At 39.1% G+C, this 144179-nt stretch overlaps 6 protein-coding genes across 11 annotated transcripts; 1 reads left to right on the top strand and 5 right to left on the bottom strand.

The window, feature by feature from the left end:
• Nucleotides 1-36556: 36556 nt before the first annotated feature.
• On the bottom strand, nt 36557-46568 carry LOC144061260 (acylamino-acid-releasing enzyme). 3 transcript variants are annotated; one of them, XM_077581558.1, is made up of 21 exons: nt 46244-46568; nt 45746-45881; nt 45181-45256; nt 45026-45101; nt 44537-44631; nt 44329-44463; nt 44132-44223; nt 43660-43697; nt 42467-42588; nt 42325-42385; nt 42022-42116; nt 40629-40680; nt 40423-40526; nt 40142-40274; nt 39962-40045; nt 39810-39890; nt 39087-39175; nt 38812-39005; nt 38641-38743; nt 38435-38541; nt 36557-37128 (listed from the first exon to the last, which is right to left on the bottom strand). In XM_077581558.1, exons 1-21 carry the CDS (start codon nt 46359-46361, stop codon nt 37029-37031), a joined length of 2091 nt encoding a protein of 696 aa, XP_077437684.1. In that variant the 5' UTR covers nt 46362-46568; the 3' UTR covers nt 36557-37028. The 3 variants fall into 3 exon arrangements, with proteins under 3 accessions (XP_077437684.1, XP_077437675.1, XP_077437689.1); XM_077581549.1 differs by having other exon boundaries at nt 40423-40680; XM_077581563.1 differs by lacking the exons at nt 45181-45256; nt 45746-45881; nt 46244-46568 and having other exon boundaries at nt 40423-40680; nt 44329-44458.
• A 933-nt stretch (nt 46569-47501) lies between these two features.
• Nucleotides 47502-59176, bottom strand: ifrd2 (interferon-related developmental regulator 2). Of its 2 annotated transcripts, XM_077576776.1 has the most exons (13): nt 58610-59176; nt 56130-56186; nt 55301-55417; nt 54849-54933; nt 53413-53537; nt 53130-53287; nt 52805-52858; nt 51979-52157; nt 51721-51829; nt 51452-51586; nt 50573-50701; nt 49743-49835; nt 47502-49343 (listed from the first exon to the last, which is right to left on the bottom strand). In XM_077576776.1, the coding sequence occupies exons 1-13, from the start codon at nt 58650-58652 to the stop codon at nt 49263-49265; spliced, it is 1365 nt and encodes a 454-aa protein (XP_077432902.1). In that variant the 5' UTR covers nt 58653-59176; the 3' UTR covers nt 47502-49262. The 2 variants fall into 2 exon arrangements, with proteins under 2 accessions (XP_077432902.1, XP_077432911.1); XM_077576785.1 differs by lacking the exon at nt 56130-56186.
• Nucleotides 59177-62750: 3574 nt separating this feature from the next.
• amt (aminomethyltransferase) lies at nt 62751-72453 on the bottom strand. Its single transcript, XM_077555260.1, has 9 exons — nt 72166-72453; nt 69659-69826; nt 69470-69550; nt 67446-67577; nt 67167-67245; nt 66940-67085; nt 65052-65232; nt 63987-64142; nt 62751-63873 (listed from the first exon to the last, which is right to left on the bottom strand). Exons 1-9 carry the CDS (start codon nt 72295-72297, stop codon nt 63698-63700), a joined length of 1251 nt encoding a protein of 416 aa, XP_077411386.1. The 5' UTR covers nt 72298-72453; the 3' UTR covers nt 62751-63697.
• A 1603-nt stretch (nt 72454-74056) lies between these two features.
• Nucleotides 74057-77688, top strand: LOC144061865 (uncharacterized). The gene is made up of 4 exons (XM_077582754.1): nt 74057-74086; nt 74876-75018; nt 76484-76678; nt 76764-77688. The coding sequence occupies exons 2-4, from the start codon at nt 74886-74888 to the stop codon at nt 76898-76900; spliced, it is 465 nt and encodes a 154-aa protein (XP_077438880.1). The 5' UTR covers nt 74057-74086; nt 74876-74885; the 3' UTR covers nt 76901-77688.
• Nucleotides 76991-124351, bottom strand: lamb2l (laminin, beta 2-like). Of its 3 annotated transcripts, none has more exons than XM_077582724.1 (35): nt 124210-124351; nt 109037-109118; nt 103241-103410; nt 98979-99114; nt 98697-98770; nt 97971-98159; nt 97598-97661; nt 97252-97454; nt 96752-96872; nt 96332-96520; nt 95924-96103; nt 95431-95543; nt 95226-95305; nt 94969-95125; nt 93059-93199; nt 92427-92675; nt 92214-92335; nt 90527-90647; nt 90186-90378; nt 89953-90096; nt 88136-88367; nt 87897-88060; nt 86451-86675; nt 85714-85928; nt 85533-85629; nt 84306-84678; nt 82566-82750; nt 82219-82466; nt 81916-82131; nt 81686-81830; nt 81328-81535; nt 79540-79681; nt 79298-79474; nt 78765-78930; nt 76991-77592 (listed from the first exon to the last, which is right to left on the bottom strand). In XM_077582724.1, the coding sequence occupies exons 2-35, from the start codon at nt 109074-109076 to the stop codon at nt 77456-77458; spliced, it is 5616 nt and encodes a 1871-aa protein (XP_077438850.1). In that variant the 5' UTR covers nt 109077-109118; nt 124210-124351; the 3' UTR covers nt 76991-77455. The 3 variants fall into 3 exon arrangements, with proteins under 3 accessions (XP_077438850.1, XP_077438870.1, XP_077438860.1); XM_077582744.1 differs by having other exon boundaries at nt 92427-92588; XM_077582734.1 differs by lacking the exon at nt 124210-124351 and adding an exon at nt 112467-112692.
• Nucleotides 124352-130137: 5786 nt separating this feature from the next.
• On the bottom strand, nt 130138-141258 carry LOC144058315 (phosphatidylinositol 4,5-bisphosphate 3-kinase catalytic subunit gamma isoform). The gene is made up of 12 exons (XM_077576716.1): nt 140927-141258; nt 136701-137884; nt 135252-135837; nt 135070-135135; nt 134719-134944; nt 133225-133319; nt 132531-132674; nt 132212-132302; nt 131379-131509; nt 131147-131258; nt 130858-131015; nt 130138-130392 (listed from the first exon to the last, which is right to left on the bottom strand). The coding sequence occupies exons 1-12, from the start codon at nt 141119-141121 to the stop codon at nt 130138-130140; spliced, it is 3243 nt and encodes a 1080-aa protein (XP_077432842.1). The 5' UTR covers nt 141122-141258.
• Between the last annotated feature and the right edge of the window lie 2921 nt (nt 141259-144179).

The following is a 144179-nucleotide window of genomic DNA, read 5'->3' as shown; positions in this document are numbered from 1 at the left end:
CACCGAGTAATGTGTTCCTTCGCTATAAAGTGTTTCACATTTTGTGGCCTCACTGTTTTTCTATTTGTATTAAGCACCATTTTTCACGTTTAAATGTTATGTTTTTTTTTAATCTAAATCGTTGCACATGCTATGTTTCGGAAACAAAACCGATAGTAGAAAAACGCAAAAGTATGCATACAGTCCAGTAGTGTGTTGCTTCTCAGACTGCTTTTCATTCAAGTCTCATTTAATGATGCATTTCACCATTCAAGAACTCAAGTTTCCTGTTCTGCTTCTAATCCAGAGTGCACACGTCCTCACGCATGTGTCTCATATTAAACTCACGCTATGGTGCCACGAGAACAATTTACTGTATTTCTAATATACGATTGTTGTGGTTGAAGACTTTCTAAGTGCTTAACACGAACCAGTCACAGCTACGCAAGCTTGGGGAAAAAAAGCCTGCTGCTTAATGAGTCCCAACCGAAAGGCCACCAGTTCAAAATAATGTCACACTAAGGCAACGTTTTACAATCACAACATGCTAAATTCATCAAGTTACTGGAAGTAGAACCCTCATGTTTCTATAAACTTAAACTTGTCTTTGACGCATCTGCCCATATCCTCCTTACATTCATTACATTTTATGTTTGTACTTCTTAAACACTGTTAGTCATGCACATTTTGTTTTTAGTCCACATTAATGTCATACACAGCATGCAATAAATGTTTTCCATTCATCTGTGCTTATGTTTATCTTCCACGGAGGCTACACAGTATACAATGAGCTAAAAACACAATTTAAAAAAAATAAATAAATCTGACAGACAAGCTAAACCAGGGGTGTCAAACTCATATTTGCTCAGGGGCCACATAGAGGAAAATATATTACCAAGTGGGCCGGATTGGTAAAATCATGGTAGGCCTATATAACTTAACTCTTTCACTGCCAGACGTTTTCAGAAACGGGTTGTCGCCAGTGCCAGCCGATTTAAGCATTTTGAGTGATCTTTCAAGGTCCACAGAAAATGTTGTGTTTGGACTATGGAAACACACATACTACCAAATGAAAGATTGGACTCTCAGCTTTCATCAGAAAAAAAAGTTTGTTTCTACCTTATTCCGTTCTTCAGTAATCAACAATAGAAAATGGTTACTTTCACCGAAATTCTCTCTTTTGAAACAAAAAACGGAGAAAAAGAGCTTTTTGTGAAACGATGTTATTTCATGCACTCTAGTGAATTGTACACTTCTTTTTGTCCATGAATGATGCCACAAACACCTAAATAGTGCTTTACTTCTGTAAAACGCTTTCACCAACAATGAAAAAGTGTTTTTTGATTGCAAAATACGTTTATTTCCATTCAACAGTGTAACAATTTGACAAAACAATTTCGCAAACTATTTACAAATGTGTGCAACTGTGGTACTACTTACAATTATGTGGATGTTTCAAATACAGTTTTTCCTTTTGTAACGCTCTCCTGCGTGCAAGGAGACGCCAGGACTCGCACAACAGTTTACTTTCACTTTCACATTGGTCCGTTTTGCGTGCAAACGTTACACTTTCTTGACGGCCTTTTTTTCCGGGGAATAAAAAGCAAGTAGCAGACTGTACACACTTCCTCCGATGAATATGCATTGGACTCGGGACACTCTCCGTCGTCCGATCGAACGTCCGCCTGTGCGTGCTCGGTTGCGTTCCGCGTTACGACACCGTCATGGCCGCCGCGTCAGCGGTTCCAATTTCGCCGTCAAGCTCGGATTCACCTTCATCATCATCGAGGATGATCACCGTCGTCATCAATGTACTATTTTAGCGTTGGTCGATGCCTTTCGTCTTGTAAGTGTAGAGCTGCTTGCAAACGCTCGCCATTGCCCGTTCCCTCCTCCATCTAGCTCCATCTAACGTCTTCTACTGCCGCGTCAATGCTTCTCAACCACGGAGTCACCACCCTCATCTTCATCATCGATGATGATCATCGTCGTCAACAATGTGCTTTATCAGCGATGCTTTTGGTCTTTGAAAAAAAACGTCTCGGGCGTGAGCTCCTCGCGACCGGCCGCCATTTTTCCTTTGTCTTCCATTCTCATCTCCTGCTCGACGCTCTAGCTCTGCCTCTACTGACGCCCACCCGATCTTGTCAAAAGAGAGTCATCGCTGCCCTCTAGGGGACAAAAATAGTCATTAGGCACAACAGACAGACTGGAAACTTTCACCAGACATGCGGAAGGGTTTCCTCTACCCGTTTCAAAAAAAAAAATAAAAAATCATTGGATGACGTCTTTTGACGTCATTGGCAGTGAAGCGTAGGTTTTTACTTGACGTCTTTAAACGTCAGTGGCAGTGAAAGAGTTAAAATCAGTTATATGCAGATTTTCGCTTTTTGCGGGCCAGCTCTAAATTGCGAGGCGCAACTGTAAATATATTGTCCCACCAAAATAGCACATGCAAATGGAACGCGGCATTTTTGTTGGTCTATATATTTTTTTTTCAAACAAACTAATTTTAAGTCATGTGTCAAATAATGACATCCAAAGCAATTCTGTGTACAAATTGTATTGTTCATCTGAGGATTGCTTGTGAAATTACAAATTTATATGCTTTGATTGTGGCCGGCTGATTAATTGGTCAGACAATGTCACGGGCCGGATCAAACCCCTTTGTGGGCCTGATCCAGTTTTTATCATTATTAGGTGGCCATTTTGCCACTTGTACACTTGTCAAGTGAAAATGACATCACAGATGTTCAGGTTTCAGGTAACAACCATTCACAGCTCATTGTTCGAGCTCAGAGCAACTGAGATGTCATCTTCAGTTGACAGCAAGTGGCAAAATGGCCGCCCCCAGACATGGATAAAAACAGCTGGATTTTGCTGCATAATTCCTATTCAACAAATGTAATATTAATCAGAATGTGTTTAAATGAGTGAGGTCACATATAACATTATTGTCAAGAAATGTTTAACATTGACTTCCTTTTTAATGTTTACAATAGTTGGGTCTTTATTTTGTGGCTTGGAACTCCTGCAAAGTTTGCGAGCCTTTTTCTTTTTACTGGCAGACGCAATGTTTCTGTTGACTTCTGAGTTTACTTAGCAGCTGACGTCAAGTGTTGCATCAGTGAATGTTGTTTAACCCGTCTCCAAAAAAAAAAAAAGCCAAGCAAACTCAAGCCATGACATTCCCTCCACTCAGTTTCACAGATGAGCTTGCATGTTTGGCATCGTGAGCAGATCCTTTCGTTCATCCATCACTGGTAAGGTTTTGGGGGAGGTTCTAAGAATTGATGAGGTTCTTTACAGTACAGCTTTCAAACTATTACAGGGATGTGATTTGACCAAAGTGAAATTATCTGAAAATTTAGCCGGGGTCTGGGGGCCGCTGGCACCCAGCTAGGTCCAGGGCAGTGCCCTGGTGGGGGGACATGCCCGGAGCTCATGGGTTTTCCGTGTTTTTAAGTACTTTCAATGCACTCACATGACAAAGAAATAGACAAAACAACAGCATAAATTTTCAATGTATATTGAACTATCCCATATAAAATGGCAGTTTTAGTCAACTCAAAATCAGTCACATTCAAAAACATTGGACTGTCTTTGCTTTTAAAAACTATCACTGAGAATATCATCATATCTAACTAATGTGATTACTAAGTTAACACATAAATAATGTTGAAGAGTTCAAATTTCATGAACAAATAATTGTATCATGACCAAATGAAAAGTAACTCATATTAGAGCATACCACAAATGTCTTTGTTATAGCAGAAGATGTTATCTGTCGGAGTCATGTGCATACACAATGAACTACTAAAAAAAAAAAAAAATCTTAATTTTTTTTTTGGGGGGGGGGGGGGGATAAAAAAAGCGAAATTCCGCGAATTAGCGGAAAAATCACATCCCTGCTATTACTGTCAACTGCTGTCTGTTTTCCTTGTCATACCGGTGATTTTGTTCTTCCGGACAGGTCCAAATGGTTGTAGAGGTTTTGGTCAATTTTTGGCCATCCTCTCTGACTAAATTTCCATCGTATCATATGTGTTTGCTCTTCTCACCTATAGCTCGTACAAATGTAGTCTTTACAGGCTAAACCCAAATTGGAAACTGAATGTGCGCATTATGTGGTGACTAATCAATATGATAGGACACACTTGGCCAACAAACACAATCGTCAAATCACAAATTTTTTGCTCACGTTGAGACAAAAATCGTATAACTTGTGATATAGAGACCCTAACATGGTCAGCCCAATCACCAGAACCCCATTTGAAAACCCCTGTGAGTTGCTTACTTACTTTTTTTTTGGGTTTAAGCTGTGATTTTAAATCAGGATTAATATGACATTAAATATTGATTTGTAAACACACGTTTATTCCGAAATTGCCTTTACACTGCTGTAAATGATCATGACGGAGTATATAGGAGGCGACCATCCGTGAAAGTGTACAATTTAGCGCTAGCTTTAAGTGTCCAGTGACAAAGACAAATGGGCATGCGAAAAAGAGCAGATTGGATGGGATGCTCTTGTAGCGCATGTGACAGTGTGAGATGACCTGAACTCTCCAGCTAATCCACCGCATTGTTGCACTGTTACACGCTTTGGCACGTTCTGTTGGTTTTGTGGAATTTTTTTCCACTAACTCAGCCATTTTTCATTCTCGCTGAACTTTTCACCAAAGAGCACAGCTGAGCACACCTTAGCAAGCCAATACCTTCCACTGTCATGACACCCATGACCTTGGAATTATATGTACGGAAGAGACCAGCGCAAAAGGGTGTCAATCTTTACAAAGCCGTTGATTAACACGTTGCGCTAAGCAGGGAGTAAGGTAACTTAGATTTACTATCTTTAGGCTAATAATGTAGCCTATTTGTGTGGTGTTATGATATCCTTGGACAAATGTTGGTCGCTAAACCACACGTTTCTTTTCTCATAAGCCTTTGCAGTTATAAACCATAAGACGCACATTTCAAGTAATTGAATTGGTGTAACTTTGCGTGGATGCCTGAGGCTTCAAGGCATGTACATTAACGCAGCCCACTTTACTTAACTGTGTCAGGGCTGCTGAGTGCTTAAAAAAAAAGAACCAACAATTCCATGTGCAAAGTCCCATCAATCACAGTGACTTGTCAGTCTGTGTGTGAACAAGCACGATGATTGTATGTTGTCCTACACTTGGCTCAACTGTAAAAGGAATGCCGCTATTATTAATCATTGAGGTCACAAGTCTACAAACTGATCGCGATGAAAAGTACCTTGAGGCGTTGGTTGCTACAGTACTGTAAATACATCAAACTGAATTATGTTCACGCACACAGTTTTCCTGCTTTGACAAGTGCAGAAGTAAAAATAATTCATAAATAGATATGGTCCTTTTTCTCACTAGGTTTTTGGGCAAATTGATAAGCTGTGGTTGATATGGGCTTAGTATTTTCTTATTTTTGGAATCTTACAGGTAAATTTAAGTAATATTTTCTTGTTCTGTTGGCAGATAATTTTGCTTATTTGAAGTAATAATTTTCTTATTTTACTATATTTTTTTCTTAAAATGTCTACTTTTCTGATCTTTTTTTAGCTAATATATTACTTTAAACTGTTTATCATGGCAAAGATACAACCCCTGGAATATAATATTTCCATTTCTAATAAACAAAAAAAAATCGAAATCTACCTCCCATGTGTCCATTGTCTGCTGTGGTTATTTAGTACAGTAAATGACGTGCACAGTGAGCAGGAGTGGTCCGAAGTTATTTGTCGGTTTTAAACATCGAAATCTCCGCCTACGTTGTCCCTTCCTTCTCCTCATTGCTTCCCTTTATTTTGTTCTGCCCTCTTAGTCATATTTCCACCCTCTTGTTTGTTTTTCTGAATCTGACTCCACCGATCAGTTTTTATAGGCGACTTGTTAAAACACTGACAGCAAAACACAGACATGACCTCACACATTTGCTTCTTCTGGCCTTCTACTTGCTTGGAAAAAGTACTATTCCAATAAGAAACCAAATGACCACTCAGGAGGGTACCACTTTAGACCTCTGCCAAGGCACTCCGTCCTTTCTTCCTTGTTCATTATACACTGAGAAAATAAGAAACATTTTTAACATTCAAAACATACTAACGGCTGCCCATTATGTTCTGCAATATTCACCATCTCTCTCCATTTAATGCAGGGGTGCTCAAGTTCAGTCCTCGAGAGCCCCTATCCAATCCAGCCTATTTTCCATGTTTCTCTCCACTAACACACATGATTCATGATCAGGATCGTTAGCAGGCTTCTGTAAAGCTTGCTGATTAGCTGATCATTAGATTCAGCTGTGCTGCAGGAGGGAAACATGGAAAACAGGCTGGAACTTGAGCACCCCTGATTTCATGTGTCTAAATGCTACCAAAAAAAAGAAAGAACGAAAAGAAACATCTGAACATGATGTTGATGACAACAACAACTGTGTTTGAATTCTTGGGCCCTGTCCAGACGTTCCTCAAACAAATCCCGTACACACAGAAGCATTTCAAGACTTGCGTGTGTCTAAAAGAAGACGCTGATGACGTTTAACGGCTGTAATGTATATGTCAAGTCATGGAGTGGCGCTGTAGCGCAGCCACGGGGAGTTAACAGAAAGCGTAGAAAAATAGTCACCAAAGAAGACGAACACTTTTTATTTTCTAACTTTATTGCAATCTACAGAACAAACACGGCATTGCATGTATTAAAACAACATGAAAAAGACGAACACAGGAGAAGTGACAATGGCGGATGATTCAAGTACAACACCGCTTGTTGAGCGTGGGAATAAAGAAACAAAATATTTTGCTGCAAAAGCATAAATAAGCTTAGGAGGCTGCGCAAAATGTCTACGACACGGCTATCCGCCATTGTTGTTGACAGACTGACGGTTCGAGCGCAGTCCCGCGAGAATTGCCGCACACGTCATCAATCTGCGACAATGCGTCGTCATCGAGCTGCGACCATTACGTCATCACTGGAGGAGTATCCTGCATACGGTGTCCAGACGGACGCGTACGGGGCGCGTTTTGAAATCTTTCCACTCTGGAGCCCGGTTTCAAAAGTGATCGCTTTCAAGCTCCGAAACCGCGTGTGGACCATAGGTGTCAAACTCCGGTCCTGGAGGGCAGGTTTTGGATGTTTCCGTTCTCCAACACAGCTGATATATGATCAGCTCATCAGCAAGCTCTGCATTAGCCTGATAATGATCCTGCTGATTGGAATCAGCTTGTGTTGGAAGAGGGAAACCTCCAAAACCTGCAGGATTGCGGCCCTCCAGGACCGGAGTTTGACACCTATGGTGTGGACGGTAAGAAACTTGTGAAGATACATTGAAACTGGGTTTCGTGTGGACGGGGGCCTTAGCCTGAACTAACACGTGTGCCGTTCAACATCATTGTCACTTTTTTCCCCTTCAATCCTTCGACACTTCCAGGGAAATTCCATTTTGTCTCACATTTTCCTTCAACCTCCGACCACTGTGGACTTTTTGTGCATCCCGCTGTTTTCAAACATGGGTGCGGTTGGTGACAGATAAGTTATATTTGAAATATGTTCCAAGAGGTCCAGTACACACATAAAGATGTTGTTTTACAGTAACAATGGGCATGTCCTCCCCACTGGTCCAATAAAACATGTATTGTAGCCCCCTCAGGTCGATCTATGACACTATTGGAGCCCCTCCAGCCCTTTATTATGACATTGATGATGGGTGTGGTGTTTTTTTTCTTTTCCTAATTCCTAAATCCTTTAGTTCGTCCTCCACATGTATAGTCCTTGCAAAAACTATTTTTTTTTATCCCAGCATTTAAACCTCTCAGTCATTCAGGCTGCTTCAGTGATGTTCTTTGCACACTTACTTTCACATTCAAGGCCACGGCAAGACAGTATTTAAGAGTTATTATGAATTCATGGTTACAATTCATTAAATCAAAGAACATGTTCGGCCACTTATGCCTTTAATCTTCTATTTATTTCAGTGCGTGCGTGTATGTGTGTTTAAGTAAACAGTACATGACTTCTTCTGCAACCTTGTCGGTCTTATTTAGGTCTTATTTCTTAATTTTCAAGCATATAAAAGTGTTAAGACTATCACGTCTTAAGATGTTTTAAACACAATAAATTAGGTACAGTATAACCAAAGTTGCATTCAATTATTGCAGGAAATCTTGCCTGGACTCACCTTCAAAACGGTGAAAGTTGAGCATCAACATACATATCATCGCTCATTATCACAGATAGACTATTGTATTGTTTTTATGGTTGCACTGATTAGTAGTTTACACTATTTTACAACCTCAATTAACGCTGGGATTACGTTCCAAAAAAGAACCGCAATAAGTGAATTCTGCGAAGTAGCGGTAGTGAGTTCTATTTTTTTCATTTATGATTAATGTTTAAAACCCCTCACCAGACACTTGAAACACTTTCCTCATAGATGCATTTATATTTTCTCACTTCTCTCTTGTTTAAACACTCTCAAATTTCAAACCTTCATAAATTAAAAAAAAAAAAAAATGAATAGGTGCATTACTGGGGGGGAATGCATGCAAAATTGAAAACAAACGAGCAAATAATGTTATACATTGAAATATTGTGATTCATTATCTTCTATCATGAAAACAAAAAAACAAAACAGCGAGGCCGCGAAAGGCGAATCACATTATAGTGAGGGAACAATGTAGGCTATTCCTTTCATCCCTCCTTCCATCTCTGTCTGGGCAAAGACAAAATGGTCTGACCATGTTGTCCACAAATATACAAAAGCGTCACGTGCCAAAAACCTCACTAAGAAAAACATCCATTTTTCAAATTGTGAGTCACGCTTAAAGGTGCTCTTTATTCTGTGTGGTCCTCCTGCTTCTGCTCAGGAACTATTTGACCCCAGATCTCACCTTAACATCACACACTCTTTCATTGTCTCCCTACTGTGGAGCTTTTACCTCCACACTCTCCCTTTTTTCCACTATTTGACCGTGCTTTCTGCTCCGCTTCGTTTCCTTTCCAAACAAACAGCAGAGCTTTTTCTTTCCTTCTTTTTTGTTGACTTTCTGAAAGGAAACTTGTTTTCAGTCTGTCTGTGTGATAGACATAGATAGAGAGCAGTGAACCTTAAAAGGCTAACAATGTGTCAAATTAGAAAAAGGACTGACGACACCTGCTGCATTCAATTGGGTCATTCAACAACACGAGGTGGGTGGGGTCTAATTAAACAACCATTGCAGGGTGTGTTTGCATAATAGCTGTTTTTAACATAAGCCCTGCATCCATTTATGTACCGGTAAGTATTCATTTGACAATTGTTGTGACTGTAGTTTGCCGTGGTTTATAACGGATGTTTATATAAATATATATATATATATATATATATATACATGAGATTCACACATTAGAAACAGTTCCTAGTACGATGCAGTATGTCTTACCAGGAAGTCATCACTTGGTCAAGTGTTTTAAATTGTGTTTGCATTTAACTGTTTTTTACGCTGGTGTGACTATTAAAAATGTTGAAAATATAAGTTGTGCGATACTTCCACTATACCATTCGGAAGTGTGCATTGCATTTGAATTATCATTGTAGTTTAAATGTATACTGTAAGCCTATTACAGTGGATTATTCATAAATTGTATTAGTTATGAACATTAATGTTTAATTAAAATATTTGCCACTGGAACAGATTATTTCCTATTGGATATTTTGTTTGCAAAATCAGAGGAAACCAAGTGTTTAGAAAAGTGTTTGACGTTTTATCTTTTTTTTTAATTCTTAGGTTTTTTTTTAATGAGACAAGTTATTTCAAAGTTTAAGAATAACAATTTGCAATTTCACTGATAAGAAACACATCAATTAGGTGTTATGTTCTGTGATTTATTTTCTGATTTATATTCTGCTTTGTTTCATTTAATGTCTTTTTTATTGTGCTTCTGTCTTACTCGTTCGGTTTATTGTTGCCAACTGTGCTTGTCTGCTTGGTCCCTTGATCAAAGCAATCTTTTTATTTTTTCTATGCGTCTGTTGGATAACTGTTGCTGTCACGTCCCCCTTGGGCGAGTCTTTTGTTTCCTTTTTCTTTGTTATTTTGAGTTTGGTTTTTTAAGGACTTTGTTGATTTAGATTATCTATTTATTTATTTATTTTCCCAGTGCCCTTGTTAGCATTTTTGTTTTGGGAAATAAATGTTTTTCTTTGTTCAGTTCACCCTGTACTCAGACCCGGCTACAGAAAGAAATTACAGGGTGGGGGGCATTACATTTTTTTGCGGGGGGCACACTTCTTCAACCTAAATCTAATGTTCTTCAGGCTGAAAAGTGGTGTTGTGACAACTGCAAAAGTGCTCAGAAAGATTTTCTGTCACTTACAAGCGGCAGTTCATCATGAAATCTGAAAAGGGACAAATAAAAAACAATAGTTCTGTGTGCATTTCTTCAACTCAAAAATTCATTAGCAACAAAGCCAAACGCCATTTCTGTTGACAACTATGTCCGAACGAATATGACTCTGTGTCTGTGACCCAGCCCCTTTTATCTGCGAGTGGCGAGCAGTTACCTTCCTTTGCTGGTTGGATTTAAGGCTATACAATACGGACAAAATTTCATATTTCGTGGTTTTTGTCAGGCATCTCTATTATTTGGTCTTTGACTTAGCATGAGACGTAGCATCGTTTCAGTGTTTTATGGCGTCAGCATGCTGCAATTTATTTTATTGATACTTATTTACTTACACATATTCACTTCCCTATTTCTTGCTATTAATGTATTAATATTATGTTTATTTACTTGTATACTCACCTACTTATGATATTAATGAATTGTATTTTGTGCTATTTACTGCAAGACTGATATGAGAATGATATTATATGGGTTCAGTGAAAACTAAGCAAAATATCCAAAATATCCATCTAAAAGGATCATGTGTAAAGTGCATTGTTTATTAGAACTTGGTGACAGTCATCAACATTAACAAGCTTGGCAATAAAAAGAGAATTCAACTCACATTGTACTCCAATGTGCGTGCGTGCGTGCGTGCGTGCGTGCGTGCGTGCGTGCGTGCGTGCGTGCGTGCGTGCGTGCGTGCGTGCGTGCGTGGCTTGACTATTAGTTTCCCACTCACTTGTGAACGCTGTAACGTGAGGACTCAAAGGAATTCCAGCGAAGTCAACTTTGTAAGCCTGGATCGAGGTTTGACGTTTGGTGGCTCCCATTACAATACGTCGCTTTGCATCAATTTTTTAATTCCACAAAAAGGCAGTGGCAGGCAGACGCAGATTGCTACATAAATGACGTAGCGGTCATTCGTCGGCGGGCGAGCGCGCGCGCTGGCTAACCCGGAAGTAGATTTGTGTGTCAAGGGACGCACGTCTGAGCCCCCCCCCCCCCCCAAAAAATGCCAATTGTCATTGGCTATCTTTAGCTGTCAATCAAAGCCAAACTTGAGGCAGACGCAGATTGCTACATAAATGACGTAGGGGCGAGCGCGCGTTGGCTAACCCGGAAGTAGATTTGTGTGTCAAGACACACACGTCTTACCCCCACCCACCCACACACACGCACACAAACACACAAATCCCGATTGTCATTGGCTATATTTAGCTGTCAATCAAAACCAAACTTGAAATGAAGTATATGGTTGGTTGGCAAGCCATGCTTTAATTGAAGCAGAAGCAACGCAAGTTTATTTAACCATAGGAAGGACAGATTGACAAGGCCTCTCAAAGCAGCTTCCAACCCAGGTCCGCCTGTACTCGAGACTTGCTTCCCTGCTTTTGAGTCCACCTCTTGCCTCCTCACTTTACCGCACAAACCTACCAGTGACGTCAAAGTGTTGGGGGGTGGGGAGGGATGAAATATTTATAAATTGACTGCATAGCAATGTTTTCTTTGTTGAAAGCTCAAGTCATAGATGACAACGGCAGGGGGCAGTTTATAGAGATGGTCTCATTTGAGTTTGGAATCTGGCCATTTTAATATCATATTCAATATGTATTTAATTATCATAGTTAGATTTTCCAAAACATTTATGAGTTGCTTTAGTAAAGGAATGTCTCTTTATGGGTTTAAATGAAGGTCATGTTCTGCTGCCGAATCAGCACACACAAATGTTAGCCGTCATGTAAAGACGAAGGTACCGCATGTGTCAAAAAGATTCATCATTAACACAAGAAGCTCTAAGATGATGCCAACATTTGCACATTTGAATGTATTCAGGCCACATGTGAAACCAGTCACAATCTAGAAACATGATCGATTGAGAAGGCACTTCCAAGAAGACAAGTAATAAAGAAAAACATCACTTTGCTCTTTATTCATTTCCACTGCCAATCACTAATGAATTTGGGCAGAGAGCGACCTCAGAAATGTGAAAAATGCAAACAGTAGTCTTCAGATTTCCAAAGCATATGTAAGTGAGTAAGCTCCTGCTTTTTGAAACCGAATAACATAATGGTGTGAGTACATGGAGGGAGCCTGTGTAAACACAGCAGCATCCCTGAGGATACAATGACCTTATTATTATTTCGTGTTTGCAAAATTATCATTACGCATTGTTGAATTTTGTTTGGCACGTTTGAGTAAGGTCGATACACTTTTAAACTGCGTATATTGGCAAAGACTCAGTAGAAGTTGTGCATTTGACATCATTACAGTTCATGTGGTTGCATTAACAGTTATAACAATGGAACTGCTAAAGGTGAATGAACCCAGTTGGAAATTCTGCCAAGATTTTCTGGGAAAATTGGACTCTTAAGTTGCACAAAATTTTCATGCATGAGATAATGCAAGATAGCTGCAAGCACCAAAGAACATTTTGTATTGTTTATTGCTTACTTCAAAAGAAAAAGAAGTCTCATCAAGCTCAACAATGGTGAATTTATTTTTATATTTGAGAGGCATAAATAATGTTTGTAATGCTTTGTATGCTAATAATGTTTATAACGGTGACTATTTGACAGAGGAACATATTTTCTTCCATCATCCATATTTCCTATGATGAATGCAATGAGTTTAGTGCATGTTATAAACATTCAGAGGACGTCTGCTGGCATACAGTGTGATCATCTACCATACATTACTAGTTTATTAAGAGTTTTTTTCCATGTGTATGTGCAAAAAAAAAAAAAAAATAGCCCATAACCCTTATGGAAATATGGATTAGTGGAACATGCTGGCGGAGGAAAAATAGGGCTCATCTTGTCCTAGGTGGTGTGGTCAAAACTCATTTCATGTGGGTCAAGAGGAAAATTGTGTGGGTGGTGGGTTAGGATCAGGGTGTTCATGGAAAACAGGTACGGAAAAAAAATCTGAACCTGCTTCCATTGTTTAAGATGTGTATTTTCTAGTTACAAAATGCCCAAAATATGTAGCCATGTTTTTGACTCACCTGCAGTCCCCCAGGTTGCTCCATTGTTGGGCTGTCAGTTTATACACGTATATTTATGTATGGTGAGAAAGGCCAAATGTTAAAGCTCAGGGGTCAGAGGCCATAGACAGATGAGCCAGAGAGGAAGAAATAACTAAATAGGCCTCTACCTGGCCCCGGGGCCTGACATGATGCTGGAAGTTGACTGGCCACGCTGGCCTCGACTCGTCCTGTCTCGGGTTGTCTTCAAACTAAACAGAAGGTCAGAGACGGGAGGGGGAATGCAGAAGCAGACAAAAAGTCACGTCGCATTAAGGGAGAAGGTTTGAAATGTTCAGAAACTGAAGTACAACAACAAATTTTGACAATGGAAGAAAACATTCTGGAAAAATTTGATTTGGATTATGAACATCTTCTACGCATGATGATAGCAGCAAACGGTTCTCGTTGCAGTTTTGAACTGTTTTGGACTGTGGCTGTATTTATCATCTACAGTACTTCCAATTTGTTAGGCTAAAAATAGGATAGGCTGGCCTATCAGTATCTGAGAGGCAGCTGAGAGAAAAATTGTAGAGAGAGAGACAGAATTTTACAATGAACTAGTAATATTAAATTTAAACTAAATCTTATAAGGAAAAATAACATTCCTCAATTACCCTGACAGTGAAGGGAAAATAAAGTTGTGATAATTGTATAGGGAATAAAACCATAACATTACAAAATAGATTTGAAGTATTATGGCATGAAAAAAGTCATCATTAGAATTATAACCAAATAAACAACCCCCTTCCAAGTTGATCTGAAAGCCGGGCCTTTTCCAAGAAGTTTCAATCAGTTTTGATTTTAAACAAAATGGTTTGGTCAGGAGAGAGGCCCATCCAAAATCCAGCCTAGGCTTTAGTGTACTCTGGGGGTGCTTATAAAACATGATAAAACATCAACAATAAAAATCCACTCGTAAAAGTGACATGCTTCCACTTGTAACTTCAACCGCAAGTAGTTTGTCAGCTAGAAAAAGAGTACCTTAATTTTACAGTTCTCATTTGAAGTCGCTGTAAAGTGTACGCTGCGCTCGATGAGTTCTCCAGAGAACTTCTCTTCAACGCTGCCAAGTTCAGATATTTGAACTGTGGCTCAGCATATAATTAGAGGGAAAATCCCCAGTATAAACACTGAAATGCACCACCTCCCCCTTTGAAGAACAGACAGATAATAAGGAAGATGTTGAGGTAGAAGCAAACAAGCAAAAGAGAGCAGGTAGGCCTGAATGGCTTGAGGGTGCAAAGGGTCACAAGTTATGCTCTCGTTGTAAAAGGGCCTTTTATTGCCGTCTCGTCGCTGACTAAGATTGGACAGTATCAACTAAAACCAGACTGCTGATTACTCACTGTGGCTATTTCTTTCGCACAACATCCTTGCGCCTCGACCATCAATTTATCAATTTATTGAATTTGCCCTTGGGGGAGTATAATCAGTAATAATTTGAATGAAATGAAAAACAAATCACATAGAGCAGACACAGCATAAAACCACAATCAATTCAAGTGTATCCACCAAAAACAGCCCGAGAAATCTGCCATCTGTGTTTCTGTCTGCAATCCATGCGATTTGGATTTCAGACCGCCACTTCCTGCGACTCGGAAACGATTGTTGTCACGAAAGACGCCAACAATCTGGACTGTGTTTTTCATTCAATTCATGAGCCCGAAGGACACATAGTCCTAATGCTCCCAAAACAAAGCACAGACTACTACACTTGACTAAATATGGATTTGTTTTTGCATGGCGGTCAAGTTAAATTTGAAGTTGCATCAATAACGACATCAACAACTTAATAATAATAATAACTACTTTGTGCGGAGTGATTTATGTTGTCGACTGTAGACTGACTGGAAAAAAGGCTATCAGACATTTCAATTTTTTTTTGTAAACAAGCTCCAGCAGAGCCAAATTAGCACCCTAAGGCCATTCATTTAAAATGTGTATACACTTACAGAAGAAATTGAAAAACATTGTTGTAATCATCGTAATTAATTTCTAAAATACTGTTATCCTATAGCAGCACGGTGGCTGACTGGTTAGCACGTCCGCCTCCCAGTGCAGAGGACGTGAGATCGAGTCCGGGCTTCGGCCTACCTGGGTGGAGTTTGCATGTTCTCCCCGTGCTTGCGTGGGTTTTCACCGGGTACTCCGGTTTCCTCCCACATTCCAAAGACATGCATGGCAGGTTAATTGAACACTCCAAATTGTCCCTAGGTGTGATTGTGAGTGTGGTTGTTTGTCTCTGTGTGCCCTGCGATTGGCTGGCAACCAGTTCAGGGTGTACCCCGCCTCCTGCCCGAAGCCAGCTGGGATAGGCTCCAGCACCCCTGCGACCCTTGTGAGGAAAAGCGGCCAAGAAAATGGATGGATGGATGTTATCCTATATGTAAATAACTTTATTGTAGCAATAAATGAAATATCTAAGAGATACATGTCATATACTATGCTTTTACAATATATAGGGATGCACCGAAAATTCAGTCACCAAACATTTTCAGCCGAAAAAATGGCCTAAAAGTGCATTTCCGGTTTTCCTCTGAAAAACTTTTGTCACCAAAACAACACGGTCAAAAGAGAATGTTCTGATGATGCAAGCAAAAACCTTTACAGAAAGCAAAACTTCATCAAAAATTAAAACTATAGATCTGTTTTAAGAATGTGTATTTAATTTATAGTTACAGTAAGGGTTCCTTTTGGGACATTTGCTGTCATCTAGACCTGTAGTCCCCAACCACCGGGCCGAGGACCCCTACCAGGCCGATCATTTGAAAGAATGAAATACTTACTGTACTTCCGGTAAGGCCAGGCTAAGACATATTTTATTTTGAAAAGTGACTGGATTCTCTCTGTTACAACTATGACGGACTCTTGACGAATGTCAAGATGCTAATTATCTCTGTCCGCTGCACAGTAAATAACGTAAAGTTAATTTTACTATATTTTACTATATTCGGTCCCGGTCTAAAGAGAGAACATTTTACACTTGGAAGGGAGTAAAATATAAATAAAATTTTAAAAAACTACAAAAAACATTGAAGGGTTGAGGAACGATCCCACTACCTTTAGCATGGGCGACAACTCTACCACTTGAGCTATGCCAGACTTATTGTCAGTTAACGTATTCCTGGTGTGTCCAAAAGAAGACCGACCCAACCTGAAGTTTCTGTGATTTGTTCCTCAACTGCTGAGTGCTATATATATATATATATATATATATATATATATATATATTAGGGGTGTGAATTGGCTAGTACCTGGCGATTCGATTTGAATCACGATTCATAGGTCACGATTCGATTCAATACCGATTAATCTCGATACAAATCTATAAATAGATTATTGCGATTTTCTTTTACTCAAATTTAGAAAATACTAATCAGTAAACTTGTACATGTACACTGTAAGATTTGTATGAAAATGTATTTATCTGAAAATTCAGGCTTATAACTGAGCCACTGCATTTAACAAACAGGTTGCAGTCGGTTTCATTTCTTAATAGCACTGAAATAAAATATTAGGGCTTAATGTTCCATTAATATAACATTCTTCCATGCTTAATGTGTGAATCCTAACCCTAATTAAGACATTTTGTTGAATATTGCCATAAAAAAATTGATGTTTAAAAATCGATTCGGCCGCATTTAGAATCGATTCGAGAATTGCACGCTGTAATATGGCGATATATTGCAGAATCGATTTTTTCTAACACCCCTAATATATATATATATATATATATATATATATATATATATATATATATATATATATATATATATTACTCTCTTCTTAGTATAAGTTTTTTTCTGTTTAGACCGAGACCAAAAATACTCTTTTTCAAAGTGAAATTGACGGTGTAAATCCACAAGCTAGCAAAATAAGTAAAAAACTGACATATTTGGAAAGTTTCTTTGCCATGGGGAACAGGCCTACTCATGAGACAACACAAGAGCCAATGACCAAGAAGAAAGAAGAAAGTGCATTCATAAACAATAACAAGAGAGCTACTTGAAATATGGGTTTACAGAGACAGCTGATTCTCACGCACGAGGTCCGCTCTGCACAATATGCGGCGAGTGGCTCTTGATTTAGCGTTATGGTGAGTTAGTCATGGACTTTATATTTGTTCTGCAGTGCCTTGTTATGTTGTTATGTTTCAGGGGGACGCCGCTAATATAGTTACATAAAAATGTGGCTTCATGTTTATTGTTACAGTATATCTACAATGTGGTGGATTATGTGCGTGTGTTGGTGCTCCTCCCTGATTTGTGGTCCTCGTCCCCGGATCAGGCCACCAATCGGTGCAAGGGAAGAGCACTAATTCCCGCATTGGCTTCAGGTGTGCCAGCTCAATAAACGCCTTTTATTGCCTCCAGTCGGGGAGCTGGGTGCTGTTTGTTTTGTGTTTAGTCCGCTGTCTTTCGTGTAGCAGCAAAGTATAAGAGATCAGCCAGGGCCATCTGTTTCTGACAGCGTTTTCACCAGGAATGTGAATATCGATGAAACTTATATAACCATATTCTGATGCTAATTGAAACATATACAAATATACTTTTTTTCTTGACAAAAGAAGAGACTTTAATCTTTCCTTTGGTAGGTTCCATGTTTTTATAGCAATAGAACACAATATTCTGTGGGCCTTGCGAAATCAGTCAAAATCAAGTGAACCGGGAGCGAAGGGGGTTGCTTCAGTGAAAATGGCTGGGAGTGAATGAGTTCATTTGTTTGTCTACCTATGCCAGTAATTTATAGTGACAGAGAGAATAATTATATGCTTTTGGCAGAAAGCGCAATAAACCTGTGTATCCACCTGTTGCCATTCACATAGAAGAATAAAAATTAGTCATGACTTCTTTTGAATATATCCGTTTTGTATTCAACCAAACACACAATGAGTTCAATCACTGGATTAAACAATTTTTGGGGAGAAAATGCTAGCAGAGGAAAGGTTTTATGTTATTATCAATAAATAACCCATTTAAAAAATATGACAAATAACTAATAATAATAATAATAAATTATGATAATAATAAAATAAATGTGAGTCATCCTTAAGTCTCTTTTTCTAGATATCCTTGTCCTTCCCCGTCCTTCATATTTCAGACTCCTTCCCCTTTGCCTCGCAGTCAAATTAGCAATTAGCCATCGTGCCACAGAGAAGGATTATTTATTGGTTAATAATCCTTCACGTCTCGACTAATCCTAATTGTTTAAACGTCTACTAAACCCTCTTAAAGACCAGGGAATGTGTGGAATGGCTGCTCATATTTAAGGAGGAGGAGGAGGAGGAGGTACTTACTGTCGATCCGAGCCCTAATGTAGCCCCCTTGGTGGTTTCATACCTCGCATGCTCAAATGGACCAATGGCACACGCGGTCACAGTCCAACCAGAAAGTGGCCTGATCCAATCAGAGGCAAATGAGAAGTAGAACTTGCTCCCAATTAAATAAATAAAAAAAATCTAGAACTGGAAATTCTTGTGATGGAGTTTAATCAGATTCGTAAGTGCTTAGACAGAATTAGCTCAGAAATTGTCTTATTATGATTTCTTTGTTTAGGGGACGCCATTATCTCTGAGCTGCATGAAGGAGATTACTCGTTTACTCTGCACCGCAACCCATAATACCGGGAAAGTATTTCCTTGTCATTTTTTACTTACTGTAGTTTGTCACACTACGTACTGTGTGGGAAAAATGTGTGTATTGTTTTTACTACAATGGGACGGCTTTAAAATGACTGAAGTCACAAGGCACTGTTAATGTGAGAGCAATTATAAAAAGGAAATGAAATAATGTGTGTTAAATGTGGCTGTGCTGCTGCAAAAAGCCACACGGTTATTTCTCGGAGACATTTTCAATCAAATGGAAACAATATTCAAACGCTGTTCTTTGTTCTAAGTATGCAGTGTTGACCAGAGCTTGTGCTGCATTCGAGGCAAGTGAGTCGGACCTTTCCGACTTCAAACCAGGAAGTGTGTACGGAAATCCGACTTGTGAAGTTAGGGGGGGTTACCTCGACTTCACCGGCCGGCTTCGATGTGACGATTACTCAAGTATAAAACTAGATAGCTTTCTTCCTTTATAAATATTCCACGTGACTCCCCGTAACACAACAGTGACAGTATGCCACTATCTCGTTGAATGAAATTATACGGTGGATTACTGAACTGTATGGAATATTTATGAAATACAATAAATACATTAATGAAGCAAAATTGCAAGAAGGCAAGTTTACTGGAGGTCAAAATACAATAAAAAATAATAATAATTTACCACTCTCCGCCATTTGGTTGTTTACTTTTGCCTCCAATGCTTTTATGTTAAAACTGGGAAAAGCCAACTGGGATAAATCCGACTTCCTTTTTGTTTTGTTTTTTGAGAGCTCAGTATTGTTCATTCGGTAATTTTACCAATTTGACATGTCATCATCATTGCTCTCTCTTTTTTTTATATATACTGTATATATATATATATATATATATATATATATATATATATATCTTTTTTTTTTTATTTTGTATGTGGGTGTGTATGTGCATGTGCGTGCGTGTGAGTGTGTATTCATTAGTTCACCTAAAACCTATTAAAAAATCCCATACCGTTCACCTAAACCGAACACTTCAGAACCCAGCCAGAGCTGTGAGGCCGTCAGGAGACCCGAGGAAGGACCAAAAAAAAGAAAGGAAAGTGAAATCCAGCACCGACCAGACACCACCCACCGGGCCACCAACCAGAGTTCTTCACCAACCCCAGAAACATCCAAATTCCAACAAATCAGGGAGACCTCAAGAGACCAAAGGAGAGACTGAGGAAAAATCCGACTTCCGACCTCGAATGCAGCATTAGTTCCACCGTGTTGTATTATCAATCACTGTAAATCTTTGCAGATCTGAAATTAGAAAATGAGGAATGCATGCATTTCCATAAATTGTATAGGTATCTTACTCTTTTGCTTAATCACAAAAAAAGTGAAACGACAAGGTGTCATATGGCAAAAGTCAATTCAACCGCTACGCTTTGATTACACTGGAAACCAATAAGGTCTAATGCAATCTATTCCAGGGTGCTGGTAGACTTCCATTTAGAATACACATTTGAAATGGTAAATGATCAATCAAATCAATCAATTAATTACTTTATTTATCCACAAAGAGAAATTAAAAGGCACGGAAAAGCAGCAGAGTTACAGTCACAATAAATAGTCCATAATGTGTAGTGAGCGTGATATCGGTGATGTAGTGCCAAAATATTTAAGTACAGAAAATATGATATCGGCACCTGTATTGGTAGTGACAGCTTAATGTTTGATTGAATTCAGAAATGGTAAACACGTCCGGGGTGTTTCACGATGTTCCAGTGTAGAACAAATTCTTCCACCGGCTCAGATTCAGAAAAGCAACCGTGATGCCATCTTCCGTCAACAAACACATTGTGGCAAAATGGCCGCCCCCCTGACCTGGATTTAAAAAAAAAAAACGGGTGGATTTTTCTGCTTAACTCATATTCCACAAAAACTGTATTAGAATACCGTGTTTAGCATAACATTATCATAAAGAACATTTGGGGGTTGACTTCCTGTTTACTGTTAACAGACTGCAATTTTCCAAAAGGAAAGTTATTATTTTTCCAGACCACATACTGAGACAACTTGAATGCGAGGGAAGGAGAGAAATGAGGTTTGGGGGAGGTGTCTTAGCGCTTTATCTCAATCTCGACGTCTGTGGAGTCCAAGGACAAAGTTGGGCTGGTCACAATTTGTCAGCTAAAGCCTTGCTCACCCTGTAATGACTTTCGATGCAACATCCATCTCCAACCATTTAAAGCGGAACACGCGCGCGCGCACACACTCTACACATAGCCAGACAAAGTGAATGAGTGGCTGACAGGTGTTTCTCAGCCCGGATATGTTGAGGCGAGCACAACAAGGACAGGTAATGACACACTTGAACAGCTGTTTGCCTTATCTAGCTACATTCCTTCAGGACACTATTTCTTTTCCCCCACTCTCCCCCATTATTGCTATTGCCCAATATGTTTCCCGCCCATTCTGGGTGAATTCCGACTATTGGAGATGCGGCTTAAAGCAGGAGGGCTGGATCAATAACAATGCACTGATACTGCTACCATTTCACCAGCCTGACAAATTGCTCCAACATTTATTACCAATTACAATTGTAAACCCACATAACAATCTTCCCTCAGACCCAAGCAAGTGTATTGTACTTGAAAGGAAATTCTACACACTCTTTGAGACTGCGAAAGGGACGTCAAGGTACACCTACGTCAAGGTACACCGTAATTGAAGTGAGAAGGATATGGAGAAGTGTGAACAGAGCTACTGCCTCGTAAATCTGAAAAGGCTTTTCAGCAGGATCGCTGAGGGGCAAATAAAGATCTTAACTCCTCGGTTAATCGCTCTTCTTGTGGAAAAATAGTGGCCCCTTCCATCATTCAATCCCATCACAGCTCCAGGCGTCTCATTCCCAAGTTGCTCACTTTCTGTCCATCACTCCACTGTTTCCTTACGGCTCCCTTCTTCCCCCCACGTGTGGTCACTAAGCACGGCATGCCGAGAGGCAAGTTCAGGCAGGCCTTCCCACAGGCTTGTCTCCAGCTCTCCATTGCATCCACTGCATCTGGGTAACATACTGTATGGTCTATTCAGTATTTCCGCAACCATGTTGAACTGTATCATTTTAATATTTGTGTTTGTGTACGACTTGAAGCAAGCAGTTAGCATGACTCACAAAAGTGAAGCGATGGGTATCGATTCTAATTTCTTCAATCGATTCTTCGAATCGATTTTTCTCATTTGATTCGATTTACGATATTGTTCTTTTATAATATCAATGACATGATAAAAACTTCACAAACATTAAATTACAAATACAATTTTGCGGAGGCACTAAAACATCGCTAGCCTAGCGCTAATGCTAATGCAAGTGAATGGAGGATCCCATTCATGTGCTTACAGGAAGTTAGCATCAACTTCGGGTGTAATAGTCCTTCAATAGGCACAAATAAATACTGTGGAAAGTTGAAACACATACCCACAGATAAGATCACACTACTTCCGTTCTCACTGTGTTAGCGTGTACACCGTGGATGCACTGCACCACACTGCCCCCAAGAGGCCAAAACACACAGGAACAACCTAGTATACCGGGGGGTTAAGTTCGGTCCTCGAGAGCCACTATCCAGCCTGTTTTCCATGTCTCCCTACTTCAGCGCAGCTGAATCTAATGATCAGCTCATCAACAAGCTTTGCAGAAGCCTGATAACGATCCTGATCATGCATCAGGTGTGTTAGTGGAGAGAAACGTGGAAATACATATACAGTATTTTTATTTTACTTTTTACTCATTTAATTTCTCGCTGTCCTTTTAAGGCATATTAAAATGATTTTGTTAATTAATGAAAGTAAGACATGAAACTTAGGTGTTACACAAATATTGATATCAGCAATGGCGAGATGAAAATATTGTCATAACTCTAATTCAATCATTGTAAATATAAGAGATTCTGAATTGTCTTAAAAGTAATAAGTCAGGTCTTTTATAAATGTAAAAAAATATGTTTCAATTCATGTGAACAGTAAATTTGAAACAACTAATATACAATAAAATGTTGGCCTTTAGAATTCTGTTTTCTTGTGAATTTATGGGGAAAAAAGAGCTATTAAAATAATCGATTCATGGTTTTATGAATCAGGCTCGAAAATGAAAATGGATTCGATATCGATTACCAATATTCTATTTTTTTAAACTCAGCCCTACTAAAAAATGTTTGCTGCCGTATAAATACGATTTTTAGATATTTGAACTATGGAATAGCTGGGTTTGTTGACCATAGTAAATATGTATGTTAGATTTCAACATCAATGTTACCACTTTTCACACTGTATGTCCATGAAACGTTTGAGGATATGCACCGCAAAACGTGTGTCCAGTGTTTTTTTTTTTGTGTGTTTTTGTTTTTTTTACAGCTGACGCAGCAGTTTGTCTGATGCTCTGATGTACGTATAAGTGCCGAGTCAGGTGAAAACTGCAGCAAAGTTTCAGCATAATGTGAATAAACATGAGGGTGAATCCTCGCTGGAGATATTCATACAGCATTGAGCAAAACTGCATTACTGCAGCACGCGTGACATCATCTGAATTTTAACACGAAGCCATTAACACACGCTCACCGTACACGCATCTTTATCAACTCCATACAATCTAAGGAGACCCACAATATAAGAGCTGCATTAAAAGTCGTCAGTTTTACAATAATCATGTAAGAGGTAGTCATTTAAAAAATAAGTTCATTAGTCGCGTGTGTGAGATGTCGTGCAATATACTGGCAGCTGTTAATTATAGGGCAGTATACAATTACGCCCAAAATACTATTTTTAGAACAGTGCACAGCGCATGGGCGTGGCCAGTTGATTTTCGCACAAGAAACCCGGCGACTGAGGGAGTGTATTCGTACGGGGCAAAACTTGTGAAATGACTCGCTATTTCACCATAAATATACTTAACAAACGTATTATGGTTACAACAAATCTCTGCTGCTTTGGTGTCTGCCGCTATGTGGCTGGCGATGGGTTCAAGCATGTACATTTAAACCGCCGTGATTTACGCAAAAAATGTCACAGAAGACACTTATATGTGCTGTCTACATTTCGTCGGTAGAAATGGGCCAGCAGCTGAAAACCCAGAACGAATCGATTGCAGGTATGTTTGTCGTCTGCTTTCTTAGCGTTAGCCTTGCTAGCTGCCTGCTACAACATGTTAGCTACTATACATCATAGTGTAAATGCACCAAAAATACCTCGAGTTTACCTACGGAAGCCACTGCTGCTTAGATGTGAACATTTGTATAACGTATTAGCGCTATATATAGAACCCTACGCCTACAACAACATGCTAGATGATCAGTGTCAATAAGATGTGAGCGGTCACTGTGTCACCACGCTACTTTAACAAAAGTAACTAGACTAGTAACAGATGCTTAAAATCTTCAAATAAAAATTGTGACTTTAATGTGTTTCGTTTTCGTGAAAACTAGCGACCAACACGATATTAGCAGTCATCTAGACCGGCAGCAACGATCATACAATAAATCTTCCCTTTCTATAAAAACAGTTTTCTTTCCGCCCACTTTGAGGTCAACCGCCGTTTAAGCGGTTCCAAAGTGTGTTTGCCGCTTGAACTATGCTGAACGTCGTTCTCTTCCAAAATGATGTGTACGCGTGTGTCCTACTCTTAGGGTTGCCAACCGTCCCTTGAAATACGGAATCGTCCCGTATTTAGAACTATAAGTACGCGTTCCGTATTTAGTTGTCAAGGGACGCATTTTGTCCTGTAATACCGTGATAATTATATATACCCTGGTCGCCCGCCATTCATTTCAATGGGGGATTTAGACCCCTGGTAGCCCGCCATTCATTTCAATGGGGGATTTCGACCCCTGGTAGCCCGCCATTCATTTCAATGGGGGATTTCGACCCCTGGTATTGCTAACGAGAGGGTCAGTTGGCTGTGTGTATAATTTGTACAAAAATTAAACATTGCCAATAATATAAAATGAATATATTTGATGTGTATGGTTTTATAGTGGCTGCAGCCCTGGAACTAGTTTCATTATTTCCTTTGGGGAAAATTGTTTCTGAATCCAAACCAATCCGAGGTGGAGCATCCTTTAACAGATTGTGTTTGACCTTAGAAGTTCAGTTCCACTATACAACTTCGACCGGACGTCCTCATATGTTCGTGCTGGAACATGATGCAAAGAGTTGTATACACGGCGTAGCAGCACTGCATGTTTGTCTCTGAGCAAAAAGGCTCCGATAAATGACGTGATCTTTTACAAACACAACCCTCTTTGGTATGAAATCCGTCCTGGATGGGCAACGAGCACCATCCAAAATGAGCCCATCAACTCCAACTAACTAACACATATTTATACACACTCCTCTTGCTGTGTGTTCCACCTTGGAGGGAGCACAAATCTTTTCCAAACACTCCACCATGTGGATTAAGTGTTATGGAAGCAAAACACTGACAAAGCCAAACAACAGGGCTTGTCCGGGAACAGGGCTTTGCGACTACTATGTGAAGCCGGTCGTTCACCCTGGGATGTGCTTTTGCTTACTGCTGCAAAGTCACAACCCATTAAGTACAATAAAGAAAATATACTGTTCAAAAATAACATATTGTAGCCTATAACTACAGATGTTAAATGTAAGCACAAAAATTACCCCGTTTGCAATTCACCCATAATGGGTCCATGATACACTTGACTACACTGCAGAAAATGGATGGATAGTTTTTGTTACATTGATTGTAATCCCTTAGGGGGGGAAATCAATTGATACTCTGCTCTTTGTGTAACCAAATCAAACACGCAGGCATTCAAGGAGAGACGTCAGAGTGAAAGGAGAGTGCAAATAGCGCATTGGCGCTCGGGAGGATGCCTTGCGCAAGGGCGCTTCAACAGTATCCAGGAAGCAGAGTCGCACCTCTCCAACAACTGTTGTCATTTGCAGACATTTGACAAGAACGGTGACTCCTTGCAGAAGAGAATCTGCAGCTGCATTAGCAGCTGTGTTTCCAATTAGGCAGATTTTTGTTTTGTTAGGTGGCTAAATATTTTGGGTAGGTTGCAATGACTCATTTTTTCATCTTTTTGTGCCATTTTATGTTGTCACTGCTAATTAAATGGCAAGCCTTTTCTTGACAGAAGCCATGGGCCATTGACAAAGTGGATCTTATTTGTCAAGGGTTGCTTAGAACAAACCTAACCAGAGTACGGCACACTGAAATTGGAGCTTAGTTAGTTAGTTAGTTAGTTAGTTAGTCATTCTTTCTTCATTTATTTTGTTGGAAGTAAAAGGAAATTTACTCTGGTAATAAATGCGGCTAGTTAGCGGCAGAGGTGGGTAGTAACGAGCAGGGTTGGGAGGGTTACTTTTAAAATGTAATCCATTACAGTTACAAGTTACCTGCTAAAAAATGGATTTGGATTACTCCAATATTGAGTATGCATATGAAGACAAAATAAAAATAAATATCACCATAATATATATTTTATACAATGTGCCCCTGCTATTTGCGGGTGATAGGGATACTTGTAGCCTACAAATAGCAAAAATCCTAGTGTAATTAAAAAGCATGTAGGCAATTGATTGATTGAAGGAGGCCATTTTGCTGTTTTTGAACTGTCACTGAAAGCAACCACACCTCACAATTAGATAGATAGATAGATAGATAGATAGATAGATAGATAGATAGATAGATAGATAGATAGATAGATAGATAGATAGATAGATAGATAGATAGATAGATAGATAGATAGATAGATAGATAGATAGATCCAATGAAGATGATGAGGCGTGACATCAACTGCAAAATGAACTTTTATCCCAGTCACAAGTTTAACCGTGTATATGTTGTGTATGATGTTTAAATAGTGTATTGGTGGGAGGAAGATTTGTTTGTTAACTCACATTATGGTTGTAGGCTAGCGGGCTAGCTAGCAAGAAGCTACAGCGCGTAGCATCCCGCAGGACTCTTAGCTCACCTAGACATTAAAAAATATATATTTTATTTTATTTCTATTTTTTTAAAATAAAAGATTATTAAAAATTAGAGGGCATCAGGCGATTAAATTATTAAAAAATTAATTTGTAATTGTAATTAATCACAATTTTTATATCTGTTCTAAATGTACAATAATATTATTCTAGGTTTTCATACACTTGTTAACAAAAGTGAAAAAAAAATGTTAAACTAATAGAAATAGTTCTTTTTCTTTTTTTTTTACGTCTATAGCCATCAATGGCGGTGAATGAGTTGAGAGTATGAGAGTGAAGTAACAGTATAAAATCCATTCATCCAGCATCTGAACCACTTATCCTTATGATGTCTAATCTTGACATGCCGCACCTGTGAGGTGCATAAAAAGAAGAAATTCTCACAAAGACAAATTTATGAAGAGTATTTGAGTGAAACGGGTGTTTTGTGTACACTGAAAAAGTTCTAGACCAATCGTACTATTGTATTGGATTAATACAGTGGAATAGATGCAGTACATGCTGACAATGACCTCAAACGTACAATCCAAACTGTGATGATAACAAAGACTTGTTGTACTAGTACATACAGTCCTATGTATGTACAATCCATGTTGTCAACAACTTGTAGATAGTCAAAAGTTGTTGCTCATGCGCATCCCGTGATAGATTTACAGCTTGTATTACCTCACACAACGGCTGGAGGAGAGCTAAGGAGAAAAATGTGTACTTGACTTTTGCCCAGGCATGCTTTATGATGCATATTTGGCTGGAGGTCGATGGCTTCGCCATCGCTCACTGACAAGTTTTCAATGAGTTATAGGCCCAACACACGTGAAATGCTGAAAGATTTGTGTGACGATGGAAGATGATTTAAGCGGTCATTTCTCCAGCAGCGGTTTTACCATCTCATTTAAACTGAGGAGGCAAACTAACTTGTCAAACATGTTTCAGCACTGTGGGTTAGTTTATTGCTCATAAATTCCTCCCTACTGAAGAGTTTGGAAAACTTATGTAAGTTGTTTGTACTTACTGTCTGTACTATGATTTTTTATATTAATTTTGTGACAAATGCATGCAGTCACAAACACCTACACAAATGGATAGTGGTAAAATAGGAAAAAAACAGAAATTAACAATTTTGCTTCACACAAATGCCAACGTAAATAAAATCACATCCTTGACTGAGGACTTCTAAATGCACGAGTTTGACGTGTTGAAGCACTGTTATGTTCAGGTTGGACCATTACCACCTGAGACAGGGGTCTGCAACCTGCGGTTCTGGAGCCACATGTGGCTCTTTAGTCCCTCTCCTGTGGCTCCTTGTGGATTTCTTTAAAAAATTAGTAGGTATTATTTATTTATTTATTTATTTATTTTTTACATATTTATTTGTATTTATTTTTTAGGTAAAATATCATTTAAATGAATTTATGAATAAATAAAAATAATTAAATATTCAAATCAGAAAAAGTTTCAATAATTACCTAAAAATCTCCAAAAAGTGACCATAAAATGTCCAAAAAGGAAGAGGAAAAGCAAAAAATTACCATAAAATGTCCTTAAACTTGCCAAAAAATGTCAGAGAGTTGATTTTTAAAAAGGCAGGAAATCAAACGTTTAAAAGGTAACTATAACATTTCCAAAAACAAAAGAAGAAATCCCAAAAATGACCATAAAATGTCCACCAAATTGCCAAAAATGTAAAAAAAAAAAATTGATAGCAAAAAAGGCATGAAAAAAATTTGCCAGAAAATAACCATATGTCCGTAAAATTGCCAAAAATGTCAGAAATGACAAAGGCAGAGAAATCTACAAAAATTCATGAAAAATGAAATATGAAAATTTACACCCAAAAAAATGGAAGATGAAAGGTACACAGCCAATCGGTCAGTGGTAAATTTCAAGTGTTCGATCAAAAATGTAAGTGTTAAGTAAGCAGTGTTATTTTAACACTGTTAGGATAAAAAGTTACACTGTCAGAGTAAATTTCCTTGAATGTTTTGTTGGATTTTGGGTGTAACCTAAATAGCACTACCTTAGTGAGTGTTAAATTCACCACAACCTCAGTTCTGGTGAAGAAGAAACTTTCCAATTTTCCAGCGCGCTGTCGACATTTCAATAGCGATACGTCCAGTTCAGGTTGTCGGGGTAGTGTGGGTCGGTAATAGAATGTTCGCCACCCTGAGAGTGTGGGTTCGATCTCAGGAGAGTGTGACTATCTCAAAGTATCCTAAAGTAAGATACTGAACCCCCAGTTGCTCCTGATGCCTTGTCATCAGTAGCCAAAATGTAAAGCACACTAGATAAACCAAGTGTCATTTACTAGAGTAAAGTGTAATTTCAGTTCATTTTTAACACTGACACTAGTGCAATATACTCATAAGTGTTTAAACACCAAAGTTAAGTGTAGTTTGGCAGAATTAAATGTTTAACACTGACACTAGTGTAAAGTACTTTTAAAACTACTACTATCTTTTTTGACACTATACAGTGTTGGAGTAACACTGGCTAAGTGTTAAAATGTAACACTTTAAAAATTGTCCGATTTACCCTCATTGGTGTGGAAACATATAAACACTTTTATAGTTTTAGATTTAACACTCTCAGTGTTAATCTAACGCAAGCAATTTTGCTGTGTAAAGTGAATCTCTACGTATTGGATGCTGCACATTTTTCCGTTATGGTGCAGTTCTGGACTCTCATTACATTGGACTAATACCAACACAATGTTCAAATGTTTTGTGACTCCAACGGATTTTTTGTTATTTATTTGGCGAAAAACGGCTGTTTGGACAGGAAAGGTTGCTGACCCCTAAGACAACAGTATATGTACATGTAGAGGATTGTGGGATTTTAGGAAGGGTGGGAGCTATCTCAGTTCACACACTAATACCCTCCGGTTGGCTGGCCTCCATCTGGTCTTTGTCACGTACATGTGCATCCTTATTCCCATGATACAACTTAGGCTAAGATTGTAACATTGCCATGCACGTTAATAGAGGCTCGGAGGTGCAATTCCATTTGCACTTTAACTCATTCACTGCCATTGGCGGCTATAGACGTCAAAAATTCATTTGAACTATTTCTATTAGTTTAACACTTTTTCCACTTTTGTTAATAGGAGTATGAAAACCTAAAAATATATATTTTACATTTAGAACAGATATAAAATTATTGATTAATTGTGAGTTAAATGTTGAAGTCATGTGATTAATTACAATTAAAAAAATGTAATCGCCTGACGCAATTATTTTTTTTTAAAAGAAGAAAAGATTATTAAAAATTAGGGGCGCCAGGCAATTAAAATTTTAAATAGAATTAATCGCATTACTTCACTAGTTAACTCACAATTAATCACAAATTTTATATCTGTTCTAAATGTACAGTAAAAAATATCTAGGTTTTCACACACTTGTTAACAAAAGTGGAAAAAAATGTTAAACTAATAGAAATAGTTCAAATTAATTTTTTACATCTATAGCCGTCAGGGGCAGTGAATGAGTTAAGATCTGAGCATGAAATTGCTACCAAAGAATAACAAAGCAGCAAAACTCATTTTTTTGTGTTCTGTTTCCTACTGATACAAATGGACGATGAGTTTCCACACAGGCTTTTATGTGGTCAAATGAGATACTCCACACAGATTGGTGCCAAAATGTGAATACTAAACATTTTACTTACTTACATTTTACTTACTTGCAGGACTCAGCCAGTTGTGAGGTTGGAGTTGACCTCTGGTATGAACCCACTCCTCGCTACATTTCAATTGGATTAAGGTTTGGCTTGTGCCAGTCCAGAACGTGAATCCTTTTTTCTCTGAAGCCATTCCTTTGTAGTTTTGCTGGAATGCTTTTGGCCATTGTCTCGTTGCATAACCCTTTTCAGTCCAAGTTTCAAGTCCCGGACTGAAGGTAGGAGATTCCGGTCAAGACTGTTTTTTTTTTTACGCCTTACAATTTATGTTCCTTAGATAAAATAGAGTCGAAGTGGTCCAGAAGCAAAAGCAGCTACAGCAGACTATTTGCTTTAAAAATGTCTCCAAGTCACAACATGTTGAACTTGACAATGTGCTTTCAACGGTTCGTGCTGCACAGAAAAAAACACAGGTTATAAACATAGCACAGTATTCAATTTAATTCAAATTTTTATTTCACTCTTTAAAGTAAAATTTATGAAAGTGGACAGAAAGAAGTTAAACTTGTTTTGTCTGCCCCTGATCAACACCAAAAAAAACAGACAAAGACAAAATGAATGACAGCGAGCGGTCAGTGTAACAATACTACAAAATAATTCAAAAATAATTAAACTGTGTGTCCTTATATTTAGTGGTATATATATTTTTGCAGCAATTGTGCTTTTATAAAAAAATACAAATAAAATACAAATAGACTAAGAAGATTTTGTTTTACATTTCAGATTGTTCCACAGACTGACACCTTGAGTTGAAATACATCGTTCTTTTTGTTTTATTCTATATTTACGTTTGGAAAAAATGTCTGTTTTTCTTAATTTGTACTCACTTTCGATTTTTATCAATTTGGTTTGTAAATTGACTGGTAAAATTTCATGATGGGCTTTATACAACATTTTAAGGCGGTTCAACTCCATCAATTCATTAAATTGTAAAGTTTTTAGTGTAAATAATGGGTTAGTGTGGTCTCTGTATCCACAACCGCAAGCAACACGAATAGCAAGTTTCTGTAAAAGAAAGATGGATTCAGTGTAGGTTTTGGCTGCACACCCCCACACTTCAATGCAATAGCTTAGGTATGAAAAAAAAAAAAAAAAATTATATAACAATAACAAAGCATTCTTGTTCAATGATTCTTAAACCTTGTGTAACACGGCTACGGTTTGTGACACCTTAGATTTGACATCTTCTATATGCGCTTTCCATGTTAAATGTTCAGCAATAATAATACCTAGAAACTTAATTTCATTAGTCCTTTCTATTTCAATGCCTTGCACAGTCAGTGTTGCTTCGACATCCATATTTCTACAACTGAAAATCATATATCTGGTTTCAATAATATTTATAAACAGTCTGTTGGCTTTGAACTACTTCATAATATTCTTAAACTCTTTCTCTATTACTTGTAATACATTATATATATTTTTCCCGGCATAAAATAAAGTGGTGTCATCTGCAAACAAAATATATTTGAACAAATTCAAAATGGTTGTAATATCATTCACATAAAGAAGAAAAAGTACTGGCCCCAGAATTGATCCCTGGGGCACCCCACAAGTTACATAACTGTGTTTTGATTGCCTACTATTGAATTCAACATATTGTTTTCTATTTTACAGTACAGTGATTAAAAATGGCACAGAAAGTATACATCCTGAAATGCTGATGATCTTACATAAATTAACTCACACATGTACCTACTCAGTGTGTGTGTTAGATCATTTATTCCGTTGTATGACTTTTCCAAACTAAGAACAAAAATTCAACCCAAGAACAGAGTGACTGGGAAAAGAGTAGCACCCTGTCCCTTCCTGAGCGGAGATCGCACTGTCCAAACTTCCTCCAAAAGTCACTAAATCAAAAGGGAGATGATACAATACTGCAACTCCCACATACCCCCACAACCGCCCCAGGCTGTATGCAGGCCCATCCATGCGCTGTGTACATACCAAACAAAGCTTAGCGGTGAAATGAAACGAGGCTCGAGGGCAGGAAGAGGGTCTAAAGGCGATCATGGGAAACCCTGATGGCAGTAAAGTTTGACAATCTTACCAGATTTCACTGTGCTTCCCGTTGCCCTAAATCCTAACCAAACATCATTTTTTTCATCAACACATGCAAGTGAATATTTAAAAGTGCTTAGCAAGCGGAAGGAAGTACTGGAAAGTTGCAGATGTTGGATCTTTGAGGTTGACAATTTGATTTATCTACCATGTGAATACTGCTTTTAATATTGGTTTGCGGGAAATGAGCATTTAAAGTGTCCCGGGGACAGAGTAACATCTTGCATATACTGGATTTTTTTTTTTTTTCCCTTCATCTAAGAGGTGTGAAATTGAGGTAGCACACATGAGATTTTCAGTCCCCTTGTAAAATGTGTGAGGATACTGTTGGATAGAAATAATGGGTGTAATAATATGGCATATGATAGCATGTAATACCCATATTCAACATAACATCCCTTGCATGATGTCATCTGAAATTTCTGATTTTACACTGCCAATGAGCTATAGTATTTAACGTTATGTTAACTATTGTGTACGTGTAGAACCGCACTACATCATATGCATCTACATCTGGAAATGATCAGTTTAGAGGCAAAGCAAGACAGCTTTACAGTAACATAAAGAGCAAAAGACGTTAAAAAGAAAATACAGAAATAAACCTTACAGCTTACTAAAACTGCTAAAAGAACATACAATGCAAGTAAAAGATTTTAAAATGTGATTTTAAAATGCTTTTAATGAGCAAAAAAGAATAGTTAACTAACCTGGATTTAAAACCATTCTCACTTGGTGCTACCTTCAGTCTTGTGGGAAGCGTATTTCATTTGTGTGCAGCATAACATCTAAATTGCGTCACCCTGTTTAGTTTGAATTCTGGGTTCCACGATGTCTGCAGATCACCCCACTGCATTGCAATGAGTGGACTCATTACCCTACTTTGCCCCCACAATTTAAAACAGTCCCCACTTGTCTTAATAATGTGACTGTGGGACTCTTCTGTCAAAATACACCAAAAACAAAGAATTACAGTATAGCAAATTTCACATCCACTTGTCACAGTGGAGTTCAAATCGCGTACTTTTTCCATGATGGAGGCCAAATAAACGCATGCGACTTATTGTTGCAAATTTAGCTCCGTGGTCGATTCATTTAGTGACTTTTCCAACCCCTCTAGCTTTTATTTTTCTCCAGAAAAGCGACAATCTAAAAATCTTCCCACATTTTATGGCGATACTGTAAATTGCTTCTGGGGACCTTTGAAAGACCCTCCAATATGGAGGACCAAAACTACCAAAATTCAAAATAAATAAATAAAGAAAAAGTGAAAATATATATTTTTTTAAAGAAATAATCCCCAAAAATGAATATGAATGAAATAAAAACAACAAACTATATAAATATAAATAATTGAATTGTATTTTTTTTCTATTCGTTTTTATTTTCACTTTTATTCCTTTATTTATTTAATCTTTTTTTTTTTTTTTATTCTGCCAGTTTTGGTCCATACTGCCAGGACGAAATGTTATTCAAATGAGGGGGCGGTCCTAAGCGTGTCTTGGGTTGGACTCTGCCATTGCAAATTGCCTTTCAATGGTCAAGTGAGCTGGTCGGCGATCAAGGAAGTCTTACCGGCTTGCATTGGAGAACTCCAGCGACTATCTTGTCCACTGTCACCACAACTTGTGACTTGAGTTGCTTGACAAGTCGAGGTGGCGAAAACCTCCGCGACACAAGGCTAAAAAAAAAAAAAAAAAAAAAACGAGACTGTCTTGGTTAAAATTGCCACTCAGCCACGGTCAAATGTAAAATGGCTTCTATGTTCCCATGAAAGTAAAAACTCACAATATGTTGTTACTAGAACAATTGAAACCTTGTCACCTGCATGGCCTCTATCGTCTATTATATGAAGTATTTATTGTTTTCCACTTGTCTTCCTCTGCACCCACTTACTAACAGGAAGCAGCAGAACAATCCAACACCAAGGGGTCTTTTGTCCCCTTACGTACAAAATCACACATGCAGTCTTTCCTGCCTTTGTCCGCCTCCTACATGCGGCGAGAGCGAGCACCAGTGTGCGCCTCATCTCGGGTTCGGAACAATGCTTCGTCTCAGCGCCTCGGCCCACACAGCCGAATACCACGGAAGGCCAGCGCTGAACGTCTCCCTCTGACCGTCACCCTTGAGTCACTTCTCCTTTCCTTCGGCTTCTTCGTCAGCACCGTCAGCAGCTTCACGTCTGTCCCACCCGTCTCCCGAAACGGTGACATCACCCACACCCACGTGGCGGTGGTCTCATAGCGCAGCGTCGGTGGCAAGGCCGGCTGGTGTGTCCTAGCTAGAGGAAATGTCTGGAAGTTAAATTTCATTGTGTGCAGTTGACAACTTTGGTTGTTTCCAGTAAAGGAGTGTCCAAGAATGGAAAGTGAGGAGAATTGCTCAAGGCCACAATCACAGTCGTGACCGGCCCGCAATCATGCCTTGGTCGCCGTCCAATTACTGATTTTCTACAGCACTTTTCCTCATTAGGGTCATCATAGGTGAGATGAGCCGCTCCCAGTTGAGTTGGTTTTGAGCAAGACGTCGATTTTGTCTTTATTAATGAATAATAATGATAATAAATCCGTTTTTCTCTGAGTACTCCTTTAGCTTTTTACTACCATGTCTACGACCCACTTTTGGGTCTGGGCCCAATATTGACAGCTTTACAACTCAGGTTACAGTTAACCCATGAGTCAGGGATCTCGCCATCGAGTTTAACTTACAATTCATCTCATTCGCACTTCTGTGAACAACACATTTCATTTCATTCAAAATATATGGCCATTGGTTTGCATGTACAGTCAGGGGATGCAATTGCAGAAGTGGGAAAACTGGCAAGATGGTGAGAGGCTGCCCTCTGCTAGACGTTGTAGGAACTGCACCGCTATGGCATTATGCAAAATGACTACATAGCTCAGAGGTGGGCAAACTTTTGGGCAGTTATATGTAGATGAGATTTAATAAGAAAAAGAAAAAAAGTGTTTAAGATGTGTATGCAAAACTCTCTCTTTTGATGTCATTTTAGTTTCTAAATTGTTTTATTATCATTTTACTATAATTAACTATCCAATTCCTAAAATGATGGATGGATGGATGGATGGAAAATTAAGTATATTTATGCTGTCCTCGCTCCGAAGCTTCTAGATTTCACCAGCTAGACAGCAAGTTAACGACGTTCCAAATAACCAGACTTTGTTTTCCTTTTGGGCTGTTTATTTGAACAATGGCCTCTGACCATTGCCCTCTTTAGGTCGTCGTAAAACTAAAAACTAAAAAAAAACAATACAAACAACGTGTATTAGCTAACTGTACACGACACTCTCTCATGCTAGTAGCTATTTACATTGCACGACAGTCTCTTATCTCCAATAACTGTCCTAAATTAACTAAAATGAATATAGTGTTGTTCTCAACATCACATGTACTTACGAACAATTCTTGTCCAAAGCAACAACGAAACAGGATCCAATAGTTCGCGTAGCACATAAACGAGTCGCGTTGCGTGCTGCCACATAGGAATTCTCTCTTCTCACCAAAACAACGAACAAAGCAACCACTGGAGGGCGCTCTAAGGTTGCACAAACTCAAACGGTGAACTTCAGAAGGGCAGAATAATATTTGAAAGTGCTTATTAGATTTGAATAAAATCTAATCTGACGTCATAGAATAATTACAGTTGAGAGGCTGGAATCAGAACAGTTGGACCATTTTAAGTCTAACAATGGCTCTAAACAATTACTTGATTATTAAAATACAGTAGTTAATTTGAACATCTATTAGTTGTCAATTCATTTTGACATCTCCATTCCAGATCAGTTCATCAAATATTTGAAGGCCTCAGATTAAATCAAATTGATGAAATCAATAAGTCACTTCCTTGCCTGAGCCCTTTATTGCAGCTTTATCATGTATTATGGGTACTGGGAAATACTAATAATCAGGTCATCATGTATGAGTGCAAAAATGGAGAGATAGTAGTCCTCAACATCATCGGAACTTTTACACTCCCCACAATATGCAATCTGACAGAAACTACACTTCTGCACAAACCTTTCAGTCTCACCAGTCATGTTCTCAGACCAAACATGGCTAACCCTGCTGCCAAACAACCTTTGTCGCCAATATATCACCAGATGTCACTCCCTTTTCTCCACTCTCATCAGCTAACTCTGACTCCAGTATCTCCAGGGCTAACTTTTATTTCCAGTTCCCTCCTTCCTTTCATAGTGAGGGGCTTAGTTCTACAAATTTGTTTAACAGTTAGCAACGCCATTTATGTAGACTGCTGTTACTCCCCTCACTGGTTCGTGATACCGACCATGGTGATGTGTTTGGACTGTACATGTGTGTTAGAGGTGCTGATGCAGCCATAGCGCTACGTTGAGAAAGCACTGGGCCTGTGTGTCCAATCTGGATAGGGAGTGTCCATCTTCTGCAAACCACAATAACCTGCAAAGACAAATGCAATCACCACCAAACAATAAAGCACAAAGGAGTACAACAGCAATACTGAAAATAAAACAAAAAGTAATTAAAGGGAACCCCCCCAAAAAAAAAAATTTCTTGATAATATGTTCTATGCAGCCCCACGAGTCTAAAAAAAAAGGCATGCTGGTTAACTCATTCACTGCCATTGACGGCTATAGACATCAAAAATTAATTTGAACTATTTCTATTAGTTTAACATTTTTTTCCACTTTTGTTAACAAGAGTATGAAAACCTGGGGGGGGATATTGTACATTTACAACAGAAATAACATTTGTGATTAATCGTGAGTTAACTATTGAAGTCATGCAGTTAATTACCATCAAAAATTTAAATTGCCTGACACGATTTAAAAAAAAAAAAAAAAAGGAAAAAGAAAACATTATTGAAAATTAGGGACGTCAGGCAATTAAATTTTTTAATAGTAATTAATCACATGACTTCATTAGTTATCTCACGATTAATCACAAATTTTATATCTGGTATTAATGTACAATAAAAATAATTATAGGTTTGGAAAAAAAAGTTAAACTAATAGAAATAGTTCAAATTAATTTTTGACGTCTATAGCCGTCAATGGCAGTGAATGAGTTAATATTGTGTAGAGCAGGGGTGCTCAAATTCGGTCCTGGAGAGCCCCCATCCAGACGGTTTTCCATGTTTCTCTCCACTAACACACCTGATTCATGATCAGGATTGTTATCAGGCTTCTGCAAAGCTTGCTGATTAGCTGATCATTAGATTCAGCTGTGCTGCAGGAGGGAGACATGGAAAACAGGCTGGATAGGGGTTTAGAGGAATATGACTTAAGCAACAAAATCCAGCAGTTTTTAACAATATCAGAAGGCGGCCATTTTGTCACTTAATGTCGAATGAAAATGACATCACAGTTGCTCAGGTCTCAGCTTGAGAAAACAGGTGAGCTGTGATTGGTCGTTACCTCAGCCTTGAGCAACTATGATGTCATCTTCAGGCGACAGCAAATGGCAAAATGGCCGCCTCCTGAGATGGATAATAATGGCTGGATTTTGCTTCATAACTCATATTCCACAAATGTAATATTAATCAGAATGTCAGGTTTAGACTAGTGAGGTCACATACAACATATTATTGGCAAGAAATGTTTAAGGTTGACTTCCCCTTCAAAATCACTTCATGAGTTTTTGGGGGTCATTATTTTTAATTACCATATTTTCTTTTCTCATTAAATAATGAGTCTGGGTGACACGGTGCGCTGTGTGTCAGCGTGTGATGCGTCCGTTGTTGTACCTGACAGGTGACGCCCGACTCTTGAGCACTTTGTATAGCTCCAGACCTTGATAAGGGGACACCCGTCTGTCTCTGCCTCCAAGCATCAAAAGCACCGGAGCCTTGATCTACGGTACATCAAATCACACACATTATTCTGTTGCGTTAACTCGTCGTCTGTCCATGACAAACATCTTAAAAACTAATGCAGGCTATGCGTGTCTGACCTGTGCAGCGTGTACAATAGGCGACTTCTCCAACATGGCAGCCAAGGCTTCTGCAGTAGGTGTCTGGTTATATGAGTACTGGAAGCCCACGCAGGTATAACGCCTGGGGGAGACCAGAGAGGGGGGAAAAAGTTCAAACGTTCAAGAGCCAAACTAAGCAGCCAGTCTCACCAGTCCGCGATGTCACTGGTGCCCAGCAAGGTGGCGGCGTTAATGACAGGGTTCCTGGCTGCACATGCCTTGTAGAATTCTGGGTACTGAGCCACCAGGTGACAAGATAGGAAGCCGCCGTGGGAACCCCCGATTACAGCCACGCGACTGGGGTCAAGAGTCGGGTGACTGTGCAACGCGGCAAGCACTGCTCTCTTGGGAAAAGACAGCAAGTAGATGTAGGTAGGTAGGTTAGGCTGGTTGGTGTAGGTAGGTTAGATTAGGTATGTAGCTACCTGGACATCTTTCACATCTTGGCTTCCAATGTGTCCAATGAGGGACAGAATGCTGTCTTGGCCGAAGCCTGTCGAGCCGCGGTAGTTTACTTTCAATGAATAAGAAGAATATGTCATTAAAGAATCTTGCCTTCAAACGAGAACACTCACACAAGAGTGAAGGACTACCATATAGGCTCTTGTAGGGGAGGGGAGGGGAGGGGAGGGGAAGGGAGGGGAGGGGAGGGGAAGGGAGGGGAGGGGAGGGGAGGTAGGGGGTCAAAATTCAGATACAGATGTAAGGCTCTGAAAAAGGTATAATTGTATTTTTATGATGAACTTCAATTGCAGCCAAAAAATAAATAATCTGCATCAAATCTGGATTTAACGTTATCATTGCTTACCCCAAATCAAATCTGACTTGATTTTTTAAAATGTTCTCCTCCCAACAACTCTTAAAAAAAATCTATTTATTTTATTTTAATGTAATTTTATATTTATTGTATTTTAGTTTATTTTAATTTAATTTAATTTGATAATTTCAACAGATTTCAATGGTACATCCTTGGAGGAATCTATCAACCATCTTTCAGGTTCATAATAAATAATTATCATATACTCAAAAAAGACAAGGTAATGAGTTATCCTTTTCAAAAATATATACAAGTATAAAAAGATTTTTATGAACTGTTTCTATGTTGAACTACAGTACGTGTCGGTGGGCGTGTCTCATGTGTGTCCCACCCATGAGCACAGCGAAGCCAAGAGAGACGAGACCAGCAGTGGTGCTGTTCCACTCTGCAGCAAACTGGGAGTGTGGCCCACCTGCGGGAGACTGAAAATCAAAATCAAAAAAGTAGTAGTGGAGTTTGGCAAATCCATATCTGCCAGCCTACCATGGATGAAGACCACAAGCGGTGTCTTTGCTCCATCAAGAAGATCACATGGTTTAACCAGGACTGCTCCGAACTTTAACCCAGCTAAAGACACAAATTGGGACAAGCACAAAAGTTCAAGCAGCCCCCGTGAAAAACAAAAACTTTTGGTTGGCTTTTGTATGTAGATGTCAATCTGACGATAATTTTTGTGGTCCTCTTCTGGAGGAGGTTCAACCGCTAGAACGGTCCACGGGAAGTCAAAGGTCATGATGGGCTCCTGGAGGGGGTGCCAGGTCACAGCTTCACTTTCTGAAGGGAGGAAACCCGCCAGCTATACACACACACACACACACGCAAAACTGAATATTATCATCTTCATATTGCTTTTCAAGCTTCTTTATTGGATCTCATTCGATTGTGCGTGTAGCCCCTCGTGATGTGAAAATATAAGACGTGTGAGCGTGTGTGCATGTTCTAACCATGGTTGGTGGTATGTTTGGGCTGGAGCAACACACGACCATCAGGTCATTCTGGACGGTCAGCAGCTTCCAGCTGCCATATTTCTTGGTAGCATCGGACTGGCCTAACATGGGCGCAGCAGGGAAAAATAAATTAGGATGAGGATGGATGTCGCTTGAAACACGCAGTGTAAATTCAGCTTTTGTGACAGGAAAGATTTTTTTACCACCAGAGAGCAAAAAGACTTTCTTTGACTGTCTGTCCACCATGAAGAGATCCTGAAAGACGAAAAAGAACAGTCAGTAAAGAAAAGGTAAAGGCTAAACTGAGAGATTACATGGAGGTTAGTACCAAGAGAGTCCCGATCAGGTTTTTGGGCCCTCGTGTTCAAGTCTTTTGATTTGGAAACGATACTGATACCGAGTCCCGATCCGATACTTCTGATATACATAAAAAGATTATGAGGAACGAAGAAATTGATCCAGTAATCAACATTCAACTCTTAAACAGAGCACTTCAACGTTTGAGTAATAAATGAAATACTATTTTTTCACTTTGAACTTGTAGTAGTGCAAAAGGTAGTAAATAAATACAAATATTTCAAGTAACAACACCGCAAATTGAATGTACCTCGCAGGCATGTAAAATAAATGTAATTAAATTGTCGAAACTGATTTCTATCCCCAATGATGAACAGATGAACTCCAGACCTCCGTGGTAAATGAAACATCTGATAGCATGATGCGTAGTTTGTCTGAAATGTGCTTTTGGGCTGTGACGTGGAATTATATATATTTTTTTAATGTCCTGCAGCGTGTGGAAAAAAGAGGTCTCTTATCCAGATCTGATAAAAAAGTTATGAAAATAGCCTCATATATTTTTCCGAGTCCTGATAGGGAGACAGCGTCCGATTCCGATAAAGTCGGCAACCATGTGATCTGGCCCGATTTCCGATCACGTGATCGGATCGTGACATCTCTGGTTAGTACTGCTGCTTGTTGTATTTGTATGCGTTACTGGATTGTTTATGTTAAAGTAACAGCTGTTTTATCTTTTCTGTTAGCCCGTCAACGGCGTTCTCATTTATTATATTAGCATTAAGGTAGAGGAAGTAATAAAGTAACATTTAGGTGCTAGCTTAAATTATGTCTAAGTTTTTGGGGGGTTTATTACTGAATATGCCAGTGGTACAGATCAAGTGATAATTAAAGCACTTGCGGCAACTTAGGCAAGAACACTTTGCCTCTCATTTGGAGAACAGTTTGGCGAGGTTGATCGCCTTCCACTTGAAAACGAAATGGTATGCATTATGTTGTGTTATGTGACACAAAATGACACAAGTTACACAGCCTGTCTGTAGGCTGATCCGAATACTTTAATGTGCGTGGATTTGATTTTAAAACGTGAGCAGTTAGCTCTTCGACATGAAAATTGAAAAACTCATTTAGAGTAAATACAAATTTGGTGACTTGACGGGAAGCTAAGAATAGACAAAATTGAACGTCTGAAAATAAGACACAACATCCGCAGGTATTAAAGTAGAAGAAAAACATTGTGGGACGGCTAATAGTTCAAAGTTCACGATAATGTGAATGACACACATGCATACAACGTTTTACCTTGCGGTTCTGACTGGCGCTGCTGAACACAACTCTCTTCCCATTTGTAGACCAACAGGCGGATGGCAGGGCTTCATAAATACCAGCAAAGCCATCTGGAGCAAAAGCACATTTCTAAATGTGGGCTGACATATTAGATACGCTGTTATGTAAATATCAGACAGTCGTTCTAATTTCATCCGAGCATGTGAATGTTGAGAAATGTCACAGAGCCAAAACGCCATAAAAGTAGGACAATATATCACGACATATCATAAGCAATCACCAGAATCCTGAGTAACAAAAAAACAAAATGCCACTTACCACTCTGAGGCCTATGGACAACATCCAACAGTGTGGATGTCTTTTTACTGTTTAGGTCCAACTGTGGAAGACCAAGTTACTGGTAACTAGTTGTTGGTCCCTCCCACACACACAAATACTGTACAGTGCATGATACAGATACCTGCTGCAGACTGAGACACTGACTATGAGGCCCAAAAACTTGACCCTGCAGGTAGATCAGCGTGGACCCATCTGGACTCAACCTGGGACAGGACACTGATAGGTTGTCCCCCGTCAAGCGCTCTGTTTTGAAAGACGTACATTTTGGAGAATCAGTGCTTTAAAAATTGCCCTCGGAGAAGCACGCACGGAGATCAGAAGTCAAATTTAGGTATGTACAAACTGGTTCATTCAGTTTGCCATGTCTCATTCTTGTTCAAAATGGGAAAACACCCTAGAGTTCACTGAAATTGAAAGAGTGCACATTAAAGCATCATCATGATGCCGGATGGTCTTTTTATGACAGGTGGCCTAATATCAACTGATGTTGGGTGGAATCCTCGCATCTCTTTTTTTTTTTATATATATATATATAGAGCTCAGTATTGTTCATTCGGTAATCTTACCGATTCGACATGTCATCATCATTGCGCTCTCCTTTTTTCCTCTTTTTCTTCTCTTTGTATGTGTGCATATGTGCGTGTGTCTGAGTGTGAGCACATTTATTCACCTGAAACCTATTAAAAATCCCATACCGTTCACCTAAACCGAATACTTCAGAATTTAGCTAGAGTCGTGGAGTTGTCAAGAGACCCGAGGAAGGATCAAAGAAAAGAAAGAAAAGTGAAATCCGGCATCGACCAGACATCACCTACTACCCACCGGGTTACCAACCAGAATCATTCACCAACCCCAGAAACATCTAAATTCCAACAAATTAGGGAGACCAAAAAAAAGACTGAGGAAAGCAAGGAAGGATAGCTGAAGCAGAGTGAGATCCACAGACATCAGCCTCCACCGATTCAACGACCAGAGGAAGAAGCAGATTGTGTTTGAATTTCGGTAGATGCTGGTGTGGTGGATCTGGCATGCATGAAAACCTCCACCAAAGAGGGAAGCCGTCGACCCCGGCCAGCATCTCTAATAGCATCAGCTTTTCAGAGACCCAAAAAGCAATTAATTAGCATTGTCAAAGACAGTAAGCCATTTCCAACACTTTAGATTTGTCACTCATTCGTAAAGATAATACAGCCATGTCGGAACGGAATGTATTAGTGAAATAATATGAAATTGACCAAATTTGGAAAAGGTAGGTTTCCGCTGGACAGTGACGATAAATTTGTGAAGCAATACGTTTATTAAATGGCGACTCACCACAACGACCATCCATGTGGAGCTGGAACAAAGCTGACCTGCAAGAGTTAAGAAATGCGATGCAATATTAAGGGAGTCCTCAGTTTATGACCATTCCGGCATAATAGATCAAACTTTAGTGCTCAAATGTTTTATTTTTAAAGGGGAGGTATGTGCCCCCACTAGTCTCAACATGTCATTCATTAATAGCGCATTTGTGGAACATGAATTGAGCAGCAAAATCCACATGTTTTTATCCATCTCAGGGGGCGGCCATTTTGCCACTTGCAGACTGAAAACGACATCACAGTTGCTCAGGTAATGACTAAAATCACGGTTCACCTGTTTACTGGGTTTTGTCATGTGACGTTTCCAAGCTGAGCCACGAATGGCCTGCGCCCTGAGTAATTATGATGTCATATTCCATTGACAGCAAGTAGGAAAATGGCCGCTTCCTGAGATGGATAACATCAAGATGTAACATCTCGCTAACCTGCGATTAGAGCAGAATTTGAGTCCCAATCTGAAAGGTTCATGGTACCAACCAATAAAAAACACTGATTGGCTTCCTGGAGCCCAGCGAGCCTAGAGGACACGGAGACACCGACACACACACACACACACAGTCAACATGCAAAATATAGCAAGTTCAGTCGGCCATGATTGTTGGAGAGAGGACTCTGCGGTCACCTGTCCCGGTGAGACGTCAGCGGGAACACCCGGCAATACGTCCACGGATCCACTGTGCAGATTGACCACACAAATAACTGGTGTGCTCTTGTTGGTTAGAGCCTCGCCCCAGTCCTCGCAGTAGACACTCCTGTCCTTTGTATACACAATCATGCAAGACGGGATTAAATAATTCATCTATGTATGTATGTATGCATGTGTCAAATACCTTCGCCCATGAAGACTCATCTGTGTTGCCGATCTTCTCAGCTATGTAGAGAAGTTTGCTCTCACACTCCGACCATGACAGACCGCCAAACTGAGCTAACAACGCACAACAAAACAACATGCCTACGATGCTTCATTGTCACTACAGTCTAAGTGTGGACTAACTTCAATTTGTCTTTCACAACAAAATTCCCTTTTGAGATACATTTTGAATAATTTCATTACAGAATCCTAAGCCATCCTTTTTTCTATTGTACAAAAACTGTTTCATGAAACACCCATTCATTTCTATGCTCCTAATTAGTGTAGCAGGTGATCTGGAGTTATTGTGTGGAAACTAGACAATTGCAAATAAAAATCAAGGGAATTATACTTGATCATATGACAAAATGGATGCTAGGTTTTATAAATATGAACAACATTTTGCCATAAATGGCTATAAAAGATACTTTAGGATAGATAAGATGTAGTAGTAGTTTGTATCTCTCACCATCGTCATACACGCCGCCATGTACGTTGAGGGCAGTCAGGTTGAGGCATTTCCTGAGGCCATGATGGTCCCATATCTACAAAATTGCAAACAGTGTGAACACGCTCGTGGTTTGATGAACAAACTGCTCCGAGAAGATCATGTGACCTGCTCACCTCCAGCAACTGGTGACCACCCGTGTCACGGACCACAGCCCTCAAACCACCAATGGGCGAAAGACCACTAAGCAATCTACAAGGGGAGAAATCCATGTTCTTCATTGAAGTGGAAAGATTGCGAACGGCAAAGTGACTTCTTTTTTTTTACCAGCTTTCTAATCATATAAAGGTGAAATGACCGTTTTTGTGTAAAAAGGTGAGATGACTCTCCACATAAAGACTTCATGGCATGCTACATTCTGTTTTTAATTCCTATGCAGACTTATTAGCCCATTTTCCCTTTTCTTTTATTTCTCTTATTCTTGCCCTTCTTCCTCTTGCTCCTCTGTGTTCTTCTCCAACTATTGCAGGTCTGACAGTAGACTTCAGTGCATATTTGTGCCACAACGTGGTCACTAGCTAATCACAACAGGGCACATGTGTACTGTACAAACAACCATTCACTGATTTATCCCTAGCAAACCCCACACAGGATTTAACCCCAAAACTGTGAGGCACAAAAGCTAAGTGTCATGCACCGACCGGCACTGGGGCAAAAATAATGGAATATGTGCATACTGACTCTCCAGACAAAGGTACACATGGGCCTGGCGGGAGGACTGTCCTGATGTTCCGCTGGTCTCTGGAGGCAGAAATCAGAGTCCACTGCTGCGAGTAACAAAGTCTGGATGCTCTCACCACATCAGTCTGACTCCACCCTGGAAATGTATGTCAAGCTTTTAGTAGTACACCAGACCAAGAGTGCAAACGTGACCAAAATGTTGCTTCTTCCACTGTTGGAAAGACTTTCTACAACATGTCTTTGACAAATAGCCACTAAGGGGTTGGAAAAATCATTGCTATAGCAAATCTGTAAATTGGTAACACTTATTGTAGTGATGAAATATAGCGCCTCTCTGTGTTTCCTTTGCAGACAGTGAACAAACGGCGGCGCGTGACTAACTAGTGTGCGCCCCCCTGTGGTCAACGTCCGTAACGTCGGGCTGTCGTAAATCGATGCCGTCCATCATACACCCTATCGAGGACGACCACCTGTACTAAAGTGATAAAATGGGTGTACCTGCAGTTACTGTGATGACACGAATGTCTGCTTGCTGTTGTTCCCGCACGTCAGCAGACACCGGCGTGGGGTGAGAGCTGACTTCTCCGTACACCCTCGTAACTTGTCTGGACTCCATATGTGCGACTTTCAACGTCACACTAAACAACACGAAATGAACAATGTTTCCCGTTTACAAACACCTGAAACAGTCGACAGGCTCGGTACAATCTTGTCGATTTAAAGAGTTTAACGTCCAAAAATCCGTGCGCATGTTTTCATTGGCGTTTCTTTCAGCACGTCTTTGGCGACTTCCATATTTACTAGACGAGCGGACCGTACCACTCTAATCAATTCTGAGGGGTGTAAGGTACAAGCGAAAGAATGTACCACTGGCTCTATTCTTTTTTTACTTTAAATGAAGTCTGACACAATGTATTTGATAAACATATCAACATGGATACTGTAATACGGTAGCGCTTCGGGCACCATATGGTGTAGATAAAGCGCTATATTGGTCCATTTGCCATTTTGTACTCATTGTGTCTCATAGTCTCACTACGCGACATGTTTGGACATTCCTTGTGGTGCCCGTACACCTAAGAATTTAGAATGATTAATCACTTAATTAGAAAAGGCTTTAAAAATAAAATAAAAATAAATGCCCACCAGATTTGAAGAGCACCTGATATGTGTTAATTATTTCTACATGTTATGAGGACGTCTTCAACATTTTTTTGATCCACTCCACACGTTCATCCTCCTCTTTTTATAATCAGTTAATTACTTGCATAATTTAAAATGAAAAAAACAATATTTTGACATGAACAAATATTCTGAATGTCATACGCAAACGTTTATCAAATGCTTTACTTTAATGCATTTGGTTATGTGCTACCAAATCATCCGCTGTCAAACTAAATGATCATCTGCGGTCAAAATTAATAGTGTGATTAATCTGCGTTAATACATGATTAATGAGACAACATTTTGTGATTAATCAATGAGCAACCGATGTTCTCCCATTTAAAATGACAGAGGTCTAATTTTCATCATAGAATAAATAAATTCCCCACAACCCTTGTGAGAATAGGTGGTTCGGATTATGGGTGGAGAAAAAAAACTGCAATTACCCGTAGTTTTTAATTTCAGATTGGGAAATTTGGTGGCCACTGCTGTACAGTACTGAACTGTAGATTAGATCAATAGGTAGAACTTTATCGTTCCTTATGTTACACATGCCAAGAATGAAATGTTTTCAGAAAATAAATAAGCACAGTTAACGCTCAAAACACTCGTTTAATGATTCAAGTAACACCACCCTGCAATAAAATGGACACAACAGCAACAATGTCATCTTCCGTTAGCTGTAAACAGTATCTTGCATTTGTAAGCTTCTTAACGGTACGTCACACCATTCTATGTTGTAATTAAATACAATTTGAAACACAAATAGCAACAACCAGATGGTTAAAAGTTTTCCCCGTCCTTAAAAAAAAAAAAATCCATACAAAAGGTGACAATCATTTGGTTTCAATTAGGCATATACTGTTGTATCAGTGAAGATTAAAACTGATAAAGCATACTAACATCACACTCACACTTTCTCTTGAGTTGCAATGTTTATAGTGTGGATTTGGCAATATTATCACATTAGATAAACAATATATAAAATATATTTTTCCGTCTCCTTGTCATCAAGGACAATTAATTGCTAAACAGCTAGCACAGGTTACAATTGTCATTAGCACCAATCAGGTTTTAAAAACCACGAAAACATACAGCTCGATGTAAAATGCCTCAGAATATTCCTTTCGCTAAATATACGGTACATCCAGTACATATTCACACCACTCAATTTCCCCCCTTATTTTGATAGGTCACATGTCAAACTCAAGGCTTGAGGCCAGATCTGGCCCGCAACATCATTTCATGTGGCACACAAAAGCAATTACATGCGCCTTTAATGCCAGGGAGGGATTGCAAGCATTTTTTTTTTATTAATCCCCCTTTTAAAATAAATGTCATAATATTTAAACAAATCTTCAAGTCACAATTTGGTCTATTTAATATTTTTTCAAAAATATATCCTGTTGATTATTGACCAATCTAAAGTGTTGAAAATGGCTTGCCTATCTTTGATGATGTAATCTTTAATGGCTGATGATTTTGGAGGTACAGTACAAGGTTTTGGCCCGACACCAGCCATATGTATTATCAGGTAATCATATCATATTGTATAATTTGGGTTCAAAATCATCATAATCTTGACGACCACGTGGCCCATGGCAAAAACGAGTGACACCCGTGTTACGTCTTATTCCAAAGCTCACCACTAACCCCTCCCCGCACCGCATCCAAAAAAATAAAAATATATAATCGACGCACAACTCCCCAAGACAAATTCCAGATTAGAGTTTAATTTTTTTTATAAGGAGAGATCTGAAAATAGCTGAACCGACGCTTGCCATGCTGCAAAGCGTAATGGACCAAACTATCCAGAGATCCATGCCAAGCTTGTGGCATCATATTCTAAAAGAGTTGAGGCTGACAAATATTGAGCAAAGGCTGTGAATACTCATGTACGTGTTTGTTTTTTTTAAACACTTTTCAAAACAGGGTATTGTGTGTAGAAATAAGAATTATATATATATTTAATTTTAGAACAAGGCTGGAATACAAAAACATAGAAATAGTTCAGTGGTGTGAATACGGTACTTTCGGGATAACATGTAAATGATTGCTTTTTTTTTTTTTTACTGACATTATGATAAAGTGTCATATTGTATTTCTCTTCTGAGTCCCATCACGTTTTGCATTCCAGTTAAACTTTGTTGTAGGACAAGTACTAACAGTTAACACATATTAAATTATCATAAAAAATTATTCCACTGTATTATGATTAGGCAAAATATATTTTTTTCCTATCAGGGCAGCCCGAGCTTGAGTGTGGGCTCAAGTCATTCATTCATTAAGCCTGTGCGAGATCAGCTTGAAGGCAATCGCTTGGTGTCAAGTTTGTCAATACACTTTTTCCTCTTCACATGACGTCGGCCCGTTTGTCCCGGACTTTGTTTCTCAGCTTTGTCCTGGCCTTGAAGGCAGCAGAGTTGAAAAGATGCTGGGGAAGGAAAAGACGAATTATGCAACAGCACAATAAAGGCTACAATTTGGCCAGGACGCTATGCTATAGTGCATTCAGATTCAATGTGTATTTTATACCCAACATGACCGTTTTTACACTGACAAAGGCACAAAAAACGACATGTATGCAGATGCCCAAAGTGTATTTAATTTCATAAGCTTCAACTTTAGATTGGCCATTAATTTGTTAAAATAACATAACAATGTGGGGACTAATCAACAACATATATTTGTGAAAAGACAGAAGATGCACAGGAAGATAAGTGGCCACAGATTCAAAGCATTAAAACTTGAGCAAGAAAAAGACACGCAATGCTTGATACTCAGCATTCATGCAGTAGAACATGACTCCTAAGGCCCGAAGAAAAGCGTTTACCTTCTCAAATCGGGAGATCTTGTTGGCTTTGATGGTGGCGTCGAGGATGATGGGGGGGCCAAGACCAATGATGTCTCGTAAAAGTGGGTTAAACTGTAGACACACACACACAAAAAACAACATCCTTTATGGAGTCACACTTAATACATTTACAGTTTAGTCAGTGTAGATTGTTTACATATTGTATACATTGTTTAGATTTTTTGCAAATTTGCCTAGTTTCAGATTTTTTTTGTGGAGAACTTAACCTCAATTAGTTTTTTTTTTAATGTTTCCCAAAGGAAATACAGCAATGTTTTTTTTATTGTGTCCTAGTCCTTTTTAACTCATTCACTGCCATTGACGGCTATAAACATCAATAATTCATATTAACTATTTCTATTACTTCAACTTGTTTCCCCACTTTAGTTAATAAGAGTATGAAAACCTAGACCTTTTTTTTTTTAAATAATCTTTTATTTATTAATTTTTTAAGAAAATCTTATTAAAAATTTGGGGCGGCAGGCGATTACAATTTGTAATTGTAATTAATCGCATGACTTCAATAGTTAACTCACGATAAATCACAAATTTTATATCTGTTCTAAATGTACAATACATTTCTTCTAGGTTTTCATACTCTTGTTAACAAAAGTGAAAAAAAAAAGTATAACTAATAGAAATAGTTCAAATGAATTTTTGACGCCTATAGCCGTCAATGGCAATGAATGAGTTATGGATAGTTTCATTAAGGAGATGGATTGGACACTCTTGTGCTGTTGTGCCATTAAACATGCACGGAACTCACAGATACTTATTGAATTATTTGTAAAAATCTGTTTTTTGCTGACCTGCAGATGGTGCCTGACACCAGACTCAAGGATCTCTTTGAAAGCGTCGTAAATCCTTCGTCTCATCCAGCTGTCGATGTACATGCTTTCTACTCCGAAACTGATCTTCTCTTCTGTGAAGTCTTCATTCTGAACGAGACATAACAGCAAAAAAGATGAGGGCATTTAATTACTCAACTTCAAATGAGGGCTGGGGGGACCATATTAACTCATTCACTGCCAACGACGGCTAGAGGTAAAAAATTCATTTTAACTATTTCTATTAGTTTAACATTTTTCCTACTTTTGTTAAGAGTATGAAAACCTAGATTTTTTTTTATTATTGTACATTTAGAACAGATATAAAAATGTGTTATTAATCGTGAGTTAACTAGTGAAGTCATGCTATTAATTATGATTAAAAAATATATTGCCTGACGCCTTTAATTTTTAATAATCTTTTCTTAAAAAAAGATTATTAAAAATAAAATAAAAAATAATTAAATTACTTTTTTTTTTAAAGATTATTAAAAATTAGGAATTTATCATAATTCATCCCATGACTTCACTAGTTAACTCACGATTAATCACAAATTTTATATTTTTTCTAAATGTAAAAAAAAAAATCCTAGGTTTTCATACTCTTGTTGACGTCTATAGCCGTCAATGGCAGTGAATGAGTAAAAGGGTAAGCCTGTATTATTATTTTTGAATGATATTGAACAACTGGAGTTTAAAACAAAATAAAAATGACAAAACAATTTAAATGCCAAGAGTAGATAAAGACTGGGCAGACGTTCACGGAACAAAAACATGGACCAACACATTACTGTGAAGGCGGAAAAAAAGATTTGATCCCCAGACCGCGTGAGATCGTTGAAGGTGCCACCCAATGCCCACCTCGATGTAGTGTAGAACCTCTCTGAAGATCGAGCGCTGTTTCCTCCTGTCATTTTTGGCGCGATGTTTGTGGCTGTCAGTCGCTAAACTTTTCAGACTTTCACACAGACTTTCACCATCTTCCACCTCAAAATCCTGCACAAAAAATACGCTTAGACAACTTTTCCTACAATCTGGTAAATTCCATATTTTGAAATGAAGATTGTAGTTTTGATAAAGAGATTGTATTGAGGGGATTCATTCATTTTGTTGCCCGTGCGCGCGCGTACCTCATCGATCTCACGTCCCAGCTCAACCAGCAGCGCAATGGTTTCTCCAACAGTGATCCTGTAATTGACGTCACTACTTTGCAGACAGGCTTGCAGCTTGGGGAGGTGACTGCAATAGATGATCGTTAGTTTGTGATTACGATAATCAAAAGACCAAAAAATATATATAATTTGAATCCAAAACTTGTAGGCAGAGGATAAATAAATGCAGCATGCCAGGTGTTTGTTTTTAGGATACACAAAGTTGTAAGTACTCACAGGTTCAGCAGGACAGAGAGTTTGGATGCAGGACACAGCGTGGCCAGCAGGGACCAGGCATGCATGGCGGCGCCATGGAGCCCTGGGCCTCCGGGTTTGGGTGTGGGTAGCGCTCCCTCTCTGTTGGGGTAGGAAGACATGAACACGCTCTCCAGGAGTGACAATGACTTGATCAAGTCCTGATGGGGGTCAAAAAGAAAAGAGTGGGAAAAAGGGTTGATGTCATTTTTTTTCTCGTTGCTATGTTTTCTCTTTTTTACCTAATACAAAATGATCATATAGCAGCAATAAATAGAGACCGCCATAGTCTAAAACAATAATAATTATTATGATAATGCAGTTGTCATGTCATAATTACTGTCCACACTGCCCCTCAGTGGCCAAACCGGGTACAACATGAACAGCGCTCCAAATAAAGGCACACACAGACAAAGGCAAGACAGTTTAAAATAATTGAAATGAACTCAAATTTGGGACATTTAAAATCGATTCAGAATTGTACTAAATGAGGATCGCGATTCTTATGAGAATCGATTTTTTGGCACACCCCTACCCAGCACTACTTAGTATGTATTCGTGCAGTGCTGCACAAACTACAATTACCGGTAGATCACGCTGCATGCCGTAGGTAACCTCGAAAGCAATGTATCAACATTAACTTAAATCGTAAACCTAGGGCCAATTGTAAATGACTACCTGGAATTGCAGCCATTTTGTACAAAGACCCAATAGGTCAAGTGCAGCTTTAAGTTTTTTTTAATTCATTTTTTTTTTATATGTATTTTAAATAAGGCGGATGCAACCTTTTAAACAAAGCTCTCCTCACCTCTCCGTCTTCGGCAGCAGACACATAGCAACACATTCCCAAAGCTCTGGCACACTGATGGGGACACAAACAAAGAAAAACAAAAGTAAGACGGGAGCGACATGATCATAATGTCTTATAACTTGACTTAACTCGGTCACATATCTTGCAAGTGCAACTTAAACAAGTCTTTTGAATCTCATGTTACATTTCTTTTACAAATATGATGATAGTGCCAACCCTGGCGATATTTTGGCCCAGATCATCGCTAAAGCAAATGCTCATTTGGTTTCACGTCTAATGTGGTCGAAATAGAAAGAGTGAGCCGCTTCCCACTATTACTCACATTCTGGCGTGCTGTCATACTGGCAGTGTTGTCGATCAGGATGTTGGTCAGGACAGGGCGCAGCAGGTTGAAGCCCTCCGCCGCCTCATCTCCTCCCCCCAGCTGGATGCAGAGCAGGGCGAAGACGGTTGCCGCAGCAGATTGCTCCTCTGCGTTGCCTGGCCACGTGGAGGGAGCGCGGCAGAGAACAATGTCAATGTTTAACTACGTATTTGGTTAGCGATAAGTGAAAGTGGAAAAATGATTGTAGGCAGAATGTGCATGTATGGAAACCGATCCCGACCTTTTTTAAGATTCCTCTCCAAGCAGTCGCTGACCGTGAAGCGTCTCTCTGTGAGGAAGTCGTACAACACTTTGGATGAGAAAGCCAGCCGCAAGGATTCGAGGGCTGCCAGTCGAGTCTTTGCACTGAGCGAGAGACGACAGGAAGTCACTTTTAACTCATTCACTGCCATTGATGGTTATATACGTCAAAATTTCATTTGAACTTTTTCTATTTAACATTTTCTTCTACTTTTGTTTACAAGAGTATAAAAACCTAGAATTGTTTTTATTGTGCATTTAGAACAGATATAAAAATGTGATTAATCGTGAGTTAACTATTGAAGTCATGCCATTAATTACGATTAAAAAATGAAATTGCCTGACGCCACTCTTTTTTTTTTTTTTCATTCACTGCCGTTGACGACTATTAACGTCAAATATTCATTTGAACTATTTCTATTCGTTTAACATTTTTTCCCACTTTTGTTAACACGAGTATGAAAACCTAGAATTTTTTTATTGAACATTTAGAACAGATATAAAATGTGTTATTTAATCGTGAGTTAACTAGTAAAGTTATGCAATTAATTAGGATTTAAAAAAATAATTGCCTGAATTTTTAATAATCTTTTCTCTTTTTTTTTAAATGCAGATTACAATTTTTAATTGTAATGAATTGCATGACTTCAATAGTTAACTCATGATTAATTACAAATTTTATATCTGTTCAAAATGTACAATATTTTTTTTCTAGGTTTTTACTTTTTCAAGAAAATATTATTAAAAATTAGGGGCGTCAGGCGATTACCATTTTTAATCGTAATTAATTGCAATTCACTAGTTAACTCAAGATTAATCAAAAATCTGTTCTAATACAAAAAAAATCTAGGTTTTCATACTCTTGTTAACAAAAGTGGGGAAAATGTTAAACTAATAGAAATAGTTTAAATGAATTTTTGACATCTATAGCCGTCAATTAACGTCAAATATTCATTTGAACTATTTATATTCGTTTAACATTTTTTCCCACTTTTGTTAACACGAGTATGAAAACCTAGAATTTTTTATTTAACATTTAGCACAGATATAAAATGTGTTATTTAATCGTGAGCGAACTAGTGAAGTCATGCGATTAATTAGGATTTTAAAAAATAATTGCCTGAATTTTTTTAGAATCTTTTCTCTTTTTTTTTAAATCGCGATTACAATTTTGAATTGTAATGAATCGCATGACTTCAATAGTTAACTCATGATTAATTACAAATTTTATATCTGTTCAAAATGTACAATATTTTTTTTCTAGTTTTCATACTCTTGTTAATAAAAGTGGAAAAAATGCTAAACTAATAGAAATAGTTTAAATGAATTTTTGACATCTATAGCCGTCAATGGCAGTGAATGAGTTAAGGACATTTTGACAATGTGGATTTTTGTGTAGTGAAAAAGGAGGCTCACCTCTTCTCTGTGAGGTTGTCAATGCACTGCTTGAGTTTGTCTTCTATTTCTTCTTGGGCAGTCTGTTCGTCAACCTGCTCCCCTCCTGCGTTTGGTTTAGTTGAGAAGGATAAAAGAAATGAATCGGTGATGAACATCAATTTTGAAATAAAAATATGTGGAAAGCTCCACGATTCTTAATACAGGAGTTCTCAAGCTCTTTATATTTTAATTTTTAGATAAAAAAAAAAAAAAAAACTCCAGCTGACTTAATTTTCCAAATAATCAAGCAAAAAATAATTTCCATTTTTTGCCATGGCTTCTACCCGTCAGCCCTTCTTTCGGATGTCAATGTTGCAAATTATAATATGTGATCAATGTAACCTGTAATAATGTGTCCGAAAGAGGGGAAAAAAATAAAAATAATAATTTCAATACCCATCCCATGATAAACACGTTTGTTTGTCACCAACCTGTGCCCTCCTCTAGCACGGATGTGTTTTCACTGGCACTGCTGTAGTGGCTGAGAACGTCCGATGTCAGCTCGTCATCACTGGCTCCTGACTCCACCTTCGCTCCATTTTTCACACCTTATAAGCAAATCAAATATAGGACTATAAAGAGCACTCAAACATCTGGTTAGGCCTTCATTATTTCAGACACATAAGTAGTATTTAACATTTTGGTCCAGATTTATAACCACATATTTGTCAATAATCTTGCATTTAAATCGGTAATATGGAAAAAACAAACACCTAAATAAGAATTATTCCTCATTAAATATCTACGCAGATATTTAATAGGAATAATGTTAGTAAATGGAGAACGTGTGTGTGTGTGTGTGAGCATGCGTTAGCAAACTAAGCTAGCCCCCAAGTTACTGCTCGATCAGGACTTTCTACTGTTAGGCTATTGGTGACAAGCATTCCAGTGCACAATACACAATGGTATGCTGTGTGTGTGTGTTCATGCCAGGTCGACAAGGTCAAACAAGGTCATTCGGAGCTCAATGTATAATGTGGACTTCAGTGCAGTTCAACTTTTGTGGGGTAAAAGCTGTGTTGCATAATTGCAACTACAACATTTATTACATAAGGCGGTGTAATTAAGCTATTTTATAGATTAATTTGAGTTTATTGCTCAGGATGATTTTCTTTGCAGCTTCTGTAGTGTGGCCTTGCTGGCATGCACTGCTTGCACTAACAGCACAAAGGGCGAACAGATAGGAAGCAGTGCTCGGTAGACGAAAAAGAAAGTCCTCTCGAAAGGCGACGCGGTAGGGACAAAGGTCGCGGGCGTTACCTTTCAGTGAGGCTTTAGCCGTCAACTGCAACTGTAGAACCTCCTGACGAAGAGATCCTGGAGATGATGTATGGACGAAGGAATGAATGAAGTAAAGATAGGATGTGTGGGTGGGTGGCAGCGCGGGGGGATATAGGAATGGAATGTGTAAATTAATGATGTCAAAGAATGAGCGTGAAGAAAACATCAAAAGTTTACTTTTCCAAATGTATATTTTGTATATTTATCATCAGGTGATCTAATTCCAAAATGATGAAACGGATAAGTCCAACAGGTAGTCAAGCTTCCACCCATATGCCAAAACATGCACATTAGGGTCTCTTAATTGTCAATACAATAGCTGGGAATGTATGAATGGTCAATAGCTGGGAATGTATGAATGGTCGTCTAGTATCTCTATTCGACAATTGGCTGGCAACCAGTTCAAAGTCAGCTACCCTAATCAAGATAAGCACTAGCTAGGGCTGTGCCCAAAAATAAATAAAAAAATGATGCTAATAAGAATCGCGATTCTCATTTAGCACGATTCAGAATCAATTTTAAACATCCCAAAATCTATTTTATTTCAATTATTTTATACTGTCTTGCCTTTGTCTGTGCGTGCCTTTATTTGGAGCGTTGTTCATGTTGTACCCGATTTGGCCACTGATCAAGTTATTCCAATAAAAGTAGTTTTTTTGCAGTGTGGACCTGAGTAGCGCGCTAATTAGCATTAGCAAGTCAGACTGGAGTAGATCATTACAATTCCTTGCACATCTATAGATTGAAGCAAAAATCATTGTCAATCAAATCATTTTTTAATCAAAAATCGCTCCTAATCGAAATCGATTCTGAATCGAATCGCAGGCCCAAAAAATCGGAATCGAATCGTGAGACATTTAAAGATTCCCACCCCTAATAAGCACTGTATTCCAGCTACTGCCTTCCGGCAGGAGATTCAGGACCCCCAGAACCAGGCTGAACCGCTACAAGAACTCATTCCTGCCGACATCCATCAAATTGCTTAATAACCGACATTAACTAAGTGGTGCAATATATTATTTATTTTAATTATCTCTCTCTATTGTTGTTTTTCTTACTGTAAACTACTGCTGCACTTCTTATTTAATTTTGATTTTATCTCTTTCTATTCTGTTGTTTTTTCCTTACTGTAAACTGCAGCTGGACGGAGTCCAGGAAAAAGTTCCCCACGGGGAAAATAAAAGTATATCGTATCGTATTGTATAAAATGGATGGATTAGGCATTAGTGTCTGTCAATACTAGAAGCCATTCACCTGCGTACGTGCGAAAACTCAAGATGTCTGTGCCAAAGAGCCACAATCAGTACACAAAATATGAGGCCGCCCATGTGACAACCAACAGTGCACACTCAAAACACGTGTGACCATGTTGGACTCACACGTGGGAACTTTAATTACACACAGCTGTCACTGAAAAGGTTGAAATAAAATCATGTTTTTTCATAGCCAGGCACAACTATAAATAGAACACCAGTTCCAGTGGTGAGAAGTAATGAAGTACATTAAGTACATTCATTTGTTACTGTACTTAGTAGATTTTCATGCATCTGTGATTTACTGCTGACATTTTACATGTATTCCCTATATTTGAAAATAGATCAAGTAATTTATTTTCTTACTGTGTCAAAACAGGTTGACTACTTTTTTCACCCTCGTCAGATGACGACGTGGCATTACAAAAGATGGCAAGAGATAGAACTGCAGTAGAGATCTTGAGTGAGATTACAATGTGGGAAAAAAAGAGTGACAATGTAACATGAGGGAACATTGTTGAGAATACAACGGATTCAGATAAACAAGATATTCCGCATCTATGTACTTAATTAAGAAAACTGCCCCAAGTTTGATTGGTGGAAAGTTTGTTGTCTTGTGTCAGTCTGAAAACCATCACTTTAAGTGTTCAAAAGCAAACAAACAAAAACGCGTATGATGTATTATTTCAATTATTATCACCTTCCTATTTTTTGTTGGTCAGTTCCCATTAGTGAAATTGTCTTTTCGCCAAGTTATCAATATGGATATTGTAAAAATTCATTTTAACTTTTGTACTTAAGTGAATTTTATAGTCTGTCTGCATTATATTTGTAACTTATGCTAGAGAAGTTGAGTCAGTACCTTTTTTTGTACTTCTGCTAAGTTAGTACACGATGTGTGAGTACTTTTACCACCTCAGACTATAAATAAAAATGTTAACCTACAAGCACATTGTTTCGCATTCATAGTTGCCTTACTGGAAATCTGTTTACAATGTCCTTGCAGAAACAAGAAATACTTAACATTTAAACGGAGGGAGTAACTTTTGTCAAACTGGCATACCGGCAAGCCATGTGGCATTGACAGGTAGTGCCAACTTCCACCCCCCAAAAAAATCAGCCGATTAATAATGTCATGCACTCACTGTCCATGTATTAGCTACCTGGCGAAAATGGGAATGACACGATTGTTGTGTGCACACTTACCGGCTTTCGTGGAGCCCCGTTTCCCTTTTTTACTTCGCGGCATGGCGAGCAGCAGTGTTAGCCAGGCGAGGCTAGCTAAGTTAGCCTCCTATCAGTTGCCCGACAAAAAAAAAAAAACAGCTCTACAATCGGTGTGGAGACATTTGGGTTTGTTTCCACGCTGACAATTAAAAAGACAAAATCCCCGAGTTGTCTAATGTTGACCGGCGACCTCTGCCAACAACAACCGCCCAAACTCACTGCTTACTTCCACCCTGGAATGTGATCTTGTTCACGGGTGACAAATCCACTCGCCTTCACGGTTGTCACCGGTGTATTATCTATGCTTGTCGCCGGGTATTCTGTACGTAACACCGGGTTGGCACAGTGAGCATTTGTCAAAGAGTTTGGGGAGAAGTTTGAAACACGTTGCAGTCGTGAGGTCCACCATCTTCTTTTTCTCTCACCGCAGAGAGCACGCCGGCTGCCGGGGTTGCCAGGTTTGGCTTAGCCAAGGATGCCAGATCCGAGTAACACCGATCCCCCTTTCCGCCAAATGTTAGAGCAAAAATAAAGATTAGGCAGCGGAATCGTTTACTCCCAGATCACTGTAAAGGGATTTTGTTGGTTTTGGTTTGTTTTAGTTAAATAAATAAAGCTCAACATAGTTGTCTAACATTACGAGGGCGTGGCGTTACCTACGTTACTGCTGATTCATTAATAAAACGTATTGCGTACGTCAGATAGTGGAACTGGGGCTAGCCTTTGTCATTAGCAACATTTTAGCTACCTTTACCGATGCTAGAGACAATGCTCGAATGTTTGGGTAAGTGTTTGGAAAAACAGATGACACTATTTGCGACAGTATTGCGAACACGTGCCATTCCTCCGCCGCTTTTTGGCGATTCTGTGGAACCAAAGCCATATATAAGAAGTGCACTTTCTTCCCCAGCATTCCGTTTTCAACTGTCCTGCGTTGAAGATGGATTTCAGTTCGGTGGAAATCGGACAGGAAGAGGCGCAACGTGCCGCTGCTGTTGAAGAAGTGCTTTAAGTCTGGCTGCTGCCGGTGTTATTATCGTGTAACAAAAGTGAAAGAGAAAATCTGAAGAAAGGAAAAACATGAAGAAAAGAAGGACTGTTTGGGTTAGAGAGTGTTTGCTGCAGAGGACAGAATTGGGTCAATATGAAAAGCTGTTGCAGCAATTAGAAGATGGAGATGTGGAGAGCTTCAAGAACTTTCTCAAAATCGAGCCTGAGCTTTTTTACGAGCTTGTTGAGAAGTTGACCCCCCGCATCCAGAAGAAGGACACCAACATCAGACGAGCTCTGGAGCCTGGTCTGAAGCTGGCCATTGCATTGAGATACATGACCAGTGGCGAGAATTACAAATCCCTAGCCGTTGTATTCCGCGTTGCACACAATACCATCGCCAACATTGTGCCAGAAGTCTGCAGTGCCATCTACGAGGAACTTCACGAAGAGTACATCAAGTTGCCAACAACCGAGGAAGAGTGGAAGCAAGTTGCTCAGGGCTTCTCGGACAGTTGGAACTTCCACCACACACTGGGAGCCATTGATGGCAAACATGTGGCCATCCAGGGTCCAACCCACTCAGGATCTGCCAAACACAATTATAAGGGATATTCTTCAATTATAATGTTGGCAGTTGTGGATTCCCAGTATAAATTCATGTATTTAGATGTTGGATGCATTAGCAGCAATTCTGACGCTGGTATTTTCAAAGATAGCGAGTTCTACACCGCTTTGGAAGAGGGGGTGGCAGCAGTACCTCCACCAGAACCCCTGCCTGGCGACGATCACCCAACCCCCTACTTCTTTGTGGGGGATGATTCTTTTCCCCTCAAACACTGGCTGATGACGCCCTACGCCACCGGGAACATGACCAAGCCAGAGAGGATATTCAACTATCGGCTTTCCAGGGCCCGCGGAATTGTGGAAAACGCACTTGGAATATTATCACACCGATTTCGATGTCTGTTGACCACAATGCTGCAGAAGCTCACAAATGTGGAGACGATTGTGCTGGCTTGCTGCTGTCTGCACAACTTGTTAGCCACCAGAAACCCACAGAATATCAACACAGAAGCTGATAGAGAAGAGTCGGATGCAGACAATTACCTGTGGGAAGATGGAACCTGGAGGTCAGGAGATCATCTTGACTCTTTGCAAGTTGTCGGAGGAAATGGTGGACGCAGAAGTGCACGGGCCCAGAGAGATTATTTTCGAGACTATTATGTCACCATTGGCAAGGTCTCGTGGCAAGATAAGGCTGTAGATGTGAGCAAGTAGAAGAAAAGGTCCAGCTGATTTATAACTCTAGACACAATGATGTTATCAGAATGAAAACTTTAATTGTCTGGAGATTTATGGCCTCAATGACATTTTTCCGTATTGCAATGTTTTTATTATATTTCTCCCAAATGCTGGTGTTGTAGCTGAAAATGTTCTCCAAAAGGATTGTTACCTCAGATTTAAAATTTGCTACTGACTTCATTTACAATTTTCTGTGACATTGCATAATTGGTCCTAGTGCCATCATGTCAGATATGTGTAGGCCCTATTATGTCTATGGAAGGTGAAAATTGGTTTATTTTTATGCATATGATTATGGATATTGTAATAAAGTATTTGTTCAGAAGTTGCACGACTAATAGATTTATTGTTTGACTCCTGCAGATTTTTTTGTGTTCAAATATGCATTTTGTTTAGTGAGCGCCACGTTTTGTTGATTTTAGAAAATTAAAGTTGAATCTAAACTTTTATTTGCAATTAAGGCTTACATGCAAAGGTACCTTCCATATTTATGAAAAATATGTCAAACTTATATTTATTTATTTTTTTAATTAATGGGGGGGAATCAAACATCAGTAACAAAAAAAAGTTTACCGAAAATTTGAAAATGACTTAACTACAGTACTAGATACTTTCCGAAGCTCTTGACCTCAGCCTCATGGCTTGAGAGGGATGCGTTTTTATCCCATTCTGTGCTGCCTAACTTCACCCGCTCTGGACAAACGCTGTAGCACAGAAAATAATCATTGGCATCAATTTCTCTTCACGATGATCAACTAAGAGATGTATAAAATAAAAAAAATAATGATACCACATTCTGGTAGTGAGTTGATTGATAGATAAATGCAACTTTGTAGAAGCTACAATGCAGAAATAGATTATTAAAAAAAAAGAAGTAGGCTACAAGCGTGTTACATGTGAAAGTAGCACTCAAGACAGATGTAATTAATATGATCATTTAGGGACTGTCTAATTTATTCACTTGCTCATATTAACTCATTCACTGCCATTGACAGCTATAGACTTAAAAAAATCATTTGAACTATTTCTATTAGTTTAACATTTTTTCCCCATTTTTGTTAACAAGAGTATGAAAACCTAGAATTTTGTTGTTGTACATTTAGAACAGATATAACATTTGTGATTAATCGTGAGTTAACTAGTGAAGTCATGCGATTAATTACGATTACAAATTTTAATCGCCTGATGCCCCTTATCTTTAATCTTTTCTTTTAAACAAAAAATATATATTTTAAAATCAAAAGCATTTTTTTTAAAGACAAGATTATTAAAAATTAGGGGGGCCAGGCGAAAAAAAAAATTTTTCATTTGAACTATTTCTATTAGTTTTCCACTTTTTCCACTTTTGTCAATAAGAGTATGAAAACCTAAAAAAAAATAAAATTATTGAACATTTAGAACAGATGTAAAATTTGTGATTAATCGTGAGTTAATTATTGAAGTCGTGATTAATTACAATTTAAAAAAATAATAATCGCCTGGAAAAGAAAATAAAATATTATTAAAAATTAGGGCTGCCAGGTGATTACAATTTTTGATCGCAATTAATCGTATGACTTCACTAGTTAACTCAAGATTAATCACAAATTTTATATCCGTTCTAATACAATTAAAAAAAAATCTATGTTTTCATCCTCTTGTTAAGTAGGGAAACATTTTAAACTAATAGAAATAGTTCAAATGAATTTTTGACGTCTATAGCCGTCAATGGCAGTGAATGAGTTAATAGCACTGATGTTCTCTTCTGATAGTGTGTCTGTGCGAGAGAGAGAGAGAGAGAGAGAGAGAGACTAACCTTGTATGTATGAAACAAGGATTTTGGTAATTCAAAAATAAATTATCTTTAATAAAGGGAAGTATTTGCAGATGAAATACTGTTTAGAATGTTACAGATTAGGTTTTCAAGTAAAGATTCAGTCACAGACAGCTGACAAAAATGTTCAACAATTTTGCATCAGTAGTTTTCTGCTTAAACCACCCCCCACCCCCACAAGTTTCTAAAGTTAGTCAATTACTAACAACGTGTCAAGTAATGTTCATCTTCAAAACATGAGCAGACATTTGGTCTGTAAAAAAGTGTGATAATCAAAAACATGGTTAGGCTTTTTCATTCAACCTTCATTGATATGTTGATGTACTCTACATTGTTAATTAAAAAAAATTAAATAAAAATTCATCATGATCTGGCACTCACACATTTGTAAGGACACTTTTTGATCAAAGAGGAGCAGTTTCAGCAATTTGGCAGTATTAAGGCCGTCACAGTAGTGTTAGTTTAGTTGTAAACATGTCGGAAAAAGAAAGATGAGGATATATGGCAGATATTTTTGAAAGGAAAATAAGATACCACCTCGTTCATCTCAAAGGATTCTGATTGGTCTATCAATTATTCAAGTTTAACAAATACTGTAGTATTGCGACTTAAATGTACACCAATAATTCATCATCTCATTTCTGCAGCTGGTTTGTTATTTAGGATAATACAATAATTAGGCAAGTTTGGTACCAATGCAAAATTTCGCACCACCACATTAAAACGAAGAATGAAAGATTAGGCATTTCCTCAATTTTCAGTGGGAAAAAAAACCATAAGTAATTTGGTGATAATCCAAATTGTTCCACCAAAAATACACACCAAACAAAATGACCTTGTGTTGTGTTTCAGAAGAGCACGCAAAATTTGGCGATGCATGCTTTTGATATGGGAAACGACCGAGGAAAGGATACAGTCTGAGTTCACATGTAAGGGAAGAGCATGTCGGAATGTCGCTCCTATCCTGAATAGTAATTGGTGGGGACGAAGGGCATCTTGCTCACGGTGGCGGCCACTGCTTTTTTCCTGACCTCCACTTGAACCGCTGTCCCGTTCTTTGCAAAGGCGGCGTCCACGTAACCCATAGCCACATTCTTTTTCAAACACGGGGAGGGGCAGCCGCTGGTCACCTCACCTAAGAGCGGAATCAATGGCTGGAATTATGCTGTATCACAACTCGTTCTCTTTTTTTTTGTTATCAAGTGGCACATTTCATCATTCAATGAGTCAGCAAATTTGTTTTCGGACCTATGACTTTTCCATCAGGACTGAGGATGGGTGTGTGTTGCCTGACGGGCGGCCCGGTCGACACCAGGCCGACTCTCTTCCTGGCGGTCTTCGCCTTGATCTGAGGCACGATGATGTCCGCCCCGGGGAAGTCCTTCGCTTGGCGCCGTCGCTTTCCTGCACGTCACATGACAGTCACCATGTAAACAATGCGGTACAATCATTCAGGATTACGTTATAAATACTACATCCCTTGAAAGGCACTATATATATCAAAATCTTATTTTACCGAAATTTTCGCATAGGACATACACAAGTGACACAAGTTTTTGATTAACTCATTCACTGCCATTGACGGCTATAGACGTCAAAAATTCATTTGAACTTTTTCTATTAGTTTAACATTTTCCCACTTTTGTTGACAAGAGCATGAAAACCTAGACCTTTTTTTTTTTTAAATAATCTTTTATTTATTAATTTTTTAAGAAAATCTTATTAAAAATTTGGAGCGGCAGGCGATTACAATTTGTAATTGTAATTAATCGCATGACTTCAATAGTTAACTCACGATAAATCACAAATTTTATATCTGTTCTAAATGTACAATACATTTCTTTTAGGTTTTCATACTCTTGTTAACAAAAGTGAAAAAAAAAAGTATTTTTTTATTGTATTAGAACAGATATAAAATTTGTGATTAATCTAGAGTTAACTAGTGAATTGCAATTAATTCCGATAAAAAATGGTAATTGCCTGACGCCCCTAATTTTTTATAATATTTTCTAAAAAATAAAAGATTATTACAAATTGGAAAAAAATTACAATTTTTTTTTAAATTAAAAATTAGGGGTTGTCAGGTGATAACATTTTTTAATTGTAATTAATAGCATGACTTCACTAGTTAACTCACGATTAATTATATAATTATTTTTTTTTATATCTGTTCTAAATGTACAAAAAAAAAATCTAGGTTTTCATACTCTTGTTAACAAAAGTGGAAAAAAAATGTTAAAACTAATAGAAATAGTTCAAATGAATTTTTGACGTCTATAGCCGTCAATGGCAGTGAATGAGTTAAAAGTTCACCTATTGTCCAGACGAGAGTGGCCTCCACGGGCGTTGTGCTCTCATCTATGTCGTTGCCATAGAGACAAAGGCCCGCCTCTAGTCGCAGGCTGTCCCTGGCGCCCAGGCCGGCCAGCTTGACTTCACTGTGCGCCAGCAGCCTCTCAGTCAGCTCCACCACTTTGGTCCGAGGAACAGAGATCTGGCAAGCACACAGCAAGAGAGCTTCATTTAACTTTGGACATTTTGGTTCAGTGTTTGTATGTCCAATGAAAACCCGTGAAAATCAGTGAAATTGGTGCTGGAGGCATTTTTTTTTTCAATTTTCTTGGGGGACTCTAATGTATGACCACTTAAATACAAAAAGTTTTACCATGGTACATGCGCTTGCAAAAGTTTTCAGGCAGTTTTAGGCCCCCAAAAAGGTGATCAAGAATAACAATGAACAGCAATTCCAAGAGGGCTTTTTTCAACTTTGTTATTTTTATAATTATGACATATACCCAATTTATGATTTATTTGAGATGCAATTATGACCAGATCCGCCGTATATAGAGAGAGTTTGGTCAACTGGGTTACAGCAGGGTAACAAGATGGCGTCCATATGTCATGTGACCAGCAGTTGAGCATGTCAACTTAAACATTTTAATCACCGGACACCCCTAATTTTTAATAAAATGAAAAATAATTGTAATTATTTTTTTCCAATTTTTAATAATCTTTTTTTTTTTTTAAAGAAAATATTATTAAAAATTAGGGGCGTCAGCCGATTAGCATTTTTAATCGTAATTAATTGCAATTCACTAGTTAACTCAAGATTAATCCAAAATTTTATATATGTTCTAATACAAAAAAAAATTCTAGGTTTTCATACTCTTGTTAACAAAAGTGGGGAAAATGTAATAAAATGTAAAAATACTTTTTTTTTTCACTTTTGTTAACAAGAGTATGAAAACCTAGAAGAAATGTATTGTACATTTAGAACAGATATAAAATTTGTGATTTATCGTGAGTTAACTATTGAAGTCATGCGATTAATTACAATTACAAATTGTAATCGCCAGATTTTCTTAAAAAATTAATAAATAAAAGATTATTTAAAAAAAAAAAGGTCTAGGTTTTCATGCTCTTGTCAACAAAAGTGGGAAAAATGTTAAACTAATAGAAATACTTCAAATGATTTTTTGACGTCTATAGCCGTCAATGGCAGTGAATGAGTTCATCAAAAACTCCGTCACTTGTGTATGTCCTATGCGAAAGCATTTCGGTAAAATAAAATTTCGATTTATACTCAACTGCTGGTCACATGACATATGGACGCCATCTTGTTACCCTGCCGAAACCGAGTTGGCTCTGATTAGGACTATATTGTACTGCCCCCAGGTGGTCATGGCGCGCACACCAGAAGGCGCATTGAAGGATAAAAATGTGGCAAAAACACTTCAATTACTTACATTCTGCTTAATTCATGTCATTACAGTTTGTTTTTTATAAGGCAAAATAAATATAGAATCCTATTTTTAGGATTAAAAAAACACATTAAAAAAACTTATTGGGTTCCTTTGGCAAACTGGAATGGATTAGTGACATTGCCATTCATTTAAATGTGAAAAGATGATTTGTTACATGACAGTTTTGAATTATGAGCATAGTGACAGAACAAATTCAACTCATGTATGTCTCATATGATTTATTTTAATCTTATAATAAAATTACAAATGGAAGCAGAATCGATTTTTTTGATTCATAGAATATGAAGAAGGGATGACTTTTTCCCATTCCTTTTTGAACATGGACTACTAAAAGTGTTTCATTGTCTGCTGCTAATTGTTCTTTTGTTGTTGTTATTGTATTCATGTTCCTAAAAGATCAAACAAATCAAACAGGAAGCAGCAACGGGTGTCATCACCTCCACCCCGTCTTCTCCAGTGTAACCACATCGGGTGACCCTGCAATCGGGAACCCCAAAGACAGTGGCCAGGGCAGAGGTCATGAAGGGCAGCTTGCTCAGGTCCTCCTTCAAGCCCCCCTGCAGCACTCGAGACATGGACGGACCTGAACATACACAACAGGTGACCGGGAATAAGCAACGACGAGCACTAACGCGGAGTGACTAATGTCCGATGGATTGCTCACCTTGCAGCGCAATCAGCGCTTCGTCAAGGAACTCCAGATCCACGTCTGAGCCTGACGCCTTTAACTCCGCAAGTCTTGCCTGGAGATAATACACACGCGCAATCACATTTTGGAATTGAAGTCTGCAAGGTTATGTTTCATTTTGACCATTAATTCATGCTAACTCCTAGCTAATTGGAAAGTAGTAATTGAGGTTGAGTTGGAAAAGCGTTCATCTTGCATTTTCAGGCAAAAGTCACATCAATGAATCTGAAATCAAAAGCCGAAGATGTCCTTCACCTTCATATGAGCAGAGTCTTTGTCTGCACAGCCAGCGTTGGAGACTACGTAGAGGTAGCCCTGATCAGTCCTTGTTACTATGAGGTCATCAAGAATCCCCCCCTTATCATTAGTGAAGAGGGACAGCGTACCCTGGAAAGAAGACAAGGCATGTGTGGCTTCTGAGGGCAAATCATCAACATACTGTGGTTGACTTGACACAAAAAAAGTATTAAAAAAAAACAAAAAAACAACAAATCATAAGTAATCATTTAAAAAATAATAAAAATAAAAATAAAAAAAATAAATAAAAAAAAATAAAAAAATAAAATTAACAAAATAAACAAAAAATAATTATAAAATAAATAAATAAAATAAATGCTTGCTTTATTTAACACTGCACTGGACAACAAGGAGTGCATGAAGACATTTTACATACAATACAATAAAAAGTGGAAGCTTAAATGTTCTGCGGAATGTTCACTCGCCTTTAAACAGGGCCTCGTTTAGCTAAGGTAAAGTTGATTAAAAATTAGGGGCGTCAGCCGATTACCATTTTTAATCGTAATTAATTGCAATTCACTAGTTAACTCAAGATTAATCCAAAATTTTATATATGTTCTAATACAAAAAAAAAATTCTAGGTTTTCATACTCTTGTTAACAAAAGTGGGGAAAATGAAAATACTTCAAATAAATTTTTGACGTCTATAGCCGTCAATGGCAGTGAATGAGTTCATCAAAAACTCCGTCACTTGTGTATGTCCTATGCGAAAGCATTTCGGTAAAATAAAATTTCGATTTATACTCAACTGCTGGTCACATGACATATATAACAAAAAATAATAATAAAATAAATAAATAAAATAAATGCTTGCTTTATTTAACACTGCACTGGACAGCAAGGAGTGCATGAAGACATTTTACATACAATACAATAAAAAGTGGAAGCTTAAATGTTCTGCGGAATGTTCACTCGCCTTTAAACAGGGCCTCGTTTAGCTAAGGTAAAGTTGATTAACTTTGCTGTTGAAATGTGCCTGCATGCATTTTTGTTAAATAATTGATATCAAAGAGGGTTCTTGGTTGGATTTTATTGTATGACGAGAGTAAAAAAAAAAGAACCTTAAAGAACGATAAAAGCATGTACTTCACAGACAAAGCATAGTTAGAGCTAGCTGTCTCAATTTGAACTAGGATAAAGAATTGATTCATAATTTGTAAAATATTTTAATGTATATATTTAATTAATAGAAAATATGCTTTTCAGTTTTTTTATAACGAGCACATCTGCCTCACGCTTGAGAGGTTCTGGTCCCCTAATGAAGGCTGTAAATTGCCCATAGTTGTTGAGCTAAATGGTTGCCTGGCAACCAGTCCAGTGTGTTGCCTGCCTCTCGCCAAACGTCAGCTGGGAAAAGCTTCAACTCAGAAATTACACAGATCAATCTGTTTTATACTAATATTTTATATTATTCATCATCATAATTTGATGTTTCACATTTTTTATAACAGTAGAACTTAACTCATTCACTGCCATTGACGGCTATAGACGTCAAAAATTCATTTGAACTATTTCTATTAGTTTTCCACTTTTTCCACTTTTGTTAATAAGAGTATGAAAACCTAAAAAAAATAAAATTATTGAACATTTAGAACAGACGTAAAATTTGTGATTAATCGTGAGTTAATTATTGAAGTCATGTGATTAATTACAATTTAAAAAAAAAATAATCGCCTGGAAAAGAAAAGAAAATATTATTAAAAATTAGGGCTGCCAGGCGATTACAATTTTTAATTGTAATTAATCGCTGGACTTCACTAGTTAACTCACGATTAATCACAAATGTTATATCTGTTCTAAATGTTCAATAAAAAAATCTAGGTTTTCACACTCTTCTTAACAAAAGTGGAAAAAATATGTTAAACTAATAGAAATAGTTCAAATGAATTTTTGACGTCTATAGCCGCCAATGGCAGTGAATGAGTTAAAACAAGCTAATAATAATAATAATAATAATAAAACATTTTATGTGTTTGTCTCACCTGGTTGTCTTTAAGTTCTGAAATATCTGCCACCACTAGAGACTCCATGAACTTGATCCTGTCTTTGCCGTGGACTTTGGTCTAATAAAAACATCATAAATGTGATGCATTTAGTTGCAGGTAGGAAAAAAATAATAATTGAGCGAGTGCCTTCTCTTGCCCTCAGGTCGACCATGTTGGAGTCTTCACCTGCAGCATGTGACTGACGTCGAAGATGGCACAGTGTTCTCTGGTGTGCATGTGAGAGCTGATGTGACTGTCTGTGTACTGCACAGGCATACTCCAGCCTGCAAACTCCACCATCTTCCCTCCATGTGCCCGGTGGAAGTCAAACAATGGCGTCTTCTTCAAGGCGGTCTGGGGGAGAACAGGGGCACGCAGGCAGGTTAAAGCCATTAAATCAAAACTGATATGAGGGGGGGGAAAATAGGGCCCAACGGATATAGATTTATTTTCTTTTTTTTAGGCTGATGCTGATTCAAAAAAAATTACAAACAAAATTCCAATCATTTTTGTATTTGTTTAACTTTACAACAGAAGAAGAAATCTGCAAAAATCGGCCATTTTCTTCCTTTTTTAGGGCGTGGGGATGTTTGCCTTGTGTTGTAATGTGGTAAAGTGTTTTTTAACTCATTCAAAAATTTATTTTAACTATTTCTATTAGTTTGATATTTGTTTCCATTTTTGTTAACAAGAGTGTGAAAACCTCAAAAAATGTTATTGTACATTTAGAACAGACATAATATTTGTGATTAATCGTGAGTTAACTAGTGAAGTCATGCGATTAGTTACAATAAAAAATAGCTTGATGCCCTTAATTTTTAATCTTTTTTTTTTTAATCGCATCAGGCAATTACATTTTTTATTGTAATTAATCACATGACTACAATAATTAGCTCACAATTAATCACAAATTTTATATCTGTTCCAAATGTAAACTAAACTTTTTTTTTTAGGTTTTCATACTCACGGAAAAAGTGTAAAACTAATAAAACTAGTTCAAATGAATTTTTGACGTCTATAGCCATCAATGGCAGTGAATGAGTTAAAAAAAGATGGCAAAAATCTGCAAAAGAAATCTGCCGATCAAATCAGCAGGGCGATTAATCAATTGAGCCCTAGATATAATGCAAAACAAATAAAGGATGAAAGCTCGAGCATAAAAACAGGAAATAATAGAAGACACATTTTCAACAAATTATGGAGGACATCCCCCCCCCAGTAAATCTGCAAATGCAGAATCCCTGACTATGTGGGCGTTCACTCACTAATCCATTTTCCATACAGTGTGTCCTCATTTAGGGTAGAGGCGGATGGTGAGCCAGATGTGCCAACCACTTCTACGCTATAGTGCTGGGCTGTAATCATGTAACTGATCAAATGTTGTTGTTGTTTTTTAACCATTTCATAGATAAAATGTACTCATCATTCATTTTACATGTTGTGGTCAGTTTGGTCCGGACCACCTGAATTCTGATCCCATATTGACCACAAAGTGGTTAAATAAATGAGTGTATTATGTCAAACATGAATTCAACTCAACATGCAGCAACAGCCAAATGACATGATGAACACGTTTGACCTTTGGAATGAGAGCGGGACGTAGGTCTTATCAGCTACGTACAACTTAAAGCAGCAATGCTTTGTGGAATGGCACTTTGCACTTTTTCCCAATATCTTTTCTTTTTTTAAAACAAAAGTCCAAGGTCAACTGGTCTTTTAGGGAAGTGGTTGTACAAGCTGTAACGCTACAACGTAGATAAAGTGAGATAAACACCACAAATAAGGATTAATGATTAGCACCAATATGCTGTTGAAGCCGCAAGATGAATGAATGACGACACGGCACATTTGCAAACTTAGCCTCATGTGAACATTGAACAATGGAGACGGTATTGAAATCATTGTGCCGTAACAGTCGCTTGTTTCTAATGGAAAGAAATTCGCTTGAAAGGATGCTGGACTAACAGGCACAGATGTTCATTATATCTGCATGAGCACACCACTGCTCTCATTAACCCTTGGATGACGACATTTATTAATTTATTCAAACGTGATTCATTTATTCTAATTTACAGTTTCAATTTACTTTCCATCCATTTTCTATCGCACTTTTTCTGATGCAGGTCACAGGTAACCTGGAGCTTATCTCAGCTGACTCAAGAGGCCAGCCAATAGCAGAGACAATCATTCATTTACACTCACATTCACACCTTTGAATATTTTAGAGAGTTCACTAATCGCGAGAAAGTTGTGCACTAGAACTAGGTGACTATGCTGCCCCCATTTGACTTATTGCTATATTTTATTTTCATTTTCAACGAGCTACTGCGAGAGAACCGCATCGGGTCAATTGTGAAATTGGAAAATTCATTCATGTGGCAGGAATCACAAGATGAGCACTGCAAACATAATTAAATACTAAGGTCAGTGCAAATGATTCAGTTCAGTTTATTTTTGCAAGGGTGTTGTTGTTTCATTCCATGAACCACTGACAACAAACTCCCGAAGCCCAAATCCAACATATTGTTATCTTTGGCATTTATTAGCAAAAAAAAAAAAGAAGAAGAAGAAAAGATTCCGTAACCTCGAAACCTCATTCGTATGTCGGGACCGAGGACAGAGTAGAACCCGTGACTTCAAAAGACACATTTAAGCATCGTATTTTGGATTCCGTTCAGCATGTGTTTATTCACCTCTGCACTTGATGAAGCGTCTCGTCGCTGCCGCTCTCTGGCCGCACATCCCGCCGTCCTCAATCGAGCTTCCCCGCTAGCTCGTCGCCCGACCACCGAAGGACCGACCCCGGCCGATAAGCGGGCCCACATGACTACAAAATCCCTCTTGAGTGTATCGCGTCGCACGCTCACTCGCCGCTCCTTGGAAGTAGGAGAGCCGTGATCGTTGCTAACACACTTGGACCTCGCACTCAGGCGATGAATTGGAGTTTCTGCTTTTCTGGTCTAAACACGCGCAATGCCTTGTGGGAAATGTAGTTCAGAGGCATGCGTTAACGTACAGTTGAAGTATGTTTTGTTTGATCATATGACAGACAGACAGTTAGTTAGTTAGTTAGTTAGTTAGTTAGTTAGGTAGGTAGGTAGTTGGTTAGTTAGTTAGTTAGTTAGTTAGTTAGTTAGTTAGTTAGTTAGTTAGTTAGGTAGTTAGTTAGGTAGGTAGGTAGTTGGTTAGTTAGTTAGTTAGTTTCAGCCAACGTCTATCTGTCTAGGTCAAAATTTGGCAAATGTAATATTTTTTCACAAATGTATACTATCGGTCAGTTCACATGTGAGTGTGCTAGGGCTCATGATACAATGTGTTTCACAATACAGAGGTCACAACAATATTGTGATAGATGTTTATCCCGATACATGGCCTTCAACGCAATACATTTAACCCATATTTGAAATTAATTTACTTACATGTTTTATGAAAACAGTCATATGTTTACCCAAATGATATTTTTATTATGCTGGATAGCGGAAATGTTTTCTTCTTCTAATATGAGATGTTGCGGTTTACGCCAGGGTCGTGCCCGATCACAATGTGAGTGCACTGCACAGCAATGAGCAGCTTTCAGACGTGCCGGGAAACTTTATGAATTGATTTGCAATATCGATTCTGACGCTTCAGTATCGATAGGCCTGGCTATATGTGTTGTGAAGAGGTAAAAATATATTCCTGTATGTTTTAGTTTTTTTTTTAGCACACACCTATGGCCATATTTCCAAATTATAGACCAATTTAAAGTGTTGAAAATGACTTGCTCTCCTTGATGATGCAATGTTAATGGTTGAAAACAAACATGACGTTTTTTGATCTCTGAAAATGGATGATTTTGGAGGTACAAGGATTCCGCCCGACGCCAGTGAAAATAATGTGATTAAAAGTCATATTGAAAATATCATTCCACAATGAAAATCTAACCCACAACATCATAGACTTTAGCATTATGCAGGCAGGGAGTTCCCAGAGGGACTTAAAAAAAAACTTTGAAGTTAGTTCTGTTCTGTAATTATGACTCTGCACATAAGTGCGCGTGTGTGGTGACAAAATATTTGTGAGAAAGTGTGTGGGTGTGACTGAGACAGTGACATTGTATGTGTGTGTGATAAGGTGTGTGTATGTGTCCCCCCCCCCCCCCCCACCCAAGCAGCACCCTTCACCCACTCGCCTGCCTACCTAATAATATCACCATGTACATCTCCTGCTATTTCAGGCCATGCGGTTTGGGAAAGGCCTCTCTCTCTCTCTCTCTCTCTCTCTCTCTCTCTCTCTCTCTCGCTCTCTCTCTCTCTCTCTCTCTCTCTCTCTCTCTCGCTCTCTCTCTCTCTCGCTCTCTCGCTCTCTCTCCCTCGGCCTCTGTCAGAAGGCAGCTGACTTGATCCCCACAGGAAGAAACTTTGCTGGGACGTCATGTAGTCGGCCAAGCAGCCGGTAGTCTCTTCTTCAGGACTCAGACCGGTCAGGGTTTGCTGGTACAAACTGGACCAGGCTATGATGTCATTGAAAGTTTTGGCCTCCATGACGCATGGTATGCAGTGAGTGACCCACTAGGACAAGACAAGCACATACAGGAGAGGACAACAAGGCTTGTGTGCAGCTGGAGAAAGATAGGTAAGAGCTAGAAGAGATGACGTTTGGATGCCTTTTTACCGGAATATCGCATCGTTCTATACGTGACAACTTGTATCACTATTCTTTTTTGTACAATTCAGAAAATAATGAGGTTTTGACCATAAAAGACAAGCTTGTGGGCAACAAGCAATGCTATCACGGCATTACCTTAAAGGAAATAATGAAAAACACAGATGATGTGTAGTGATGGGCAGGGCAGAGGTAAACAAAGTTTCAGTGTTAGCACAAATTAGCATTAGCAAACAACAAAGCCAGCAGCTTTGCGATGAAGTGGTGACCCCGTCAGTGAAAATACAAATGCTACTTGTACATTTCAATTTCATGGGTGCTTGCTTTTCTCTTCAGACTGTGGGCTTCTTGAGAACAAGCGGTCACTCACTTGCGATGCTCAAGTTCCGTCTTCAGTTGTCATAGCAACGGAAGCCAAACCCAGCATTGGTCCCGCTGTAGTCATAACTGTCAAGTTATCCAAGATTTTCTGAAACTCCAGGCTTGACAACAGTCTTACTATGGAAGTTGTGTGTGACTTTTGAGGCATAGGCTATTATTTGTAGAGTACATTTTAATGGAAATTCCAACTACTACAATTTGAGGGGCACACGCAATTTTCCTTGGGTGATTTGTGGTTCATTGTGTTAGTTCAATATTTGTTCATTTATAAATATAAGCATGATTGGGATACTTTTCACACAGCATCACAAATGAGCTAAATGCTTGAGCAGAGAGTGGCTGTCAACGGTCTGTTTATTTGGAATTCCCCCCCTTCAGGCTTGGCGAAATGTCAAGGACTCCTTCACAAACGACTCTGCAGAACTACAGGGTCAGCGACAAAGACCTTACCGAGATTGAACTCCATTCTGTGGACTCCATCAACGACCTTCATCGGACACATCCTGAACACATCCACAAAGGTACACGCAAATATACACGGTGCTAACATTTTCACGCAGGTAGACACAGTGAGCACTTAAAAAGAACAATGAGACCCTTCTGCTGCTATGGAAGCTATCTGCTTGTCCTAAACGTGACCACAAAATCACCAGGAAGAGCCTACTGGAACATCTGAAATTTATTTGGGGTTTATCAGGGGCACTTTAAATGGTAGCAGGTGTGTGGGTTTTTAGTTAACACAGCCACATCCCTAGTAATAAGAGCACTGTAAAAAAAAAAATAATAATAATAATAATTGAACAGAAGTTGACAGAATTTTACTTTTTATTTTAGTTTTTCTTTATTTTAAAAATAGCATTTGATTTGCAAAAATAACTGATTTTACAACATGAAATCACTAGCTGTTCCTGTAAAAACAATATTTCTGTTCGTTTTTTTTACAAAAAAAACTCATTTAGAAATGCATAAGTTGATTGTTAAAATAAGTTACAAATGTATCGTAATTTCACAAATATTTGTCTGTTAATTAATAGAATAAAATGTAAATATCAACTTTACAACCCTAAAGAAAAAAAAACAACATTTATATTTCCTGAGAAATTAACAATATTTTTTTTTTGTAATTTTACCATAATTCCTTTGTGAATTGGCTTTTTTTTTAAAGTGAAAATAACTACAATTTCTGTAATGTCCTACCTGGAATGTAGGTTGTAGGACATAGGCTAATAATAATAATAATAATTCATTGTATTAACATTTATTTGGAAAGGACATTTAAAGGTAAAGGATCAGAACTACCCAAGTATGCATTTCATGACATCTAAAATGACAAACAACAATAGCAGTGTGGTTCAGTAGTAGCCTGGTCTGAGGTTGTGGATTCGATCCTCTTGGTGAACATGTTGAACTATCCTTGCGTAAAATACTGAACTCCTAATCCTGTCTCATCAAGTGAGTGACCAGTCGAAATGTAAAGCGGTTTGAGAGCCTCGTAAAGTGCTATAATATAAATGATGAACCCAAACAGTATACTGTTGCCACTTTAAACTCATTATCTAGTTTTTCAACAGTTAATGGGCATGTTTTGAAATGTTAATCACATTATTTTTTGTCATATACTGTTATATTACAAAAAAAGTAATTTTCTGTTATTTTACAGTATTTTTGTGGCCCCCCAGCTGCCAGAGAATTACCCCTTTTTTTTCTTCTTTTTTTTTTTTACATTGAGGTTTTATATCAGTTGCTTTACTTAAGTTGTACATCTAAAAAGTTACATTAATGATGGAAAAATTGGCTTCATTTTTATATATCAGAAAAACCTGGCATTTGAACATGGGTGTGTAGACTTTTTTTTTTTTTTATGCATTGTATAATAGCAGTGCATTCAAAACACATTCCACAAACAGCAAAGACCACACACACACACATACATGCACATACACACTGACACACACTTGTTTGGGCTAATAAGTGAGTTGATTACAGGATCGAAACCCCCCCGCCCGGCTTACACACCTTCCGTGAATGGAACGCTGCACGCACAGCACATGAGACGTGTCAACGGAGGAGGCAAATGGCAGATTCGTCTACAGGACATGTTGACTCCGCGCTCGTCGCGAGCCTGTGCCGTCATCACGCTTCTCCTCCTCCTCACTCTTGTACTCATTTTTTACTTCTTGGGTGAGAAAGCGTCTTTGATTGTGCGAATAACAAGAGAAAGACAACGTTTTCATATTTTCCTTTTTGACGTCTTTTGATTTGTCAGGGCAACAAGGCAGCGCGCTGCGAAGGCTGACCGAGACCTTGAAGGAGAAAGAAGCTGCAGCCACGCAACTGTCCGCGCTGATCCAACAACTGCAAGCGCTCACACTCAACCTGACAGCCACTAGAGGGCGGACATGAGTGAGGACGTGCAGAAAAAAATGTTGGCTCGACAAAGTTTGTGTGAGGGAATGCGGTTGAAAACGACTGAATTTTAGACATCCAAACACATTCAAATATTTGATAGATTTGTTTAATCAAGAGTTTCTTTTGCAAAAAAAAAAAAAAAAAACTTTTTTATTTATTTTTTTAAATCAGTCAGGTCCACTTTGCTGCCTTAACAGGTATGTTATTTTGTTAATAGCACATACAATAATAGCATCAAATTGTGGTAAAAATATTGAAAATCATACAGTGGGCCATTACACTGATATATATTTTCATCATTCATGATATTCATAAAAAAAAAAATCCTTCCCACTGATCATCCTTTTGTTTTGATAGCTTAAGACATTAGGCACACACAGGATCGTGTTGCCATCCTGGCGTCTCAAAGTGATACAGTACATGGACATTTCTCAACAAGTCACGTGGAATACTCGGAGTAGGAGTCAGACAAACATTACCGTAGTAATGGCGACTCGGCCGGCGGCTCAGGCAGCTCAAGTCAAATTGGGATCAGGATCGACGAGGCCCTCACGAGCAGCTGCCGTATTTCTGCACTTGGTCCCGGATGACGTCCCGCACCAAAGTGGCGTTGTCCTTCAGCTCGTCCAGCTCCGTCCGCTGCTGCTGCATCCGCTGCTCGTTGCTCTTGAACTTCTTCTCCAGCTCTGCAAAGCCAACGCAGCCGTCGACAGTCAACACTGGAAACGGTGCTAAAGTGCAGTCGTGACTTTGATTCAATAAAGCCACCGTGTGAAAAACTGCATGCTTGTCAATCTTGCCATTGTTTGACAGAAACATCCTATGTCCAAATTTGGTCAATGTCTTTCTTTCTTTCTTAAACAGATCAATATTATTAGTTGTCCCCACGTTGGTCTGTTATTTTTATTTATTTATTCATTACAAAATGTATAGCAATCTCAAGTTTGAAAATAGCGGGAAAACTTTCACTATACGATGTTTAATAACTTATTATTATTATTATTATTATTATTATTCTTTAAGAATTGGAGATGCAAGGATTTCAACCAACAGCGACAACATCGCATTTGCTCAAATATTTTATTTTGTGGAACTGCAGGTTGGTTTTTATAAGAGGTAAGGCAAATATTAGACGGGAAGTCTTTCATTTTTTGTTTTATCCCATCTTTTACTTTCCCATACATTTATTATACTATTTTACATTTTGCCTATTTTTCCACATATAAATTAGGAACAATAATACAACAGAACAGTACAACTACATAAATGTTATTAAAAAAAATATGTTAGATCTAATCAAATATAGTCGTATATATTGTATTTTGGGGGAACCTATTGTCAGCTGTATTTTGTGCTCTTTCTTTATGGTGTCAAAGCGGTGGCTAATAGGAAAGTAGTAATTGGTGTCAAGGAAGTATTATCAATTGAGAAACTAGGGAGTAGCTAGCTCAGAAAGCATTTTTAAAATCAAATATGTTTTGCTGATGTTTTGTTTTTTCTTGCTGACCTAACCCAATTTAGAACCCTTGGGTTTGGCAGTGGTTTTGTACTGGGATACCAGCTGGGAATTAAACTTGTGCTGTCTACACAGGAAGGCAGCAGCATGTCACCCCCCCCCCCCCCACTCGCATATTAATACAATTGTGTGTAAGATAATTATAATAAATATTATAACCAATCAAATAATTACAGTTGTTAAAATCTGCCAGTTTAATCAAATGCGTAGTTGTAAAAATTGGCTGGAATGAATGAATCAAGATTGAAAACACCACCAACCTACATTAAATTTATTCACTGAAAACATCTTCAGATGTGATCGTAAAGGTCATCACAGCGACCAAGCGGACGGCTGACTCACTTTTGAGCTGCTCCATGCCCTTGTTAGCTTTGTTGAGAAGCTCTTCTGCCTCGCTCTTGAGCTCCGTGGCCTTCCGGTTGAGGGCGTCCAAGCCTTGAGAGCCGCTGCCGAGAGAGTCCACCTTCTCCCGCAGGTCACGGTAGCGACGTTCTGTGTCGTTGAGGCTCTGCAACCCAATATTGTTTGCATTTTGTAATATAGCACTTGCAGGACATGCGAAGATGGAGACCATTATCAACGGGTGTCTTGTCATCGCTGTCATTTCATTTATCCGTGATTATAATCTCTTCATGCCTCTTACACAATTAAACCTGGCTAACATTCAAAGATTAAAACAAGTTATGCTCAAATTTGGATTTAGACACTTACAAGGAATATTATGTTATAACAAAAAAAAATGACAGGAAAACAGAAAAAAGTCCCTGAAAACTGAAGCAATCAGCACGACAACAACAGGGTGTTCATTTTTGTCATTTCAAGCCACAACATGGTGAAAAATCTCTTGAATCAAAAACATAAATGGCCGTTCCTACCTGCCCCAGAGACATCGCTTGGAGTGTGGCGTTGTCGGCCAAAGCTTTGGCATCCTTCGCCATCTCCCTGTTCAACTCTGTTTTGTTTCTCAGTGCCTCAATTTCAGTGGAGAGGTTGATGAGACGCATCATGACCTCCATTTGCTTGTTCTCCAGCTGTGTTAAGCGCTCATCCACCTGCAGAGAAATGCAGCCGCAAATGTGAAAATGCAAAAAAAAAATGATGCTGGAATGCGCTGTACCTCAGAAGTGACGTTCCTGGTGCCGTTCAGGTTGTCCCAAGTTTCTTTCAGGGCGCTTCTTGCTTTTTCGATGGCTTTTTCAGACAAATCCAAGGCCATCTTTGTAGCATTGGCCGCATCTTTCACTACCTCAGCTCGACTCCTGCAACATGTCGAAAAGATTTCGCTGCGTTAGCGTGTGTGTGGGATGTGTAATTGTTGTTTGTGTAACTGGGAAAAAAAACATGCAGCGTGCAGGGGTGGGCGAGTATGACCCACAGGAGTCATACAGCACTAATTCTGGTTACTTAATTCTGTCTGTTAGCGAGAGCCACTACATTGTGATAACTTACATTGATGTTTCTGCATTTGGCAATTTATTATTATATTACATTATTAGTATGGGATTTTTTTAAATGGGCTTTAGGTGAACTGATGAATACCCACATGCTCGCATGCTCGCACGCACGCACGCGCACACACACGCACACACACGCACATACACATTCTCACCCACATACAAAATAAAAATAAAAAAAAACATATATATATATATATATACATATATATATATATATGTGTGTGTATATATATATGTATATATATATTTAAAAAATAAAAATAAAAAAATGAGAAAAAAAATTATTTATTTTTTTTTAAAAAAAGGAGAGCAATGATGATGTCAAATCGAATGAACAATACTGAGCTCTCCTTAAAAAAAAAAAAAAGGAGTCATACAGCACACCAAGCATTTACATTAATGTCATCTTGTAGTATTTGGCTCATTAAAATGTATTTAATCATTTTATTTATTTATTTTATTTATCTCCTCAAACAATAAAACAAAAAATAGTTGTGAATTAAACTAGTTAACATAGCCTATAATTAGCATTTTGTATTAAGTAATTGGCCAGATATAATAATTATAAATAATTAAACAAATAAAAATAAACATGTTTTATTACACTGTATTAGTAAAATAAACTCGTAGATATTTTACACAAACTTTCTAACGATTTATTTAAGACCTAAAAACAAATGCACTACTTCATACATCTTCAGTTATAAAACAATTTCAACAGGTCATTTAAGTCAGCTTTTTGGACTTATTTTCTCTTCAGCAGCGTATAAGGTACAGATGCGCTATTTCCGTCTTGCACGTAACATCAGAGGCGGATAGTAAAAAGCTGCAAGAGTGAAAGCTTGACACTCAACAGCTACTGACCACGCCCCATTGTGCTGAAAGTAATTGCCGACGTCTCTGTGCATCTCATTATCTGAATGCGGGAAGCCGCAACAGCAAGTGTGAACCAAGGACACCAAAATGACTCACTTCGGTAAATTCTAATAATCAAATAAAAACTCCGTCTCTGATACACCAACTTCGAATTAAATGCTCTATAGTGGACCATAGACAAATCTTTTTTTTTTTTGTTTAAGTGTAGAATGTTGTAAAATAGGTGCCAATCTATGAGTTGCTTCCATTAAAGCTATTGAACACAGAACATTTAATTTTGAATAGCTAATGCCACCTGTGGCCGAAAAATTAAACTGCATTTTTCCCTTTTCAGATACACATACGTGCACATGACGTCACATCCACAGACAGAGGGCGAGAAATTCGAACCCGAATCCAGTCTGAAAACTATTAGCCAGAGGCTTGCAGGAGTTCCCATTATGAACAGCTAAGGTGTTAATCTACTAATTAAAAAATATTTCAGTCATAAATGGTCAAATAAAAAGGCTATTATAAAGATATTTTTGGGCAAATTATTACAAAGCGCTGCTTCAAAGTGGAGTAGTCCTTACTTGGCGTCATTTGCTTTTTCCAAAAGCTGCTTGGCTTCTCTGATGTGCTGCGAGGTACTGTTGATGATCCCGTCGATGTTGGTGAGGTTGGAAAGGCTGTCCTTTATTTGCATGATCATTGCGTCCACTGTGGTCTTGTTGGCCGGCAGCTTAATGGACAAGACCTGCAGGGCCACCTTCTCGATGCTCTCTGGATCTGCTCCCTCCTCTGGACAGTACAAGAAGAGAGGACCATACAGGAACAACCAAACATGAGCTCAAATCATGCTTCGGTCATACAAATAAAAAACATACAAACTGAAATGTCATGCAAACTTGCAGACTTTTTTTCTTGAAAAAAAAAATCTATTTATCATACCGGTGAGGAAATCTTTGATCTTCTTGATGAACTCCTTGAGCTTCATGTTTGAATTTTCAAAGTGGTCTTTGTTCTTCTGAGCTCTCTCCAGGGTGTTCATGGCCTGATTCTTCACATCCTGGCTCAAAGATGCGATATCCTGGAGCTGCACATAGATAGAAATACTAAAAAAACTGGGCGGGGAACTAAAAAAAAATAAGTGGAGAGACACGACATCACACATCTGATACCTTCTTGGCCACGTTATGCAGCTCCTCGTTAGCATCTTCCAGAACGTTGGTGGCATTCTTCGCGAGACTTAACGCATTTAAAGAAGCGCTCACTGTCCCATTGCATCCGTCCCCTCCGCATACAGGGTTGCCTTGTTTGTCACGACAACCTGCGCCCCCGCATGGACTGTCTTCACAGCTGCCATTGACACTAGCATTGCTGTGGTGCCCACACACCTGTAGGACAAAGTATTTAAAGAGGCAAAATAAATACAATTCCATTTAAAATTGTAAATAACAAAAATAAATTAATAATCCTTTTACCTTGTTACTGAGGTGGTGGACCTTGTGGTCCAGCTGATGGGCTTTCTGCTGAAGTTCCTCCATAGATTTGTTCTGATCTGCCATAGCAAGGAGGAACTTGTCTTCAGTAGCATTCAGCAGGTCTTCAGTGAGGGAGCGAGTTTCTTTGGACTGTTCCACGGGACTGCGAGGACCCGACACTGACGTGTTGCATTTCTGCTCTGCCTCTGATGATTCCTGATAGTGTTTCTTCACTTTTTTGAATTGATCTATCACGACAGGTGAGATACATTTAAAATATTGCTCATATCATGCGTATGAAATGCAAGTTGTTCGAGACTGAAGGTCAGTTGACGTGAATTTGCTACCTGCAAATCCCGAGGTGAGGTAGTCGTCAAGCTGTTGCCGTTTAGAAGCAACCGTGGAGTTAATGTCCATCAACTGTCTCTCCATGTCGCTCAGCGTTAATCTCAGTGCACCGTCGTCCTCGGCTGTTGTGTTGAGCTCTCGAGCGACACCCATCAGACGTCCGTCCGTCAATGCAATCTCCGCTCTAAAACACGCATATCATTGGCCACCGTGAAAGTCCAGGTGCAGAGAAAATTTTCAATATTGTGTCCATTAAAAACATTTTTCATTTTCTATAGCGCTTGATCTCATTGGGGCCGCAAGAGAGCTGGTAATATTGTATAAGGTATTATCATGGTTCTTGCCATGGACACCGAAACCTGTAAAATTGTGACCATCATAATTAAGACTAAAAGACTGGTGTTATTTATTTCAGTTTGTGATTTTTGACAGCAAAATGTACTCACTCGCTAGCTAGCAGCTGACTGCTAGCTACCAATATGCTTGTCACCTGTGATCAAAAGGTACTGTCAAATGGTATAATGTAGTGTAATGGCTTTATTGTTATGTATTAAATAAGTGGGTTATCTTCATTTTAAATTTGAAAAATCCAGCCACTCTCTGTACCATTTATCCTCACGAGGGTCACAGATATGCTAGAGCAGTGGTCCCCAACCCTGGTCCTCAGGGACCGGTATCCAGCCTGTTTTCCATGTCTCCCACAGCCAACACAGGTGGAGATCGTTATCAGCCTTCTCCAGAGATAGCTGATTAGCTGATGATATGAATCACCTGTGTTGGCTGTGGGAGGCATGGAAAACAGGCTGGATACCGGTCCCTGAGGACCAGGGTTGGGGACCGCTGCTCTAGCATATCTGTGACCCTCGTGAGGATAAACGGTACAGAGAGAGACCTCTGTGCTAGAGCCTATCCGAGACAACTTTGGGTACATGGGTTACCAAAGGCGGGGTACACCTTGCTAGCAAATAACAGTTATTTGGAACAGTTTATTTAGGGTAAAAAGTGAGGCTTGATTTTCATTTGTCATTCAAGTTATGAGAGGTTTTAAAGTATATGTTGTTGTTTTTTTTAGCATATTACCTGTTTTTTTTTTCATTATTTACAATATTTTAAAAATAATTTTTAATTTAAAAAAAATCTTTAGTTTTCTAGGATTTATTTACAATATTTTAAAATGTGTTTTTCTTTTGTTTTCTGGGATCCCCCCATTTTCACACAAGTATGTTATATGTTTTGTTTTGTTTTTTAAGCATATTACTTGATTTTTTTTCTTCATTATTTAAAATATTTTAAAATGGCTCTTCATTAAGAAAAAATCTTTAGTTTTCTTTGATTTTCCCCCCATTTCCCACAAGTATGTTATATATTTGTTTTTGTTTTTTAGTACATGACCTGATTTTTTAAAAATAATTTACAATATTTAAAAAATAATTTTTCATTTACTTTTTTTTGTTTTCTGGGATTTTATTTACAATATTTTAAATATATATTTTTTAAATATATATATATATATATATATATATATATATATATATATATATATATATATATATATATATATATATATATATATAGTCTTTTTTCTACTGTTTTTTGAAAGAATAAAAAACAATAATAAAATAAATAAATAAAATGATAGTCCCCCATTCCCCACCAATAGGTCGATCGATTGTAGACCATTTAAACAACTCTACTCTTTATTTAATGTTTTTACATTATGGGCATAATACCAGCCTCACCTGAGGTCATCAATGCTCTGTCCAAGCAGTTGGTGGATTCTTTCACTGTCCTCATTACCAATCAGGTCCTGCACCTGCTTCAGCTTCTCCTCCAGCTCTCTAATACGAGCGTTGCCGATTCCAGGTGTGACCCCGCTTTCCAAGATCTTGCTAGCGGTGTGCTGGATGTGCTCCAGGTCGCGTTTTAGTTGACACACCACGTCGTCCCACAACTGGAAGCAGGCGTGACACTGCATGCACTCAGGAAAAACACCGGTGAAGCCACGGGCACATTCATCACAGCGCTTCCCTGCTGCGCCCTCCTTGCACTGGCACACCCCACTGGTTCGGTCACACTGTGCTACTTCAGAGCCCTGAGGATGGCAGTTACACTCTGAATTGGGGAACAAGAAATGCAGATCAGGTAGAGCAAGAAAGGGTAAAGAAAAAAAAAATCTCCTTTTTGATTATGAACCCCCCAACTACTCAACAGGGGATAGGGACTGAGCATAGTGAAAATCCACAACCACACTCCCTCCAAAACGGTTTTTAATTGCGTATAGATGCCACAAGATGGCGGAAAAACAATTTAAAAAGCATCAGAACCATGCTCACAACAACCACTAACATTCCTGCACAAACATTACTCAGAGGCAAACAAATATGTCCTCTCACTCACCTTTTGGCATTTAAACACAATAATAAATATTAGCGAATACAAGCAGGTTGTAATGTAATAGCAAAGTGGACTAAACGGGGAGGGCTATTAGTAGCTGTATTGGGACAGAAGCTAGAACATACATTCAGTAGTAATTTTGACTGCGCACAAGGTGCATTCAAGGACCACCAACAAAATAGGACATCTCAAAAGCAGCCAAAAAAACACCGTCAATGAATGAAACCTAATGAACACTAAGATTCCACCACAGGGTGCTAAAGTAATGCCTTATAGTTTACAGTAGTTTAAAAATATTCGGGTGTTCACTGTATATATTTTGACACAATGACCACACCACGGAATCGCACAATAAAAAAAAAAAAAAATTATACATTGGATAAGTTTTACTTCAAATTGCCTTCTCTTTGAGCATGTTAACGAATGAAAGCTGAATGAAAAAGGGACGCAAGGGTGTGTTCTTGAACCATGTCTAGGTTAAACTATAAACTACCAGGTAGCTATAGCTGATAAGGTTAAAAATAGATGTGTTAAAAATGTCTATATGATGACTGTTCTAGTCAAAAATTTACCTTGACACTGTACCCGTGGGTCTCCCCAGTGGAGCTGCTCACACTCAGTGCACCGATTCCCTCCAAAACCTGGCCGGCAACGGCACTGACCACTGAACTGTCAAGGACAAAGATCAGGCTTTCACAACTTATCCTCCATTCAACATGTTCAAGCTTTTTTGGTGTAGTCATGCGCATTCACCATATTGCAATGAGTTCCCATGGAATGTTGCAGGTCGCAGTTACAGGGCTCACAGCCTTGCTCCTGACCATAGTTCCAGTGGTCAGGAGCGCACTGGTCACAGTTAGGGCCGTAGACGTTCTCCTTGCATACGCAAGCACCCGTCTGACGATCGCAGTCACACTGTCCATCGCTGCAAGTCGGCTGGACAGTTCCAGCAGTCACACAGGTACAGCCTAAAATGAGAAACATATTGCAATGCATTTAATAATCCTGAACCATGAAATATATGAGAGGACATTCTGATTATTTGTAAATAGAGTATGTATTGGTCCAAACAAACAAAAATGTGAAAATCAACTTCCACATATGACTTTTGATTTGTGTCATATTTGATACATCCGGTCACAATGCTTTAAATTCCTACATTTATAACTGTCAAAAATATAATAATAAACAGATATATCAAATATGAGTATTTCCAAAAATCATAAAGAATATTTCCCACTATTAATAAATATAGGTGTCTCTCCTTTCTCAATTGGGGGCGATCTTGCAAGGTCGCTGGAAAAGCCATCAGCTGGGTCATACTGCCCTCTAATGGATTTTTTGTGCAATGCATGTGTCAGATCATATACATGAGCATTTAAATGGGGGGGAAATATTATACTTATAAAATAGAGGGCTCAAACTGTCTTGTATTTAATATGATACGTTTGGCCTTGTAGGGTTAAGGGACATATTTTCATATAACTCACGTCGACAGTCGTGATCCAAAGCACTGCCGTAGTAACCCTGTTGACACTGGGCACACGATGGGCCGTCTGTGTGGTACAGGCACTTGAGGCATTGACCTGTCCTAGGGTCACATGACTCAGGGTCCTGAGTGTCGATGTTGCCGCTGCACTCGCATGGAAGGCACTGGCCACCAGTTTGCTCTGCGTCGCCGTAGTAACCTGGGGCGCACTGGTCACAGCGAGGCCCTAGGTCGGAAAAGAGGCAATGAGAAAAGAAAAAAAAGTAGACTGTGCTAGACAGGTTCCATGCAGTTGGGCAGTTTACATTACTGATACACAATTTCACGCTATTTGCCCCTTGATAACTGGTAAGTTTTAGCTACTGTCGTTTTTTTTTTTTCACCAGGCTGCAAAAGCAGTACAGCTTTACATATGCCGGGTCTGTTCTGCAGGCAGTATGTGTTGAAATGGCATCTACACGCCATAAACGGAGGTATCAGACATCTGTCTTCTTTCTTTTCTTTTCTTTTTCTTTTTTTTATATGTTTCTATTTTTTAAATAGAATACGTTCTATTTTTAATGTTTCAAGGGTCCCAAAGACGTATTTATACGTTTTGTATTAATTTTTTTATGCTAGAGCATACAGAAGGCTTTGATGCAGCCTCTCAACTGCACAGAACGGTAGAAGAAATGGTAACTATTACAAAAAACGGCCAGCAGGTGGCAGCAGAGCGAAAGAGATCAACCAGGGCCATGTTGAAAAAAGCTCATTTACTCACAGTTCTAAACAGATTTGTGAATAATGATGACATTTAGCTATAATAATGCATCAGATTTATATAGCGCTGTCCCTGCCCTGGGGCAGGTTGACGGAAGCGATGCTGCCTATGGCCCCTCCGACCACCACCAAAGGCAATGTGTGTGAAGTGCCCTGCCCAAGGACACAACGACACATGACTTGGGGAGAGCGGGGATCAAACAGCTGACCTTCTGGTTACTGGACGACTGTCTCTACACACTGAGCCACGGCCGCCAGCTATATTCTAATGCTAATTGCTACAAAATGTTAACAGATAGATTGACAGACATACGTTTTGTTTCGTTTTTTTCCCGATGAAATAAGAAAATCTAATCTTTCTTTTGGTAGTTTCTCTGTTTTTATAGCAATAGAAGACAATATTCTGTGGGCCTTGCAAAATCTGTCAAAATCCAGTAAAACAGCCGGGAGCGAAGGGGGTTGCTTCAGTGAAAATGGCTGGGAGTGAATGAGTTGAGGGGGGAAAAAAAGTCATTACAGCCATCTAATGGCATCACTTGGTGTTTTACTAAGAAGAAGCACCTATTTGGAATGCAGCATTAATTTATTCATATAGCTTAAGCACCTGGTGACCAATGAAGACACAGCATTTCCGAGATGATTTTCCCAAAAATGTATCTGTTGTAGCCACTACAGTGTGGCAACTCACCAGCATAGCCTTGTCTGCAGTTGCACATAATGAGGTTTGAAGAGTGATCAGCTTGGCAGGAGTGTCCGTTAAAGTGATCTGAACCGGGATTCCCGGGGCAGGAGCAGGGCCGACAGTGGTCGCCTGAGCCGAGCATTGGGTTTCCAAAGAATCCCTCCTGACACCTAAACCAAAGCAGCAAAGTGAGTTATTTACCATCGCTGTGACAACCACGGCAACACTGGAGAAATGTGGCTTACCGTTCACAGAGATGGCCGGCCGTGTAGTCTCTGCATTCTCTGCACTCGCCTGTTTGGGAGTCACAGATATCTGCATGGCCGTTACACTGACAGGGGGTGCAGCTCGGGAAGCCCCACTGGCCGGGTTGGCAGTCAGAGCACTGGCGCCCGGTTGCCCCCTCCCGGCACTGGCACTGGCCGGTAATGGGGTCACATTGGTGGCTCAGTGAGCCCTCGGAATGACAGTCACACGCTGAAAAGGCAGACGTTTTTTACTCTACGGTATATTATAACTGGAATTGATGATGTAGACAAAAGTAATTTCATGGATGTGGATTTCCACCTTGAGGAAGTGGAATAAAAACAACTGCGGACTTTTTTGTCCCAATTGTGCAGATATTTTTGGGAAGACTTATGAAGGTGTCTGTGGAATCTTTTATTGTCATCCAGAAGAACGTTTGAGAGGTCACTGGTGGTGAACTTCATACAGTGACCTTTCCTTATCTAAATGAGTCATGAAAATAATAAAGAAAAAACTTTACTAAAGACACTTAGTATTTACTATTTAAGAAGAAAGTCTGCACACCCCCACATAGCATAACAGCATTGCTTTAAATTAAGTTCAGTTCATAATAATTTAATTGGACTAAAGCTACTACTTCTTTTGGATAAGAAAAAGAAGATGAAGTAGAAATAGTCATCATGGCAACTTATGTGTGACGTAAGTTTGCTAGCTCTGCTATCATGCGACCACAACAAAAGATTTTGTATGTACAGCGGCACTAGCTGCAATACCTGAATAGGATTCTACCTTAGACCACAATGAAAGTTTTTGTGTTCGGACAGGCAGAGCAGCCTATGTTATAAAACAATCAGCAGCTCATGCTTGAACTGTCCATAACTTTCCATCTGTATTGCATGATGCACTGGGCACTCTTTTTTTTTTGGGCACTCTGAAAAATCAAACGCTCTGAGTGAAACAGTGCATGCTTGAGGCACCCTTCCAAACGATTAGGGAACGGGGATTTTGGCCGTGAGTTCTACTGTTCTTGGTCTCGGCATTTGCAAACTAAATCTTCTCCAAAAATGCAACTTATACTCCAGAGTGACGTCCAAAAATACGGTACGTTATACATATTTTTGTATTTTGCATTATGAGAAGGTTAAGAAAAGTATTCAACAAGTTGGGATTTATCATTGTTTGATTTCAAGGGTGATATTAGGCTTCATTCACCTTGTATGAAGAAATGTGTTGTTTGGAAACTGTAGTGAATGAGGTCCACAGCGTATATATATTAGGAGTGTGCCCAAAAAATCGATTCTCATTTAGTACGATTCAGAATCGATTTTAAATGTCACAAAATCGATTTTATTTAAATTCTTTTATACTGTCTTCCCTTTGTTTGTGTATGCCTTTATTGAGAGCGCTGTTCATGTTGTACCCGATTTGGCCACTTAGGGGCAGTGTGGTTCCACGTGGTCTGATACACTGTTAAGTTGTAGCCACATTAGAGAGTAGAAGAAAAAAGTCACGATCAAGTTATTCCAGTAAAAGTTGTTTTTTTTGCAGCGTGGGGCCATTCTTTTTGAGTGATAAAAGTGCCGCTGGTAGCGCCACTAGTTAGCATTAGCGAGTCAGACTGGAGGAGATCATTACGATTCCTTGAACATCTATAAATTGAAGCAAAAATCATTGCCAATCAAATAATTTTAAAGCAAAAAATTGTTCTTAATCGAAAATCGATTTTAAATCGAATCGCAGGCCCAAAAATCGGAATTGAATCGAATTTTGAGACATTTAAAGATTCCCACCCCTAGTATATATGTTTGTGACTCACCAGTACAACCATTGACTCCAAAGCCGTAGGTTCCTGGAGCACACTGGTCGCAACGTCGACCCATCACATTGGGCTTACAGCGGCACTGACCTCCGACCGTATCACATTCACTCGAGAGGGAGCCTTGAAGATCACACTGACAGGCTGGATGTAACACAAGTGAGACCATCATTACCCGAAAATCAAATAAGCACATGTAAGCAAGCAGATGTGTGATTGTTTGGCGTACTCACGCAGTGCGCCGTCGTGAATGATGGCCGAAATACTGCAGATGAGTTTGGAGCACATTTCAGCCAAGGCGGGCATTGGCGTGATCATAAAGGAATCCAGACACATGTAGCGAGTCATCTCCTCACGTCGCAGCTCTCCCTCAATCTCATTGGCTTGGAAACCAGGAAGCTCGTTATAATTAGGGATCAGAACTAACTGTCGGAGAGAAACAAAGAAAGCAAAATAGATGGATGGTGCACATGATGTTGTTGATCTATAATTTGTAAAAGTATATTTATTTGTGTGCAATTAACGAAACAATAAGACTAATGGAATGGAGGCTGTGGTTGCTGTCTTCACTCACCGAATCAATAAGAATGAAGGCAGTGAGATGTCTGTGTGTCACTCCGTGGCGCTGGAAGCGGATGGAAACCACGTAGCGGTTATTTGGCTCAAAGCAGAATGGCCTTGGCATCTGGACGTATCTGGAAGACAAGGACATACCATACAACATGTCGGTCTCGCCTAACAACTTCCACTCTTCAGGGAAGACTTTTCGGGATATGTGGGAATTTCTGCACATTTATGAGGTCAAATAGGGAGCGGGTCTTCCAGACCAAACTCATCCGAGTAGTGATATTAGTATATCGTGTGCACTGGAAACAGAAACTGTGCCTCTGTTAGGATGAAGAATTAATTTTCAGGTACAATCCTCTTTCCTCGATTAACAAATATGCCTCAACACAATGCAACATAACGTAACATTTTTTTCGTTGTCGGGTTTTTTATACACATATTATCCAACTGCTTATATGCAAACAACCTTGACCCATTGGCAAGTACTGTATGCATTCTTCACACACGTTAACCTTCTTCCTCTCTCTTTGTGTTTTTGAAGTCACTGTGCTAATTAGTGCTGGCTGTTGGACCAACCACAGTGTAGAACGGAAGGAAAACGTTGCCCAACTGCAGCGTTTACATCCAGGCACAGGCTGGCCTCTTAATTCCAGATGAATAATGTTTCTGAAAGGCTGCTTAGAACTTGGAAACTAGTCAAGTTGGGCTTCTTTACATTTTCCACTTTAAAATAAATGCATTTCCTCAAATATAGAAACTTTTTTTCGCCCCTCAGAAAAAAAGTAAAAGGCAAAAGTTTTGCCTTTTATTTATTTTTTTTTTACAATGACTCATACAACTTTATATGAAAAAAAATCTGTATCAATGTTCAGATTTGTTGCTATTATAATTGTCTAAAAATATTTGTTTACTTCTTTGCATCATTGCCGTTTTTGTCAGAATGGCTTTACTGACAAAGAAAGACATTTTATTCCAAAAGGGGGTGGGGGTTGGATCCCCCCCCCCACACACACACACACACACACACTTTTCCACAGTTTAATCCTGACCCTTGACTATAAATAAATTTGGATATGCATGCCCCACCGAGTGCAAAAAACATCAATAGTTATTTAGTATGGAAAACTGTAGACTATTGAGTCATGCAAATTTAAATCCTTAATTGAAAGAAAAAAAAACACAAAAAAAAAAACAAAATATGTAGTCACGTGCAAATTCTCTGCCCTGTACCACACTTTTTGTCTTCAACAGTCCCAGCTTTTTTCTTTACGCTTCATCAAACACCACCCAGTAATATCCCCATGGCTGATTCCTATTGCACAGACTTTAGGTATGTTTGCCCTGCTATCAGAAAATAAGCAGGAAATGGAACACAGGATGCAGTGAGGTAATATTACAAATATCTGACTCACACAGTGCCGCAGGCCAGGGCAGGTTTAAGTGACAACAATGGCAAGAAGCAACCCTTTCTGATCTTTAAAATCACACAAAACCACATTAAGGCTTGCGGTAAGTGAATTGAGCACACAACGACGCTCCGAAGACTGCACGCAGTCAGTCAGTCCACTTACACGCCGTTGAGTTTTTCACAGTCGAACAAACACGCAGTACTTGGATAAAGAGGGTAGAGATCTGTTTATTTCACCGTATAAATAACTGAAGCTATAGCATGACTAAATCTGCTGTTTTGGTACCTGCTGCGATGCGGCAAGGTGACTGTGTAGAGCTGCTCTGTTGGTAGAAGATTTCCACAGCGGAGACTGGAAGGCAGGTTCACAGATGTTATGCTAACGATGGCCTCCCAGTCCTCTGTGGACTAAACGCACACACAAGCATATCAAAGACAGAGAAGCTTTTAGTCAAAAGGAGTTTTATGTTGAGTCTGAAACAGCATGTGATGCACAAACCTCGGGTTCATAACGGATCATGATGTCGTACTCCATGGCGTAGGGAATGTTGTCAATATTAAACACCAGGCCGGCACCGTCTTTGACCCGAGCGAAACCGGGTCCAGTCCAAGTCACGGTGTGACTTAGGGTGAGCTCTCTATAAACGGTCCTCACATCCGGCTTCAAAAGACAGAAATGCCCTCTTGAGAACTTTTCTACGCTTGTGGCCATTTTCAAGGGATGATAACGGAATTCTTTCAAATGAAACTGTAACAAAAAACTTTTTAAAATTACTTTGCGCTAGGATTGGATACTGAACATATTAAGATTTTTTCCCCCCGCTCTAAGAAATTTTGATTTATTCATACTTTTTTATTGTATAAGAAAAATATGAAATGATAAATTTTTGGTCACATTTTCTGCAGCCCAAAAGGCTGGAATTTTTTTGTTTAAACCTGCATGCATACATGGAGCCTCCATTTTAAGAGCCAGGATGCTAAGGCTACTAAACGTATTCCAACGTCATACATGCAACCCGTTTTCTAAATGCAGCAGTTATCGGAGCTAAGGCCTTGTCTTATTAAACAATGGACTAAAGGACAACATCTGTTTTACGGATCTTTGGGCGTGAATGAAAGATTTGATCATACTGTCTGCTGAAGCTGTCGGATTCGCCTCAGCGCCGCTCGGTGTTGTTGCGGGTTGGCGATACGCCGGTGGCGCCTGTGTCTTCTCAGCTGGTTGTTGAGGTGCTGAACGCAGTCTGTCTCTGCCTGAGGTCGAACTTTGCCCTAAGAGACGAAGAGAAAAGTTTAACTTTAAAAAGTACACTTAAAATCGATTTGAAAAAACGTAAAACACACTGTGGAAGCTCTATGTAAAGTCTGCTTGCAATTCCTTACAAATGTACTTTTCACATTTTGATCATGCCGTACATTTGCTCCTCTGCAATGTAAAGACTGTGAACCTCTCGTGCGCTGATTTAAATGTGAACGAGAGGAGCCGCGAGTCAGCTGCGCTCACACCCACAACGGCGCAAATACCTGTTTCTAACTGCGCTCATATGCGAAAATACCAAAAGAAAAAAAAAAACTCCACCCATGTGCCAAATTAGACTGCACTTTACGCTAGACTTGCGCAGGGCATGAAAATAGAGCCCCTCTTAGTTTTGGCCAACAATCAAATGTCTTGAAAACAGGGAGTGCAACCCTTCACGAGGGGGATGACACAGAAAGCTACTAATTATCTGCATTACCTCACTTTGTCCACAATTCTAGGAAGTGAACACAGCTTTCTGTAATCCTCAGAACACACAATGATTACCAAGAAGCATCCGCCAGAAGATAAGGCCCGTGAGGCACTTCCCCTCATATTTTGTGTCCTGCATCGCTGCTTCTTTGACAATTTGAAGTCAGCGCTTGTCTTTTGCCACATTCCAGGGAATGTTGGGAGAGTGTGGATGGAAAGGGTCTGTCTGAGCTTGCCCACTGGGCTGAACTTGGAAGTGGAAAGAGTGGAGTGGGTAAATTGATGAGGGGAGAGGAAGCAGACTGTCTAAATGGGAGTGAATGCCAGATTACAGGTAGGCGGAAAAAGAAGATAGAATGTTGTAGAATGGGTGGAGAGGTGACAGTTAAAATTATAAAATGAAATAAAATTGAATCTAAATAATAAAGTAAGAAAATATTCACCAATATTTTCAACATAAGACAGTCCTTTGATGTTGCACGAGATTTTCAGAAGTCAGATAATCTCATTGGACCTCAGTTTAATGGGCATCAAAAGATCAATTCTGAGTGCGCTTTGCTTTTACTTTGGCCTTTTTACAATAAACACCCAAATAAAGATGCATCTTCTCAACACAACAGCTTCATTCATTAAAACTGGTAGGTTCAGGTGAAACAATTGCGATTTTTTTTTTGCTTTCAAGTGGCTCTATTCAGATGTGAGACATGACAGTGGAAATAAGGGTGAAAATCGGGTAAACATATTTTATATAGGCCATAGTCTGCCCAAACAACACAAATACACACATTAAAAAAATGCTGTAAATCTAAACTAAAGAAAACATGGAAAATTAATATGGTCTAAATATGCTACATTAGATGTACATAATAATTAAATAAGCAAAATAATTGCAGATGCGATTAATGTGGTAATGTGGTGTGGCGCTTACCCTCATTTAGCCATGCTAAATAAACCACCTCACTTTTTGTCACTTGAGGAGTTATTGAAGTTCAATGAGGGCGTATATATGTGTGAGACTCATACATGTCATTGAATTGGATGTGGGCAGTTGGACCTGCAGTGAAAATCCAGCCAAAGATAGCCTTGGTGGAGTCAAAAGAGATGTTGTAGTCATAACAGCGACGTTTCCTCCGAGCCATACAGTGATGCTATCACAAGGTTGCGCCATCTTTATACACAGTCAGATTCTAAAGTTTCACGTACATTTGGTGGTTTTACTCTCCTCAGTGCAGTCTTTAAGCAATCCTACTTGCAATGGGCTTGAGTGAGCAGCAAAGCAAAAAAATATATATATATATTTTTTTTTTCTTACAGGTAGAGCTGAGTCAATTGGCGAGTGTCCAGTGGCCCCTTCGGCCTCATATTTGTAGAAGTCCAGCGGGGCGCAGAAATAGCCAGGTTGCACCTCGGAGCACTGCCGACCAATCAGATGGCTCCTACAGTCACACTGTCCATTCTCCATCATGCACCTTCAACAACAACAACAAAAGATGTTAATGCCAACATACAAAGCGTAAACAATTTCAATAAATCCATTCTCTCAGGACATCGACTTTGGAGGAAGAATACCTATTGCTGAGGGCTCCTCCAAAGTCACAACCACATTGTCTACAACCAGCCAGGTCAATACTGAGACCCCAGTATTCAGGCTAGAAAGACAAATAAAAACCTTTCAACAAAGAATATGAAAAAGTGTGATTGAAGAATAACAATGAACTAAAAGGCATGCGGCTGACCAGCATTGAATACAGGGTGGAGAATGACAGGTACTAACCAGACACTGGTTGCAGTAGCGACCAGTCACATATCTTTTACAGGAGCAGTCGCCGCTGATCTGATCACATGGGGCTCCCATCATAATGATGCCACGAGGATCACAGTTGCAAGCTGGTGGCAGACATAAAAACATGCAGTTATTAAAAAAAAAGTGAAAAACAATGTCAAATCTTCCTGGTGCAATGTGAAACTGAAAATTTACAATATAGTATTTATCTTTCAAAAATAGTTTTTTATAATTGTGTGATTACGATAGGACGACTGACCATTTTGCTAGTTAATGTGAATACAAAAAAAATGCTATGGTGGGTTCTGTACAACCAAAACCATGTTCTAAATGTGTTTATATCAGCTATAAATGCAGACAAGGAGCAAATATGAAGCAGAAGAGGACAAAGTTATTTCTCGACCTTTGGGCTTCGTACAAGTCCAATACTTTAGCCAAGATACAAGAAGAAAAGTGAGCAGGAAAAAAAAACATGTATACGCACGCTGACAACCCAGGAGGTCGTTTTGGCTGAGTCCAAAGTAACCCTCCTTGCAGTCGTCACAGCGCAAGCCTTTGACGTTGGCTTTGCAGCGACACTGTCCAGTGATCATGCCCATGTCTGGCTCGGTGTGACTGTCACATACCCCTCCCTCCATTGAGCCCACCGGGTCGCAGTCACAGGCTGACGGTCGCATGGAGAAAAATAGAAAGTAGCTGGCTGTGATCACGTTCATTTATCGCTCACGTCGGTATTTGTTATTTGTCTTATTAACACAAATAGATTTTAGTCATTTGTTCAATGTAAAGCTCCAAACTCAACATGTATGTTTTTTTTTTCTTTTCTTTTTTTCTGAATCTATACGATAAAATGTATCTTGTTCTTACAAGACAAATTCAATGCTTGACTCACCAACACAAACCTGCGGGTCTCTAATATCCCTATTGGGGTCTTGATAGTAGAAAGGTTTGCACATCTCACAGTTGCGTCCCATGGTGTTGTGCAGGCAGCCGTCACACACTCCTCCGCTCATGTTGCCCGTAGCCAAATACACCGCCATGTCAAAGTGACACTGCTTTGAGTGGCCATTGCAGTTACACACTGTAGAATACAGCAAATAACACATTTCTGTTTGTAACCCACACACACAAAATATGGCTTCCAAAATTGCTGCAGCGATTAAAATATTTGCAATTACAGTGGAGTCATAAAGTGCCTAGAAAGTAATAAGCATAAGGAAGCACAGGTGTCGTGGCTCGTCCACTTCCATATAAAATCTCTCACATATATTTTTTCCACCCAAAAAAACGCCTGTGAGTTGTGTGTGCCTACCTCTACAGGTGTGTGGGTTTTCCGCCTCAGCCGGTCTCCATGGCAGGTCATGGTGGAAATCTTGGCAACGCTCACAGTTCAGCCCCTCTGTGTTATGTTTGCAAACACACCGGCCGTGGATCTGGCAAGATTGAAGAACGTTTGACTGTCAGAAGCAGGTAAAAATAATCGCAACAAGACAAACATGGCTTAACCAGCTTGTCCTTAAAAAATTTTTTTTAAAAAAAGGCAATAAAACGACTACCAAGAAAAAGAAATAGAATTGCACTCAATCTTAACCATGTCTATCCAGGGTGCAGGACATTACTGTTCAACTCAAATCCTGTAGAGGGCAGTAATGCACATTGCAGAGTGCCACACTTCACTACTGTATTTCTCCAATGTTACAAACATCTTTGTTCAGCACACAAACGGACTAACTAAAGAAGGCAGCAACAATGGAACTATGGCAACGAAAGCAAATCTTGGCAGAGGTAACAAACGAAGACTTGTAATCCCACCATGCCGTTCTCCCGCGTATCAACTCCTGGCACTGGCGCGCACTCTGAGGCGTGTCCGTAACAGAAGCAGCTCCCTCTGACTACCAGCTCGTAGATGGCGTAGTAATATTTTTGGAGGACGTCAGAGCGTCTGTCTAGAAGGTCATCTCCCAGAGTGTTCAATTTTGTGAAGTTAATGCGCAGGTTGGTGATACGCAGGAGCTCTAGCAAAGATAGAGATTGAACATTGTTTAGAGGCAAAAACATTTTGATGGTATCCTATAATACAGATTTGGGAAGTGGCCAACAAGGCAGCTTGGTAACATGGCTAGCTGCATTTTTTACATTTTAGATGAGGTGAGGCTACCTTGAATGTCCAAACTGTAGGGGTCTTTCACATGAATGGCAGGATCCAGCACTTTATAAATGACCTGGGAAAGAAAGAAAAATAGGATAAGAGAGAATTCAATTCCTCTGGCAGGTATTTTTGTCCTTGAGAATGTGTTTTGGGAGTACGTTGGTCAAAAATTTCACTTGATGTTTATTTAGTTGCCTATCACACTCCCGCACAACCCAAATCAAAGGCTTTGGCATTTGCCTGAATTGCAAATGTTCTACATCAGCTTTCTCATCCAAAGGGGTTCGGGCTTGTTTAAATTTCGGCATTTAAAGACCAAGATGATGCCGTCTAAAATCTTGAATCGCAAATCACTGTGACAATGAGACCCTCGACATCTTACCTCCCCATTGGTGGAGGGCTCAATGTCGGAGTAGCGTTCCTCACAGATAATGTCGTTGATGTGGCGCAGGCCATTAGAGGCGATACCGTGAAAGGTCTTGGTACAGTTTGAGGCAAAGTAGCGGTAGGGACGCCACGAACGTCCAAAATCCGCAGAACGCTCAATGATCATAGCTGCAGGGCGGAAAGTCTGTAGGGGAAAGAGGAAACATTTTAACATTTTCTGCACACTTCTGATTACTCATATTGGACCTCATTCACGAACAGATGCATAGGAATGTTTGTACACTGTGCACAAGTTGGTCATATACGCAAAATCACCATCGTCGGATTTTCGACACATGCACACCAGCCCATTTTCTTTATATGTTGATGAATCTGAATTCATCCTTAAATGCGCCCGTGTCACACTAATTTGCATAATGGGCGCCATTTCCACCCAAAAAAGGCTTCTGTTTGTTTGACAGATCTCAGAATATAGGCAGTGGTTAAAAAAAAAAAAAAGTTTAGCGAGACGTTCATAACTAGTTAAATAGACTTGCTCACATATTAGGGAATTGGAGATACTGCCATATACTATGCATACAGTATAAAGTAGCCCAAAATGAAATAATGAACACAAGAACAAATAAACTGCTAATATGTACAGCCCTTGGAGTAAATTACTGGCATTGGAGCATCAAACAAAAAGGTTGTAAAACAAACTCATGCATGCAAGAGTGTGTACCTTGAACTTCATAATGAGATGCGTGAAGTGGAATTCTGCCTCCAGGTTCAGTCGAATGCTGACATTTTCCTCTCCTGTTGAGGAAACAAAATGTCAGAAGTGCATCACTGTGGGGCAAACTCTGAAATACTCACTCTCAGGCAAGTGTTTGAACTTACAGGACTACCAGGAAGTACTTTGGACACTATTTGAGACCACCCTTTTAGATTCACCCCAACGGACATATTCCAAACAGTGAAATGATATACTGTATATTATATTATATGTATATTGTATACACACCGTTGGCAGACTGCCACCACGTGTTGTCGCCGTTGCTGTCCATGAGGTAGATCACATTCTCGATGCGGTGGCTGTTTCTGTGTCGGTGCAGGTTATGCGGATGCTGGGAGTTACACTCAAAACATTTGTCTGACTCCTGGTGAGGTGAGAAAAACACGTTTGCACTCTTAGTCAATGCTGTCGTCTGTTGTCCTTGTGGGGACATTTTGGTGGTCCCCATGAGTCCAAACCTCTTTTTGAGGGTCAAAACTTGGTTTTAGAGTTTAGGTTTGAATTGGGATTTGGTTGGGGTTAGAGGTAAGGGTTAGGATAAGGCAGTCAGTGGTGATGGTTGGGGTTAGGGTCAGGGTCTAGGAAATGCATTATGTCAATGAGATGTCCCCACTAGAAATGTAAAGCCAACATGTGTGTGTGTGTGCGTGCGTGCATGTGTGTGTGTGTGTGTGTGTGTGTGTGTGTGTGTGTGTGTGTCACATCATGGGGACTATTTTCTAGGTTTTTACTATCATTGTGGGGACCAAATATCCTTGTGGGGACATTTTGGTGGTCCCCATGAGTCCAAACCTCTTTTTGAAGGTCAAAACTTGGTTTTACAGTTTATGTTTGAATTGGGATTTGGTTGGGGTTAGAGGTAAGGGTTAGGGTAAGGCAGTCAGTGGTGATGGTTGGGGTTAGGGTCAGGGTCTAGGAAATGCATTATGTCAATGAGATGTCCCTACTAGAAATGTAAAGCCAACATGTGTGTGTGTGCGTGCGTGCGTGTGTGTGTGTGTGTGTACGTGTGTGTGTATGGTAAAGTTTTACAATAAATAGAAGTGCTAGACAAGAGGGCACAGGTGAATGATGTTGGCATGCAAGTGGAAATGGTTCTCAGCCATTGGAGACAAAGAAGGGGCCTGCCTGCAGAGAGCTAGGGGCATGGTGAGGTAGGCAGGAAAGGGGTGCGTTTGGAGAGTGGGGCCATGAAGAGGGGAGTTGGGTAGATGAGGTTGGCACAGAGAAGCACTGGAATCCAGCCGAGAACTTTTTAATTCGGTTGTTGTCAGGAGTGATTAAACTAATAACATGACTGGTATAGATGCTAAAGTTGAAGGACATTTCTTTGCATGTACAATGAATGTGGCTTGTGTTCAACAATGAAGTGGTTCAAATGGCATCACTGGGATATGTGTCATGCTCATGGCAACTCTGAACGGTATCAGGCCTCTTCCAAATGTGGATAAAATGTGATGTTTGGGACATTTGTCAATTAAATTGTGCAGCGCATACTGAACATGCCGTTTATACCGTATATACTTTTAATGGGTTAATTTCCCTTTGCTTGCTATTTCTTTATCTTCTTTTTCGTTTCCTGTAACCACTACTGCTGCTGAAACGACCCTTCTCAGGTGAGTGAATTGATCACAACTACTCTTCTGGTTGTCTTAGAAGACATTTGGAGGCTAAGTAGGACACCACTATTTTTTTTAACCGCTTCTCCTGGTAGTCACTTCAGACCCGCATTTTTTCTGCTGAGCAAAATTTATTTTTTCCCCCCCTTTTTTTTGCTGTTTAGACACTTTTCCCCACATAAGAACACGGAAATTATTTTTGGGTGTAATCTCATGTTTTTAGTTGTTATAGTGGATGCCAGGATAATGTGGCTGTAACATGTTGTAAACCTACCAAGCTTATATGCAACATTTTTAACATGAACATCATGCAAGTCAACTTGCGATTGTGATTGGTTAGTTAAAATCCAATCGTGAACGAGAAAGTGTTGACATCGACCATTCACTCTCATATATCAGTATGAGTGTAATGAAAATTGTATATGTGAATATGAGGATGAATTATTATGGTGTATGCCTATGAATGACATGTACTTATGGTACTGGCAAATGTACGTACATATCATAGTGTAGTTGTATACACGAACAGGTTTATACATTTTCTTTCATTGAAATATATTAACCTATTATTGTATCTATCTATTGAAATAAGTCAAAACATTAGGGGTAGGACTGTATACGTTTTTAACTTCTTACTCCCTTTTGAACATGTAAACTCTTTTCTTTCTTCATATTCTTGTTTTTGCTTCAAAACCTAAATCTTAGCGTATGTTTACATAACATCTTGGTAAAAACAAGATTTGTTTCTCCTTTGTTTTTCAAAAAGTTTGATGTACAGATGCAAATGTAGTAGAAACACTACTTGCTCACATTGATGCGTAAAAACAATTAAGAACATTGTATAATGCCTTCCAGGCCCGTAGTTGGTGATGTCACATTTTCAAAGTGAAGTAAACTATGTGCACACCACAATCTCGTATACAACAATAATAAAAACATTTTTTAATTGTTTTGCATTACCCAAAAAGCCAGCTGAGTAGTTCTTTATAGGAAAATGAACCCCATTTATTATATTCAACTTAAGTTGAAATGGACATCACATATCAAAATGCAATGAACAGAAGAATGATATAATACAAGTATTACAACAATAATTTTTTTTTAAAAAGTTGCAATGTAGTGCAATAACATTGGGTGTTAGTGTTAAAGAACTCATTCCTTTCTGCTTAGTGGCCATCCATCTCTCGGTAAAGTGGATGTGTCATTTCTCGTTATCGTCTGCATATCTGTCAATGCTTTGCAATGATGAGCTGCATCAAATCAATTGCCTCTCGTAGGACGGTGAAAGTAACTGAATTTGAATAAGAGTAGACGTGGTACTTAGGGTTTGTGGCTTTAAATCTCTTGCTCTCTATTCCGAGTCCTTATTCATACCCAATTAGTCAAGGCTGGTCAGCTTTCTGGTGCAACAAAGCACTGATGTAAATCCAATGTTAATTTGAAAAGCTTTGCAGATCATTTCCATTCCACGTTTCCTTGCCTTATAATACGTACTGTTTATCTTACTGCTGGGCTCGGATGGCAGTTGACTCAGCTTGTTATGAATTTAAGGCACACATTTCTGTTGCTATCCTGTGAAAACTATGCATCTCAAAAGATTTTTGCCTAGAAAAAAAAGTGAATACTATAATATGTGATATCCACAAACTAATGTGTAATTTGGCTTGGTAATGAAGTACGGTCTCCATGAGTGAAAAGTTAGAGGTGCAACCATTAATCAATTAAATGACAACTAATTGATTCGCAAACAAATATATAAAATGATAATTATTTTTCAGAATTGATTAAACCTTGTTTGATTTTAAATTGTTGTTTTACTACACTGGTTGATTCCTGAGCCGAAATCCATGACAGATTTTGCATCTATTTTTGCCACTCGTCTTGTTCCTTTTAAAGGCCATCAACCCGATTGGATTAACAGCAGCACCTCTTTTCGGAGATAACAAATAATTTTATCTTACCGGTAAAAGGAAAAGATTCATGACAACCTTTTGTCAAGCACACGACTGATGAACTCCTGGACATTTTAACACTGACACTTAAGGTAGTTGCCAACAAAGGTCCACACCTGGATACGCGGTGTGACAGTTTGTCACCATCCTGACCTCTAGAGTTGAGGAGGGCCTCTGGAATCAGGGTCTCACGTCAATCTTGTTCACCTGGAGGCATCGAGGTGCAAGTATGCACTCGTGGCGAAAACAGATGTATGTATACAGCGCGCCCATGATGAAGCGCCATTTAGAAAGACAAACAATACTAAAGCTGCAGATTGGATGTGCTTGAGGAGACTCATTTATATTTTTGTTTTACATATAACGGTGCAAGAAAATATTGCTGCTGAGGGAGTTGTTTTTTTTTGGCCTGTCTGTTTATATTTCTTTCAAGTGACCCACCCATATTTTATATTGTGCTGACTGAATAACTGATCTCAACCGAAATCACAAACAAATTCCACAAAGGACTACATTTGAAATTAGTCACATTATTATTTATCATCTATCGCTATACAATTTGAGCCTGCCAACTTTTATTGCAGGTGTATGAGGTAGTATTCATAAACGCCTACAAAATGTACCTGTCTTGAACGTATTCACAATGGTCAAAATGTCATATAGGGAGAAGAGCAAAGTGTGTACCAAAAGGTGAAGGTGAACAAAAAGGCTTTATGTGGTTTGTTTGCATGTATGTACAACACATACTGAAAGGTTGAGCAGGTGCAAACCCTTAAAAACAAGTAAAAGCAAAAAAACAAACATTGAAGCTGAATGGAGATGACAAAGATGGATTAGCCACGGAAAAAAGAACCAACATTTTACCTGGTTTGACAACACAGGTGACAAAAGAAAAGGATGTAATATTTTAGCAAGTGACCTGGAGATGGCTGACAATGCAGTAGTGCTCTGGCCCGTCCAGCCCACAAGTGGAGGTGGCACTTAAGTTCACAGCCCGTCCAATCAAAAGGTTTCCTGTGGCAGGGTAGCAGCTCCCGTCCGTGCAGCCGTGCGGGCTCGATGGCAGGTCTTGTCCAGACACACTTGAGGCTGGAGAAAAAGGATGATGAGTGACGTCAAACATAAATAAAGCAAGACTTGGGAACTTGCGTGACACTTCATATTTGACAAGTTGCAATAAAAAATACTAGCTTTTTCCGACTGACCTATTGAATCACAAAATGTGTAAAATATCAAACTGGTGGTACAGTGCTAGCATGATGAACAGTGGTACAGTTATAGTACATGTGTACATTTCACTTCTCCTACAAATGACATGACTTTGTTACCATTATTTTAACGTGTTGTATAAAGGCATATATTGCTCTGGCCGCATTCTTCCTGGTCGACCAGCTTCTAGTCATTCATTTTCTATATTGCTTATCATGTTCAGCATTGATGAGCAGGCTTGGGGAGTAACGGAATACATGTACCGCCGTTATGTAGCTATCAAACTGTGAGGTGTGGTTGTTTTTAGTGACAGTTCGAAAACCGCATATGGCCTTCAATCAATCAATAGCCTACATGCTTTTTTATTACACAAGGATTTTTGCTATTTGTAGGCTGCCCGGGTTTCTATCACCCGCTAATAGTAGGGGCACATTGTATAGAATATATATTGTGGTGATATTTATTTTTATTTTGTCTTCATGAGCATACTCAATATTGGAGTAATCCAAAAGTAATCTAGTTACATTACATTCATTTTATGGTACTTAGATTACGTTACTAACTACATTTTTTTTTGCAGGTAACTTGTAACTGTAACCCTCCCAATCCTGTTGATGAGACAAATGTACAAATGGATCGTCTGCCAGATAGAAAAACACGTTTCAGTCTTTCAGGCCAGGCAGTGAAAATGCATTATTTGTTTTGATGCAAACTCTAGCCCGGACATTACATTTTCAAATATTGTTTTACTGTCTTGAAAAAGAATGTCTATAATTTTGGACGCATTGGCTGACATTCCAGAAAGTAATTGCTTTAATGGACGTCAGTGTGGAACATCTCTTCTTCCCTCCTTGCTTGGATCCGTGTAACACGCTCTCTGCACCACTGAATTGCAGGTCTCATCAAGACGAGGGAGCAGCACAGTCAATTTGGTAGCTAATGTTGAAACAAAATGGTGAGGGGCCCCGATTGTAGAATTACTGTACGAACAGCAAATAAGAAGAAAGCTAAATGAGGTTGACAGTGATGTATGGGGTCTTTTCAGCTTGTTGATCTACAGAAAAACAACAGACCTGCAACATGTTGAGGCTTGATAGCAAAGATTGGGACAGTTCGGTGTATTGTTAAACTTCCCCTTGACAAAAAAAGCATCTCGGAAGAAAACTGTACTTCATGTCAACTTTGAATTCTTGACATTTTGACTCAACAAAAATAGAAACGCAACACTTTTGCTTTTGCTCCCATTTTTTACAAGATGAACTCAAACATGTAAAACCGTTTCCACATACACAATATCACCATTTTTCTTAAATATTGTTTACACCTGTGATAGTGAGCACTTCGCCTTTGCCGAGATAATCCATCCCAGCTCACAGGTGTGCCATATCAGGATGCTGATTAGACACAATGATTAGTGCACAGGTGTGCCTTAGACTGCCCACAATAAAAGGCCACTCTGAAAGGTGCAGTTTTGTAAAAAACTGACAGTAAAACAAAACTGCACCTTTTAGAGTAGCCTTTTAGACTGGTTTGTGAAGAACAGAGAAATGGTGATATTGTGTATGTGTGTAAGAAGTTTTAGATCTTTGAGTTCATCTCATTAAAAAATGGGAAACTATAAAAACAAAAGTGCTGCGTCTATATTTTTATTGTATATATATAAATTTCAAATGCAATACAGCATATAAATTATTTCTCCGAAGTACTCAGTTGTGCTGCTCATGCATTTTTTTGCTACAGTATACTTTTTTTTTTTTTACACTTTCCAACAATCCAGAAGTTGTTGGCAAGAAGTTTTGTGATGTGAAAAACATCAACAAGAACCCTTTGTTTCATTTTGTTACCGTTTCATAACATTTATTTAGTAGCATTTCATTTAATAGCATTCTAATGAAAGCACAAAGCCATCTTTCAAATCATGTTCAGACCAAGCCTACCTTATCTACTTTGTTTGAAAATAAGCCACAAATCAAGAGTCCATCATTCTTTGCTTTAATGAACCAAATTATCGAGAGTTGCTCACCAGAACCAGCAGAGGGTATTTGTTTGGCAAAAGAACAAAAATCCCTCAAATGTGTTGACAAGTGGCTCTTACCTAACCGATACAAAATGAATACAGCTACTTCCGACCAAGATGATCAGACATTTCTTGTAGCTGGTCTCACATCTCTTTCCAGATCCTGCCCAAATCCTAATGTTTTAAGCCTGTCATTTAGCAAGTCGTGGCTTCAGCTCCCCCTACACATTTTCTACAGGATTAACGTCTGGGGACAGCTAGCCTGCACCCCGTGACCTTAATGTGCTTCTTCTTGAGCCATTCTTTTGTTGCATGGCCCGCATGTTTTGGGTCAGTGTCATTCTGAAAGATCCATTGACAAGTTACAACCTCCCCATCCATCGGCACCTTGCTGCAAGTCAAATTGTGTGGTGGAGAAATAGCAAGATGTAGGGCTGTGCGATATATAACCTTTTTTCCAACAAAACTCTGGTTTATGATTCCAATTGAAGCACAATTCAATCTGTGATTGAATCCACTGGGCTACTTTCTTGCTAGTTGTCAAATATAGTGACTAAAACCCTCAGTTGGCAACACTGATTTTGCTTTTGCAAAATAGCTCCAATGCCACTAAAATCTGACGGAGAAATTTTATTAATTTGAGAAGCAAAGGCCGAAGAAAGCAAGACAGTTAAAGTCCAAAGTGAAAGCCCTTCTGATTGCATTATTCCATGTATCGGGTGCTATAAACTGCAAGTTCTTGCCACAAGGCCAGATGCTCAACCAGCACATCTACAAAGAGATTCCATGGCATTTGCTTTGTTCAGTGCACAAGAAGATACGAGACTTTTGGCAGGACAACTCCTTCACCATGGCTGCTTAAAGGGACAGAAATGTGAAAAATCAACTTTTTGGAGCTTTTAGCCATGTTGAAATGCAAATTCCTCACCAAAAACATCACCAAAGTGGTGTTTTCCTCCATTCGCCCCTCTATGAGAAATTTTAGATCATTCTGCTCTCCAAGCACCAGCCCCTCCCAACCTGACAAAACGAGCTGTTGGAACTTTTTGACGTCATTAGGTGCAGCCCCGCCCCCGCACCGCCTCTGCGGGCTAAACGCACGCCCACTTTCTCTGAGACCTCCATGGGATAGTGACAAAAGCAGCCTTTTATCAATAAATATTCTGTCCAAATAAATTCAAAGCAATCAATTATCCTCCATATTTGCAATGCCAAAGTGCAATGACAATTGTCTTAAAATCCCAGAAAGGGTTCTGGCTGATACTTGTGCAAAACTTTTTGTGCTTTGGAATTCAAATGAATGAATGGTGTAGTGGTTAGCTTGCTCACCCTGTAAGCAACAGGTCTCTGGTTCAAGACGAACTCAGGATTCTGTCTGTTTTTTTTCCCCTTCTTTTCTTTCTCCCCTCTTCTTCCCTCCTCCTCCACTACGATTTATTGTGGCAAGGAGCCGTTTTGTTTCAAATATTTGTTGAAGAATTGAAGTCATGGTTGCACTACAACGGCTGGCCGGTCTTGCGTGGCCACACAGCGCTCCTTGGCTGTAGCCGGTTCGGACGAGAGGGAAGCGGCAACCACACGGGGAGAGGCGGGGTTTTACTGAACCGGGCGTTTTGCTTCCGCATTAGAAAAATAGCCGGCAAAAAAAAAAATATATATATATATAAAAAAAAAAAGGGAGAACAATGATGATGACATGTCAAATGATCAATACTGAGCTCTCCCCAAAGAAGAAAAAAAAAAAAAGAAAAAGAAAAATAGCCAGCAAAATACCTAATCTTTCATAAAAAAATTACATCGCCATGGTGTGAAAGGTAAGATTTAATCATTATATGCCTATAGTTAACTGTGGAAGGGCTTAAAATTCTGTGATGTCATCTCTTTAAACATGACAATGCACCAACTCAAGATAAGGTCGATGCCGAGGAACCTGGATGAATCCTTCCAGGAGTGCATTAAGGTGTGGCAGAGAAGCCTGGAAAAGTGTGTGAGAGTCCAGCAGGGTGAAGGGGAAGAATTGCAGTTTGGATTTAAAATATATCTTTTTGTGACACCAATCCTGGAACTTGACACGTTGGATATAGAAAACGACGCATATAGCCACTGTGAGTCCCAAAGAACTCAAGAGAAGGACCGAGGCATGTCTGTCAGAACAAGGAGATCATTGACAGCTGGTTTACAAGTGTGTTATTAGAGTGTAGAATGAGGCAATGAAACACACACACGCACACACACACACACAAAGAATAACAGGTAAACGCACCCCTAGGCATCCAATTTCCATCCGGTATACAGCAGCAACGGCAGGAATGTAGAGACAGGATGGAAAATGTTATTCATTAACGGAAACATTCCAGGTGTCACTGTGGTCGTGAATGAATGCCAATGCACCTTTAAGAGACTCTTTGCAACACTTTCTTTGCACCTTAAGCAGAGCAGGTAAGCTTGCAGGAATGTAAACAAACTATATGAACACTCGTGAAGTTATCCATCAATTCATTCAGTAGTTCATAACCGTCATGCAGTGAGCCATCAATTCAGAAATTCATCATTTTGATTTCTTTGTAAGGTCATCATTAGATCAGGGGTGCTCAAGTTGGGTCCTCGAGAACCCCTATCCAGCCTGTTTTCCATGTTTCTCTCCACTAACACACCTGATTCATGATCAGGATCGTTATCAGGCTTCTGCAAAGCTTGCTGATTAGCTGATCATTAGATTCAGCTGTGCTGCAGAAGGGAAACATGGAAAACAGGCTGGATAGGCGCTCTCCAGGACCCAACTTCAGCACCCCTGCATTAGATGTTAGTTTAAGGCCGCTCACACGTTGGCACTTTTTCTAGCAAAAAACATCCCGGCAGAAAAAAAACATTTATTTTGGAGCATAAAGAGTCAGCTACTTCAATATATATTATATATATATAAGTATTGTACCACATTGATCCATATATCGCTTATAATCAACAATGAAGATTTTACCGCTGAAGTTTATTGATGTTGTACAACTCGGAGTTACAGCAAAATGTTTACCCCCAAAAAATGTATTAGACATGATGTGATGCGGGAAGTTATGATATCACACGGAGGTGTGCTAACGGCTGCTATTGCTCCCATGGGAATGCCAATGGCACAACTTTACACAAAATGTTGTTACATAAAATGTCTCTTGTATCTACTGAGTGGATACAGAGAATTTATGCTTGAGTTGCCTGTAGATAACTAGTGTCTGCAAAAGAGAAGATTTACTTGAATCTACTACTTGCGATCTGAACATCATCCCAAAATAATGCTCTTATTTTAATTTTGATGAACTCGTGAACTTTTTCCTTTGTTGATTAAATGCCAGTCAACTTGGAAACCAGGCTGAACAATTTCTAGCATGCCGATAAACCATGAACATGTTTTGGAACACATTGTTCTCAAACATCATCCATTACTAATTTGAATGAAGGAACCCAAATGCAATAGAAGAAGGATGGAATTGTACTCACCGAACATGAAGAGCATCAGATACAGAGCCATGGTGGTCATCAGCAACACTGGACATGAAACGAGCAGATAAGCTGTCTGGATCTGACAACAAACAGACGGAAGCAAATGCATTTTAACTTGTGGTAGCAATTTCAATGCATATGACCACCTTGAGACCTCTTTGGAAATGTCGTTTGCAAGTCGCTTTCAGTGCTGCCGAGGCCAAACGATCTAATTTTGATCAACAGCAAATAGTACATACACCATCATAGACTACTTCTTGATGATTCATTCATTATTAACCAAACTAGATTAAACAATGACTTCTACAGCAAGGTTTCTGAAAATGGAAAAAATCCAAAACTATTTTCAGGATCTGTAAATCGGTTAATGTCAGGTAATTTGGGGCATAATTTAATGAAATGCAACGAAAATTTTTGGGTGTGATGTTTTAAATAATTCCAGAGATGGATTCTTGCAAGTAGTCCAAGGTCAAGTTCTTACAGCCTGAGCTACTGAACTACCTCATGCTTAACAAGCAAAACTGTTACCGTATTACACCATTCCAGGTGCAATGTTGCAATTTCCTGTGGGTCTGGGACAAGCGCTGAAGCTTTGGTCAGATATCTTTCAAGGTCTTTAAAGCTGAAGATTAGTTTGTTGTTAAATTGCTGGAGTGTTTTGACTTTGGCCATCTGGGGCAAGATATCATCGTGGGGATGGTTCGATTCTCTCTCTGGTTTCAGAACGTGCGTGAATGTTGTGAAAGCTCTTGGGAACGCTCAAATATTTCCAAATTGTAGTTAATGATTTGCACAGAGGACAGTAAATTTGTTAGATTTCTTACAGTTGGCCCTTGAGTAACACTCCTCTAAAATGCAACCCAAAGATGGAACTTTAGAAGGGTGGCCAGCAGCTAAACACTGTGCATTATGTTTTGATCACACAGAATTTTTTTTTTTGCTGGTCTGGAGCATGGATCAATGGAGGACTAAAAGTGCCAAAATTAAATAAAGGAATACACAATTAAATAATTAAATAAATGTGGATTAATGAATAGAATGTTTCATTTATTAATTAAATATGGAATTCAATAAATCAATGTGTTACTAAATGTGTCATTAAATAATGAATTATAATGATTATTTGTAAATATATATATATGTGTATATATATATATATATATACAAATATTTCTCAATTTAATTAATTATTTCATGGTCACTGTGTTGCGATGTTTCATGAAAAGTGTAATGGAAACACTTTTTTCCCCCATTTCCTGTAGTCATGTGACCTCGCCCGGTAAAAGAAAGAAAATGTAGGAAGTACAGGACCAAGGCTGCCCGCGGCTCCATACACGCAAACTATTTACTCTCGTGACGTGACCGCCTACAAGAACTGCGAGATTTCGCGAGAGTCGAAGCAGGACATTACGAGAACCACGCCTCAGAAGCAAATCACTCTTCAATAAAAACACCTACATGTCAAAATTGTACTTTAGCGAAATAGTGGAAATATCGCTTTTTATTTTGATGTTGGTTGTGCACAACAAGCCTCGATCACTCTATATTAGAAAAATAAATAAATCCATCACCGTAGCCGCCATGTTGCTAACCACTTCAGGCCAGAGTAGTCGATTAGACAAGATTTGAGTGAATCAGGCTTTAGCCCCGCCCACTAACTTTGATGGCCAAGTTTGACAGATAAAATGAACACAGGACCATGAAATAAATAAATATAGAAATAATTATATATATATTTATATATAAAGGTAATTCAATTAATGAATGACACATTTATTTAATTATTGGTTTATTTAATTCCATATTTAATTAATAAATGACACAATTAATTATTTCATGACACATTTATTTAATTATTTAATGGTGTATTCATTTATTTAATTTGGGCACTTTTGGTCCTCCATATGGATTGATTCAGATTATATATATATTTATATATGTAGGTAATTTAATGAATGAATGACACATTTAATTATTTCATGACACATTCATTTAATTATTTGTTTATTTATTTCCATATTTAATTATTTCATGACACATTTATTTAATTATTTGTTTATTTATTTCCATATTTAATTAATAAATGACACATTTAATTATTTCATTACACATTTATTTAATGATTTAATGGTGTAGTTATTTATTTAATGTGGGGACTTTTGGTCTTCCATATGGATCGAAGAAGATCCTTTTTATTTTAAATCTGTTGATCCTGACGAAATGTGCAAATGTTGGATTGTTTCCCTTACTATCTGTTAAATGATGATAATAGGCAATTATACGCAATGCTGACATTAAAGTGTAGTTCATCTTGGCTGAGTTGTGAGCAAAGGGCCTCTTGTATGCACAGGCTCTGCAAACACAGGGGCGTCCACACTGAATGGGACAGAATATGTGTGTGCATGTGTGGAAACACAAAATGACAGGCGAGAACAAGCATGTTTCACGTCACGCACCAGCGTGACCTCGAAGACAAATAATTGTGGTGACAGGATTGCCACAGGAAAGAATAAATGGTACTATAAGGGAGTTTACTAAGATATAAAAACATGTTGTTGTGTGTGTCTCCTGTTTTCTTATATGTAATAACTTGGAATATTCATATTCACAATTCTAGCCTCAAATAAAATTCCCTGGATACCGCAGAACTATTGGCTAGTGGCTGTAAGCGATATAGTGATGACAAGGCAATCTGATTGGACGCTGGTGACAAGAGGTTGCTCATTTCATGTCCACCGAGTTTGCCTTCAAAAAGTTCAATATTTGGATACCAATATGTATTAGAGCTATAAAATACAATATAGACCAATACTAGCTTCGGTGTCATGATGTCATGTCATTCATTCCAAAATGATTGCTATCCCGTTGGTGAGTATCTTGATACAGATTCAGATACCAGAGCTTATTTTCACTGTTTGAGTCTCTATGGCATCAATGAAACCGTCCAAGCCCAAAAATCATAATGGCGCTGCCAGTCTTCATAACCAGGAAGTAGGTACCTAAGTGGCAAACAGATGGCCAAACAAACACGTCTTGTTTGGCCGATGGGTTGCGATTCTCCTGATGACTATTCTAATTATATATGGCTACATTCACATGAATTAACAACAAATCAAACAAATACAGTAGTGTAATGCACATAAATTTTGTACAATACTAAATATTTTGGATTGTCTTGTCTCTCGGCGTTGACCAATAAATCAGGTCACTCTCAATGAAGTTACACAAATGCCATCTGCACTAGTTATCTGCATCTCTCATTACAATTCAACAATGCAGTGAACAGTTTAGTTTAGCCCAAGTGGCGCTACAGTGATGACGCCTCACCCTTCAACTTTACTAACAACACAAGAGCATTACAAAATAAGCACTGAAAGAAGAAAACAAGTCATGAGAGCTCGCAAGCGATTCAAGTATTCATACTCACGTTTGATCTCCTCACAATATAGAAGCACTCACTCAAAAGTGTCTTTGAACGCCGGTCTCTGCCATGTGTGTGTTTACGCGTGCATGCACATGTGATGCAGCAGAAAGTGTAAAACAAACTTGAGAGTGCTACCGGCGCCGGCGGTGGTGTAAAAACAGAGGGAAAGCCAAGGGCCAATGGGAGCTCCCGAGTGCTGGTTTCTCTCCGCCCTTCGGCTCGCCCTCCCTGGTTTTCTCCGGCCGGCTACCTCGTCACTGGGGCACTGGGGTGAATGGACAGCTATTATTATTCTAATTGCACTGTCACTCTGCGGGCCACTGGTTGAAAGAGGGGAACGGTCTCCAGGCTGTTGGAATGCGCCACCCCTTTCTTCTGGACTCGCAGGGAGAGTGAAGAGGCAAGGGAGGTAGAGAGCAGGCCAGAGAGGCCAGAGAGAGAGAGAGAGAATATGATGAGGGACGAGTGGTATGGACAGGCACAAAGGGGCAATTTAGACAATGTCCATACCTACTCTGGAATGTTTCAAGTGTACAGTTATTCCCCTGAGAAAAATGTTTTACCTGCCCATGTGAAAGCACATTTCTAGGCTGTCAAGTAAGTAATTTACAGAAAGAGGCACAATTAACAATTAGGGCTGTGCCAAAAAATCGATTCTCAAAAGAATCACGATTCTCGTTTAGTACGATTCAGAATCGATTTTAAATGTCCCAAAATCAATTTTATTTCAATTATTTTATACTGTCTGTGTGTGCCTTCATTTGGAGCGCTGTTCATGTTGTACCCGGTTTGGCCACTGAGGGGCAGTGTGGTTCCACGCGGTCTAATACACTGTTAAGTTGTAGCCACATTAGAGAGTAGAAAGAAAAAGTCACGATCAAGCTAATCCAATAAAGTAGCGCGCTAATTAGCATTAGCGAGTCAGACTTGAGTATATCATTACAATTCCTTGGACATCTATAGATTGAAGCAAAAATCATTGTCAATCAAATGATTTTGAATCAAAAATCGCTCACAATCGAAAATCGATTCCGAATCGAATCACAGACCCAAACGTCGGAATCGAATCGAATCGTGAGACATTCAAAGATTCCCACCCCTAATAACAATATTGACAAATGGCAGTAAGAAAGACATAGGCTATGCATGTAGAGTACATGCATACTTAAGTGGAGCTACTCCTAAACATCCATTGAATATGGATTTAACAAAATACAGTAAACTAATACTGTACTTTGAATGGCACCTGGGATAACACAGATCTCCACCAAGCCCGAATCACAAGTAATATCGTCAGCGTCAGTCATGGAACAATCATGATGTGCTAGGCAATAAACTCCGTTCCTCTAGGTTGCACTAATGCAATAATTAACACACACACTTCGGGTGAGAAGCCGGTTTACACTCGTCATCAATTTGTCAACTTCCAATTTAGTGCCCTTTTTCATTTTCAGTTTGGCATCATGAGGATCACGGGTGAGCTGAAGCCTATCCCAGTTTACTTTGGGCGAGAGAAGGATACACTCTGGACTGGTCGCCAGCCAATCGCATAGCACATTTAGACAAACACCCATTCACACTCAAATTCACATCAATGAGCCATTTAGGCTACATTCACACTGCAGGCAAATGCAACCCGAATCTGATTTTTTTACCCAAATGCAACCTGTATCTGATTTTTTTTTTATGCCAGTGTGAACAGCTCAATTTCGATTTTTTCATATCCGACCAGGGTCACTTTCATATGTGGTCCGAGATCAGATACATCGATTTTTTGCAATGCGACCTCAGTATGAACAACCAGGTTGCATATATCCGACCTCTCCGTCATCTTAAGTCCAATATGCGACGAGAGACGTACGTGAATCGGCGAAGTTGATTTGAGTAAGATTTGTGACTTAAATTGAATCCGACTTGAAACATGAAGCATAAAGTTGACATTTGTGGTGATATTAGTAATTTAACCACGCAGACGGTTGGTTCATTTATTACGCGCGGAAATGACGAGATGTTGTTAGTAATCGTCTCTGTGAAATAAGGAGATCAAAAAGGCTCGCCTCATTTTCACAAAATATTATTTCTACCTCCTCCCGCATCGCTTTCTCTGTAGATATGAGATGAAAAAAAAAAAAAGATTTGCCCCGACGACTGCCGTCTCTTCTTTGGCGCAATGGGGTCACTTTGCGGATGCATATGGATCACACAGCAGACAGACTGAGGTTGCAATTAATATGTTCTGTGAACAAATACAGAAAAAAAATCAGATTTCACCAAAAATCGGAATTGAGCATCAAGACTTGCAGTGTGAACGTAACCTTAGGGTCCACAATTAACTCATTCACTCCCAGCTATTTTCACTGAAGCAACCCCCTTCACTCCCACTGTTTGACTGGATTTTGACTGATTTTGCAAGGCCCACAGAATATCGTGTTCTATTGCTATAAAAACATGGAACCTACCAAAAGAAAGATTAGAGTCTCTTCTTTCTTCAGGAAAGTATATTTGTATCTATTTCCGTTTTGCAGCAATTAGCATTAGAATATAGCTAAGTTTCATTATTATTCACAAAACTGTTTAGAACTGTGGGTAAATGAGGTTGTATGCAACATGGCCCTGCTTGATCTCTTATACTCTGCTGCCACCTGCTGGCCGTTTTTTGTAATAACTACCATTGCTTTAAGCGACCTCTTCAGGTCAGAGGCTGCATCAAAGCCTTCTGTATGCTTTAGCATAAATAAAAAACATACGAATACGTTTTTGAGACCATGGCAATATTTAAAATTTAAAACTTTTTATACGTTTTTGGGAGCAAATGAGTTAACCTGTCTGATTGTGAAGCAGTCGTGCTAGCAATATACAACTCATGGTCCGCCCGTTTATCTGGATATTAACGGTGGAACGTCATATGGATATTGTAAAATGACAACAACAAAAAAACTTGTTGCGTCATGCCCTCACGAACTGACATATTGAATTGAATCGTAATTCATTGAATCAAACTGAATCAAATTGTTCCACTTTAAAATGAATGATCCTTGTGATAAATCGCACCCCCAATCGTTTTTTATTGGAGAGATGCACACTCCTACTGGATATATGCACCAAAATTAAATAGTATTTAGTCGTCAACTAATAATAATTATTCCCTGGCCCATGTGCCACTTGTCTATTAAAGTTTAGTGAAAATCAGGTGCATAGTTTTAGTGTCATCCTGCCTAACAAACTAACAACAGTCCAAAAACAACCTCCACAACAAAGGATATTTGCACTGACAAAAGTGAAAACAGGCAACAAAAAAACTGAACAATAACTCCTTGGCGGAGGTTATGGTGCATAATAGTGCATCATACAAATGAAACAAGAAAAAAAAAGGACTTTCGACGGTGATGTATTTATAAAAAAGGCACCTGCTTGTGTGGCCGTGGCCTTTGCGTAAGTGCACAGCGTAGCCATAATCTCTTTAATTGCAATGTCAAAAAGATGTGACGCTAACACACCTTGGACCTTTTCCAGGAACTTTGAAGGTCAAAGACTTTGGAAGGGGGACAACACAAAGAGACGAGCGTAGGAGGAAGTGTAGCGGTGTCTGCGTGTGTGGGTAATGTTCATGCATGTGTGTGATTGGGGCCAGCCAACAAAACAACAAGTGCACGAGAGAACAAAGCAGCTTTCACATTCACAGCGCTCTGCTGATGTGACCTTCGGCCTCTGCTAAAGGAGGAGATGGCGAGGCAGCGAGAGCAGAAACTGGAACAAGTTCAAGGCGGGTTCTCACTTCATTGAAATGGGCAGAAATTCAACACTTGAAAAGTTTTTTACAAATTTATATGGGAAAAACTACTTTTACATTTCTTTCGGGTGTGTGGGAATATAGGCGGGTAACCCCCTTGACCTTTATTTATTATATACAGTGGTTCTGTCAATCAAAGTAGCGGATTATATCTAAAGATGGGTTCATTACTTATTCACTGCCATTGACGGTTATAAACGTCCAAAAATAATTTGAACTATTTCTATTAATTTAACATTATTTTTCTACTTTTGTTAACAAGAGTATGAAAACCTAGAATGTTTTATTGTACATTTAGAACAGATATAAATTTTCTGATTAATCGTGAGTTAACTATTGAAGTCATGTGATTAATTGCAATTAAAAATTGTAATTGCCTGACGGCCCTAATTTTTAATACTCATCTCGTCAGGCGACAATTTTTTTTTTTGTAATTAATCACATGACTTCACTAATTAACTCACGATTAATAACAAACTTTATATCTGTTCTAAATGTACAATTAAAAAAAAATTCTAGGTTTTCATACACTTGTTAACAAAAGTGGGAAAAAATATGTCAACTAATAGAAATAGTTCAAATGAATTTTTGACGTCTATAGCCGTCAATGGCAGTGAATGAGTTGATTTGGCTTTATTTGTCAGGACGCTGTTTTTTTAATGAACTTTTTGAGCGACTTTTGTATTTCAAAGCGTGTCCCCGCTGATGTGAACAGCTCGAACCAACAGCATTGCTGTGAATGAGTAGCTGCTTTACAAAAGAGTCGTTGCTGCTAAATTGGTGAGACTTTGCTAGAAATAGCAACATGCTAACACAAGCAGGATAATTTTCACATTGTTTCCACGTAACAAATTAAATTTTTTCTGATCATCCACAATAATGAAGATGAACTAAACATTTCCATTCTAACAATTCCACCCGTGTCACATTGTAACAACTGCACCTGACTAACTTAAAAAACTGAGCCTGTCAAACACCCAACAGTTGCATCAAGGGGAGATAAGGCGAGCCCAGTAGAAAGTTCATGGCGCCTCTACAAAGTCTGTGCGGAGGCAAGACAAAGCCAAGGAATCTCGGAACTCCAGCCCAAACAATCCCAGGCTCCCGTATAATAAAAACATGATAAGCCTTCCTCTGTGCGCTTGTGCCTGTACGAACTTGTGTACACATCAAATCAAGGGCTATGCACTGCAGCTGGCAGCGATGTAAAGGTAAATAGGTTGTAAAAATAATCCTGAATGGTAAAGGTGCTGTAAAAAGAGGCTCGGCTAGAAATGGGACCGCGTCAGTGTGATGACATCATGGAGGAAGTTTGTGTTATGAAGCAACGTCGACCGAGCCTCTGTGTGTGGCAGTCATAAATAGCATCATTTGAATTTAAAACATGAGGAATGAAGAAAAAAAAACAGTACACTTGGTTGCGCCGACACAAAAACTGACAAGCAAGCATCGGTTTCAGCTTAATTCTGCCGACAATATGCAGCAGGGCCGCTCAGGTGCCTCCAAGGGCTCAAGTTAAAAAATAACTTACTGCAGGGTGTGCCAGTTGGTCATATCTATAGCCGAGCAGGCGACCCAGACAAAGAGCATAGAACCGTAAAGTGATATCACTGTGAATTCCGCACAGCAGATGTCAGCAAAATACAAAGGACGGCCTAGTATGTCGCAATATGCACAGGAAACAAATAGGTCTGCTTTATCTTTTGCCAAGTGTGCCTTGCAAGGCAAAAGGTTAGGTTCAAATCAAATTGTCAGTCAGTCAGTCAGTTAGTTTGTTAGTTTGTTAGTTAGACAGCATTTGGGGAAAAAACCTACACGGACTAGCATACAATGACACAGAAAGTAGCACGCTGACTGTCAAAGTTTTTTTTTCAGTTCATCTTGGCTGCATTTGAAGGTCAATGGCCGGGTTTACATGGAACAATGTATTCCGATTAAAATAAATACGAATGTCCAAATGAAAGAAAATGTTCCATATGGGGGGAAGCCTGAATTTAACAGTTTAATTAGAATAGCCAAACTGCATCGGATTTGCTCTGTCTTGATATAAATGTGTAGTGACATCATCGAACACAGACTTTAAATGGCAGCGTCTTTCCAGAGCTCGTCTGTGATGGGAGAACTTGCTTTAAAGTACTCAAAGTGCATGTTATTATCGAGATGTTGCTTTAATAAAAGTGTTAAAACGATCATATTTACTGTTCTAAATAGATGAATGAACTCCATTTTGATAAGCCACGTGATGTTTACAGTGCTGCTGATCGGACTAACATAGTGGAGTTAATTTCATGTAAACAGGTGACCAGAGATTTTCATTCCGAATGATTTCAATCGGAATGACTTAAAAGTCTCATGCTAATAACAAAATAATGTCACGCAAAAGATTCCCTATAGAATAAGAGAAAATTATCCATGGGGGGAAAAAATCTATCTGACGGAATTTAATTTTTTTTTTATATCTTCGTTAGTGGTGTAATGGCTGACATGGTGCCCGGCATCGTGATGCGAAGTTAAGATTTTGACATGAGCACGGAACCTGCTGAGGGCTAGACTCAGATAGCATGCGTTACTAGCGGCCGTGGCTCAGTGTGTAGAGACGGTCGTTCAGTAACCAGAAGGTCGGCTGTTTGATACCCGCGCGACCCAAATCATGTGTTGTGTCCTTGGGCAAAGCACTTCACAGTTATTGCTTCCAGTGCTAATCACACTGGTGTATGGAAGGTGCAAATGTTTGGTTCTGGTCGGAGGGGCCGTAGGTGCACACTGGCAACCTGCCTCAGGGCAGCTGTGGGCTGCTTAAGTAGCTTACCGCCACCACAGCGTGAATGTGTAAGTGCATGAATTATGTATCCGTTCCATTGTAAAGCATCTTTGAGTGTCTGCTTAAATAGAAAAGCGCTATATAAATCCGATACATTATTGTTACAAAATTACAAAAACAGATTTTTGTAATCAAGTCAACGCTTTTTGGCAGATTTGGGCAAAAAACACCATCATCATTTCCCACCGTTTTGCATATAGACTACTATATGCGTTGTGGATTCAAGGAGCAACAGAAGCGCCATTAATGTTTTTCAGGTAGATTTGAGGTTGGGGATTTTGAGTTTTGTCATATAGTATTAAACATGTAACGCTTCCTTTCAGTTGGATCCACTGATATAGTGAGAAGCGATCCTCACTGATGTATGCTGACGGAAATTGCACAATATTGTCTGCCTTTGAGAAAATGAACTATTTGGTTTGGGATGCACTACCAAACTGCTACTCTGAGAAATCTAACCAATCAAATCGGCTGGGCTATGTATGCAAAAAAAGCATGTTCCATATTTCCATCAGCGTATTTAACTCATTCACTGCCATTGACGGCTATAGACGTTAAAAATTCATTTGAATTATTTCTATTAGTTTTACATTCGTGCCCACTTTTGTTAACAAAAGTATGCAAACCTACAAAAAAAAATTTTATTAGAACAGATATAACATTTGTGATTAATCGTGAGTTAACTAGTGTAGTCATGCGATTAATTCAATTATCATGCGATCCTAATTTAAAATTAGAAAAGAAAAAAAAGAAATCTTTTTAAAAAAATCATTTTTTTTTTAATTTAAAACAATTTAAATCGCGAGTTAACTAGTGAAGTCGTGTGATTAATTATCTTAAAAAAAAAAAAATGAATCGCCCGACGCCCCTAATTTGTTATAGTTTTTTCTTAAAAAAAACATTATTAAAAATAAAAAATTTAAATAATTAAAAAAAAAGAGAAAACATTATTAAAAATTAGGGCATCAGGCGATTAAAATTTGTAATTGTAATTAATCGTATGACTTCACTAGTTAACTCACGATTAATCACAAATGTTATATGTGTTCCACATGTACAAAAAAAATCTCGGTTTTCATACTCTTGTTAACAAAAATGGGGAAAAAAATGTTCAACTAATAAAAATAGTTCAAATGAATTTTTGACGTCTATAGCTATCAATGGCAGTGAATGAGTTAATCTCCTCAAAAGGTACTCAAGTTAACAGCTTGAATCAGTAGTGTGTAACCTGCCAGAAACAAATGAAGAAGAATTTGACAGCAACAAAAGAAGAACATAAGCATCAATTATTAGTACAAATGCTTCTTTTTCCACTTCTTTTTCCGAACACCAACATGCAACGCTTGGTAAACTGTTAGACTAAAATGCCCGTTTTCACAACATGCCGGATAAATATTTGCACCATTCTTTTTTTTAAATCAATATGTTTCTAACGTTGCATTTAATTGTCATGTTGGTTCTACTTCAATGTATATGACCACATAAAGAGTCCTTTAAAAAATGCATGTGTAAAAGACAACAAAATCAAAAAATGGTGGAATTGGCATTTCCTTGAAATATTATAATATAAACAAACCTGTTTTTTACTACATTCATGATCAGACACTGTAATTAGGTTGCACTCATTAAGTTGTCAGTTGTCTGGAAACGTGATTTCCAGACTGGATGAAAGGAGACAAATATGCAAGAGGAGACAGACATGAAAAGGAAAGAAAACTGTCAACGGTGAAACTGATTTATATCAGCAGGTATGATTATGGCATCTCAGCCTGTACACACGAGCTCCCAAGTGACACGTATGGAGCCCACAACTAACACACTACCCTTTGGCAATAAGCCATACGGCGGTGAAATAATATGTTCTCCTTAAAATTTGTACTTGTAAAAACAAATGATTGGATACCAAGTATGCAGAGAAGTACTACACTGCCGAACCTAGCGACAACATTTTAATGGGGTGTGGAATGCTCTCTGTGGATGTTCTGAACTCCTGCTCCCATGCTAATGTCTCATTGAGTAGAAAAATGGTTGGAATGTGGATGAAACTCCAATTCCTTAATGTCACGTCGTTCGTCACTGGACTGAAAATATTTTGAGATTAAATTAACAGTAGTGTGCTCGATGTTACCTTATTAATATTTGCGTTGGCAATTAAATACACACAATGGGCAGAAGTTCTCATTTGATCGTTAGGACAAATTGATAAGCTATAGCGATAGCCACTAACTGGCTAGCACGAGCAGTCACTCTTTATCACTGCGCTTCATTTCTTTCTTTTCTGCTTCAATTTGACTGACATTTTATGTTAAAAAATAAATCAGGTGCATATTTGAAAATATACTGCACAGTTTACCTGTGTGGTCTAGATTCAAGCACAAATGAGCCAAGGGAAAGAAGTCACTAATCACGCTCTCCTACTCGACAACTGAAGTTGTGAGCTACTCGTGGATCCTCTTAACCCTTCAGGTTAGAGTTGATCGCAGCAGCAGGGTGCTGGGCCAGGTCCTTGAGCTGATTAAAGCTAGACTAAGCCTCCAAGAACCCTGGGAACATGCACCTCCAAACACACACACAGGCTAGGTAGAATACTGCAAGAATTAAGGGCATTTTCGGAGTAAAATTGAAATATAAGAATAAAACTGATACCAGAAAAATGTCAAAATTTCAAAAGTCAACCCAAAATTATTTATTTACAATATATATGTTCTTTGCAGCCGGATTGGTCTGATTAATATTGCGTTTGTGGACTATGAACGTCATCAACATCAAAGATGCTCAGGGCTCAGGTAACGACCAATCACAGCCCGCCTGCTTTCTGAGTTTGGTCATGTGACCTTCGCAAGCTCAGCCCTTATAGGCACTGTGATGTCATTTTCAGTCGACAGCAAAGTGGCAAAATGGCCGTCCCCTAAAATGGATAAAAACAGGTGGATTTTGCTGCTTTATTCAGAATCCACAAGCTCAATATTAAAAAAAAAAGCTCATTCACTCCCAGCCATTTTCACTAAAGCAATCCCCTTCACTCCCGGCTGTTTTACTGGATTTTGACTGATTTTGCAAGGCCCACAGAATATTGTGTTCTATTGCTATAAAAACAGGAAACCTACCAAAAAGAAAGATTAAAGTCTCTTCTTTCATCAGGAAAAAAAAAGTATCTATCTGTTTTCGTTTTGCAGCAATTAGCATTTGAATAGAGATAAGTTTCATCATTATTCACAAATCTGTTTAGAATTCTGAGTAATTGAGGGTTTTTTCAACATAGTCCTGGTTCATATTTTGCTCTGCTGCCACCTGCTGGTCGTTTGTGTAATAACTACCATTTCTTCAATTGTTCTTTACACTTGAGAGGCTGTATCACAGCCTTCTGTATGCGCTAGCATTAAAAAAAAAATGTAAAAAAAAAAAAAACATTAAAAAACGTATGAATACGTCTTTTGGGCACTTAAAACATTTCAAATAGAACGTATTTATAGGTTTTTGGGAGCAAATGCGTTAATCAGAATACCGTCTCCAGACTAATGGGGCTGCAAAGAACATATTGTAAAGATTTTTTGGGGGTGGAAATATAGGTCAAAATATTTTTACGACAAAAAAGATTCTATTTTACTGAAAAAAAAGAAAATTTTATAGTCCTAGTATTAGAGTAAATAAAATTACCCATTTAAATTTAATATTTAATTATATTGCTCGATTAATTGATTTCAGCAACTGATCTCAAAACTGAAAATTTTGACATCACAGTGTAAAATACACACTTTATTCTCAAACAATTACAACTCTATTTTCATTTCCCAGTTCCCAAAAAATGACTTTTTTCTCACTAGTATTACAATGTTATTCTTGGGACTTATGACTTTTTTTTTCCTTTATCAATGTAAGTATGATATTAGTCTGAAAACCCCGAGAAAATTCATGTGTTGAACATATTAAATTACATTTTGGAACAACAAGTGTAAGAAATGCACTGATGTGCATTTGACTCTCATTCTTTGCAGTTCAAGGAGAAAATCTGAGTTTGTCTCCCCATTAATCTGTGCCGCTAGTAATCTGGCAGGAATGTGTGTTAAGAAAGAAAAAAAACCCTGCCTTGCAGCCACGAGTCAACCACCAAGCAGGTATTCTGCTCACATAAATCACAGAAAATTTCACTTGCCCACCCCAACTCTAACCTCACATTTTTCATTGATTGGTCAATACGACTGCAAAGCATCATTGGATATGAGGACTGTTTTATTGCCCTATCATTTTTGCGTGACGCATATCAACAAAAATACAAACTACAATCATAATAATTACAAGAACACTATGGAACATTAAATGAATACCTCCCTGACAGTGTCAATCACAAGTCAGTCTTTGAAAAAGCTCTTTGCATTCTAATACAAGATATCCTTTATTTGTCCCACAGTGGGAAAATGTCAAGTATAGGCTTAACAAGTGATTCTCATTCACATTTACTCACCTATGGACAAATTTAACTCCTCAACGAGCCTAACATGGACGCAAGCTCAAGGAGAACATGCAAACGACGCACATACGCAGGCCAAAGTTGGGATTCAAACCCTCAACCTCAGGACTGTAAGCCAAACTTGCTAACCACTCATTCAATGCGCTGCCTTCATTAGATTTTTTTTCTTAACATTTTTGAAATTTTGTTACTATATACAATGCTAAACAAGGCAACCTACTACTTTTTTTTCTTTCAAAAACATGTAACAAGTAAGGCTCCCTGACATAGCGGTTTAAAAAAAATGGCAGGTGAACATAACAATATGACCGGTTGACTCTTATGATTTTCAACGGACTTCCTTCTTTTTTGTGGGCCTCTCATGAGAGTCAACTTTAAGATAATGTTTGATGAAGTTTAGACCCGTTGCAACCGGTCAACGAGCAAGCTAACGTTGGGTAAATTAGCCCAGTACGACACCGTGTAAGGAACGCTAAAACTACATTAATAAAATAAAACAAACAAATACATATAATGTCTACATTTGTGTGATAGCTTCATGTAGCTATACAGACTGCTCGGCGCAGTCATCACTGATAACTTGAGTATGGAACTTAAAAATTGGTAATTTCATGCCAGAGGTTTTGAATGACTCCCTTTTTTCTTTTTCTTTTTTTTTAGCTCTCACCTGTTCTCCGCTTTTCCACGCACGCTTCACTCCTGGCTCTCCTCTGTTCACTCCCACACTTTCGCTGCGGGAGCTGCTGCGATGCAGGACGGCTCCAACCGGCGGGAGGGGGCGTGGGGGGGGTAGTCCCGAGTCCCGACGTTGGCCGGCTGCAGTGTGCGGTCCGCGGGGAGAGAGACGCAGGTTGGCCCCTTGGAAGTTTTGGACCCCAGCCAGTGCTATTAGGCCGCGCCCACTGCTTCAGGTAAAGATTACTCATAGTGTATTCCTGTTTCAGAACTGTTTAAGTAAGCGGGAAGGGAAGTCCCACACTTCTCTTGACAAAATTAAATGAAAATGTAGTAATTTATGAATATAGGTTTATTAATATTCTCCAGGTGCAAGTTTAAACTATAGAGGGGGCTGCACAAGTAGGGCACAATAGTAGGCTATTACATTAAAATGTTTCTGGGGGGGTCACACTACCATTCACACCAGAAATCTGAGCCACGTAGTAGTGGTGTTTTCCCTCAGACTATGAGTGTGAAAACAATATAAAATGTATGTACTGTATAGTCACCTAAACAGAGTCATGGGATATTGTGTCATGCAAGTATACAACTTTGTATTGTATACACAAATATTGCTAATTTTTTGTTAAAAACTGGTTCGATGAAAAGAAATGCTTGTATCTGTATTATCTGTTGAACTTGAAAGTGATGAAAATTGCCATTTCAGTACAGATTTTCTGTCAAAATCAAAAGAATGAACCCATTTAGCAAGAAACATGAAGTGGACTTATTTGTTTTAGTGAGCCGCATGCAAAGTGCAGTGCAGTGGGCCAGATTTGTCCCTCGGGCCTTAAGTTTGACACCTGTGATTTAGAGTCTCCAATAACCCAAACATGCACCTTATTGGAATGTGAGCAGATGGAGAACCCAGAACTAAGCACACAAGCATGAAGAGAACGGGCAAATTCCACACAGGAGGGCCTGAGCCAAGATTTTAACCCAGGACCTCTTGACTGTGAAGCAGACGTGCTAACTACTAAGTGTATATATATATATATATATATATATATATATATATATATATATATATATATATATGTGTGTGTAAAGTTAATTAGTAGATTTCTGGGCATCCATTTTGTCCTCATTAGGATCAAAGTGATACGGAAAATGGATGGATTGGTTAAGTCTATTGAACTGAAAATGGGAGGTGGGGGCAGGAGGTCTTTTCCTAGTCAAGCGACCTTTATTTGTAAACAGAAAAGCTGGAATAATAATATATATATTTCTCTAATCATCCTTATATATATATATATATATAAATTCACATAATAAAATTAATAAATAAATAATGAAAATTCACATATTTGTCTATCTGTCAATTAATATTTCCAAAGATGAAGAGAGTAGATGCACCTTGAATTTTAATTTGATTATTGACAAAAAAAATCTGGAAAAAACTAATGGTTGCAACGTGATTTATCATTAAGAGGAAGAATTTTGCTGACCAAAGATGAAGGTTTACATATGCTGCTCTCTCTCTTGATGTCAACTAAAAGATTTTGAGTGATATAGACAAAATGCTTTTTAATTTTGTTTGGATAAACAAAACTTGTTACATTTAAAAAAATAATAATAATAAATCTGTAATAATGAACTCCTATAATAGAGGTGGCCTTAACATTTTGGACTTTATAATAAATAAAAATGAACTGGTGAAAACAATTCTTAAAAAATCAATTTTCAATTTGGAATTTTATCCCAAATTTCATTTTTTCTAAACTTGGAGGCCTCATTTTTCTTTTTTATATGCAACTACAGCATCCGAAAACTTTCCATTAAACTGTCTAATTTTCACAAACAGATGCTTCTTTCATGGTCTTTGATTTATAAACATAACTTCTCACCTCATCGATATTATTCATGGAACAATGCAAATATTGTATATAAACATTAATCATTATTTTTATCCCTCTTGGTTCTCCCATATAATATTCTTTTGGTTGATCAATTGTTTAATCCGAATGGCTTGTTTTTGACATACAAGGAATTTATTTTTGAAATATGTTATTGTGATTTGTTTCTGAATTTAATACCATTGTTAATGCAATATCTAATGGTGTTATTACGTTGTTTAGAGGTTTAGTTGGTTACAACTTCAACCTAACTTTACTATCTATTGATCCAACAAAAACTGAAATTGATTATATTTATATTTATATTTATATATAAAAGCAGTCAGTGTTAACACTGACTGCTTTTCTTGTGAAGATTCTCCGGAGGATATGTTTAATTTGTTTTGGGATTGCCCGTTTCCTGAAAAGTTTTGGAAATATATTTCATTATTATAGAACCGCAGCTTTCTCTCTGTTTTGAAAATATACTGTTTGGCTTCCAAATTTTTCCATTTGGAAGTAAAAAGTAATTTTATCTGATCAATCTTATTCTAATATTATCTGAATGGCATTTACACAAATGTCGATACATTAACCAGACCACTTCTTTTTTTTTTGATTGATTGATTTATTTGATATAAATTAATTTGCTTGAAAATGAAGTCAAACAATATATTAAGTCTATTGGACACTCCACAAATAAGAAAGCAAGTATGTGAGCTTTATAATGTATTTTTGTAGAAGTTTCCTTTATCGTGTATTTGTCTCCCCCTGGCTGTTATCCTGTATTATGTTATATTATCAGTGCTGGCCCAAGCCTCCATGAGCCCCTAGGCAAAATTATTAATAGTGATTATTGGTCATTTATACTCTTATAAACTTATTTCATGTTCTACTCTTTCATTATTGAATGCCCTTTGTAAAGCTATTTCTGAGACTTGTTGGAGTTAGATTGCAACTGAAAGAGGCTAATTATTTGTCCTCTTTTGCGTGTTCCAAAAATTTGAAGACAGATTTCTTGTAAGAAAAACACCTTGCAAGGATGATTTATTAAACAGAGAATTCTCCGGTCACCGCAACAACACTGAACATCACGTATGAGGTGGAATTTTCAGAGTGCCCATGTGCCCCCTCCCTTTGCGTAATCCATCTTTTAAAGAATCGAGTTTTGAAAGTAAACGCCCCTTCTCCTCCTACTAAGAATGAGTAGAACAGATTGGTTCTCACACAATATGTTACATAATATTATTTTCGTACACAGACTGCACCTGTTTTCATTTTTAGACAAAATATACTCTCAGGGTACTTGTCATGTTTATTTTCAGTCTTGTTTAGTCCGGTCATGTTTAGCTTCTGTTTTCCTTGTGTGTTCCCCTTGTCTTGACATTTCCTGTTTTAGTTTGAAAATTGACTCCTCTCGTTTCTGGTCACTTGCCCTTCCTCGTGTGGTGTGTGTCAACCCTGATTCATGATTGTTTCCACATTACCCTCATGTGTCATCCAATCAGTGCCCTCAGCCAGGTGTGTCTTGTTATGTCATTAGTGTTGGTGTATTTAGTCGGCTGTCTCCCCCTGTCTGTGTCGGTTCATTGTTGCTGTTATTGTCGTAAGTCTTTCTCCACGTCACGCTGACCTTTTTGTCTTGTCAGGAACCTTGTCATGCTGTTTGTTTTGCCATGTATATATACATGTTTTGTTAGTTCCATTTATTTTGTACTCTGAGGATAGCTTTTTTGATCAGAAATTAAAACCTTTTTTGGACTACACCTCGGCCTCCTCGCTCTGCCTTCCCGCATCTGGGTCCTAAAGCCCCATCTTACTGACAGTACTTTTCCCAAAACAAAATCTAGAGTGGCCGTGAGTGATGATGCGAACACAGTCAGTGGTGTGTGTGCGCTCCCCCGAAGCAGAGTACGCTCCCACGAAGAGAATGTGTGTGCGTAAACACTGAGAGGGAATTTTAGACCAAACAAGGTGTACCAGCTTAGGTTAAGGTCAAATTATACTGAGTTTTACCTACTTCACATCTATAAAACATTTCAACATGGTTAATATATAAAATAAAGAATTAAAAATGTTAATGTCTAACACAACCCACAATGATTAAGGCTGTCAAATTAGACAACTGGTTTTCAAACTTGAAGGCAAATCTTTTAAGTACTGCAATCTTTGGCAAATTCAGCAAATACCCCTATTGGCCACACAGAGCCCCAAAGTGAAGCCTGCCATGACACGATCAGACTGGGATTGATTTACACTGATACAGTCCTAATTGGGACACTGAATGTCATCTAGGCCAATTGTAAGTACCAACATAATAAAATAAAACAATTATTTAATGTAAATACACTTTGATTTATTATTTTTGTTTTGAATAAAATCCAACATCAAATGTAAAAAAAAAATTCTCTGATTCATATCATTTCAACCGTTGGAAAGTTGAGTTTTTTTATTGAATCTATTTTAAACGTGCATAGCGTGTCGTTACTGACTGCCCTCTGCCACTACAGTTGAACTTTTTTAAGTGCTTTTTGGCTTAATGTGTGCACTTTACCGGGAGTTGGAACGAGGAGGGACACCGGGACGCAATCAAGAAATGGGTAGGATCTTTCTTCACTGAGGGGGTCAATTGACTATATGCCACGGAGGAGGCGGGACTTCCGACTTCCGGGTTTTCACCCATCAACTTTGTTTCCGGTTTGCGACGTGTGGGCCGCGTCCCAGTACTTGGGTTTCCGCCTTTGTGCCCCTCGGTTGCACGTTCCCGTCGACGGGTGCGAGGCTGCGATTTTGTAGTGTCCGAAGCATTTCAGATAGCCGAGACACCCTCCCGCCGATGAGCGAGAGCGCGCGGTTGGGGGAGGCGCAGGAGTGGGAGTGAGAGATTTGGAACGCGGCCGGAAACGGCGCTGATGTGTAAAACCCGGAAGTCTGAAGTCCGTGGCATCTACCCCATTGGAGCAAGAAAGCAGGGCTGTAAGTTAACACCGGGCAACCCGCCAAACGCAGGTTAAAATTCATTTTGGCGGGTGGCCATAAAAATTTACTAGCCAATTTAGCTGGTAATGCATAACGCAATCGCCAAATTGGCTAGTAAATTTGCATGACCACAAAATTCTAAATGAATTTTAACCCGCAGTTGGCGGGTTGGCCAGTGTTAATTTGCAGTGTCTGGCAGGAAGTAGGTTCTAATGACCGGCTGTGGTGTGTCCTGAGGCATCTAGCTAGAAGGCATTGGGGATATTGTTGAAAACAAAATACCGTACTGAGATGTCTTTAAGTGAACAGTATAGTAATTTGTTGCACTGCTGAGAAACATAATGGTCCTGTAAATCTCTCTGTCACTCAATTAGTTTGTAATTAGTGATGCTTCCATCTGTTCCCTCAGTTTCAGGATATTGACAAAATAAATGTGTTCAAGAAATGTTAAATTTTTGCCTCTTTTATGACCATTTTGATCTTACTTTTCTGTCTGGAAGTTGGGAAGAGTGAACAGAAGTTTACAATCATATACTTACGTTTTGTTGGAGCTTTGCAATGGTGTGTTTTTTTTTTTTTTGCCTATAAACTCCATTAGGACAGTTAAAAATGGCACAAAGTGCACCCGTCGTTTTGTCACTTAAGGCTGACAGTCGTTTAAACAACGCTTGCAAGTTTTAAGGTGTGCAGTTACGCAAACACTTTCAGCACTCTAATCTCCGCCATTCAAATGACTGCTTTGTTTGGTAGCAACTCTTTCTTTTTTTTTTCAACTCGATTTCCACGCAAGCGCCAACGTAATGCGTTCTTTGCTTATTGAGTTATTTAATACATTGTCCGCTGTGTCTGGTCGTTGCTTAAATATAAAGAAATGTGACACAGCTGCTATATGTAATATACCTCAGCTACCTGGATATTGATGCAATGGATCCATAGTTACATACAACATAAACATACCACAAAGTCTACACTTAAAAAAATTCAAGTCATAAAAACATCATGCTTTGGCATAAGCATTATCTTAGAAAAAAAATGGCACTCATGCTTCATTTTTATTTATTTATTTATCTATTTGCCATCCGGTGGATCCACCAGTTGGCCTGCACAGTCCAACCCAACTGCTCACATTTATCAATCTGCTGGAGGAAATGTTCCTTGGCCTCCGCCTCACTCTTGCCCTCCTGCAGCGCCTCCCGCAGGTAGTGCATGTCTTCTACAGCGCTCAGCTCAGGCATCCCCGAGAGAAGCATGAGGGAGAAGAGAGTGACCAAAAGGCGAGAGTGTGCGCGCAGAGCCAGATAGGCCTCAGTGCATACGTTCTGTTCAATAAATACACAATGATCGCATTAGGCTCTCTCCATATATTATTTACGCTGTCATCTATCACACAATGAGAAATTGCATTTCAGACGCTGATTTCAGCAAGGGTTAAAGACACTTTAAAGTCAATCATGAACCAGATGTGCTAGAGTTTTTGTAAGTAGCGAAGTCAACTTAGAACAGTGGTGTAAGTAAGTAAAAAAAATAAAAATAAAGTTTTTTATTTATTTAAACTAACACAGGTTTTTAGCAAACACTGAATACAATTTACAATTTCTTGAATTGACATTTCTGTAAAAATGGGTAGGCAGTAATTTGAAGTATAACACAAATCTTTCACTGGCTTTTACTGTTGTTTTGATTGACTTTAGTGCTTTGATGTAATGTGTGCACGACATCGTTTTTACTCTTTGCGCAGAAGCAGGAGTCTATAAATCATTGGATACAAATAAGGGTGTCCTTACCCGGAAACGCTGAAAGTAGAGGCTATTGCCACCTTTGACCCTTCCCATGACATACAGGAAGTCTGGCGTGAGGACAAAAGGCACACGCTCCCGACTCACGCCAAGGAAGTGCTTCCTATTGCCCAAGATGTGGCCAAAGTCGATGTGGAACAAATTGCCTGAATAGCATAAGGGAGATTTTTGTTTATATAGTACAATGATTCCTCACATTACATGAAGCATGACAAATAATTGGAAGTTAACGGATGGAAGTGTTTTTGGTATACCATAAGTATTATGGTATATTTACCTTCATCTGTGATCATAATGTTGTCATTGTGTCGATCCCCAATGCCTAGTACGTATGTAGCCACACAATAGCCGGCACAGGACTTTACAAACCGCTCTACAACCTTAAAATGCTGTATGACAGAAAATGAAATCATGCACTTTTGAAAAGCATCATCGGCCCAAAAGGAATTTAGTACTTTTGTCCCTCATGGCCAACATGAATAGGGAGTATGATTTAAATCGTTACTTACAATTTCCTGGAGAGAACATTTGGATTTGAGCCATTCAAAGAGAGCGTCATTCCTGAAGAATCCATTCGTTCCTTCGTGGCTCTTCTGAACTGCAGCGATAGTTGTTGCATCCCTGACAATCTCGATCATGCCTAATAATACATGGATATTTGATTAATTGATGGTATGTTTTGCTTAACATAGTTAATGTAACAGAAAACAGAGTAATTAGGGTTATACTCAAGGATCAGCTTATATGCATAAATGGCCACAGTGTATCTAACCAGGAACCCTCCAATTAATACAATATGTGTAAAAAATCATGGCATTAAACTCCCCTACTCAAATGTCGACAACTTTGCCCGACCTTCTTATTATTAGAACATCATTAGCAGAACCTAAAGCTGGTAACGCTGTTAGCTAACACTATTATATGCTATGCTGCAGCTTAGCTTAGCGTTTAGCTTTTAGCTTCAGCAGCTGCTTCAGAGAAGTTCGTTCACATGGAACTTCATCCAGCCTAGCTGACAAGTCATTTGAACTCAGTAGTGGGGGTGGTTATGATGTTAATTACCCCACTGTTATGTAACAGTGGGATAGAAGTGCCAAAGAACCGATATTCAGAAATACTGTAGCCTAACAACAAAAGATGAACTTGGTTGTTTAATTCCACTCAAACTCCAGGCACTATTAATATAAAAACTAAAATGTAATTTCCCACCATTTAGCCCTTTTAATGTAGACCATATTAAATGTTTGTTTGTTTTTTAGAAGAAAAAACGGAACAATATTATTGCTATATATGCCAGATCTTGATCGCGGATCTGATTTTTTAAGTGCTTGACGTTTCTTACCTATGTTGTGTCCTGTGGAGATGCAGCCATACGGGACAAGGTTGAGGTGCAGAGACTGCTCTTGCCAGATTGAGTCCATCACTGCTAAGGTCTGAAGAGAGATTTGTCGAAAGGTCAAATACATTGAGAGAAACTCAAATAGCGGCGGAGTTATCTGCAAGTGCTTGTTTATTTGGTGAGAGGCAGTGAAGAAGTTGTTGCACCCAACGACTAATTGAGTCTCAAATGACTTATTGAGTTGCAGAATGTTGACCATTTTCTAAGCTCACTTAAAAAAAAAATAATAATAAAATTAAGAAAATAGACCAATGTGTCTCACCTGAATCACCAGCATGTCCTGTCTGAGGTCATCCCCCTGTTTGAAAATGATCCCAACAGGTGTAGCAGAGGTGGGTGACGGCATGGGCGAGAACTCCAACCACAGAGGTTTCTTCTTTGACGCCATCACCTTGCATTTGTCTAACTGCATTTAATGGGAAATTAGGAGAAGTAGGACAATCAGGGGCTTTCAAAATACAGTGATGTACCCAGATCATTTCAGTAAACACCGGAGAAAGCACAGACCATTAAATATAGACATTAGATAGGTAAATAACAATTACCAATGACAGTCAGAGAGGTAATAAGGTTTATAGGTGGGGGATAGTCTCTCTTTGTTGACACGGTCGATTGTTGACACTTGTGTATTAGTTTACACGCATGTCATATTTCCTTGACACCATTTGAGCCAGGCTCAAATAGGAAATGCTTTGGCAGCATCTTGTGGCAACTTTGGACATTGCAGAAAGAGTACAAAACCTTCTAAAAGATTTTAGGCCACCACAAAAAAGAATATGCGAATTGATGAATCATGAACTGAAAAGATGAGAGGGGAAAAAAGACTTTGCTGGAAGACTCTATTTTACTTGCATCCATTCAATTACACTCATTAGTCACCATGGCATCGTCAGTGTGAAATAACGTTCAGTCACTCCTATTATGCAAATACATAAGTAGACCATAGAGATGCTTGCCAGAATCTGTCCAACTTTGATGCGAGGATCCAAAGGCAACAAGAATTCATTGGGCAGCGGGTTGTCCTGAAGAAATTCTTGAAGCTTTAGAGAAGCTGGAAAGAAAACAATTTGAGAAGTGTTTGCTGTGCAAATGAAACTGGCCCAAGTATTTCAACGGGTTTGTATAGTCCAGGGGTCAGCAACCTGCACTGACAAAAAAAGCAAAAGAATTTAGGCCAAATAAATAACAAAAAAATCTGTCTGGAGCCGCACATTTGAAGATTGTGATGAACAAAACAGTGTGTTAGTGTTAGCTATTTTTTGGGGGGAAAATTTGCATTATTTTGGCTAGCAATTTTCTGACATTTTTGGGGGTCATTTTATGGTAATTTTCGTGATTTCTTCTTTTGTTTTTGAACCTTTTTCTGGTTATTATTTGAACATTTTCTTTCCTGCCTTTTCTTAAATCCATTTCTTGGCAATTTTGTGGACATTTTATGGTAATTTTTGGGATTTCTTCTTTTGTTTTTGGACATTTTATAATTAGTTTTTAACGTTATCTTTTATGCCTTTATTTTTCAAATACATTATCTAACTTTTTGGCAATTTGGTGACCTTTTGGACATTTTTGGGTAATTTAAAACTTTTTAATCTATATTTTATCTCTCTTTATCTGACCACTTAAAAATTTGGACTCTGACATTTAAAAAATATATAATTATTATTCTTTTTTTTCAAAATCATTAAAGTAGCACTAAAGAACTTTTCAACCTTAATAAAATATTTTCATAACTCTTCTGAGGAAGCATCGACTTAAAACTAGTTGAATGGTACATTTGCCATGGCCTGAGGGGGTCTATATCATTTTTACTGGCACTAAGCAGCTTTGAGAGGTTGGTAGGAACACTGCCACATAAAAAACTACAAATGTGCTGACTGCTTTATGGCATACGTCAGAAGCTACCCCGGATGAAAGGACAGTCAAGGATCAACATTGGCCCGGATTTCACTCGCTGGCGTGAGCTAAAAAAACGATGCAATGCGCTTGTCCTCATAGGAAATGTGGTCTTCCTTCAGACATAACAATACCGCTTTTGTCCATATGGCGCCGCCATAATCAACGTAAACTGAAAATTCCTTCAATTAATTTGAAGAATTGTAATTAATCTGAATAATTGTTTTATCTAAAAAAATCAAAAGAAAATATGTAATGAAATAATTTGTCTTTCTCTTTAATTTTCTCTTTTCCTTGATTTCTGTTCTAAACTAGTCAGAGAAAAAACAATAAGCAAATGTAGGGGCAATTATGTATACTGTGGTGATTATTAGGGATCCCTCAAGGAACATAAGAGATAAGAGACAGAAAGTTTAACTCTCGCTGATGCTCTGGCCATCTAGTTTGTAAACAATCACAGTGCAGCTCTGCTTCTGACTCATCCTTTCAAACTTAACTGAATTGAGGTTTGGCATGACCCATGCATTTCACTCATCTACAACAAGCTAATTCCCCACCTGAAGGAGGAAGGTCCCTCTTCTCAGGGTAGGCCTTCTTAATCATAACCGCAGCCTCCTGAAGAGCGTCCACAGCCTGCACCTGTTGAACGAAGCCCTCCAGCATGGCCTGACCGCAGCCCAGAAGGTAGGCCTCCAGAATCACCGCCATACGGTGACGGAAATACGGGCAGGACGTTACCTCGCCACGCACATACCAGAAGAAGAAGTGGCCGATCCGCTTGCTCTGCAGTAGGGGATGAATCAGTGCGATGAGTGAGTCACATGGAGTATCGCCACCAATATCATCACAACCCCAACCATTTTTAAATGTGTTTTTAACAGAATAATACCAACAATCTTGTCACTCACCCTCAGGGCTCTCTGGATGAGGTACCGAGCAAGGAAACTATCATGGTAAGGTTCCACTTTGAGGGTCTACGTGAATAAAAAGTATGAACATTTCATTTGTGTACATCTCTAGCTAGAAGACTCAACCTTCACATCTCAGATGTTTGTGAAAATGATCTGATGAAGTGTAGAAATACACCAACCTGCACCAGCTGGAGTAAATACTTCAGAACGTCATCGTTGGAGAGGCTCTCTAGTCGCTGTACTGCTAATTTTCGGACTATCTCGTCAGCAAAGTCCATGCTCAGCAACTCCAGGGCCATGGTCACATCCAGCTTTGTCAGGTCCCAGTTTGTCACCAAGCTGTGCACATCTACAGCCACTTTGCCGTTCGTCCAATTCACAGTGCGAAGGAACTGGGGTAGGTTGCTATCACAACAAACGCTATTTTGCCGGAATCTACTTTGAGGTGCTGATGTTGAGGTCTCAGGCTCAGTCCCTTCATCTTGGGCTGTTTTACACGAATCATTGTTGGATACAGAGGCAGGAGCAGATTTGCTTTGGGAGATGCTAGTACTGGGATTACCAGAATAGTCGGTGGCACTAAAGCTGGTTGGGAGAACCACGGGGAAGCTGTAGTGGTCAAGAAAGAAGCTGATAGCCATGGAGTTTGATTTATTTGGATTAGTAGCACAGGAAAGTTTATCAGCTTGGCAAGTGATGACCTCATCCTCCTGCTCATGGTGGGACCACATGTGTAACGTGAAGTATCCCTGGCTGAGGACAGACCTGGCAGAAAATGAAAGGAAGACAGATGTCATGAAGGAAAGATAAGAAGTTACCAGTACAGTATTACAGAAAGTGCCAATCTTTTTGCAAGGGTACATTTCTAAGAGAGGCAAAATTTGTGAATACCAGATGTACTCTAAAAATGTGTAAGCCTGAAACTACCCTTCCATACTAAACAAATTACTCACGGTTTTTCACTATTTTAACCCTGGAGAACCCAAGAACCATTTTCTTCTTTGGAAAATTATGACTTATACATTAAATAACTGCCATAAGTTCACTGAACACCAAAATATATGTTTTTTCAATTTTAACCCTTTTTTTTAACTAGCTCAGAGTTGCTAATTTATCAATATATATATATATAAAATATACTCGTAGGCATTCTGCAACATGATATGAAATAGATTAACAAAAAAAACACAATTTTACCATCTGATGGTTTGCTGAGAAGATGGTTTTGTTTGGATTGATTTCCAGCTCAACAAAACAGCATGTTGCCAGCCATCTTGTCGCCACCACTCTGGCTCATGTAAGTGCAATATTCATCCACTAGATGGCCCCATGCAGGGGTCAGAAGTGGCACTCTGGACTTTTGAAGTTAAATTTGTAAAAAAAAAAAAAAAAAAGGTCTTTGTTATTTGAGTAGCAGAATTTATAGGGGCCAAATTTGACCCCGTGGGTTCTCCAGGGTTTTAAGCAGGGTTCAGTCCCTAAATGGCGCCAATAGTGCAGTTTTCCTGACACTTGTATACTGTATGTATAGAGTCGTTAAAGTTCTTCCCAAATATTTTCTAGTCTGGTATAAAGCCAACAAAATTAAAATGAACCAAGCCATTGATGATGGTAGCAAAACCTCTAACCTGTAATCAATCAGGAGAAGATTGACAAAGTAGAGCACCTTCGCCTTCCCTTTTTGCAGGTCTACCGTTTTGGAGGCTGAGGTTGCGGGTGAAACCTTTGTGTCGTCGGTCCCCGGCGACGTATCACTACTGCAGGCATTAACGGTGAAGCCCAGCTTGGCTCCACGAGGTAAATCCTTAAGAAGCAGATCGAAGCCCAGCCACTCGTTCCACAATACTTCTTCTGTGAAGAGTTTGTGTGGTGACGACACGGACGAGATAACCGAATTGCCGTAAATGATAGCTGCTTCCACGTAGACCAATCGAGGGGGTTTGCTTGGAAACGTCGGAATATCAATGCCGAGAAGTTTGACACGAAATTTTCTGTTGCAGTCCCACAAGGATATCATGAAGATGTCTTCTAGATCCTTCCCTTCGAGGGAGAGTTCTTCATGGGAACGGAATGCGCCGCTGAAAGTATCAACAAGTGGCAAGTCCTCTAAGTGAAATGTCTCCTTAACAAGCTGGGACGAGGGAATCACAGACAGGTGGAGACCTTGATTGTCTTTCAAGCACTGTCGCACCCAGTGGAAATCTTTTAGAGGATAGTCCTCGGACAAAAACTCTTCCCTTCCTGTGACTTTTAACACCAAGCTGTCAGAGATTTCATGCTTCTCTTGCGCAATCATCCTTCGGAAAAATTGAAGAAGGATATCAGGTGTTGCATTGAAATCGACATGAATACTGAAGCTGATCCGATTCGTGTAATGTAAGGTGACAGGCAATTTTCTATTTAACAAGTGCTTTAAGTCATTTGGCACCGGGGTGTTTGCTACCCAAGGCTCTGTTATGTACATTGTGTCATCCCTATTCCTTAGCTCTTGGTTTCTGCAAGATGCCAGTTTCCTGCGGGTGTACGCCAGCTCGCAATTTTTGTCCGACACCTCTTTTTCCAGATCGTGTCCGATCAGGAGAGACAGAAACTGCTGCTGTTTCTGTTTCAACTCACAATCCGCTGCCACCGTCTCCTTCAGCGCAATGTGGGCTGTTAGAATCCCAATGTCATCATACCACCTCGGCATATCAAGTGTCCTGATGATCTGAGAGTTGTCAAAAGCCTCAAACCAATCTTCTCCCTTGGAAAATAGTATTGTGTACTTTTCTGGATCCAATATTGCAGATGGATCTGGATGGCAGTTCTGCACCTAAAACCACAAACTGTGTTAAAAATGAGTGACCCATGATTTACAGAATGACTTGAAGACCCAGTGTGTAGTCCTTAGCGCCATCTAATGGTCAAAGACCAAAGGGTTCAAATGTAATGTACGTTACAGTTACAAGTTACCTGCTAACAAATCTAGTTAGTAACATAATCCAAGTACAATAATATTAAAGTAATGTAACTGGATTACTTTTGGATTGCTCATGAAGACAAAATAAAAATAAATATCACCACAATATATATTCTATACAATGTGCCCCTGCTATTTGCGGGTGACCCGGGAAGCCTACAAATAGCACAAATCCTTGTGTAATTAAAAAGCATTTGGGCGATTGATTGATTGATTGATTGGCCATATGCTGTTTTCGAACTGTCACTAAAAGCAACCACACAGACAGACAGATGGATAGATAGATAGATAGATAGATCCATTGATCGATCCAATGAGGATGACAATGCTTGACATCAACTGCCAAATGAACTTTTATCCCAGTCACAAGTTTAACCGTGTATATGTTGTGTATGGTGTATAAATAGCGAATTGGTGAGAGGTTGGCTAGCGGGCTAGCTAGCAAGAAGCTGTAACTGTAACGGAATAAAGTTACTTCTTTTTTTTTATCTGATTACGTAACGGCGGAACATGCATTCCGTTACTCCCCAAGCCTGCTCACAGAGACCACATTTTGCAAACCTAACACCAATTCTTATTTTGCGTGAGCAAACGAACATCTCGGTGAACAACGGCAACATGGCAGTCGTTGTGAAGCCCAGCGAGTGACATCGAAAGACCGAGCGATCCAGAATTAGCCGGAGGAGCTAACAAGAATGTCACGATGCGTCCACGGAACGGCGTGGTGACTGTCGATGTGTGGCGTAGAGGACCCAAAATGCAGGAAGGCAGGAGAACCACGGCAGGAGTGCGGGTTAGACCGTTATGTTTTATTGTACAAACTCAAAATCAAAATGACAGCACAAACTCCGGGGGTGACCGTGACAATGGCAATGATCCCACAAGGGACTGATCACCACCCGGGAATTAAATGCACCCACACTAATTAGGGGATTAGTCACACCTGGGGCCAGGCACAAGTGGCTGAGGGCCCGGATTGGTCAGCCTGCGGAAGGGCAGGCATCCACTCAGGACCAATCGGGGCCCTCAACCAAAGCCAGCTCTACCCAGACATGACAGTACCCCCCCCTTAAGGGACGGATCCCAGACGTCCTAAACAAAGTCACCGTCTGTAGTGGGACCCGGATGAAGGCTCCGGCGTAGAGTCCAGGGGCTGCAGCGGCACAGGCGATGATGCCAGGGGCTGCAGCGGCACAGGCGATGATGCCAGGGGCTGCAGCGGCACAGGCGATGATGCCAGGGGCTGCAGCGGCACAGGCAAATGATGCCAGGGGCTGCAGCGGCACAGGCAAATGATGCCAGGGGCTGCAGCGGCACAGGCGATGATGCCAGGGGCTGCAGCGGCTCAGGCGATGATGCCAGGGGCTGCAGCGCAGGACGTACGCCGCCGGAACTGGAAGCGGGCGCTGTACGGGGGCCGCCAGAACTGGCAACGGGCGCTCAACCAGCGCCGCCGGAAACACTGGCAACGTGCGCTCCGCGAGCGCCGCCAGAAACATCGGCACGGGCGCTGCCATCAGCGCCGCCGGAAACACTGGCAACGTGCGCTCCGCGAGCGCCGCCAGAAACATCGGCACGGGCGCTGCCATCAACGCCGCCGGAAACACTGGCAACGGACGCTACACGAGCGCCGCCAGAAACATCGGCAACAAGCGCTGCACGAGCGCCGCCAGAAACATCGGCAACAAGCGCTGCACGAGCGCCGCCAGAACTGGCCACGGGCGCTCCCCACCCGCCGCTGGAAACTGGAAGCGGGCGCTGCATGCGCACCGCCAAAACAGGAACGGTACCTGCCTCTTGATCCGCTGGGTCCGTTTATGGTGGGATCATTCTGTCACGATGCGTCCACGGAACGGCGTGGTGACTGTCAATGTGTGGCGTAGAGGACCCAAAATGCAGGAAGGCAGGAGAACCACGGCAGGAGTGCGGGTTAGACCGTTATGTTTTATTGTACAAACTCAAAATCAAAATGACAGCACAAACTCCGGGGGTGACCGTGACAATGGCAATGATCCCACAAGGGACTGATCACCACCCGGGAATTAAATGCACCCACACTAATTAGGGGATTAGTCACACCTGGGGCCAGGCACAAGTGGCTGAGGGCCCGGATTGGTCAGCCTGCGGAAGGGCAGGCATCCACTCAGGACCAATCGGGGCCCTCAACCAAAGCCAGCTCTACCCAGACATGACAAAGAATGACTAGCGGGTGTTTGTCGGAGCCATAGGCTGGAGTGGCTAAAAAGAGCGGCTATTGGGAGGAGCTAGTAAAAACAAAAAAGCTAGTAAAAGCTTGCGAGAGCAAAACAGAAAGTGACAAGCAACGGGCCCGAATCACGTGAGTTTGTGACGACCACCTGCAGGCCCAGCTGCGGTCACAACACTTGATGCAAGCACCACCCGGGCTAACTACATTCGCAAAGTTGTCCTTTTGGGCATCCATGGCAGGAAGATGACGGCAAAACATGGCAGCTCTAATAAAGTGAGACTACAACCATGTAATATAATTAGTGATTACTAAACCTATGATTATATATAGCAAAAAGCGTTTTTGCATACTATTGACATAAACAGTCGTGTTTTCAAATGAATAATTAGTCCACCGCTCGATGGCGCTAGGGATCACATGTTTTAATATTATAGTATAGACCGTTTAAAATTTTAAAAAGTAACTTAACCCGTGGGCAGTATTTTATTTTGAAATGGCTTGGTCAGAACCAACAAAAAGCCCAAAAATGGTTACAATAACGCCTTGGGGTTAATCGAGTGAACATGTCCATTGTTAGGACAATTTGCTTCTCCATTAATGTTTGGTCCTCATGTTATACAATTGCAAAACAAAACTATTTCTAAAACTTACAAAAAGTGACATTAATACATATTTGGATGACATACCTGCATAGAGATGTACATCCTCAGCTGGTTGACAGTGCACCGAGCAGGAAGGATCACAGACACCATCCCCCCATCTGTAAGTTCACCATTGGGGAGCCTTGGGCCCGGCATAAACTCACAGATGAACTTCAACTTGTCCTCAGAGCGCTTTTGAGTCCACGCCAGTGAGTTGGCGGCAAGTGGATACAGATCCATTGAGACTGGTAGACTATTGTGGAAAAACTCAACAAAACCCAAACAGTTCTGTAACGTAACACAATTGTAAATTATGACTAGTCTGCTGATGGTGTGGCTTCAAATCAAATCTTGAGGCAGGTGCTTTAAAGGTGAAGTCTGACTGACTGTGGCTTTGTGTTTGTGTGTTCCCCTTTTGTGCATTTATTGCCACTTCCCCACAGACAGTTCCCATTTTACATCAAGATAACAACGTTACATACTGATGTTTAAGCAACTAGTCCACAAGCCTACCTAAATGTTTATTAGTGTTATCATATGAAGTTGTCATATAGCATTACCAGAATAAGAAAAATCAACACCTAAAAAAGTCCAACAAGGAGTACACAAATACTGATTTTTAACATAACAGATTTTAGTTGACGGTGAGAGACCTCACACATGATGAGGGAAAAATCAGCAAGCGACATGGACATGGAACTCAAGATGAGAAACAATGACCGATACAACACACCAGACATAAAGATACTCCAAAGCATTCGGACCACCAGAGGATAACTTCTTTATTATGACAATCATCTTTTATGTATTATAATGTATTTAATTGTGTTCAATGACATCCTATCTTCACTTTTTTATTTTTTTTTATTGTCTGGCTTTTGTCTTATTTGATAATTTCTCTCTCCATGTGCAACTGCAATCTTGATTTATTCAACTGATAAAAGAGCAACCTACAAGGAGCACTTTAGCACCCCTTTGTGGAAGGTGGGCCTCACTGAGTAATTCAACTCAAAAGATGGGTTCAAGACGATGCCTGAAATTCACATTCAAACTCAGAAATTCCCCTTCATAGACGGTGCAGATATACAATACTTCCATTATTAATTTATCTCCAGTAAATGTAACTATCTTGGGATAGTCATTAAAATGTGCCTATATTGATGAGCCGTTTTTTTGGACACTGTCAAAGCACTATTCTTTTAATTAACAATACTAAATTTATGGTGGTTGTAGATTGCAGGTGGAAAACTACGCTGCATCAAACTGAAATATCTTTTTGTCAGGCTACTGTTGTATGATTAAATTGTTTAGGGGGCAGTAATAGTTTAGTAGTAGTGGTAGTAGTAGGTTGTGATATATTTTTAGAGTTTAAACTATATAGGTAATTTTTTTTTTTTACCATGCATTTGGAGCTGAGGGTGTGGTCAGGGGCACTGATCTGAGGTTGAAAATGAAAATACTTGCTGTGGGCCCCAAGCATGTTTGGGGCCCCTGTGAAGCTCCTGCCTGGTTAAAACATTAGTCATAAAAAAGGTCAATTTTGATATTATGACAGACATCGGTATCTGTTTGTGTTGTGCTGTGTGCAAACTATAAAATCAATAAAAACGCACATTTCCCCCCTTGTCACGTGTGAGCTCGCTCATCTTTTAAAAATGGGTTAACTTGTTAAAATCGGTGTGTGTGCGATGTACTATGCTGTAGAAAGAGCTCTGTCATGCACTCACAGCCAGACAGCGAGGCAGGCATACCTCCAACTTTATTTAGAGCGTGTTTGTACTGAAGCCTCAGCTGCTCCCCAAGAAGGGAGGGGGAAAATTTCCAGAAATAGAACGGACCAGGGCAAGATGTAATGAGAAGGTGAAAGATAACCAAAATGATGACAAAAAGAGACTTCTTACTTCACTTGTTTATTTTCCTCCGGAAAACAGTTACATGTTCTCATTCATTTTGAACAACAGTTTCCTGTCAGCGGGACGGGATGTGGACGTAGGAGACTGATGATAGTCAGCTGTTGCTGTCAGTCAGCCAATCCGTGAGGGGAGGGCTCATAAATTGAGCAGCATAGAAGGTGCTCAAGGCGATGATTGAGATGAGATTCGAGACCGATGGAAAGAGGAGAGCGGGTGGGATCAAAATGCAGAGAGAGGATCATAAAACAAGATGTGCTCTCTTTGGACAGAAGAGAGGAGATAAGTTTGGCTGCCAAGGGACATGGATGTAGACATGGCCGTTAAGTGTACTGAACCAAGTTGGTTGCAGCATGCCACATAAAACGCATCTTAAAAGCTTTGTCCAATTAGTAAGTCTAAAGTTTACTTGAACAAATGTATTCGGGTCATTCCAGAGTTTGGAGAATAGTTTAGGCTCCAATATTTATAAAGAACAGACCACTTATTTTGTAATTTTGTGCCATTTTTAGCAAAAACAAACATCAACCGTACACATTATACTTTATGAGATATTTAATTTGTCAAATCATATATTTGCTCTTTGCCACAATCATGTTAAAGACACTCAGCTGCCTGAAAAACATACCGTTTAAATAATATTAGTACTACTTTAATTAAAGCTACTGAACATAGAATATTCCATTTCGAATCGCTACTGCCACCTGCTGACAAAAAAGGAAACTGCACATACCGTTTTTTTTGCACTCACTCAACATTCACACATTTAAACATGGTCTCCCAGATGGGGAGGCGAACCCATGCCAACCTGCATTGTAGGTAAGCGACGGTGCCACTCTGCCACCTGGGGCCCAACTGCACACACCGTTCTTCACATGCACACCACGCACATTACGTTACATCCGCAGATGGCGCGGGGAATTCTAACCCGATTCCAGTCTGAAAACTATTGGCCAGAGGCTTGCAGGAGTACCCATTGTGAACAGCTAAAGTGTTAATCTACTAATTAGAAGGAATTTCTGTCATAAATGGTCAAATAAAACTCTTACTGTAAAGTTATTTTTGGGGAAAAAGTACCATATTGGAGCTTTAAAGTGACAGAGTTGCAAATAAATGCTAATGTTAGCATACTAGCTAAAGCGTGCATGCTCGCTGTGTTAGTTGCTATGCTAACTGGTCAAAAACAAACTTAGCTAACATATATATATATATATATATATATATATATATATATATATATATATATATATATATATATATATATATATATATATATATATAGATATATATATATATATATATATATATATATATATATATATATATATATTTATTTTTTAAGATGAACTTTGATGATATGTGGAAATAAAAAATAAAATAGATGAGAG

This window comes from Vanacampus margaritifer, chromosome 1, assembly GCF_051991255.1.
Source record: "Vanacampus margaritifer isolate UIUO_Vmar chromosome 1, RoL_Vmar_1.0, whole genome shotgun sequence".
NCBI classification, from domain to species: domain Eukaryota; kingdom Metazoa; phylum Chordata; class Actinopteri; order Syngnathiformes; family Syngnathidae; genus Vanacampus; species Vanacampus margaritifer.
This window is presented reverse-complemented; position numbering and strand designations above follow the sequence as displayed.

Bases quoted from the DNA above. Each gene is read 5' to 3' on its own strand.
- LOC144061260 (XM_077581549.1), bottom strand. From the start codon at position 46,361: ATGGAGTCCAGACAAGTTACGAGGGTGTACGGAGAAGTCAGCTCTCAC. The intron at 40,681-42,021 runs GTAAAACGTTGT...TTCGTCTTTCAG, and splicing joins GCGCCAGTCAGAACCGCAAG to GATCTCTTCATGGTGGACAG. The intron at 39,006-39,086 runs GTAGCTACATAC...TCTTTTCCCAAG, and splicing joins AAGATGTGAAAGATGTCCAG to AGAGCAGTGCTTGCCGCGTT.
- ifrd2 (XM_077576776.1), bottom strand. From the start codon at position 58,652: ATGCCGCGAAGTAAAAAAGGGAAACGGGGCTCCACGAAAGCCG. The intron at 54,934-55,300 runs GTTGGTGACAAA...AACCAAACGCAG, and splicing joins CGTGCTAGAGGAGGGCACAG to GAGGGGAGCAGGTTGACGAA. The intron at 52,859-53,129 runs GTGAGTAATAGT...TGTCCCCATCAG, and splicing joins GTATGACAGCACGCCAGAAT to TGTGCCAGAGCTTTGGGAAT.
- amt (XM_077555260.1), bottom strand. From the start codon at position 72,297: ATGTGGGCCCGCTTATCGGCCGGGGTCGGTCCTTCGGTGGTCGGGCGA. The intron at 67,578-69,469 runs GTGAGACAAACA...TCTTCTTTCCAG, and splicing joins CAGAACTTAAAGACAACCAG to GGTACGCTGTCCCTCTTCAC. The intron at 67,086-67,166 runs GTGAGCAATCCA...GTGTATGTTCAG, and splicing joins AGCGCTGATTGCGCTGCAAG to GTCCGTCCATGTCTCGAGTG.
- LOC144061865 (XM_077582754.1), top strand. From the start codon at position 74,886: ATGTCAAGGACTCCTTCACAAACGACTCTGCAGAACTACAGGGTCAGC. The intron at 75,019-76,483 runs GTACACGCAAAT...AGTTGATTACAG, and splicing joins TCCTGAACACATCCACAAAG to GATCGAAACCCCCCCGCCCG. The intron at 76,679-76,763 runs GTGAGAAAGCGT...TTGATTTGTCAG, and splicing joins ACTCATTTTTTACTTCTTGG to GGCAACAAGGCAGCGCGCTG.
- lamb2l (XM_077582724.1), bottom strand. From the start codon at position 109,076: ATGACCACCATGGCTCTGTATCTGATGCTCTTCATGTTCG. The intron at 103,411-109,036 runs GTGAGTACAATT...CTTTTTCTCCAG, and splicing joins TCTGATGCTCTTCATGTTCG to CCTCAAGTGTGTCTGGACAA. The intron at 79,475-79,539 runs GTACAGCGCATT...ATTTCTCTGCAG, and splicing joins CCAGGAACGTCACTTCTGAG to GTGGATGAGCGCTTAACACA.
- LOC144058315 (XM_077576716.1), bottom strand. From the start codon at position 141,121: ATGGATCTGTATCCACTTGCCGCCAACTCACTGGCGTGGACTCAAAAG. The intron at 137,885-140,926 runs GTATGTCATCCA...TTGTGGTTTTAG, and splicing joins GGATGTACATCTCTATGCAG to GTGCAGAACTGCCATCCAGA. The intron at 132,303-132,530 runs GTGAGACACATT...ATCTCTCTTCAG, and splicing joins AGGACATGCTGGTGATTCAG to ACCTTAGCAGTGATGGACTC.